At 44.7% G+C, this 144,179-nt stretch overlaps 1 protein-coding gene across 1 annotated transcript; it reads left to right on the forward strand.

Moving 5' to 3' along the window:
* Window positions 1-20,713: 20,713 nt before the first annotated feature.
* On the forward strand, window positions 20,714-103,854 carry TNR (tenascin R). Its single transcript, XM_060142173.1, has 21 exons — window positions 20,714-21,212; window positions 23,080-23,556; window positions 31,319-31,582; window positions 34,883-34,998; window positions 37,221-37,371; window positions 42,583-42,852; window positions 48,273-48,458; window positions 60,525-60,614; window positions 61,694-61,957; window positions 62,569-62,838; window positions 64,027-64,146; window positions 65,053-65,199; window positions 67,747-67,866; window positions 70,474-70,617; window positions 71,288-71,418; window positions 72,308-72,440; window positions 91,547-91,698; window positions 93,129-93,225; window positions 97,850-98,011; window positions 102,624-102,787; window positions 103,735-103,854. Exons 1-21 carry the CDS (start codon window positions 20,714-20,716, stop codon window positions 103,852-103,854), a joined length of 4,077 nt encoding a protein of 1,358 aa, XP_059998156.1.
* The last annotated feature ends 40,325 nt before the right edge of the window (window positions 103,855-144,179 follow it).

A 144,179-nucleotide genomic window follows, 5' to 3' on the forward strand; every position in this document is an offset into this window, starting at 1 on the left:
TCCACCTACATAAAATGAGAATAGTGTGGGATGGCATAAAAAGCTTGACATCTGGACTAGAGATTTTCATTTGAGCCCCAATTCAACCAATACCTAGAACTTTATTCCTTCTTATAAGCTCAACATATAATATTGTGTCTGGTAGGTGCTCAAAAGAAATGTACGTTGACTCAAATGAATGTTTGATATTGAACAATTTTCTTAACCTTCCTGAGCCTTTGTTTGCTCATGTATAAAATGGAGAAGATAATAGGGATTTCAACTTCCAGGGTTGCTGTGAAAATTCAATCAGATGATGTATTTGTGAGTGTTAATTTTAAAGGCTGATGTAAACGTCAGCTGCAAGCGCTGTCATCATCAACAATAATAAACTTAGTTGGATCCGAAGCACAGCCGTCCCAGTTTACATCAGCTCTCTCAGCCAGGTCTCCACCTGAGTCACACCCTGAGTAGGGGACGCTGGGTAGTGGCAGGCTTGCAGGGAGAAGAAAGCCCCTGGTACAGAAAGAGTTAAAAGAAAGGCCACTAGGGACAAAGCAGGGACAATCCCTATGCAAATCACCTTCTGGCTCTGAGTAAAAGAGCCCCCCGAAAAACACTTAGATGCTGAGACATTGGTTTACACTTGATACACAGTAACTGTTCAATAATGGTTTGTTGAATTCAGCTAACTTTACACCTTAAGGTTTACTTAGGAGATAGAATGGTGTCCCCCTGAACATCCTCCTTGAACGTCTCCCCAAACTACACAAAAGATAGGATTTCTAATAATAAATCCAGATACCAAGCCAAATCCATTCCGTTGCAATGTACTTCTTGGTGCTGGAGCAGAGGTGCCTGGAAAATGCAGCTTCCAAAAAATATATATATGTTGCCAGGACCTCACACACCTGTAAACACCAGGATAAACACTTGATTCTTCTTCCTGAAGTATCCTCTAACCTTGGCCAGAAGGGGAGCAGCCCCGTGTGACTATAGAGCACTTGCTGAAATGTGGCTAGTCCAAATTGAGATGTGCTATGAGCATCAAGTACATACTGGATTTCAGAAACAGTATTAAAAAAAGGAAAATAGCTTGTTAACAACGTTTAATACTGATTACATGTTGAAACCGTAATCTTTTAGCTATGGAAAACATATTACTAAAATCAATTTCACCTGCTTATCTTTGCCTTTTTAGTGTGGCTAACTAGAAACTTTTAAATTACATACGTGACTCGCATTAGTGACTTGCCTTATACTTTTATTGGACAGTACTGCTCTAAAGCAATGATTTCTAAATTGTGGGTTGTGTATTAGTGGAGCAGGAAACCAGTTTAGTGGGTTACAACCCATTCTTCCTTAATGAAGGAGAATAGAATATATATTCTGTAATAGATAGGATTGAAACAGTCAAAATAGTAAGTATTGTTTTGTGAAATTTGGTTTCAATTTTATATGTATATAGAATTTATGCATGATGTATTGAGTTACAAGGTAAGAAATATTTTTCACTGCCAATGGAGTAAAAAAAGTGTTTCAACACCCCTTTTGTAAGTTATATAGGATGAGACAGTACTTCCTTAGATCAGAATGTTCTGGCATAAAAACAAAGGCTATACGACTGGTATCGACTAGGGAGATTGAGCAATGAGTCGGGTCGATGCTGCAATTTTTAAGTTCTGCTTATGGAAACCTCGCAGCCTCTCCTGATGCAGTAAAGCGGGAAAGAAGGGCACCTGCACTGCCCATTAATCCACCTCTGTGAGTCATATAAGTACAGAGGCCTGAGGAGAAAGCAGCTAAGCACTGCCCTGAGACTCCCTGAGGGCTCCTGGGGCCCTGGCACATCAAGGCAGGGGGCAAACAGCATCCAAGTACCCCGAGGAGCAGGAAGTAATGCCCACTCGAAGGCAAATTAGACCTTGTGTTACTAGTTTATCCATCGAGGTCTGCTCTTTCCTTCAGCCTATCCCAGCATGACCTGAGAAGGTTCCTCTCCAGAATAGTCAGGGAATCCAAAACTCAAAGACCTCTTCCCTCCAGGGAGTTAAATCAGAAAAATGCAACCCACCCTGCACTTCCCAGAGACTGAGCCTCAGTGATCTCAGCAGGCTCCCAAGGCAGCACTCCCTGGAAGTCAAAGGCCAGCTCCAGGTTGATTTAAGACCCCACAGCAGCAAGGTGATGAGCTGTGCTTTGAACAACCTCACTGGTGGCAGAGGTTGAGGTCCACCCCGGGGCTGGTCCTGACCTCACCCCAGTGATGCAAGTTCATAAGCTGCAGCTCCCTGCATTGTAACAGCTGCTCAAGCCCAACTCTGCCCCAGGAGTCTCAGCCCTGGGAAGAAGGGTCAGAGGCCTCCTATGTTCCCAGGCCCCAGTCCATGGGGGTGCTGACAAAAGGCTTGTCTTTGCAAATTCAGTGGCCGTAGGCAATATGTAAGGAGAAAGGATGCAAACACATCCCATTGCTGCCGGCTGCCCTTTATCCTGCCCAGTGGTTGTCACCAAAGGCCGTTTTCATAGCTAATGAGGACACTACTTCAGGAACTGACATCACAGGTTTCAAAAAGTTCCTGAAGCTCTTTCTGAGCACAATTCCATCTTGGCCAGCAGCTTCTGTCTTGCACGCAAACTTGGCCGCTGGCCCTTCCTAACTCGCTCTGATGGAACCTAGCGGTGCAGGGTGGTGCGCGGGAACTGAGGGACTTCACCCACACCCATCGCGTCTGCTCTGTGCTCCGGGCACGCCCACCCTGCTGAAACTTCTCTCCTCCAGAGCTTCAGGTCCACCTGCCTGAGGGCCCTGCTGTTCAGATCGGTCAGAAACCACAGAGTCAGGAGTCCCCCTGCTCTCCCTCAGGACTCCCTAATAGACCTCGTTCTTTATTCCGATCTGGACCGAAACGGAATGTCCCCCACAAGAGCCGCGCATTCAGACACGATTCTGCACGCGTCTTAATGAGGAGGACTGTGCAGAGGAAACTAGCCACCCTGTCAACACTTGCCCAGGCTCCCAACGAACAGAGAAATGTGCTTGTTGCCAGGGGAGGAGGGAAAAATACAAAAGCTGCTCCCTGAGTGAGATCCGCCTAGCCGCCCCCCTACTCCCTGGCCAGGCCTGGCCCCTGCCTTACCTGTGCACCCCTGCAGCCTGGCAGCTGATACGGACCCGAGTTGGCCTGAGACCTACCTTCTGAGCCTGCCTGAACTGTCACTGGGTGGTGCTTACCCAAGCAATTTATTTGTTTAAAGTGTCAATTCAAATAGTATTCCATCCCAATTATGTGAATAAACACAGGAAAAAAAATTGGGGAAAAATATACCAAAACACTAGTGGCTTTCACTGGGTCACGTTATTAAAAAGTCAACCTGTATGTTCTGATTAGTTTATAATGAATATGTGTTTTACTTCCAATCAGAAAAAAAAAAAATTTTTTTTTTTTTAAGGAGGTTTGGCACAGGTCTCGCTGCTAGTTGGAGAACCCAGGACTGCCGATCACTTTCTTTTCTCTCTCTCCCTTTTTTTCTTTAGAGAAACACTTTATTTATTTATTTATTTTTGGCTGCATTGGGTCTTCGTTGCTGTGCGCGGGCTTTCTCTAGTTGCGGCGAGCGGGGGCTGCTCTTCGCTGTGGTGCACAGGCTTCTCACTGCAGTGGCTTCTCTTGTTGTGAAGCACGGGCTCTAGGCGCCACGGGCTTCAGTAGTTGTGGCATGTGGCCTCAGTAGTTGTGGCTCGTGGGCTCTAGGGCACAGGCTCAGTAGTTGTGGCGCACGGGCTTAGCTGCTCCGCAGCATGTGGGATCCTCCAGGACCCAGGGCTCGAACCCGTGTCCCCTGCATTTGCAGGCAGATTCTTAACCACTGTGCCACCAGGAAATTAATTTTTTTTTAAATAGAGAATTGTTGGTTTGCTTTAGGCCACTGGTGTGGGTATTGTAACTCCCAAGGCTTATGGCATTGGCCGGCACACACCCAGCTTGACACCCTGTGACACGTGGGATTTGCATCCTGGTTCTGTTGATGTGTCTCCTCTTCTTTAGTTTCTGACTCTGGTGGCTTTGGTCCAGCTCTGTGACTTTCAGTTGACCCTGGCTATGCCCTGGATACACCACATTGTCCACCCTAGTGTCTTGTCCAGCTCAGTACAGCCCCACCTTGGCCTCAGACCCCAAAGTTGGCCTCCCAGGCCCCATGTCTGGTTGCTGTAATCAGGTGAATAGCTTTTGATCCCTGGTTTCTTAGAGTCCAGTTTCAGGGTGCAAACTCAGCCTAGGAACAGCCATAGAATAATTCAGAAATCCTTGTGATTCTTAGAGGATTGAGTTCTCTCTTTACATTCGAATCAACCCAACTCTGGAAAGCAGACAATTCCCTGGGGGTTGTTGATCATCTACGTGCAGTGATGGTCCTTCTCTATACTTGTGGGTCAAGAAGACACACCACAAATGCCACCATGGGATTTGTCACTCTTCACCACCTGAGCATCCTCAGTTCCACTCAATCCAACAATGACCAACTTAGCAACAAGTGAGGACTCCTCATCCTGCTCGTGCCCCTTCTAAATGCTGGGGCTGAGGGAAGACTGAGAAGGAAATACAGTTCCGTGGCTGGATGTCAAATAACGGAACTCTGATCCACGCAGAAATGGAGACCATGTGCTTCTTTATCTGTCATACATTAGCGATGCTGAGACCTTCCCACTGATTATGTGCCACTTCATAGATGATACAATATTCCGCCCCCCTGGACATAATTCTTTTTCTTTTTTAATTGAAGTATAGTTGACTTACAGTGTTGTGTTAATTTCTGCTGTGCAGCAAAGTACATATATATACATTATTTTTCATATTCTTTTCCATGATTGTTTACCACAGGATATTGAATATAGTTCCCTGTGCTATACAGTAGGATCTCGTTGTTTATTCGTCCTATATATAATAGTTTGCATCTGCTAACCCCAAACTCCCAATCCATCCCTCCGCCACCCTTCCTCCCCCTTGGCAACCACAAGTCTGTTCTCTATGCAGGACACAATTCTTAAACCTCCTCCTGACAATGAGGGTCTAAAAGGTTGAGAGCAGTACCTAGGAGAAGATTCATTTGGAGAGAGCAGTATTTTCACATAGACTTGATTCTCACTATAAATAATTCCCACTTTGCAGGTAGTCAGGGCAGTCTCCTGACTTGCTCAAGCTCAGAAAGCTTGAATAAATAAAATTGAATACATGAAATAAATGAAAATGGCAGGAGACCCAGAGAGATGCTGTCTTCAAGGCAGGGCCCTGCCCCCTAGGCAATGACCCCTCTCTAAAACCTCCCTGAGGTGGCCCTCTGGAGAGGACCGTCTGTGACCTGGCTCACAGCCCAAAACCTTCATCAATCCGAGGGCAAAGGAGGCCACAAAGCACTCCTTCACTTCTGAGAAGAATCAAGTAAATCCATGAGAAACTGACAGGGACTGAGTAATCAGAGAAACCAGCCTTTCAGTGAAGATGGATGGGTAGCAGGTAAAGACAATTAGGGGGTGTGAACGGTCTGACAGGTACCAAGGTCAATAATAAGAAACAACGTGACAGGCAGCAGTAATCAAAATAAGTGTGCGGGGAAGACTGCAATCCTGAAGCTATCAGCAAGGAAGCCTGGAAGGGGGTGGGCAGGACATTTATCGCCCTAACAATAAACCGTGCTGATGGCCAGCAGCACAGTGTGTCCTCGGTCCCATTGGGGTCACCTCACACACTCCCAGCAGCAGTTCTCCTGGCTAACACTGCAGAGAGGAACGTTTCAGAAACTTTGGCAGCAGGAAAAACCAGTTTGTGGGGATATGCAGACACCTGAGTAGGTAAGGTTGGCTGGAAATATATCACAGGTTTGTGTATGTATGTATTTGGAGAGAGAGAGAATCTACTAGACTCCAGGATCTGTGCTATATGCTGGGACCAAAGACAAGTAGATTATACACCTGCCCGCTAGGGACTCTCTGTTGGTGGGGGGGTGGGGGTGGGGAACAACTTTGCAGGTAACTATTGTGATAAGTGTAGTAACAAGTTCTGTTGGAGCTCAGAGAGGGAGATTATTGTCACAAATTCCTTCTCATATGGAGGCTTCCAGACACACTGGATGCATCCCTTGACAAAAAAAATTGAATCTTGGTGCCCTTGCTCAAATGCTTTGTGATTTTAGACAAGTCACTTAAACTCTCTGTGACTCAGTTTACTCATCTGTAAAATGGGGACAAGTATGGTTGCTGTGGGGATTGAGTTAATATGTAATGCCCTTGGATGAGTGCCTGGAGTATGCCTGGGATATGCAGGTATCAGTCAGAAAAAGCCACTCCTTTCCTTCACAGAACAATCCTGCACACACATTGCAATGCGGTCAATTGCACAAATCCTGGGTCATGCAGTTATGCGTGAAGGGGAAGGTGGCAGGGATTTTACCTTCCTAATCAAAAGCAGCCGGTTTGGACAAACCCAGCCACCAGTCCCACATGCTCAGTCTTCAAAGAAAAGCCCAGCGATCTTGCTATTTTGGAGAAAGGCAATACATACTCATTGTTGATTTACAAAAAGACAACACTCAGAATGGGAGAAAATATTTGCAAATGAGTCAATGGACAAAGGATTAATCTCCATATATATAAACAGATCATACAGCTGAATATTAAAAAAAACGAACAACCCAATCAAAAATGGGCAGAAGACCTAAATAGACATTTCCCCAAAGAAGACATGCAGACGGCCAAGAGGCACATGAAAAGCTGCTCAACATCACTAATTATTAGAGAAATGCAAATCAAAACTCCAATGAGGTACCACCTCACACCAGTCAGAATGGGCATCATCAGAAAATCTACAATCAACAAATGCTGGAGAGGCTGTGGAGAAAAGGGAACCCTCTTGCACTGTTGGTGGGAATGTAAATTGATACAGCCACTGTGGAGAACAGTATGGAGGTTCCCTAAAAAACTAAAAATACAATTACCATAGGATCCAGCAATCCCACTACTGGGCATATACCCTGAGAAAACCATAATTCAAAAAGAGTCATGTAACACAATGTTCATTACAGCTCTATTTACAATAGCCAGGACATGGAAGCAACCTAAATGCCTATCAACAGACGAATGGATAAAGAAGATGTAGTACATATATACAATGGAATATTGCTCAGCCATAAAAAGGAACGAAACTGGGTCATTTGTAGAGAAGTGGATGGACCTAGAGGCTGTCATACAGAGTGAAGTAAGTCAGAAAGAGAAAAACAAATATCGTATGTTAACGGCATCTATGTGGAATCTAGAAAAATGGTACAGATGAACCAGTTTGCAAGGCAGAAATAGAGACACAGATGTAGAGAACAACCGTATGGACACCAAGGGGGGAAAGTGGGGCGGGGGGTGGTGGCGGGATGAATTGGGAGATTGCGATTGACATATATACACTAATATGTATAAAATAGATAACTAATAAGAACCTGCTGTATAAAAAATAAAATAATAAAAGAAACTTTTAAAGTTAAAAAAAAATGTGGATTCGTCTTGTTGATCAAAAGTTTGTTTCATTCTAGACATTAGGCTCTAGACTAATGAAGGTATAATATTCCAGAACAGTAGGAAGGCACGTCACTGCCTACTTCAAAATTATCTTCAAATACAGGATAAAGCATGGAAAATTCTCAGAGCTGGCTTGGGAAACAGGTTACCTGTGTTGGGCTTCTCATTCAGTGAATCAGGCTGGTGTCTTGCTCAGCAGGGGGAACTCTTTCATAATGATTTCCCTGCAGGAATCCTGTTTGATAATGCAAACTAGGATCAAAGGGATAGGTTTTCCCATTACGAACTCCAGAGAAAGGATTCACTCTTGAGTTGTTACTGGGGAATCTGAGAGCCCCTTGGAGTATAGTCCTCCAACCCTCAAGAAGGAGAGTTGTTGAGTAAATCCAGAGAGAAACAGAAAGGTTCCCTGTGCCCTGACCACCTTGGGCTCCTCCCTCTCTCTCCTCTGACCCTCCGCTGCCAGACCCCATCCCACACCCAGCCCTGCGGCCAAGAGTCAATGGCTGCACCCCCAAACCCCTACCCCAGCCAAGTGCTCGTTAAAGCCCCTATACATGGCCAAAGAGTTGAAAAAGTATAAGGCTGGAACTATTTTTTAACTCAGAGAAACACATTCTTGCTGAGGAATAAATAAACCCATACCTTTATCATTATGATTTTTTAATGTCACTGTACTTTTCCAGTTTCCCCATCAGAAAAACAAACTCAAGAAGATGTGAGTCAAATTCCTTTTAACACTGTAAAGTTCTCAGAGACAAATTTCTCAAGTTTTCCTCAGAAAATCTGATTTCTTTAATACCAGCTTTATGGCATGTTACTCATAGGAATAAGCCTCAGTGTACTCATCTGTAATGTGGGGTAGTATACCCACCTTGCATACTTTACAAAATTCATAGAACAATCAATCGAGATTACGTTTATGAAAACGTCTTGAAAACTATAATGAGCTCTGCAGATGCCAGGTGTTCTGTTACTCTGACTCATTTTAGTGCTTTTCAACAGGGGAAAGGTAGAAAGATCAATGTGAGAAAAAAAACGTTGAAACCTTTTACAGGCAATGAATCTTATTCTCTGCTACAGCATGAAACCACACTGAACCATGTCCACTGTTAGGTTAGTTGAAGGCTGTTGTTAAAATGAAAATGTGACTGTTATTTATGGTTGAAGGCCTACCTCTTTCCAAATAGGTTTTCAGAAGGTGTTAATTTATTGCCAACACTGTATCTTGTATTACTTTGGCATTTGACTACTGAGGGAATGAGGCACAGAGGACCGGTACGTTTTAGGCAGAGTTGGGGCCAGGAGGAAATGTCTGGGGTAAACAGCCCTTCCCAGGAAGGCAGGCCCCTGTGGAGACCTGCAGGAATGAGCACTAGACAGCCACGGGTCAGTCAGTGAGGACACTGCATCCAGACCATCTGGGGTTAGGAGCAGCTGAGCTGTTGCCATCCTTAAGCCCCAAAGGAGGTGAAGGGAGTTGGCAGAGAGGTTACCAGAACCTGGAAAGAGAGTCAGTCCTATGAAAAGGTCACCTTGAGAGAAACTACGCCCTTCAGCTGAGGGACAAAACCAGCGGGTGACCTTCCAGGAAGGAAGTCAGGACCCCACTCCCCTCTGGCTGGAGCTGCAGCTCCCCTACTGGGGATCTCCTTTAGCTGAATGGGAAGCTCTCTAGGAAAAGAGGTCAGGTCCAAGAAGAAAAGGATGGAGAGAGGGTCTGGAGGGGCAAAGGGAGAACTCCAACTGTGTTCACAGGCAGTGCGCACAGAGGCTGGGGAGGGAGGAGAGTTGCTCTGGGGAAGGAGAACTCCCATCAAAGAGAAGAGGGCGCCAGGCACAAGTTATTTCAGGCATAAACCCCAGCCCACCGGGGACATTCCGCATCCTCTTTTGGGCTGTTCTGTACCCTAAATGGATCATACGTGGACTCGGGAACCCTCAAAACCGTGCTTTGCTCACCAAAGCCTGGCTACGTTCAGAGCCAACTCAGTGCTGTCTGCGTTCTCAATTTGTCAGAAAGGCAGCTGCTTGGAGCTAAATGGTCAATTCTTATCTTTATTCAGATTGAAAACATTTAAAAAGCCCCAAATTGTACAACACATATCCTGGATTTAGCAGTTAATAAAACAACATTTGAATTCTGCCGGAGCCCCCTTTTAACAGCAATGAACAAAGATGACGCAGTATAACTTAATGGAGAGCAAAATGCATTTTGTCAAGACAGAGAGTGAGAGAAAAGGAATTTAAGAAATTACGTACCCTGAAAAACCACTCTCTAAAGTAATAAGCAAGGCTAATCCAGGCCTTACTGACTGAATAACTACAAAATAAGATAAACGACAAGCAAAAAAAAAAAAATCTTTTGAGTTTTTCAGATTAGAATTCATCTCTGGGGCCAACTGCAACTGCAGATATTAAAGGATTTCTTTAATCATGTCACGCCCTGCTTAAAAAACACTGAGGCTCCACCAGCCCACAGAATACAGAGGAAATTTCTAAAGATGCCAATCAAGGCTGTCTGACGTCTTCTTAGTCCCCTCAATCCTGAACACACACAAACACCCCTGGAACTGTGCCCTTCTTCCTCACTCACTTTACTGCCCTTTCCCCTGTCTCCTCCTTTCAAAATCTTTCTAATTCTTCAAGACCCAGCTCAAAGGCTACATCGATGGAAAACATCGAGATTTCTCTAGAGAGTCTTACAGTTGAAATGATTCCTTCTGCTGGGCTCCCAGAAGAATTTCTCCATACCTGGGATATGCTACTTATCATGGTTTGCTATTTATTCTTGTTATGTAAATACCTTCCTCCTAGTTATACAGGGAGTTACCTGAGATTTCTCTAGCCCACCCCGACATCTCGAATGGAACCTAGCCCAGTTCCTGGCATGCAATCAGTGTGCATCTGCATTTAATTAAACAGGCTGTGCTCCATATACCAGTACCGTTGGCGCTTCCTCAAATTTCAAAACGCTATTTCATGCACTAGAAAATAGAATTCATCTGTGTGTAGTCTTTGGGTCAGAGTGGTGCTCTTTCATACTCGAAAACACATTGATAATTTGCACAATAAAGTAAATAACTCCTCTAGACCTCTAGAGCTAAACGTTCGTAAGTTGCCACCTCCAACATACATGTTACCTGGAGAAGTTAATGGATATCAGATATTAAAGCAATTATTCAGTTCCTGATAGAAGGACCAAATCCAATGTAGTTATGTCATATAATTGGAAACAGCATGAATCTGATATTTGAACCTGTCATTAGGTACTTTTAGAGCAGATGAATTATCTGGTCTTCTGGATGTGGGTGAATATAATTTCTACAGGTAACTACTCCCAAGATTTGTTTGTTTCTAAAGGGTTTCAATGTCCAAGTAATCAAGCGAACACTTCCTACATTTATAGTTATAATTAATTAGAAGTTCTGAGCCCATGTTTATAAATCGGCCTGGCCCCGAGTTGGCCTCCTGGACATGAAGCCCTGGAAGCACTACTGAGACATGACCAGCTCCCTTACCTCAGGCACACACAGGGCATGTAGGGATTATTTTCATACATTTTCGTAACATAGTTTTAATTGATTTTAAACCTTCGTGAAGACTGAAGGTAGTCCCTTCAGAGGCAGAACTTCCTTGCATTTGGCCTTGATGCTGCAATCAACTCTGCTTATGCTGTGCCCTTCACCCCCCCTCCTCACCCACTCCCCACAACTCGTATCCACCTTTCCAACACCACCCCTCCGTGTGGACTGGGACACCACCCCTTCAGGAAGCCTCTTCTGGTCACCTGTCCCACACTGTGAGGGGCATCTATTAAACTTAAAGTAAGTGACTAATAATACAAAAGGACAGCCTTGCCTTGTCGTTCAGTTTCACGTGTATGAGTCTAGTCTTCTCAGCTAGATTATAAGCCCCATGAGGGCAGAGACCACTTTTTATATTCTAAACCAATTTCTCCATCTGTTCTAATGAGTATCTTGGGCAAGGAAGAAAAAAAAAAGCATCGATTTGGGCTGCAGTCTGAGTGGTCATCTTTCTTAGAAGAAACTTTGCTTTGCAGTTTTATTAAATGTAAAGAAAAGAAAGATGAAAAGCAGGATGATGACTGTTCAAGAAGAGTGACTGAACAGCAAACGGTGACATGCTGTTCTCCCAGCTTGAGAAACACAGATGGAAAATAGACATTAATGATAGCAAAAGGTCAGGCTCTTAGAAGAATTTCTGATCCAAAATGGTGGAGATTAATTAGGAATTCATTTTTTATATCCTACCTACTTCCAAAGGACAAAGGTGGCTGACGGAGGGAGATTGTGGCATCTACGACTGAACTGAGAGTCTGGAAATATGACTCAGGATTTAGTTTGGCTCTAACTCACTGTGTGTAACCGGGCAAATCACTCCCATACTTTGAGCCTTGTCTATAAAACTGGAATAATCCCATTGCCCATTATGAGGATTAAATAGGGCTCTGTATATATGACTCCCTCTCTCTCTCTCTCTCTCTCTCTCTCTCTCTCTCTCTCTCTCTCTCTCTCTCTCTATATATATATATATATATATATATACACACACACACACATAGATATATAACTATATATATATGTGGTTATATATATATTTGTATATATACACGTATGTATATAGTCAAATGCTCTACAGATGTTAAGAATTCTCTGGGATCTATAGACGTTGGATAAATTCTCACCTAAACGGGATCTCTATTTACCAAAAATCACGGGGAAACCTGGAGGTAGACGGTCAACCTTAGCTGCCGCAAAAGGAAGCAGAGGCCCCCAGCAGGAACACTTGCCCAGCCTCTCCCCTTAGACTGTAAAGCAGGAATGCAAACCTGGACGGCCTCCCCCTCACTTCCCATCGGAAGACTTTATTACTCCTTTGGTGTTATTCCCTTGATGGACCTTGAGGACCCCACTTTTCAGATGAAGAAGGAACTGCTCTGCAAGGCCAGGTCAGTTGGAATTCTCAAAGACAGCACAAGACAGAGCCAGAGGACGAGACCAGAAGCCAGATTCCTCCACCCAGCCAATGCGGTTTCTCTATCCCGCAGGGACACACACACACAAATATACTGGGCTGACCCACTTGTGCCAAAAAATGAGTGTGGCTCCATCACATTCTGAACCAAAGACCCTTCCGGCAGATCCCACCTGGAGGCACGTCAAGGGACGTGGTCCTGGAGCGGGGGTGAGGCGGCCAGTCCTGGGGGGAGGCGACTCCCCAGCCTGGCCTTGCATCTCCTCCTGCGCGTCTTTCTTGACAGCTCTGGGCCAGCCACCGAGTCCTGTCTGCAGGGAGTTTTCTGCCCTCGGGTTCTTTTCAGAAACCTGACATGCCCAATAAAGGCCTGGGGCTGATGGAGACAAGCGGCCGGGAGTCCTCCCAGCAGCCCTGACGCTGCCTCCTGACGCTGACACAATGGGGCCGGCAGTAATCACATTACACCCTCTTCTTTCATAATTACCCTCTTTCTCCAAGTGACAGAGCATCCCAACGGCAGGCGGGGAACTATTTTTAAACTAATTCTAACTAAAAAAAAAAAAACAGTGTCATTTTTTTTCACAGATATGGTTCTGGTTTATAAAATCACCCCCAGGGACAGCGTGGGGTGTGAGGTTGGCAGAAGCTAGAAAATCTAAACAAAGCACTGGCTGCTCACCTCTCCTTGCCCGCCCCCCGCCCCCCGACAACCTAGACACTCATTTCTTTTCTTTCTTTTTCTTTTTTTTTCTGAAGCTCCTCTACCTGTGTTTGTCTCTTTCACGCCCTCTCTGGCTCTAAGAGAAAATAAAAAGGAGAAAACACAAAGGCAGAGCTTCAACGTGATGTGGCTCTTTCTGTCCCTCGTCGTCCCCTCCCCCTCCTCCCTCCCGCCCCACATCCCACCCTCCTGAGACCACTTCTCCCCTCCTCCCAGCCTGCCTAAAGGTGATGGCTCCCAGAATATTTTTCTGTAACAGTAGCAAAGCCCTTCAACGTGAAGAAACGAAGCCAGGAGAAGGCATGCGGAGGGGGGCAAGGGAAAGAAAAGCCACTGAAGGACAACTTTAGCTGGGGCAAGACTTGGCCGGGCCCGGGTGACCCGCACTCTCCCCGCAGGCCACCCGGGGGGACGAGCGCAGACCCCAGCAGCACGGTACCACCTGGGCCTGGAGGCCCGTCCAGCTGTTCACTCGCCTCTTACACATGACCCGGAGACCCCTGTGGTGCCCGCCATGATAATTATATTGATAAGGAGGCTGGAGTGGAGGAAATGAATCAATGGCACTGCACGGATTTCCTGAGTATCGATCTATCGAATTGCTGCAACTTGCTTGCACTTTCATTTGGAGGGTCATTAGCTACCTGTCGTGCTTACAACTGTCAGTGTACCATTGAACCCTGAATGTATTATCTGTCCCTCAGGTTTATGTTTTCTCCCTCTACCTGTAGAACTCTGTCTGTTGCTCTCGCCAGCCTGGCGCTCTGCCATATTTTTCTTCTCCATCTTCTCAGGTTTCTCCTCCTCTTCCCCTCTCTCACCACCACTTCATCCTCTGACTGGCCTGTTTGGCTTCTATCCTGGAGTCTTACGGCTCTAGTCGGATGACTCATCTGAGAAACAGGAAGAGAGTGAGGGAGGAGAGGGGCTCTGCTGGTCCCCTCCAGCCTCCAACGTTGCTTTTAGTGACAGAGATCTCGCATCTAGCTCAGAGGTGCAGCCACCATTTCACACCAAAGCCAGAGCAAGCAGGACCCCTCTAAAGGCGACAAACACATCCACGTCGCATTCTTGGATATGCCACAGGATTAGAACAGGCCTTCCTCATAGGAAGCTGCAAAAACCTGCCCAGCAGCATCGCTGAAGAGTGCCACGGAAAGGGGCCCGCCTGCAGAACAGTCGGTATTCCTTGTGATCCAGAGGAACAGGTGGTGGAAGTAGAGAATGAAGCCTGAAAGGGAAGCTTTCAGGGACACAAGAAAGAAAAGCCACTTTGAAATAATTATTAAGTGACGTGAGCTTAGCAAAACTAAGAGCACATTTATTAAGTAGGCATGAAATAACCATGAGTTTCATTCCCCTTCCCCCTCCAGCAGGCTTCAGATGAAATGAGAAAAATGAAGCCTCCATGCCATTCACCCCACCCCCTCTCACTGCCTGCCTTCAGAACGCATCCTCAGCCATATGCAAACGGGGAGAAGCAGAGAGGTCAGCGGTGTGGTTAACAACGGCTTGTGACTGAGCCTGCTGGGGACAAGCCAAAGGGAGCTCAGAGAAGTGAATGAAGCCGGCAGGGGCCAGGGCAAGCCCTGGTTTTCTGTAGCTGCTGGCTGGAGGGGAGCCGTCCTAGGAAAGGACAAGCGTAAAAAATGTCTACTGATCCCTCTAGGATCAAGGTTTACTTGCTTAGCGTTGTTCTTGATTCTCTGGGACACAGTGGAGGCTGGGCACTTTTAAATAAAAAGCCAGCAGACGAGCCTTCCCTCCAGGGTAAGAGACTAAAGCAATATCTGGGGTAGTAGCCGGGATTGGTGGAGAAAACATTAAGCGAAAAGTCATCGCTGTCAGGAGGTCCTAAATCTGATCCAGGGGGAGGAGGGTGTTGATTTGTAAGAGCTCTAAGTCTTTTCTTGAGAGTGCTATGTGGCTGCTAATTAAAGCTGGCTGAAAACAGCAGTTAAGAGGACAGACTATGGTCAGCAAGATCTGGGTTCAGTCCTGGCTCCTGCGCTCATTAGCTGTGCAGTCTTGGTCACATTCCTTGGCCTTTCCTGAAGCTCATTTTCCTTGTCTCCAATAATGGAACTTGAAAGAGGACCTACCATCATGGTGAAATCACCACAGAGCCCTGCTGGTTGTTTACAGCAGGTCTGATTGATGGATGCCCCCTTCTGATTGGTTGTTGCCTGAGCCATACCAGTTGCTAAATATCTTGGCTCCTAAATAGCACCCCTCCTAGCTTATAGGGTTGTTGTCAGGAATGAATGAAGTACTATAAGGAAAATGCTTAGCTTGGTACCTGGTCAATACTCAGTTTGCTATTGTTATGTATTGTGGATTGAATTGTGTCCCACAAAGAAGATTATGTTGAAGTTCTAACCCCCAGTACCTCAGAATGTGACCTTATTTGGAAATCGGGTCATCGTAGATGTAATTAGTTAAGACGAGGTCATATTGGCATGATGGGCCCCTAATCCAAGATGACTGATGTCCTTGAAGGAAGATGGCCCCGTGAAGACACAGAGACACAGGCAGAGCGCAATATGAGGATGGAGGCAGAGACTGGAGTGAGGCATCTACTAGCCAAGGAATGCCAAGCATTGCCCACCATCACCAGAAACTAGGAGAGAGGCATGAAACAGATTTTCCTTCAGAGCCTCAGAAGGGATTAACCCTGATGACATATTGGTTTTGGCCTTCTATTCCAGTCTCCAGAACTGTGAGAGAATAGAGCTCTATAGTTTTAAGCTACCCAGTTTGTGGTAACTTGTTATGGCAGCCCTAGGAAACTAATACAATATTATAGTGGGTAGACTCCTCAAAGGACACGTAAGACCCTGAATTCATAAAGTAACAGGAAAGAGAAAACCTTAATGTTCATTTTAGTCCACTCTCTGATGTGATGCTTGAAAGCCCATCTTCAACATTCTCACTAAGTAGTCTTGTGGCTTGTGCTTGAACACCTCCAGTGACCAGGAACTCACTACCTACCATGACAACCCAATAGCTCTGACTATTATAAAAGCTATTCTTTACATGGAGCCAAAATCTGTTTCCCTGTAGATTCCCCCATTTGGGGGAAATTCCCTCCCTTGGACCTTTTGCTGTATAAAAGTCCAAACCCATAGCATTTAACAGCCCTTCAAATACTTGAATTCCTTGAATAAGCCATATTCGTGCACATGTCAGAGTTTTAGCAAATGCAATTCCTTTTGTCTATAATGAACTTCTGTCTTCTCTACTTAAAGAGTCATCTATTAAAACCCAGTTCAGTATTATCTTCTGATACACTAGGTTATGCTGTAGGAAAAATCTGTGCTTCAAAACCAAAAGTTTATTTCTCTCTCATGCACTACACACCTACTGTACGCGGCCAGGGCACCCTTTATCATGGTCACTCAGGGACCCAGACTGAGAAAGCAGCCACCATCCTGAACATTGCCAGTCACCATGGATGGGAAAAAGAAAGCTCTGGGGGGTCTCCTGTCAGCAATGAATGCCCCCTCCCAGAAGTGACCCACATCACTTCCTCTCACAACCATCGGCCAGTACTAGTGACATGGCCTCACCTAACCAACAGGGGGCCGGAAAACACAGCCCTGGAGAATGTAGTCCTACCACATGTCTGGAAAGCCAGGCCAGAAATACTTGGCAAACAGGACTGACGATTACCCCACACCCTCTGCGTAGCTTCCCCTGCTGCCCCAGACAAAGTTGCTGTGTCACCTCCAGCCCTCTAGGGACATTTTGTGTGTTTTTTGGTCATGATAATGATCACATTGCATTGTAATTATATTTACTTGTGTTTCCATCTCTTTCATGAGGCTGAGAGTTTCTCAATGACAAGAACTAGATCATCATAAACATTTAATATGTGGATGCATTTGAGGGCAATGACTGTATAGCCACAATAAGAGCCCAAGTCCTTACAGTGGTTCACAGGCCTTCTCTGACCCGGCCCCCACTCCTTCTCTGATCTCATCTCCCCACATCTGCTCCCTCATTCACTCGCCTCCAGTCTCACTGTCACTCAAACTCACCAGGCCGGCTCCTGCCTCAGAGCCCTCACCCTTGTCGTTCCCTGTGCCTGGAATGCACTTCCTCAGCCGTCTGCTAAGCCCACCCCTCACTTCCTTCAGGTCTCTGCTCAGTGGTCACCTCATTAGACAAGCTTTCCCTGGCTGGGCTCTACAAAATATCCATGTGACTTCCCTGTCCTGGTACCTCCTCTGCTCTCTTCTTTTCTTTTCCTCCACAGCAGTTACCACTTGCTGACACAACACACACAAGTGAATGTTACATCATCATATATTAAATACCATATAATATGCATTATATCATACATTATATATGACATACAGAATTATTGTGGGTATTTATGTATTGTATGTCCTCCCCCTCCCACCCTCTCCCCCCCCCACACACACTTAAATATAACTTCTGTGAATAAAGGAACCAGCATATAGTAGGTACTCAATAAATATCTGTCAAAGGAATGAATGATAAAGGAACGATAGCTCTGGGGTTGTCACTTCTCTGGACAAAAATGCTAAGTTCCTCCCTCTCCTACAACAAGATTTTGAGAACCTTCAGCATCCTCTCCACCCAGAAGTAATCAATGACAAGTGCAGTACACAGCAAAACAGTCCCCTGCACATCCTAGTCTATAATTGCAATTAATAAAGCCTGAGTCTGTAAATCAACTATACTTCAATCAATCAATCAATCAGTCAATAAATCCTGAGTCTAAAAAAGGTTTTGGAGGTTACAAAAATCACACTGTTGACTAATTCATAGTCAGTTTGGTTACTGACTAAAATCTTGTGTTTTTCACACATAAAACTATACTTTTCTCTCCACATATAATTTTATAGTTGTTGCTTTGGACTGGTGTGCAACTAACATTTTTCCCTTTTAATTTTCCTGTCACTTGTCTTCCTTTTCATTTATAATGTCATTTATTCTTTCACTTATTTATTGAGTGTCTGTTCTGTGCAGAAAGTTCTGTTAAGTGCTATGGGTGCTACATGATAATTTTATGATTCCCCAAAAACAACCAACTATTCAGCAATATCAACATGGATCAGACAAACCAACTTTAGTTTAGCAAGTGAGATGGCTAAGGCTCCCTAGCCTTCAATGTAAATGTAAGTGTAAATGATTTATATCAGAGCCATTCCTGGGAAACTTTCAATGACATAAGGGCAGAGTGCCACTCCAAGGATGAAACGCCTAGAGCAGCTGAAAATGGGAAGGCAGGTAATACCTCAGATAGAGGGGCTTGAAAAGAGCTTACAGTCATGAGAGAAATTTGGTTCAGACATGTCACTCCATGTGTCCCCAAGGTTGATTTACCTCATCTGACGTAACCAGTGGATCACCACCTCTCCCATCACTCCAAGAACCTCACCCTTCTTTGAACAAGGGTATGCTAAGGTTGGGCTTTCTGGCTGTCAAATGATGGAAGAGATTTCTCACATGTGCCAGTGATTTCAGGGTAGTCCTGGGATAGGGGAAGAACCAGGCAGTCTGGCTCCAGAGTCCAGAATCTTAATAGCTCTATTCTGTTCTGCTTCTTCTTCATATTGGAAACAAAGATTTTAGTCCAATATATAATATAAAGACTGAGTCATAAGACATGGTTTCCAAAATAGTCACTAATACAGATGACTCCTAATAAAATCATCCCTCAGAAATTGTCCAATTGAATTGAAATTGAAGAAAATAGTGAATAACTTGAGGATAATGGAAAGAGATTAAATGAGTTGGAGAATGACTGAACCTTGTGCTCACAGGGCATTTACTCATTAATTCATCTGCTTAACCATCTTCCATGTATCTACTCACTTATTCATTCAACAGCCACAGTACAGAACACTTTTGTTGTCCTAGACACACATCAAATACTGTGAATAAGATGTGGTCTGACCTAAATTGACTTAGCAGTTCGGGGCCAGTGGGGGGAGGCAGGGGACGAAGCTGGTGGGGGGGCAGGAGCAGACAAAGGAAACCCACAGTCTAGTGTGGCAAATGCTGTCAGAGGGGCTTTATAAGGAGTGAGAGATAAATTTAACCTGTGCTGGGGATGCTCCTTTGCCTCCTGAGGGAACAGGAAGAAAAAGATGAGAGGAGAATGCTTCGTGGAGGAAGGAACACTGGATCCGGCCCTAGCAAAATTTTCTAATCTCAATATTCTTGGGTAGATCCTATAACTAACACAATTTCCATCAGAGACAACAGAACATTGAACATGCTTATCAAGACAAGCACTGGAGCATAGCAGTTAAGAACACAGGTTTTGGAGTCAGACCTGCATTCAAATTTTAAGCTTTCTAGGCAGAATTCACTCCATTACAAGATGGGGATAATCATAACATCCCATCATAGGTTTGTTCTAAGGGTCAAGTAAGATCCCCCGTGAGGTGCACGGCACAGTCTGTACACAGGACACATTCAGTTGATGTTAGCTGTTGCTTATCGCCTTCTTCCCAAATTCACATTTACTCTCACTCTGTTCCTTTGTCCTTAATCTTCTTAGCTCTAACATTACCTTTAGAACGAAAATTTTGTAAGCCTCTTTTCTCTTTTACAGAAGAAATATAATTTCTGTAAAACTGATTTACATTACAGGAAATTTATCGTTCTCCATGGGTCTTGGTGACTAGGTAACCAGTAGAGGAGCTAATACATTATTTTAGCAATTTAAACAGGACCTCGGAAGAAAGGCACCCTGTGATCACAAAGCACTGGGACTATACTAATGAGAACATTAAAAGAAAGTTCGGCTCACACAGTCCCAGATAATCACAAATGTACCTAAGGGTTATTAACAACCACAGTTACCTGGAACTATATTATCTGCCTGGTTGGTTATTCTAAAGTCAACTTGTATTTGAACAGATGAGCTTAGAGGAGTTAATAAGTTATTTTGAAGTGGCTGGCGGGACCCCTTCATTATAAATATCTGGCGAAATATGAGGGTATGCCTAAGGCTCCATGGTACCCTTCATCTTAATTCTCACTCAGAAGTGAAAGGATGCTCTGAGTTCTCCTTGGAGGACGAGGCTAGCCACAGTGCCCCTGCCCCGAGTCCTCACATGTCCTCTTTGTTGGAACCACTTGCCCACTGTGGAGGCCAGACTCATGTGTTCTAGATAAGCCTTTTGGGAAATCAAAATGCCCTTCTGCAGAAGCAGAGTCCATTTTCAGGGGTTCATTCCTCTAGGGAACAAAAAGCTTTGGGCTTTCATGACCCTGGTAGTCACTTCCCAACCTTCCCCTTGAAATCCTCACTGCTATCCTTTAGCTTTGTAGGACTGTGCATAGCGTGGTGCCCAAGCGCAGGTCTCAGAGGCCATCTCGTTCGTTCCTTGGTTTCTCTTGCAAATTTCCACAACACCATGCTTTCTGCTGCAGGCCGGTCTTGAACCCAGCGCTCTGCTGAGAGGATGGGGGCAGACGGGGAAACAGTGGTCTTGAAGAACATGCTCATTGGCGTCAACCTGATCCTTCTGGGCTCCATGCTCAAGCCCTCGGAGTGTCAGCTGGAGGTCACCACGGAAAGGGTCCAGAGACAGGCGGTGGAGGAGGAAGGAGGCGCTGACGGCTACAATACATCCGGCAAAGAGCAGCCGGTGGTCTTCAACCACGTGTACAACATTAACGTGCCCCTGGACAGCCTCTGCTCCTCGGGGCTGGAGGCCTCGGCCGAGCAGGAGGTGAGTGCCGAAGACGAGGTGCTGACAGAGTACACGGGCCAGACCTCGGACCACGCGAGCCAGGTCACCTTCACCCACAGGATCAACCTCCCCAAAAAGGCCTGCCCATGCGCCAGCTCTGCCCAGGTGCTGCAGGAGCTGCTGAGCCGCATCGAGATGCTGGAGAGGGAGGTGTCAGTGCTTCGGGACCAGTGCACCAGCAGCTGCTGCCAGGAAAGTGCGGCCACAGGTAGAGTCTGGGAGTTTGCAGCTGGTCTCAGGAGGGAGGGAGGGCGCTGAGCAGAGAGGGAGAGTGAATGAGCGTGAGCCACCGCTCCCGTCAAACCTGGCTCCTCTTCACACAGAGGGAGAGAAGTGCCCTAGTCTGTAGCTCTCTGTTCAGACGTCTCTAAGATCTAAATGTGGTCCTTCCCGGGGGATTTGGCGTAGGGATTCTCTACAGCGCATAGTCAGTTTGAAATACATTAACCTGATTTTGGGGGGATGAGTCAGGTAACGATACATCGGTTCAGCACAGCAACTTCTGTGGTGAGCAGGGAATTTGACGTCTGTCTTCATTCATCTTTGGTTTTCACAGGCTGTTGAATTGATATCTATCCATGTTAACCTGAGGGACTAGAGAATTCAGGCGCTCTGTTCACTCCATCTCAGTCTTTCTCCCATCTGAGTAAATGATAGTCATTATAGTCTCAGAGGACCTGGCCCCATCTTCTCCAGCAAGATGGAAGTTTCAGCCCCTGCCCCCTCCACGAACGCATGTGGATGTACACGCACGTGCATGCACACACCCACTCACAGAGCTTATTACAACCCCCTCCCCTCCAAAGGCTGAGTATCCAGGACTTATACCTCTTAGTCTCACCCACCCCCTGACTAGTAACACTTACCAATGACTATCTTGACCTCTCTGGGAGAAGTCAGAGCCAGACTTCCTGACTTCAAATCCTAGCTCTGCTACTTACTAGCTTGTGACTTAAGCAAGTTGCATAACCCATGACTTCCTTTCTCCATTGACAAATGGTGACAGACTAGAACATCAGGAGTTATTACATATAAAAGCCTCCATTCAGATGAAAGCCTGGCTTCTAGTAGGGACCTCACATGCAATAGCTGTTATCAGCTGATCCCCAATGAGCAGAAAGTGTGTCCCTTTTTGTGCCCAGCTCCTCTCACCCAAAAGGTACCTTCAACCCATGAAATTTATTCTTTAACAAGAGGACTGTGTCTTCCTTACTATCTCGGGTTCAAGCTTTTACCTTTTATAGTGGTTTAAATTAACCACTATAGTTATAGCATGGTAAGGGCTGGGGCAGGAGATATGCATAGAATCCTAGAAAGATCACAGCAAACAGTCACCAAATGAGACAAGTTCTGGGAAGCCTTTGAAGTGACCCTAGTGCTAAGTTGTGATGAATGAGCAGAGTTAGTTAGACGGCAGGAAGGAGAGGCGGGGGGGTGTCCTGCATCACAGGCCTGGTACTCAGCATACAAGCCCTCAGATCCCCTTCCGTCCCCATAGCCAGCACCTGGGCGTCTTGGTCAGGGGCTGTCCTTGGGCTGTAAGAACCTCTTTGGCCTGCCCCAGGGAGACAATGGACATTTATACCCTCCAAGGGCAGCCTTTCGTCCCAGTTGAGGTGTGGCTTACACTGTGTCCAGAAGACCCTGCAGGACTGAACCCATGTGACACCCCCAGGACCTTGCCTGATAATGTGTCTGGCTTGGGCTCCAACCTCCTGAGTCTCCCCTTCTCCCTGACAGGTTTTTCCTGGGAGCACTTCCCAGTAAGTCACTCTCATCTGAATTCTCACCTAAAGTCTGATTCTAGGGAACCCGAGCCAAGACACACTGAAGGTGAGCCCCTGAAGGACGAGGGACCTGATCTCACTCATCGTCGCCCCCAGGGCTGTGCCAGACACAACCCCTATCAGATGAAAACATTCATGAAGTCGATGATGTACCAAACTAGCTTGAGCTTAATTCTCAGCAACACAAACCTGATCAGAGAGTGAGGAGAGGTCTCTGCCCACCCCGCCCATACCCCATTTACAGGAGGTTCCACGGCTGCCCTTTGACTTTCTCCTTGGCCCTTCCAGGACAACTGGATTACATCCCTCACTGCAGTGGCCACGGCAACTTTAGCCTCGAGTCCTGCGGCTGCATCTGCGATCAAGGCTGGTTTGGCAAGAACTGCTCGGAGCCCTACTGCCCCCTAGGCTGCTCCAGTCGGGGCGTGTGTGTGGATGGCCAGTGCATCTGTGACAGCGAGTACAGCGGCGACGACTGCTCAGAGCTCCGGTGCCCGACAGACTGCAGCTCCCGGGGGCTGTGCGTGGACGGGGAGTGTGTCTGTGAAGAGGCCTACACTGGCGAGGGCTGCAGCGAGCTGAGGTGCCCTGGGGACTGTTCAGGGAAGGGGAGATGTACCAACGGTACCTGCCTGTGCCAGGAGGGCTACGCCGGTGAGGACTGCGGCCAGCAGTGGTGTCTGAACGCCTGCAGTGGGCGAGGACACTGCCAGGAGGGGATCTGCTTCTGTGAAGAGGGCTACCAGGGCCCTGACTGCTCGGCAGGTAGGGAGGGGAGCTCGGCGGGGCCTTTGTCAAGGGTGGTCCAGCAAACTGGCTGGAGGTGGGAAGAGAGATGGGAGGGAAGGTGAATTTTAGGCCGAAGAATTCCCAACTGGGTCATGTACACTTGCTTTCCAAGACAGCTGATTTCTTGAGTCAATCACAATTGACGAGGCAGATTTAAAGGGGGGAAGGGTGGAAACCAGAAAAGGTCAAGTTCAGGCTGAAAGCTGAATCTTACCCCAAGACTGGAACAAAGTCAATGGTAATGATGCTGACAGCATTTCACTGTCCTTGAGATGGAAGAAAGCGGAGAGTCAGACCATGGCAACACCTTAGGCAAGGGACCACCCTAACTCAGCCCTTCCCAGAGCTCCACCTACTCCAGAATATGCCCCTTGCCTGTTGCCATAGTCTGGGGACACGTCCTTTCACAGTGCTAGGGCATGCGATGGCGGTTAGTCTGTGATAGTCAGACTAGCAGGGCACTCTGGCTATTTTAGAGCTTGCATGTTGCAAAGTGTTATTAATTTTTGAAATCATCTAGTGTCCACATGGATAAAAGTATTCATAGGCAAGGAATTACTTGTCACTAGGAATAAACTACTAAAGGCATCGAGCAACAACGCACGTTCTAACTATTAGTACAGCATATTAAAAGGTCACGAGTCGCTTTGTTCCAGATGACATAGCAAATTGGAACCAACCCCATATGTGTCTGCACCATGGAAACCAATCCAAAGGTGATGTCCCAAAAGGAGGACCTAAATCTATCAGTGGGAAAATACCAATATCTCACTGGAGATCATTTTCTTTTGCCTAAAATCAGATTATTGTCACTATCTCACCGTTATTGCTCATCTTCTGACTAAATCAGTGACTCTCACTGATAAATTTGTGTTTTAAACAGTACAGATTGAGTGATTGATCTTGATCTTTTCCATTTGTAGTTCAATCTGTAACAGTGGGCTCAGAGTGCCCATTGGGAAAATTGAAAATAAAAAATAACAACAAACGAACATTGTTAAGCTTTCTGATGGGTTGATTCTAGGAATTTTCTGATCAACCTTCTGACCTTGGTTTAAGGGGGAAATCCTGGGAGGCCAGCTTCACAAGCCTTTTATTCTTGAGCATTATCAATGATTCCCACGTAGGTGCCAGGCCAGTCAGACAAGTCTCCTGCACCTGCAACTTCAACCTAAAATTTTTTAAAAGATCGATGGCAACAACTAAAAGATAAACAACAACCCACTGCTTAGGAAAAAAAATATTTTCACGTTCTTCTATTTTTTTCCACAGTCAATGATTTCATTTAGCCTCCTAATTTTGTTTACTGAATATCTTACTGAAAATATAAATAGCTGTTATACCAGTTGTTCAGACGGAAACGTCAAGCAGAAGTTAAGCTTCGTATTTCTGAATCCAAAGTCCTAGGTAATTGCTGGAAAGAGGAGGCTGAAGCATGATCCTATTCCCACCCACAGGACGAGGATCCATGAGGCCCCATCAGAGGATGCTAAGGGTCCATTTGGGCCCTTTTCTATGTACGGCTATTCTGTAGTTCACATCCTTCTTAATAAAATTGATCTCTGTTGGGTTGTACATACTTCTCATGTTCTTGACCCCCCTTTTCCACAGGGATGGGTTCATTTGCAAACAGAATCTTAATCTGATCCAGGGTCCAAACTGAACTGGAGATAAGCCCTTCTGGTCACGCAGGGAAGGCTCAGGAGCTGCTAGCATAACTACAACTGGGTTGAGCCCAAACCATGAGCACATGTTACCTCCAACACGTTACCTCTGTGCTGTCTGAGGAAGACTTCTGGACGCCCAGATAAATTACTTTACAGGTTCCCAAAGCATGTGAGGAGGGACAGTTGCATAATCTCCATCTGTTTCTATAGCAACCATGGAGCCACCACTGATTCAGCAGGTGCTGCTCTCAAGGCTTTCTTGTCTTTTAAACCAAATGCCATGGGTCTTTTCCAGAGAAGTAACTAGGTCATTATCTAAAGTGCTACTTCACTTGCTCTTTGTGAGAAGGCTCTAGGAGAGGGGCTGCTTATCCACTGCTTGACTTTTCTGGCCAGATGCACCCACTCCAGCATTACTGCTCCCCTTGCCAACAGCAGTGAGGAGAGGAAAGAAGAGAACGGGTAAGGTGAAAACATGGAGAGCCACAAAATGCACTTCTCCACAGGTCATTCTTTTCTCTCTGGCAAGGGCATGGAAAGTGGCTGCCCATTGTGTGGACTTCATTCTGAGGCTCCTTAGGCCGCTAGAGCTTAAATGCAATTGAATAGAGTCGACAAGGCCACTCTATTTGACTCCCAGCCTTGATCGTTCTCATAGTGGGCCGTGGGACCAGATCTCAACCTTTCTGCCTCTGTTCTCTGGCCCGGTAAAGACAATAGAACAAAAAAATTCATGAATATGAGCACTTAAAACAGGCTTTGAAAGAAGCTACTCTGGGCTTCTCATTTTACAAATTGAAAAAAGCAGCAGCCCTGAGAGACAGGAAGATTTTTCCATAGCCAGACAGCTAATTAATGGCAGGGCAAAAATAAGAACGCTGGTCTCCTACCAACTTCTAGCACTCTTTAATCCTCCCTGGGATGCTAAGTAGAGTGGAATCAGAAAATAAAAATTTTGAAAGCAACATACACAAAGAAATAGTCTTTTGACATGAAAGCTGAGCTCTGTCAAATGATAAAAAATATTAGGTGTTGGAGACGGGGCAAGAAAGCACGTCCAACCATTTGTCCACGCCTGCCCCCAGGGAAGGAGGTTTGGCCACAACTCCCTGCAAAGCAACAGGATGAAAGAACAACCAGAGCAGGGGCTTGAAACAATCCAGAAAGCCGTTCCCTGGACTTCAGTCAGACCTGCAGAGATTCATCACCCTCAGCCTCTGCGTCTGCTAGCACTGCGGCCAGCCCAACCTTTGGCACCTGAAATCACTCGCTCCTCCGAGCGAGACACTTCATGGAACTAATTCCAACTGCTCTCACCACATATGTGCAAAATTGATGCGAGATCTAAAAAGTAAACAGCATGGCATCTTTGCAGATAAGCAACTCCAATTCCTCAAGCCGCAGTTTACTCCTTTTTAACTGCCTGCTCTTCCCCAAGTTCCCAACTTGGAGCCCCAAAGAAAGTAATACTAAGAATAATTCGCAGCCCCCCCGCCACACACTAAATTCCTTGAATCAAGGCATACGGCTCTTTTACAGTTTGCTTTCTAGCAATACCATTTCATTTTATAAGAATTACTGACACCCAATGTACACAGCTGCTGCTAAGTTATAGGGTGAAAGGTGATGGTCTCCTCCTTGGAGCCACCGCTCTCAAGAATGCTTCTCCCACAATCGACACCATTGCTTCTTTCTCATCATTACCACCACCAGGCTCAGGTCTCAAGATAAAAAACTTGCCAAGTGAAGTTGTCAAGATGAAAAAATCCTTCTGCACCTGTTTTTTACTTTAAAATCCCCAAATGCTCTGCTTGGATCATTCTCCTTCGTCGTGATTAGCTTTATTTTCTGGAGAAAGGCACTAAAAATGAATACACTGACTTGTCCCAAATGCCCTAAGAATTGCTGGTGACTTGAAATTTGGAATGGCTGTTTCTGTCACCATGACAGGAGGAGTCCCACACAGGAAACTTGGAATCAGCATGTTGAAAAACAAAAGGCAGGCCCTAGAGAAGCCTTTCTTTTTTTTTTTCTTGTTGTTGTGCTTTTATTTATTTATTTTTTAACATCTTTATTGGAGTATAATTGCTTTACATTGTTGTGTTAGTTGATGCTGTATAACAAAGTGAATCAGCCATACGTATACATATATCCCCATGTCCCCTCCCTCTTGCGTCTCCCTCCCACCCCCCCATCCCACCCCTCTAGGTGGTCACAAAGCACCGACCGGATCTCCCTGTGCTATGAGGCTGCTTCCCACTAGCTATCTATTTTACATTTGGTAGTGTATATATGTCCATGCCACTCTCTCACTTCGTCCCAGCTTACCCTTCCCCCTCCCCGTGTCCTCAAGTCCATTCTCTGTGTCTGCATCTTTACTCCTGTTCGGCCCCTAGGTTCTTCAGAACCATTTTTTTTTTTTAGATTCCATATATATGTGTTAGCAAACGGTATTTGTTTTTCTCTTTCTGACTTACTTCACTCTGTATGATAGACTCTAGGTCCATCCACCTCACTACAAATAACTCAATTTTGTTTGTTTTTATGGCTGAGTAATATTCCATTGTATATATGCCACATCTTCTTTATCCATTCATCTGTTGATGGACACTTAGGTTGCTTCCATGTCCTGGCTATTGTAAATAGTGCTGCAATGAACATTATGGTACATGACTTTTTGAATTATGGTTTTCTCAGGGTATATGCCCAGTAGTGGGATTGCTGGGTCATATGACAGTTCTATTTTTAGTTTTTTAAGGAACCTCCATACTGTTCTCCATAGTGGCTCTATCAATTTACATTCCCACCAGCAATGCAAGAGTGTTCCCTTTTCTCCACACCCTCTCCAGCATTTATTGTTTATAAATTTTTTGGATGAATGGCCATTCTGACTGGCATGAGGTGATACCTCATTGTAGTTTTGATTTGCATTTCTCTGATGATTAGTGATGTTAAGCATTCTTTCATGTGTTTGTTGGCAGTCTGTATATCTTCTTTGGAAAAATGTCTATTTAGGTCTTCTGCCCATTTTTGGATTGGGTTGTTTGTTTTTTGATATTGAGCTGCATGAGCTGCTTGTATATTTTGGAGATTAATCCTTTGTCCATTGACTCATTTGCAAATATTTTCTCCCATTCTGAGGGTTGTCTTTTCATCTTGTTTATGGTTTCCTTTGCTGTGCAAAAGCTTTTATGTTTCATTAGGTCCCATTTGTTTACTTTTGTTTTTATTTCCATTTCTCTAAGAGGTGGGTCAAAAAGGATCTTGCTGTGATGTATGTCATAGAGTGTTCTGCCTATGTTTTCCTCTAAGAGTTTTATAGTGTCTGCCCTTACATTTAGGTCTTTAATCCATTTTGAGTTTATTTTTGTGTATGGTGTTAGGGAGTGTTCTAATTTCATTCTTTTACATGTAGCTGTCCAGTTTTCCCAGCATCACTTATTGAAGAGGCTGTCTTTTCTCCATTGTATATTTTTGCTTCCTTTATCAGAGATAAGGTGACCGTATGTGCGTGGGTTTATCTCTGGGCTTTCTATCCTGTTCCATTGATCTATATTTCTGTTTTTGTGCCAGTACCATACTGTCTTGATTACTGTAGGTTTGTAGTATAGTCTGAAGTCAGGGAGCCTGATTCCTCCAGCTCCGTTTTTCTTTCTCAAGATTGCTTTGGCTATTTGGGGTCTTTTGTGTTTCCATACAAATTGTGAAATTTTAGAGAATCCTTCTTAAAAGAAGTTTCTTACCTCTAGGATAAGCACCAGTCTGGAATTGGTATCCTAAACGATAGTCTGAATTATTCACTGATGTAGTTTATTTTTGAGGGCTGTGTATAAATGAAGGAAAGCATCTGGTACAATCAGTGACCCATCCTACAAATTGTAGGGGAAAGAACACATTAAGTATAGATCTTGGTTTGATAATCAGCTCAGCTATGACCCAACTCCCTTACTTTTGGCAAGTCCTTTAGCCTGGGTCTCAGTTTCTCCATTTGTTAAGTTGGGATAATTATATCTACCCAATCTACCTCATAGAGCTGCAATTAAAGGATTTTTTTTAAAGTCTAGTTAGATGGTTTATCTAAACATGTTTTATAGACTGAAATGCTATGCAAATATAAAGTGGTATCGTACACTGGCTTAGAGATTCTAGAAGCATTGTGCCTGGGTTCAAATCCTAGCTTCTGTGTTTGCTGACTCTGTGACTCAGTTTTCTTCTCTATAAAACAGGGGTAAAAATAATACCGATTCCATAGTGTTGGTGAGAGGGTGAAATAAGAAAATCTATGTCAGAATGTATAGCATTGTCCTTGGTGCATAATAAATGCTCTATATAACCATGCAAAATACTGATAGTTGTATATACCAACTCTTCTTTCCCTGGTCCAGGAGTCATCTGGTATGCATTATACAGGCTACCCCAAAGATCTTAGTGCAATTCAAAGCTTTCATCATGCCAGAGTTAGAAATGATATATGCTTATAAACAATCATTTGAAGTTTGATTATTTAAATTTCATTTACATTCATCTAGTTTTATAAATTCTAAAACAAAAATTAAAAATTTTTTTGTTTTGGTCAACATTTGCCATCTTTAATCAGAGGAAGCTCTGCTATCTAGATTGTTTTATACCATTCACAATTTGGGGCAAAAGCAATCAAAGCATATGCCCAACATTGTAAATATATGTTCCTAATTTCCATCTTATGAGTCCTCATTTACACCTCTGTCAAGAATTTGAGGCTGAGCACCACAGGGAGTGCAGGCACCTTCTTTTCACATGGCCCTGTGACTAGCAGCTGCCTCAGTCCTCTGCTCTTGTAAAGGTGAAAGAGTGAGAATTCTCAGAGGAGAAATTCAATACCAATGACAACTTTTAAACTAACCAAAACCTCCACTGCATATAAATTTATAAGTTAATTATGACTATTTAAATACTGGCCTGATCTTCGAGTTAATCTATGGGCAGGTCCAATTACAGGTATACTGGCATTAATCCTAATTGATCTTAAAGTTTCAGTCATTTAATACCCCCACTACTGGTGAATCTTCACTTCCCAAGGGAACCATACATGAAAGGCTATTTCAATGAGGTTTAGTTTTTGGTGATTCTCTGAATAGCATTTGAAAAGTAGAACAAGAGAGAAAAGCAAAGCCCTCAAGTATGCTCCTTTCTCATCATCCCCAAAATCAAGGCTAATAAAATTTGTTTAACACGAGTTACATTTCTTTCAAAACTTAAACAGTCTCCTTTTAACAGGGAAAATAAAGTGTTATCGAATGTCTTCATCAGTCCATGGTATCTAGGATTTACTGTTTTGGCTTCTTGTATTTTGCAATATAACCAGGAATAAGCCTTTATTTCCACTTGCCAAATCAAATACTGGCTCCCAGGGTAATCTGGTAACAATAATTTATTAAACTACCAAAAATATTAGCCGATGTATGCTGTTAAATATCTAACAACTAGATCTCTGAGGGAAAAAATAAAAAGCCCCACTTTGTAGCATTTGCCAACTTCCATGGTGTAAATACTCCCTCTGTGGCCAATTTCAAACTACCAACATGAAGTCACTAAATGTAGAGTTGGAAACAGCTGTGCATTAGCACACTGTTACATAGTATTTCTACCAGAGAGATACAACACATGTAAATTGACTCAAGGGCATAGATAATAGTAAAATGTAGTGAAGTAATTTGCCAGTGATGAGTTTGGAGTATTCATAATTTTGTTTTTAAGATAATTTACTTAATTTTAAGTTAATACTGAGTACAATTTAATCTTTAATAATGACTATTTAAAACTGTCTTGCAAAATTCGACAATCAACTTTCCTGAGCCAGTAGAAGCCGGCTCCAGCACACCACTAACTCACGGCCCTATAGGGATGGGAGTACTGAGCACAGAAAAGATAAGAACCTGCCTGCAAAGGGAATTACCAATCACTCAAAGGCAATGAGCTGAGCAGAATATACAGACAGGGCATGTGGGGTGAGATGTGAGGAAGGAAGTTGGGTCCAGGATGGGGAAGGCAGTCCTCTGAGCTCATGCTATCTGTGTATTGCCTCCTGGTAGTTGCCCCTCCAGAGGACTTGCGAGTGGCTGGTATCAGCGACAGGTCCATTGAGCTGGAATGGGACGGGCCGATGGCAGTGACGGAATATGTGATCTCTTACCAGCCGATGGCCCTGGGGGGCCTCCAGCTCCAGCAGCGGGTGCCTGGAGATTGGAGTGGTGTCACCATCTCGGAGCTGGAGCCAGGTCTCACCTACAACATCAGCGTCTACGCTGTCATTAGCAACATCCTCAGCCTTCCCATCACGGCCAAGGTGGCCACCCGTACGTACCATTTCCCCATCCTGTTTCATTCTTCTTTTCTCCTACAGGAGACCATGGGCATTCATGATAGTAGTGTCTTTTCTTAATTCTTCAGGGATGCCTGCAATAATCATTGCTCTTGAGGGGAAGGGCTTCCAACGTGACCCACTTAGGAAAGGGTACCTCATTAAAAAGGCACTTCCAAAAATGAGTTTCCAAATCTAGGCAACCCCTATCAATTATAGAACCAAAAGGACAAAAAGTACTTTAATTATTGAGCTCTGACTTGTTATAAGCTAGTCTGATTAGAAGTCAGGGAAAGTATGAGACTTATATAGACTTCAAATCTAGTTAGAGACTAGAAACCAGGAGATATGAGATAGGATGTATAATAAGCAAGTGTAAATGGTATGTTACAGATGGTAAGTGTATAACAGAGTGGAAAAAAAAATCTTATTTAAAACCACAACTGAAAACTCCCACCTCTCCTCATAGCATATTTCTTCGTGATCGTTTATTTAGTAAAATATCCTGATAGTCCATTTTGATTATAAACGTTGAGGCTCTAAAGCATCGTCTAGAAAGACAACGGGGTAAAAGAGAGACAGACAGACACAGACACACACTAAACTCTTCTCCATGAGAAATGGAAGTGTTCTATTTATAATAGAGAAACTGCTATAGGTATGTATCTATATTTTGTATGTTTATTTAAGCACAGAAAATTTTTTGAAAATTGCATGCCAACTATTAACATTGACTACATCGAAGAGCAGAATAAGAAAGAGATGGGAAGGGGCTGCTATTAATTTTCTTTTTACACCTCCGAATTCTTCAATTATCTTTCCAACACCACTTGTCCGGCTCTCAAATGCCAGCTGGGTGTCCAACAATCCAGTTCAATTCAGTTCAGTATCTATCCACCTGGAGTTAGCATCAGATCCCACAAGCTAAGTCCTCAGTCTCACAGGGCCTCCACGTCAGTTGCCTTCACAAGTCCCAGGTTGTCACCAGGACTTCTGACTGACCAGCTATAAATTTAAGGAGTTCCCACAACCCCTGCTTACTTTTGGTAATTCCTTAGAACTCACAGAGCTTTACTCTCTATTACCAGTTTCTTATAAAGGATACAACTCAGGAACAACCAAATGGAAGACATGCATAGGGTGAAGTATGGGGTGTGGAGTTTTCCATGTTCTTTCTGGACAAGCACCCTTCTCAGTACCTCCATGTGTTCACCCACCCAGGAGCCCTCTGAACCCCGTCGTTTAGGGTTTTTTTAATGGAGGTTTCATTACACAGGCATGATTGACGAAACCACTAGCCATTGGTGATTAACTCAAGTCAGCCCCTTTCCCCTCCCTGGAGGTTGGGAGGTGGGGCTGAAAGCTCCAACCCTCTCTCTAAATCATGCCTGGGTTTTTCTGCAGACCAGCCATCTAGGAGGTCCCAACTACCAGTTATCTCATAATCATACAAAAGATACTCTTATCACTCTGGGAATTCCTAGGGTTTTGGGAGCTGTGTGCCAGGACAAAGACCAAATACTTATTTTTTATTACATAATGCAGAGAATTTAGCAGTAGCAGGAAATGGGAACAAGATGTGACCATGAAACATAAGCCCCTGGGTTGGTAAATGGGACTTATCACCAAATATGGGATGAGAGATCTGAGCCCATTTTATGTAGCTCTTAAATGACAAGATGGTATCTGGGTAACAAATGTCATGAAAGTTCAGAATAAGAAGAGGTTGAAGTAGGAAGAGTTGGCTTTGAAGTCTTCATGGAGGCCCAGGGACTTGAGTTGTGCTTTGAAGGATGTAAGCACAGGGGCAAGCAGAGGGAAAAGGATTTAAGAAGTCATTTTGTCCCCTTGCTTTTCAGGTGACAAAGATCCTGTTATAATATTGGACTCCCCCTATGAATGCTGCCTTTTTTTAAATATGCCTGTAATTATCACTGTTTATATTTGACCTTTTTCTTCAACTCCTCTCGTGCCTGAGAACTAATTTAAAATATTTGCAATGATTGTGTAGAGAGGCAGGTCACCATCTGCCGCTTTTCCCACTTTGCTCCAGGATGGGTCAGCTCAGCAAGAGCCTGGCCCGACTCCCAGGCGTCTCTTCTCTGATCCACGTGCACATGCCGTGACGAGGTTTCCATCTCCCATGGCCTTTATTACACCAATTCAGGGCATCCCCTCAGGCAAGCTCCCAGGTGACAAGGACAGAATCATGTAAGCTCCCCTGACACGCCTTCAAGTGGGTTCAGAATCAGCCCTGCCTTTCACCAAGAAGCGTGAGGAAGCTTCCAAACAGGAAGGATGAGAATCTGTCAATTTTCCAATGGGAATATCCCAGGAGAGACACAGCTGAAATGGGAGCAGGCTCGCTGGAGAACTGAGAAAAGTCGTGCTGTCGTATTTCAGGGCTGGTAATTGGAACTCCATTAGGACAAGCATACTTCCACCTGTGCGTGTGCGTGTGCGTGTGCGTGTGCGTGTGTGTGTGTGTGTGTGTGTGTGTTGTTGGGGAGGGGGCCGGGGGGGAGGGTGTAGGGAATGGAAAAAGAGGGAGATAAGCAGAGGAACTAAAAATGAGACACATGAGGCAAAGGTGAGTGAAGGAGAGAAGGGAGAGAGAATGAAGGAACAGCTGGAGAAAGAAGAAGCTAGTGGAGTGAGAGTGAAAACCCCAGTATCTACTACTGTCCCTTGATTATGCCCTTGCTTTGCTTGTATACATGAAATGGAAATTTCAGACCATCCTAGACGATTTGAGCTAAACGAGATATTCTTAGGGCACATCACGTGATCGAGAAAAGCATTCCAGACTATATTCTGAAGTTGGCTTCCTCCACGTCTTTCATTACTCTCTCTGTGCCACGGTTTCCTGGGTGTGAAATGGAAACAGTGATGTTAGCCTTTATATTGTCTCTCGGGAACCCTTAAAGCCTCTGAAGACAGTGTTCAGTTTCTCTGAAAAAGGCATTATGTTAAATGCCAAGATTCACCACCTTAGTAAGGAAAGGAAAGTGTGTTTTTTTATTTTAATAGTAACCTATTATGTAACAGAAAGCATAAAAAAGTATTTATTAGGTTATGTTTGTTAACTTTATTCATATCTTCGCCCACACTGAGTGCCAAGACCACAGTGACATGGGCTGATCCCTTACCTGGAACCCACCACCTCTGTAATGAGATTGGGATAGCCTGCCCATCACACGCCACCACACCCATGGCGTGGAGGGAGCCCCAGGTAATGCTCTCTGCCCCTGCCAGGGAGAGCCATGACATGGTCACCCACATTGCTGTGTTCCAGATCTCTCCACTCCTCAAGGGCTACGATTCAAGACAATCACAGAGACCACCGTGGAGGTGCAGTGGGAGCCCTTCTCATTCTCCTTCGATGGGTGGGAGATCAGCTTCATTCCAAAGGTAACCCCCACCTGTCAGACTGCCGAACAGCCTTATTTGGGGTATTCATACCCTCAACTTGGAATCGGGGCAGCAAAAAAGGCACTCCCCCCAATCTCTCTCTCCATGCCATCAGGACACAAAGGGGCATTTTGTGGGTATATGGGCTACAGAACATTTCTTTCATAAAGGCTTGGTAAGGACTGAGTAATGGCCCTGAGCCTGGCACCTGAGCCTTGGGTGACAAGAGAATGCGGAAGCAGCCACCAGCCCCAGCTCTCTGCTCAGAAAGCTCTAGGGTTTAGCAAGCTGTCATTTTAGCAAGTCCGAAAACTGAGACCTTCAAAAAGTTGGGGTGTCTCTTTAGGACATAAGAAAAGCCAAACTGAATCGGTCTTATGATCAACCCACAGCTTCCTTCTGTGCCGACAGATGCCCCAAAAGTCAGCTTGCATGGCTTCAGTCTCTAAAGGTCAGAGATGTAACACAGAAACACCTTTCATAACCTATTCATTGAGAAAATTTTTCCTTAAGCAAATTATATTATTAGTCTTTGAGTTAAAAATTATCCCAAGATTCCTTTCCATTCATCAAAGCAGTATTTTATTTTATTAACCCTAAAACTACTTTTCTAAGGTGCCAGGGGCGCCTGACTAGTTCTAGTTTTCCAGGATTTATTAACGCCACTGATGGTTTCCCTAACTATACCACTCATAAGGGTATAATGTTTAATCACAGTCCTTTCCTCTGTCTTCATCTTTCAATATCAAAGAGGAGTTTTTCAGTCATTCATCAGACTTAATGACAGATGACACATTTTTGGCCGATGAGACTATGATTTCACCATTGTTTTACTTCAAAATTCTTAGAGGCATGGACTGTTGGGACTGATGACCCTTCATGTTATATCTAGTTTGTTTAGTTTATAAAGACTAAGATTCAGTGAACTTAAATGATTTCAGACAGCTAGTTGGTGGCAGGCTTAAAAGAAGAATTGGGTCTCCACTTCTATTCCAGGGCTCTGTCCACTTCTCTTATGTGGATATAGTCATGCCATGGCAAGCTACATACATCGAAGCAGACATTCTCTACACATACGTTCTTGTATGTCTTATCTGCATTAAAATGGCCAGTAAAGTATGGTGGGCAATTGGATTTATAACAGGGCAGAGAGAATCATGTCACTCTGCCACTCAGGCAGGAAAAAAACCAATGCCAGGTTTGCCTGTTTTATATCCGATATGTAAAACTCTAAGAGTGGGGCTAGCCAGGGCATGCCAAGGTCAAATATACAGCCACAGAGAATAGCTGTATCATCTGTAGGTTGAGGCCAGTGGGAGGTCACGCTGATTTATAGAAGTGTGGCTATAAATTACATAATGGGGCACTCCAGGTGACATGAACAGAGACCAAAGAATAGTGGAGAAGTGCAGTGCCACAAAAAAGAGCCCTCTTGTCGCCTCCATTTCCCGAGGCACACAGAGAAAATGTATAATAATAGGCAAACAGACAGACAGATAGGTGGGTAGAAAGATACAAAATCCTGGACCCAGCATCATCAAGTTGATCTTTTTCATTTCCTCTTCCACCAACTTGTCTCTTTCTTCTCTCCTTTGTATTATTCTTTGTTCTAGCCCTTTTCTCTTCCTTGTGCTTCACAGCTGGTTGTGTCACGGATTCCTAACTCATCTGGGTAATAAGACAATGACAGACTTGCAGCCAGTGTAACACCATGACAAACTCCAGATACAGCAAAATAATAGCTCCGGCTCATTAAAAAACTGGGAATGTCTTAGTTTGAAACATGTTGTCATGTACATAAAGATGTTTACACACATACATACACAACTAGACTCCTCTAAATAGCCAAGGGCATGCTCACCATGATAAATGCCAAAAACCCTCATAGATGGTAAGCATCAGACATTTCATTTTTGGCAAGAGCCAATCTACATCACCTCATGACTAATTTTTATTGGCAATCTCAGTAGACTCAGGAGAGGCCAAAGAAATGTTCTTGAAAATTGGTTCTCCGTTTGCCAAATCCTCATAGAGTGGTGGCATTCTTCTTGATCCTGCTGGGAGTCATTCCTGGCCCCAGACCCTCAGCTGTCAGCCTGGAGGGCAGAGAAGTGGTCCCCATCTTTAATTCACAGTCAGTGTCCCACACATTTCCCTCCCATTGATTTCCTCTTTTGCTTTCTCTGCTTCTCCCTTCCCCCCTTCCCACCCCTGCCCTGCAGAACAATGAAGGAGGGGTGATTGCCCAGCTCCCCAGTGATGTTACATCCTTCAACCAGACGGGATTAAAGCCTGGGGAGGAATATACTGTCAATGTGGTGGCTCTGAAAGAGCAAGCCCGGAGCCCCCCTACCTCGGCCAGCGTCTCCACTGGTGAGTGTCCCCAACCTTTCACTTTATGGCTAACCATCAGGTCACTCAGGAAAAACTGCAGACGCACCCAGGAAGTAGAGAGACAAAGGGGTGCTAGGATTTCTCCCACAGCTGAGATTAATTTGGGTACCTGGAGACAGAGCTACTCGACCAGATGCTTGGCTGAACGTCTTCCTTATCCTTGCAAGCACAAAAATCTGCAAGAGTATTCTACGGGGAAATTCTTTGTTAGGATCTCCAGTGTATGTCTTCTGATCTTACTCACTAAGAGGCCTTGTTTGTCAGCCCCTAGTATCTTGAGCTTTGGAGCCAGCAAGAGCTAATTCACTCTTATTTATTGTGAGATTTGCAGAAAGTCATTTGACCTTCCCAAACCTTGATTCATTTGACAATGATGAACTTCATAGAAATGACATGAGGATTAAATCAGATAAAGCACACAAAGTGATTAGCACTGTGTCAAATGACAGTGAGTGCTCGATAGCTGGTGTGTATACATACACTCAGAGAACGCTTTTAGAAGTGAGAGCGGGAAACGTCGTTCAAAACCAGTAAATTGTGGGTTGGGTCACTGTTCAAGGTGATGACTTAAGTTGATTATTATTTCACCCCCACAGTGCCTCTCATGCAAGACCATTATATTTCTAGGTTTGATTAATTAACTGTATCGCATTTTGCTTTATTGTTTCCTTAGCTGACAAAGGATGCTGTAAATTAACGATTATGATGCATGTGTGTGTGCCCTCACGAAGAATTTCTCAGAAGTTATAAATAGCTTCTGGTATCATTTTTGGCCCTCATTTTATTGATGGGAGAGTTGAAACTCGAAGGTTAAGCAATGGTCCCTGTTAGTAACAGAGACTGAGGTAGGCGAATATTGGTACAGCTTTATTTTTCATAAACAGAAACTGACACCTAAGAAAACCAGTCATGAGTGCAGGACAAAGGCCAAGTTGGCCAGAAAAGGGAATCACAACACTATATAATGAGCCCATGTTTATGGATTAGTGATTTATACTTTGTTAATTGGATCCAAACAAAACAGCATCAGGTGCTGAGGCTTAAGTTCAGACTAGGAAACACTGGTTTAAAACTACTGTGGCATTAGATTATGCTCCACTAGAGCACCAGTTTTCCAGGGCCACGCCTCAAGGCAAGGAGGAAGTGGAGATGCAGGTCTCTAATTACTCCCACTCCCATGCCCCTCACACCCTCCAACCCAGGCAGCTCCACTTTTGTCTGTTTTATATTTTGTACAATCATTTAAGATTTTGTTCTTTTAAAAAAGAATATTAGCCCTCTCCTCCCCCAAAGGCTTTAAAACCACTATATTAATCCAAATACATTTTAGAAGAAACGCTATAGCCCTAAAGTCTAAAAGTACTCTGGACACCAGTGTCCAGGAATCTCTCCAGACACCAGTGGCCCGAGTTTTTCTCCAGTTCTGCTTCCCAAGGTTATGCTGGACCCTGAAGGGTTGATTTGGTAACACGTGTAGATTCTCCTCTTCTGATGCGGAATGTTTCAGGGTCCCCAAATCACTTCTGTGATTTGATATTAACAAAGTACTAGTAGGAAAAAAAAAAAAAGCTAGAAGGAGATGGTTCATGAGAGGGCAGAGAAGAACATTACAGAGGGAGGATGCTTTTCTTCCAAAGTACTGACAGCACTTAGAGAAGACAGTCCAACTCTGCTTTAGTCTTCTACTTAAAACCACATTTTGACAACATTTGCAGTATTTTTTGGTTTGGAATTTCCTTAAGATTAAAATTAAAAGTTCCAGATCTAGTCATCTGTGGTAAAGCCAGGCAGAATTTTTTCAATTAAGAAAAAACCTCCTAGTTCATATTTTGGGATTGTGTACAGAATTACGAAGAAATGGAAAGACAAATATTTATTCCAGTTTACTTTTTGAGTAGGATGTGTGTTTGTTTAAAAATTAGGGCCTAACTTGAAAGTAAGCTGATACCTCCTTGACTGGAATGGGACATGGTTACCCAATGGCCAACTGAGGGGCCGAATCCAAGGACGGCTGCAGAAAAGATGGTTGGCTCCCAGCCCTGTCTGCTGTTTTTAAGAAACGATTGTTTAATTATTTCCCTACGCTAATGTCTGACCCACAGCAACCCCCTGCTGCTAAGCTCTGAGTCCTCATCAGGCACGCAGGCTGGCTTCTTCCAGGCAGGCCATTTTGGGAATTCAAATTACAAGACCTCCTGCAGCCAGAGTCCTCGGTGCTACACAGTCACATTTTAATATGAGCAATCATTATGATTAGGATTTGGGGACTTAAAAGAGCTGATGGACAAAAGCCTTACATGGTCATTTGAGTTTTGGTGACATCTTTTTTTTTTTTTCTCAAGAAGCTCCAATTCATTGAAATGCTTCACTTTCTTTCTTAGGCATATAGAGAGTCATCTATTTACTTCATTTACTCAACACCCATTTACTGAGTGTCTACTATGTTTCAAGCACTATGCTTATTCAGCAGTTAGGAGATAATTTCCTCCATCTCATTATTAAATTAAATGGAATTAAAAAGGCCCAAGTTACCTAAAACCACTAAATACAGCGTGCAGAAAAGAAAACATCTGGATATATTCTGTTAAATCTCATTATTACTCCAAATATGAAAAACAGAACTTCACTTTCACTCCAAACCCAAAATGGTCTGGTGATTTTCATTTTGGCTGGTGCCAGACCAAAACTCCTAAGATGCTTAACAGAGAACAGGACTGGGCTACACCCAGAAGGAGGGTGGGGTACCCAGCGAAAGGCCCAACTCGGAAAGAGAGAGAGGCTCCAAGCCAGGCTGAGACAGTCCTGAGGGAGACACTCCATTCTGGAGACAGACGAGGAGGTGGTCCAGTGCAGACTGGTTAAAAAAACCAGAAAACAGTCTTCGTCGAGACTCTCTGGTAACAAGGGAAAAACACTTTCTTAAACTAGCTGTAGCAAAAAAGATAATTTACTGGAAGGACACAGAGTGTCTTATGAAACCCCAGGGCCAGAAATGCATCTGAGTCTCACAAAAGACTTGAACCAAAAACTGGACAGTCAAGAACCGAGTTATTCTCTATACCTTTCTAGAAGCGCCACAAGGTCACTCACTTCTGCTTCTCTCTGTGTATTTGCTCCTAAAATTCTGCACCCAGTTCCAGTATGTGTGTGACTGGGGGAGGGGTTCCCCACACCAAGCAATTCTCTGCAACACCAGCTGGGTGTCCTACCATTCAACTCAATTCCAACACATCTACCCGGAGAGAGCATCGGATTCCACAGGTTGGAGGGCTCAGTCCCACAAGACTACCCTCCACTTCAGATGCCAATCACGAGTCCAGGTTGTCACCCGTGCTTCTGACTGACCAGCTACAGATTGGAGGTTCCTACAACCCCTCCTTGGGTTTGATTAATTTGCTAGAGAAGCTCATAGAACTCATGAGGAAACTCATTTTCTCACTGAATTACTGGTTTATCACAAAGGATATTAAAGGATACAAATCAACAGCCAGATGAAGAGATACATAGGTGAGGTCCTGAACAAAGGAGCTTCTGCTCCTGTGGAATTTGGGGCCCACGGCAGTGGCACATGGAAGCATTCTGGTTCCCCAACCTGGAAGCTCTCCAAACCCAGTCCTTTTGGGTTTTTATGGAGGCTTCATTACATAGGCATGATTGATGGACTGACCAGATGTCAGGGGTGAGACTGAAAGTTCCAACCCTCTAATCACCTGGTTGGGTCCCTTGGCAACCAGCTTTCTCCCTTGCTTTATTAACATAACAAAAGACAACTTGATCACTCTCATCACTTAGAAAATTCCCAGGGTTTTAGGAGCTCTGCGCTAAGAAGGGAAAACCAAATATGTATTTATTAAAAAATCACCTTTTCCCCTTTCTCCTCTTCTCTCGCTCTCGCTCTCGCTCTCGCTCTGTCTCTCTGTCTCTCTGTCTCTCTGTCCCCAGATCAGATGTTTTCTATTTATTTGTGAATATGGTAGAGAATGGCCAGACCAGCCCTGGCTCTACATGGTCCAAAACCAGCTAACCAGAAAGCCAGAGTCTGTGGTTCCAGTTCCAAATCCTTGAAGAATATTAATATTCTTGTTAATCAGCCCCAGCTAGAGGGGTGTAGTCCATAATAAATGCAAACATGGAAGCCAGGCCAGCTCTTTTTAGAAGGTAATGAGTAATTCAAAGGAGGGCACGTCAGCCATCCAGACACACCATGAGGAGTTGAGAACACCATTTTCTATTCTACTCACTAAGCCATTTCTATTTCCCTTCTACATTCTCTCACCTTGCCCCACCGCCACCATCATCTAATTCAATATGAACAGGACCCCAAGTGGGTGCTGGAACCAGGGTGGTAGGACCCCTAGGAAACCAACCAGCTTTTCCTAGGTAACACCGTCCCACAATGGTGTTCCCTTCAGGTGCTCAGTGCCAGAGGCCAGGACTCACGAGGGACACATGCTGAATAACCTGGAGGGACTGTGTGTGACTGCAGTGCCCTCCTGGCTCAGGAATACGCAAGAACCGGTGGGGAGAAAATAGCCCACAAGACGCTGTTCCAAAACAGAGATCCTTGTTTTTACAGAAGAGCAAGTTTCCCCAGAAGGCATATTTCATATCCACAAATACAAATGTCTGTTGGGTTTTTGACTGTCTTAGCAGCTGGTTGACTGAGTTGTCGGTACAGCTGAGCAGGGACATCTTCTGGAGACTCGTGATGCCCTCATTGGCAACCAAGTTGGAAGTCTCAGATGTTTAGACAGGGCTGCTAATTTCATAGGTCTTTCCTTGGGGCTCACGGAATGTGAGAGCTGGGCAGCTGGGCACACACGAGAAACACAGTTCTCTGTCGTCTGTCCCATAACCTCCTGACAGAACAGTGCTGGCCCTCTCAAGCCAGTAAGTGCCCTTCCCCTGCCTAAACTGGGAAGTGCCAATCCTAAAAACCACAGCCCCGTGACAGCAAGATTCAGGGGACCTCAGATCCAGTGTCTGTTCCCCCACTGAAAAACCATGTGTCCTCAGGAAAGAGATTTTATCTCACTGTGTCTCAATTTCCCCATCTGTAAAATGGGATGATAATACCTATTCTCTCTCTGACCGACCAGGCTAACGTAAGGAGGAAAGGAAAGGAAAGAGCTTCAGTCAGAGGCTCACTTCTCAAACTTTTTTTTTTTCTATTGGATCTTTCTCATTTAGTCATTGATGGGCCCACGCACATCCTGGTTCGAGATGTCTCCGACACTGTAGCCTTCGTGGAGTGGACCCCACCTCGAGCCAAAGTCGATTTCATTCTCTTGAAGTACGGCTTGGTGGGCGGGGAAGGCGGGAAGACCACCTTCCGACTGCAGCCTCCCCTGAGCCAGTACTCGGTACAGGCCCTGCGGCCCGGCTCCCAATACGAGGTGTGGGTCAGCGCAGTCCGTGGAACCAACGAGAGCGAGTCCACCACCACCCAGTTCATAACAGGTGAGGCTGTAGGTGGGGTGGGGCAGGGGCGGGGAGCAGAGCCTGAGGAGGGGAGAGGGTGCTGAGCCAGCTGGTATCCTCATGGCAAGAGGGGCATCCAGGGAGAGAGATGACGTGTGCTTGGGCATCCACGTATCACAGACACTGCAAGAAGGAAGCGAGAGGTTTCAGGGCATCCTGGTGAGGTCACATCTCAGGGCAGAGGAGCGCACAGCGCCAGTGGATGGGAGAGCTGGGTTCCTGTCCTACCTCTGCTACCAGCCAGATCTGTGACTTGACAGAAGTCTCTTCCCCTCAGGTTTCAGGTTTCTCCTTTATAAAATGAAAAGTTTGTCCTGAAGTCACTTGACATCCCCGTCGCTAGCCCAAAGGGAAATTTTGTGAGGGTTCAGTACCCCTTCCTGGAGTCACTTTATTGCAATTTGCCGGAAATGGCTGTAATGACTGCATAAATCCACAGTGACTACACCAGCACAATGGCGCCCCTTGGAGTTGTGCAAAGCCGGGCCTGCGTGCCTGGAAGCAGGCCTTCCACCTGAGAGTCTGTGACTCATCCTGCCGTTTGCAGGCACCGGCAAGAAGGCTAATGTAGACCCGGCTCCAATAGTCGGGAAAGGCCAGACCTCACGACCTGCTCCCTGGCTCTCTAGGAGCCCATCAGGCCAACCAGCTAGTGGACAGGTAGGTCAGGCACCATCCAAAGACAGGCTCCCTGGCACTCTCACTGGGTGATCGGGGGCTGTGATCCGACAGTGAGTCTCTGTCTAACCCAGATACCCAGTCTCGGCCTCTCTGCCCTGTTGGGGGGCAGCAGGGGGGTGGTCACACATCAAGGAATGTCTCCGACAACTCCCCAGTTGTTGCAGAGATCAAAGGAAACTGCCGGCTTCTGTAAGATCTAAGAACCAGCATCTCCTGATGGGGTAAAGTAGGAGAATCACTAATTCAGGCATCCTACATTGAGTGGTGGCCTAAGCGTCTGTTACGGGATGGGGTAAGCCAGCCAAGGGGCTGCAGGGAGGTTCAATAAACAGCACCATTACCCTCCACCTGTGTTTAAAATCAGCTGATAAATAAGGCAAAGAGTAAGACAGATGGAGGCCAAAATATCCCCTAGATTGGAGCATGTAGCTTAGTGTTGGATGGGCTCGCCAACGGATGAACCCTGTGGACCTGGGCAAGACCCCCATCTGGCGGAAGCTGTGGGGCTATGCAGGTTAGGGCTTACAGCACAGAGGAACAAGCAGAGGCCGATCCCCATGCGCAGACGGCTCCCATGAGAGAGGGTAGCAGGAGGGCCGTGCCCAGGCCTGCTACAAAATTCACCGTGGAAGCAAGTCCGTCTTCCCCAGCAGAAGAAAGAGGGAGGCCGGGAATCTCATAATGGGTTTCCCTCCACCCCAAAGGAAACATTCCCTGTTACAAGGGAGGAAGCATGGACACTGACGAACCAGAGAAGGCAGCTTGATTCTGAAAGAGGCCCTCTCAGGTTTGCTCTCCAGCCCCTGTGTTAGACTCCACCCCAGCCACGGGTCGCTGGTCAGATGTTTTACTGAACACACGTTGGGATCCCCAGTGACTGTGCATATCTTTAAAATAAAGGGACTACATTCTGCCCATTTCTCTTGCCGTCTTTTCCCACACTGAACCAAAACTGCTCAGGGCCTCACACACAAGCTCCCTTCTTGGTGAATTCAAGGTCAGCCCTGCCCACCCCCCAGCCTTCGCACCCCCAGGACACGGTCTGCTCCGGTGCTGGGACCTCCTGAGGGCCATGAGTCCTGCATTCTTTTTTAATTTCAACACAGTTTTTGTGTGAAAAGTGGTTTCTTTGTGCTTTACTCAGATAAGGAGTTTGAAGAGGCAGAAAATGAGACGAGAGCTCTCCAGCAGCAGGACGGAAAGCATAATTCTTGATGTTTATGTCAACGAGATGGAAGCAGGACTGGCTGGTGGCCCAGGAAAATTCCAATCAAGACAATTACATTCTGCCTCCTAGAAGCTCCCCCGGAGTTGCCGTTCGTTGCGTGATTCTCTGTTTGCGGTTGCCTGGAGGATGGGCAGCTGCTAGGTGGCTACCTTCCGCAGGCAGCAGCAGCCCGTACCTCCAAGCTGCCCCCCTCTGCCCGAAGCGGATGAGGGGGCAACAGGGGTGGGGTGCGTTGCCGCAGACAGCTTTGCAGCCCAGCTCTCAAGGCCTGGGGTTGGCAGGTGCTGGTTGAATGAGGAGAAGGTGCCTGGACCCTCACGGCAGGGCCCTCAGTCATTTCAGAGCTCTGCTTAAACTCAAATTAGCCAAAGTGCTTTTCCAGGTGATGGCTTCAACACTAGGAGCGCACTAATTGCACAGGCAATTAAAACGGGGATTTGCTTCCTGCGTGGTGAGCAGACCTGTCTGGGTCTTAGAGCCGCTCGGAAAAGGGAAAGCACCGATGGAAGCCCACTAAGGCCAATGGTTAGAGAGAAGGCCGCCCAGGGAAACCCGGAGGCCAGTCTCCCGAACCTCCCTGCACTCCGTAGCTCTGGTTGCAGTTACCCTCATGGGAGCATTCCCGGGACTCTTTTGGTGGATCCTTTGGCAAACCGCAGGAGAGAAGCACGGAACAGATTCTCCCTCACAGCCCTTGGAAGGGAGCCAACACGTTGATCTCAGACTTCCAGTTTGTGAGACGATACATTCCTATCCTTGAAGCCACCCAGTGTGTGGCCCTTGGTGGTGGCAGCCCCAGGAAACGCAACAAAGGCCCAAGTCACAACAGCTGGAGCTCCCACCTGCTGGGCAGGGACTGTACTCCGGGATTCTCCAGGAAATGCCTCCACAAGTTCAACCTGGATGGCCCTTGTCAGCCAGCCAAGACCAGCTGCCCTCAGTCAAAGCTGTTCTTGTCCCTGTACCACCTGGCCCCAAGCATCCTCAAAGTCCCCAGCTGGAATATTTAACAAGACTTTTCCAAAGGCTTTGAGGGAGCAGACAAGACAGAGAACTGACAGTACCCATTCAGCCACTTCACATGTGCTTAATGAACACCTAGTAGGTGCCAAGCACTGTCCTAGGCAGTGAGGATGTGGAATAACCAAGACAGATAAGATCCCAGTTCACAGGAGTTACATTCCAGGGGGGGAAACTAAATAAGGAAGAAGGAAAGAAACATATGGGATCATTTCAATCACGAGGATTATGCTAAAAAAATGAAATGGATGATACAGAGGGAGTAGTCAGAAAGGCCTCTCTGAGGAGCTAAAGTTTTAACCAAGACCTAAGTGACCTCAGTCATGCGAGGGTCTGGGGAAGAGCGTTCCAGGCAAACGTACCAACCAGTGCAAAAGCCCTGGGGTGAGAATAAGCTTTGCTGTGATTCAGGAGCAGGAGAAAGGCAGTGCAGCTGGAGCACGGTGAGAAGGGTAGAACGCTCCAAGGTGCCACCTGAGAAGCAGGCAGGGCCAGGTCACGTAGAGCCCTGCCACAATGAGGAGCTCGTAATAGGAAGCCGCGGAAAGCTTTCAGCAGAACTGCTTGATTTAATTTATGTTTTAGAGGTGAGAGTCTACAGCCGCAGCCTCTCCACAGGGCCCCCACTGGACACCTGGCTTTACCTTGCCCCCAGCTTGCTGGTGTGTTGCAGAGACCAGCCCAGCTCCCACTTGCCAGGGTGCCCTTCAGCTGCGCCTCCTAGAGGTCAGGCTTCAAGACCTAGGGGGAGCAAACCATTTCCCTCCACCCCAGTCCTAAGGCACCTGCCTTCTCCAGCCCTCATTCTCAGGATTGATCTCCTTGGGGATCATTGACATTGGAAATGTCCAGTCCCTTCAGAGGAAACAGTGCCGCCTATCCACAGGGCACAGGTCCTAAGGCCAAACAAGCAAAAAACAAATCCATAGTCTAACAAACATTTCCCAGGTCTGAGGTCTTTAGTTGTGAAGAGCAATAGGTAAATACAAGACTCAACCTGAACCTTACGTGAATCTCTTTTTGCCCCAGTTCCATTCAGGCCACACACCCCCCCAAGCCCCACCCAGTCCTTTGCCAGCCTCTCCTCCCACGTGAGATTCAGGGATCTGCAGCCCAGAGCATTCCTCCTACATACCCCTCTCCTCAAGCTCCTCTTTCCATCCAACTGCTCGAGAAATCCCACACACAGCACGTGGATAATGCACAGTTTCCAGCATGCTAAACCCACACTGAGTAAGGAAACGTTTCTCAGAAAAATAAGCTGCAGAGGCATAAATCTGCTAAAAGATTCACCCAATTTACATCACTAAACAGAACACTTCTCACTCTGCAGCAGCTGCACTCAGATTGAATCACAACAGTCCCATCTTCTGAAAGAACAATCGGTGGAGACTTGCCTGGCATTTGCAAATTAAAACAGTCCACTTGAGGTTTTCCCAGAACAAATGGCTGGTCCACTCCAAAGTTAAATTCAATTCTCAAAGTCAAGACCTATTTGGAACTTTTTAAGTGGCAGGTTGTCAAGACAGCACCTTCTTATCCTGTAAGTTGTTTATGTTGTTTCTGCCCAAATAAGCCTGAAGAGATGATCAGTCCTGGAAAAGAGAACCAGCCCCCCACAACTGCGGAAAAGACCCCAATGCCAATGGTCTTTTCATTGTTGTGGAATTCTTGGAACCCCAAGGAGCAAGCATTGGGGGCGCCAGATTGTTGGAACTCAGGGAGAGCTTTGGAGGCACCAGGAAGCCAGCCCAGGACTTGGGCACCTAATTTTGTACCAGGCACCATGCTACTCACTTCTACATGCATTGTCTAATTTGTACAACTCCCTGAAAAGGCAGTATTATTAGCCCATTTTACAGATGTGGCCATCAAGACCCAGTGAGATGAAGACTTGCCCACGGTCCCATTACAGTAAGAGTTGGAGGTAGGGCTCAAACTGAGACCTGACTCTAAAGCTGACTGATTTCCAATACATCACATCCCCTCTCTATATGCAAAACTTTCAGCAGTGTCTATGCAAGGAAATCCAGGGGAAGGCATCTTATACTTCAAAATCTTGCAGTCAATCCTCTGCTTTTTGCTCAGTGATCAAATTTGAAATTATTTCATCTTAATCGCTTGGATGCCATCTCTGATTTCCACTTTCCAGGGTTTCTCTTGCTTAGTCTCAACCTTATGATACTAACTGGTTCATTCTTCAATTTCTAGAACACCACTAGAACTCCTGAATGGGAATGGGGGACGTGTGAAGTGTGTTGATATCTAACTCCTGAGTAAAACTCTCCAACCTGCCCACGTAATCTGTCATGGCCAACCTGGCAGACCAAAAGCTGAGGGGCAGCCCCTGGGTTCACTCAAACATGAGGCAGAGGGTCACCGACTCTCACCCCAAAGCCTGTTCAAGTTCAAGATGCATGACAAATGCACATTATCCTGTGTGATGTTGGTGATGTCTGGATTTTTTTAGAGATTGACGCCCCCAAGAACCTGCGGCTTGGTTCCCGCACAGCAACCAGCCTTGACCTTGAGTGGGACAACAGTGAAGCAGAGGTTCAGGAGTACAAGATTGTGTACAGCACCTTGGCAGGCGAGCAGTACCATGAGCTGTTGGTCCCCAAGAGCATCGGTCCAACCACCAGAGCCACGCTCACAGGTAAGTAAGGTCCTGGGGGCATGGCAGTTCCTGAGTCCATACCCTCCCAGCTCTCTCCCCGGCCATCCAACCCCACATCCAACCATCGCCAAATCCCATTGACTTAATCCCTCAAGTACCTATTACATATGTCTGCTGTTCTCCATTGCACTGCCATCACCTGGTCTAAGCTACTACCCTATCTTGTCTTCGCCACTGCGATAACCTCCCCACTTTCTCTCCCCTCTGCTCTCCTCTCCTCTTCACTCCATCAGTTATCTTTTCAAAATACATTTCCAGGGCTTCCCTGGTGGCGCAGTGGTTGAGAGTCCGCCTGCTGATGCAGGGGACACAGGTTCGTGCCCCAGTCCGGGAAGATCCCACATGCCGCGGAGCGGCTGGGCCCGTGAGCCATGGCCGCTGAGCCTGCGCATCCGGAGCCTGTGCTCCGCAATGGGAGAAGCCGCGACAGTGAGAGGCCCGCGTACCACAAAAAAAAAAAAAAAAAAAAAATTACATTTCTGATTATGCCATCCCATTTTGCAGCCATTTCAGGGACTCCGACTGCTCTTGGGATAAACTCCAAACCCTTGCACGGCCTTGGTTTCCTTACCATCTTCTCCAGTCTCCTCTCCCTCCCGCGTTCCCTGGTGCCCCCTGTGCTCCAGGCGCACGTCTACTTTTTTCAGTTCCTCAAACACCTTCTCCCTCCTGCCACAGTGCTTGGCACGTGCTGTTCCCTCTACCTGCCAGCCTCTCCCACCACCCTCTTTACCTCGTGACGTCTGCTTCCCTTCCAGCTCTCAGTTCACCTGTCACTTCTCTGGAACCCTCCCTGGTCCCCAGGCGAGGTCAGGTCATCCTGTCTGGCAGCCTCATCTTACTGGTTACCACTCACAGCACTCCTCAAGTTATCATTGTACGCTTGTGGGTGTGATTATTGGATCGTCAGTCTCCATCTTAGACTAAACTCTGTGAAAGGGGGACCATATTTGGTTTCACTCATCATGACTCCCCAGCGTTCAGCACAGCATCTAGCACTTACAGGTCCTGGATAAGTGATGAACGAATGAATAAACGCATGCATGAATGATGAGAGAAACTGCACATGTTCACTATGACTGGGGCATAGGCTACAAGAGGCCAGTGATAAGGTAAGAGCCTGGTTATGCCTTATGTACCCTATAAAGAGTGTGAGTGGAGGGTTGTTGAAAGGTCTGAAATAAGATGATGCAATGACCAGATCTGGGCAGCTACAGTGTGGAGAACAGACAGGAGGAGGACAAGGCCAAAGGCAGGGAGAGGTCAGGAGGCTGCACGGAGTCAAAGAGAGAGATAATGGTGGTATGAACTAAGACGATGACCCAGGTCACCATGACGCCTGGCTGGGGAGCATTCCAGGTCCCCATGAGGATGTGGCGTCCAACCAGTGCTCCTCCTGGGGCCTTAGACACACCCGCCAGGAAAACCTACCTGCTGGACTTTGCTGAAAGGTAGATGGCTGGAAATGTGGGGCACAGTTTTCAGATGGAGACTGTGCAAAGCAGCCATGGACCAGGGGCCACCAGTATGCTCGCAGAGACTTTGTTTATCCTGTGTCTTGGCTTCTTGCAAAAGCATTAGTAGACAAGAGATCCACACAGAAGAGTGCGTACAGTAAACAAGGGCAGTATAATCAAATCTGTTTTCCTCCTGAACTGAAATCCCAGACCACGTTGCCAAATGAGGCCAGTTAAAGTAAATATAATAAATGTTTTTTCCAAACAGACGCACTCCTCAAACACAGCAAGGAGATGGAAAGATATGCTGACCAAGCAGGTTAATGGGGGTGAATTAAACATAGCAGGAACAGACCATCTGGCACAGAGCCTTTACAGAGAGCTGGAGACATTCACAAAAATTAAGCTAAACAAAAAACCCTGCAGTGATACAGGAGGGAACTGGTTCTAGGCGCAGCCCATCCCTGCCCAGAGCTGCAGGCTGCTTTGGCAATTAGCAATTTTACAAAGATGATGGCTAGTTGTTTGGATGGAGGACACACTTTAAAATCATGAGATATAGAGAAGAACTCAGTCACATCCTACTAATAATCATCCTATTATTTCCCATTACCGGGGGCGGGGGGGTGGGGAAGAAGATTCTACATCCATTTGATCATCTCTGTTATTCCAGCCACCTTCACATAGTTTTAGCTTATTTAATCTTTACAACAACAACTCATGAGGGACAGGTGAACTAAAATATTGCCTGCCGTATCAGTAAACAAAGGATGTCACAGCCATCAGCCATCACATCATAGGCGCCCCAGTCAGCATCTCCATTTTACGGATGAGGAAATTGAGACTCAGGGATTTTGGAAACTTGCCCGAGTTCACAAAGCTAGCAAGGGGTCTGTGACTCAAAGGCAGTTCTGAATTCTAGTCAAAAGTCCCCATCCCTTTTCATGGCTGCTCCTACTAAAGAAGTAACATGAAAGGAACAGTCAAATCTTGCAGACTTACAAGGAATGGAAAGGTTATTAGTGAGGAGTGAGCTCAGATAGGTTGATTTTTTTTATATTTGAATTGGGCTTATGAAATAAAATTATAAATATATATTACACATAATTATCCCAGGGAGCTCACTGCTGGGAAGATTTATAAAGGCAAATAGCCTTATGTGATTTAAAAAGGGATTATAGGAATGTAAGGAAATCAAGTATATCTGTACTTGCTGAGATGCAGATTACAAGGATTGCTGGCACTCTCGCTGTGGTAGCTGGGGAAAAAGAAGGAAGGACCTGGAAGGAAGGAAGGCAAAAAGAGCGAGAAGTTTGACCCCAGCTCTAAATAGTTGTGTTTTCTCCCTCATTCTCCAACTTGGATGCTAAAGAGGAGAGTTTTTTCAGCTTCCGAGACTTGTTTTTGTTTTGGGGGGTTTTGTTTGTTTGTTTGTTTGTTTTTAGTTCCAAACAAGTAATTTGCTTGTATATATAAAACAAGACCCTGGACTCAGTGGGAAGGGCATTCCAGGCTCATCTGAAGCAATTCCTCCCTGGCCAGAAAGAGTATGAAGGACTAGAAACTTCAGCTGTCCCCACCCTCCTTATCCCCAGTCAAAAATAACTGCAACCTTAGCAAGAAGGTACCATTCTCTCTTGTCTCAGTTTTATTTGAATGCTCGGTCCTGTGGGACATGTTAAGAGCTGGGACTCTAGACTCTGTATCTAGGCCCAGTTACTCACTGTGGGATTTGGAGCCATTGACTCGACCTTTCTAAGCCTCTGTTTCATCATTGGTAAAAGGGGAATAATGCCACTTACCTCATAGTGTTTGATGGGGCTTTAATGAGATCATGTACCGAAGGAGTTTAAGACCATTCTTCTAACACAGCAAAGTACTCAATACGTGGATGATGGTGATGGTGATGATGATGGTGGGGGGAAGGAGGGGTGGGAGAGGAGGAGAAATAAGGAGGCAGAGGAGAAGGTCTGTGAGCTAACGGATGCTTTGGGACGATCCCCTGTAATAAGTGTGGCACAGAGTGGAGACCCTGCTTCTCAAAGTGGGGTCCAGTGGCAAGGGCATCACCCCAGGAGATGTCAGAGCCCTCTCCCCCTAGATCTGTGGAATCAGAGCCTGCATTTTACAAGCCCCTCGGGGGATTTGTGTGCACATTAATGGTCAAGAAGCACTCACTTAGAGCATGGTTTCTGAAGTCACCCACTCAGGCTTGAGACCAACTTCACTGATGTGCATCTTTGGGCAAATTTCTTCAATTTCTGTGCTTCCGCTTCCTGGTCTGAAGGACATCATGTCTACCTCATAGGTTGTTGGGAGGATTCAATGAACTCATATATATTTATATATCTGAGCACTGGTACATAGAAAACCTTCAATAGCCATTTGACCTTTTATTGTTTTTAATTCCTACAAAACTCAGCCTGGATCTCTGGCAACCTGGCCTCTCCCAGGCAGAACTTCACAGACCCTTTATTCTCACAGCCAGCTGACTCCAAGTCCTTCAAGTCCTATGGAATCTGTCCTGGATACTCCTCGCAGAAGCCCTTGTCTCTGCAGCCGCCACCTACCCCTTCGCTGTGGAATGCAAGCCCTTCCTGACTCTGGGGCTCAGAGTCACACGGCGGGCTCACCGCACCCCACTGCATCCTCCATCATGTACCTCCCCCTTTGCAACACAGAGACCAGGCTGGGGCACAGAATGCCAAACATTTCTTTTCCATTATTCTCTCTAGGCAATGCCCAGCAAATTCCCTCTGGAGTGTGAATTTGTTTCTCAACAACAGACTCGGTGTCTGCAATGATTTTTTTCTCTGCTCTGGTGGCTTCTGCGTCCTTAATGATAAAGTCTTTTTTTAGGCTCAGCCTCTCAGCCTGGACCACGTCTGCTTGGCCTGTGAACCATATCTGGAGTCCCAAAGGGGTCCCCGAGTGTTATGTACCTTACAGGCTCACCAAGGTCCCTCTAGGTTAGAACCAGAAGCATGTACCAGGAATTGGCACCATCACTGTTTTCTGAGTAGCAGTGAAAAACCATAAACCATACAGAAAACTCCTAGTGGAGGGACAGAGGGAGGAAGGGAGGGAGGAGGAAAGGAAGGAAGTTTTCATTCTTTGACTGGAATTTGATTCAAAAAACAAACAAAAAACCAAAACCCTGCCTGTGACCAATGCAAATTATAAACACTGCCCTGGTCTCTGTCTGAGGGGACTCCACTAACCTGTCATCAGAAAAGCCTGTGGCTTCGGTGTTTTGCGAACAGGGGAAAGGGGTTTGTCTTCAGTCATCTACGGTCTCTTGCCTGGTCCTCCCTCAGGAACAGAAGCCCACACTTGAGGACCCCTGTGGTCAGGAGAAGGGCAAAAGGAACTGGCCCGTATGGCCACGTGAGCACTGGGCTCTAACCCTGCTCCAGGGCCCGGTCATCACGTCCCTCACCCACTCGATGGGGCGCCCCCTACACACCTCTTGATGATGCTTCCCAACCAGCTGCCTCTCTGCACAGCGACTACCCGGATCTCCAGTCAACGAGGTGCTAATCAGAAAACTCATCACCAGGGCTTAGGAAGCCCAGAGGCTTGAAGATTCCTACAGACTTCATGGTGCAACAATGGATCGCAAGAAAACAAAGACCTGCAGCCAGCCACACACGACACCCCCCCACACACACTCACTCACACACACACACTTGCACAAGGCTGATGTGTGCAAGCATGCCCCAGTCAGGCCCTGTGAATTGCTGCCTTCCAGGCCTCTGGTTGCTGGGGTCAGGAAACCAAGGCCTCTACCAAATCCCTCATCGTCTCCTTGGGGCTCAAATGGAGATCTCGTGGTGAGAAGGTGGGCTCCGCAAGGTGCTTGTCCACAGGAAGATTTTCCATGAAGAAATCCGAGACCCCCAGAGGAGGCCAGCTAGCAAATCAGCGCTGACCAGAGGCACTTGACGTTCACTTCACCCTGTCTGCACTCCCTGACATGCCAGGGCACAAGCTCCGGACCGAGTGCCAGACCTTCAATGCCCTGCAGGCTTCTCTAAGGAGGAGGAGTCAGGCAATGGGCCCGGGGCCTGGGCCAGATGGTGCTCATCCTGCTTTGGGCGAAGTCACAGTGACCCCAAGTGGTCACTTTGGTAAGGCACCCTCTGAGCACAGCGCCACCTTCCAGGGGCTGCAGAGACCTAAGCAGAAGAGAGGAGATAAGGGGCAGTGGCTTCCACACCGTCCTCCTCCTCACAGCTGGCATGTAACGGCATCTGTCCCCTTATTTGCATTAAAGGGCTTGCATTAGTGCAAGGGAACCAAGAGTAAAGCCAGGTGGGAATTTTTCCGTTTCTGCTTTGACTTCTTCAGCAGCGAATGCTTGTTTACAGCAAACACCCGGACATGGGATGTTCCTGTAGGACAGGGGGTGAAGACCCATGTTCCTCATTAATCCCGCTGGCAACAAGAAAGTTCCATCTGAAAACAGTCCTTGGTGTTATGATTTTCTTTTTAAATATAAGTTTGTAGGACCAGTCCCTTCCTCAAAGTCAGCATAGAGTCTTCTCTTGATGCTCGAACATCATCCCCACCCAAAAAGTGGGGAGATGTCCTCCAAAGCCTGACTCATTCGGGGAACCCTGGAGAAGCACCTGCCATTCCCCGAGAATATCAGAATGCGGAGCCTGGGAGCTTACATCTCAGTACATTGAAAGGTAGATTGTTGCCTATCTGGTATGATTTTAGGGGTTCCCAGAAGATTCTCTGTCTCCAAATATCTCCCCATCTATGAAACGTCCGGTACCCAAATTCCCTACTGGAAATTTCCCTATGAGGGGCCCTACATTAGGTCCCTGGTTTTCATGAGTTCTTTTACCAGATATACCTTTGCATATGTTATTCCCTCAGCCTGCCCTTTCCCCAACCAAATGTCCCCTGATCCTTCAAAATCCAGCTCAGATATTCTCTCATAGAAGTCTTCCCAACACCACCATTGCCCCCGCCATGCTGCTTCTACGCATCATTTTTTTTTTCACTATACGACATACTGAATTAAAATATTAAAAAAATCAAATCCCTTGACCCAAAGACCTAAGAGTCTCCTGAGGAGACCAGCAAGAAAGCTAACAATAACAACATAATAGCATGATTGTGATAAAAACTAAGAGACTGACTGCAAGCTCCTTGGGGACAGGGTCATCAGTTTGCCCCTCCCTTTGAAGGCAGATGTCCTTCAAATGCACTGGAGCAGCGATCCCCAACCTTTTTGGCACCAGGGACCAGTTTTGTGGAAGGCAATGTTTCCAAGGACGATGGGTGGGGGGGATGGTGCAGGCGGTAATGCGAGCGATGGCGAGCGATCGGGAGCCTCAGATGACGCCTCGCTGGCTCGCCCGCCGCTCACCTCCTGCTGTGCGGCCCGGTTCCTAACAGGCCGCAGACCAGTAGGGGTCTGCAGCCCAGGGGTTGGGGACCCCTGCACTAGAGAAAACCAAATCCCCAACCCCAGTTTGGTAGACTTGAACTTCACAGATATTCTGGAGATGAGTCCAGGAATTCAGAGACGGAAAGGGTCCATCTTTCTGCATCTGAACCTAATCAAGCCTGCAGACCCCAGGTGTACTGTTTATGTTTCTGCTGGCAAGACACAGCAATCTCAGTTTCCTGGGCCTCCTTCTCCCACTGTTTTCCTGCTAGCAGCAGGAAGCATGAAGAATAGGTTTCCTAACAGAGGGAAGTGAGTCATCCTGTCTTTATCACCCACCCACAGTCCTTGCAGTGCAGGTGAGAATCTGCTAGTTCCTCTTGCTCTCTAGCTCTAATTAATCTCTTCCTGCTCACTATGTCCCATCCTACCGATCAGAAAATTCCACACCTCCGTCGTCCCTCAACCTTTCCTAATCTTGGCTAGCTTTCAAGGTTCAAGTCCCTTCTCTAGAAAGCCTTCTCTGGCTACTCCAGCCCATGCTGATCTCATCCCCACTCTGAAATGGTTTTCTTAGTTAGCAGCCCATGGTGTAGTGCAAAATCACCTTCAAATTCCAATGTGCTTACTCCACTCCCCTCTCCTAGCCTGTAAGACTCTTAGGGACAGGGACCATGCTATGATGTGTCAGAAAGAACAATGAACCTGGGTTCTAAACCCAGTTTTATTGTATATTATCTTTGTGACCTTGGTAAAGAAATGGACTTCTCTGATCCTCTGTTTACCCATGAGTAAGGCCCTCCTGGCAGAGCTGCAGGGGAAAACGAGGTAACAGGTATGAATCGCTAAGAAACTAAAGTTAATAATAGACCTCCTGGCCACCAGACACTTAAAATTCTCTTTTGATTTTTATCCCTCCTTTCTTCCCTCTCTTTTTTCTTCATTATTCTTCTAGATTACTGCATGCAGCTCATTGCTTGGCATATTATGGGTACTCAGTAAGTAATTAATTTCCTTCTTCAGTACAGATTTCTTTTTATCTCATTAAGGACGAGGGTGATTCCATTCAGCTCACCCTGGTATCCGCAGTATACAACCCTGTGCCTGGCACAAAGGACACTCTCAGTAATGTCTGTTGAGTGAATGAACTGTGTGCTTTGGGAATTCAAAGAAGAATGGATATGCAGTGAAAGAGTTGAGAAAAGCATCACCCTCTAAGCTGAACAAAGGAAGTTCTATAAGGGATGCAGAGCGGTGGTTTCCTATGAGATGAATTTTCTGAGCTATTGTTAAAAAAGGGAACAGAGCCATTCATAGGCTACTACTTGCAGGAGCTGGATGGAAAGATAAAGTGAGCATTGGTAGAGAGCAAGGGGTCTTTAAAAAGTGAGAAATCCCTAGGAGTCCTCCAAGTGCTGATATATAAGTGTACTGGGTATGCCTCAGATACGCATTTTCTTTTCCAGCAGAGGTGTATTTTACCTGCTGGCAAAGAGCAACAATTCACGTGTAGCACAGGAAGAAAGCTGCTGAAAATCAAAGGAAGCGGCAGGCAGGAACATATAGGCAAGTCTCACTTCCGCATCACCTAGTCAGAAAGCCTGGGAAGAGAGTACTTTAAATTCTGCTCTGCACTTTTCTGGGAGAAGATGATTCCGTTGTAAATTATTGAACATTTCATTTAAGCTTCATAAATAAGAAACTCGGATGAAAACGTTACATGGTAGATCCGTTTGGCAACATGTAATTTCTGTCTTCCTCCCTCGATCTGTCACCCTTCATCTACGTCGGAGAATTTCTACTTTATCATAGGCAATTGAAGGTCTCAATCAGTTGTCTGAGAAAAGCAGTTTATGTCCCAAAGGTAATCTAATTTCTCCAACCAAGGATGTACCTGGGACTCGCTGAACATACTGACAGATAAAAATGTGTGCTTTGAATGGATCCGGGGTGTTGCAAACGCCCAACTCGTTCTAGTGATAGGTACTCGGCCCAGCCAGGGGCCAGCTCCTCACTGACACCGGGACTCCCTAAATCACTGGTCTCATCAGAGCCAACAGGCTAAGCTTCAGCAAACTGACAAGAGGTGTGCCGAGGACCAACCTGTACCTTCCTGGGGCTCACCAAAAAACAACTCCAAATCCTGGAATAGTTCTCTGAGCAAGGTAATAATACTATGAGCTTCGATCCCAGTGGGCCAGGCACCATTCTTCACACACATTGGTTCACTTAATCCTCATGATGACCCTCTGAGATAGATACTATTATTCTTCCCATTCTACAGAAACTGAAGCTCAAAGATGTGAAGTAATCAGTTACACGTGTAGAAAGCGGCAGAGCCTGAATATTAATGTAAGTACGGCAGACCTCAAAGTCAAAGTTGACCTCCACCAGTATTGACGCTTTAGAGAAAGAAAGAACTAAAGGTTAGGAAATGAATGGAGCTGGTTTGAGAAGGGAAAAAGAGGGCTGATTCTAACACATTCTGTCCAGAGAGCCTGGTCAGTAAGGCCTGGAAGGTTCTGCCGTACTGGAGCACGAGGGATTCACCGCACAGGCTGTAACTGAAAGCCACAATGAGGAGGGAGTGCAGAACCCTCTGGTTTCCAGGCAGCATTCACCGTCCTTAATCCAAGTGGCTGTTAAGGAAAGGTTGCTCAATGCATTTCCTGTCAAAATCATTCCTATTACCTCAGGGCTCCTGGGGAAGTCACAGCTGCTCCGGGGAGGGGATGAAATGAAGGGAAGGATAAGGCATTCAGTCCTAAAAGCCCTGAACCCTGAGGCCAGAAGCCTGGGGATCATCTCCAGCTGGTCACAGGCTTACTCTTTGCCATAGTTTCTTTTTATAAAGAAATAACTACTGATTTGAATAGTGCCCCCCCCACCTCCAACCCCCTCCCCCCAAAAATATCCACTTCCACCTGAAACCTGTGAATGTGACCTTATTCGGAAAGAGGATCTTTACAGATGAAATCAAGTTAAGATGAGGGTGGGCCCTAAATACAATGTGACCAGTGTCTTCAAAAGATTAGAAGACACAGACACACAGGGAGAAGGCCATGTGTTATGGACTAAGTGTTTGTGTCCCTCCCCGCAAATTCATATATTGTAATCCTCATTCCCAATGTGAAATGGGGGCCTATGGGAGGTGACTAGGTCATGAGGGTAGAGCCCTCATAAATGGGACTAGTGACCTTATAAAAGAGACCTCAGAGAGTTTTCTTGCTCTTTCGCTGTATGAGAACACAGTGAGAAGACGGTCTATGAATCAGGAAGCTGGGGCTCAACAGACATCAAATCTGCTGGTGCCTTGATCTTGAACTTCTCAGCCTCCAGAACTGTGGGAAACAAATATGTATTGTTTAAGTTGCCTGGCCTATAGCAGCCCAAACAGACTAAGACACCACGTACCAACAGAGGAGAGGCAGAGCCTGGAGTGACGCAGCTGTAAGTCAAGAAATACCAAGGATTGCCAGCAACTACCAGCAGCTAGGAAGAGGCGAGGAAAGATTCCCCCCATAGAGTATTTGGAAGGAGCACGGGCTTACCAACACCTCGATTTTGGCCCTCTAGACACCAGAACTGCAAGAGAATACATTTCTGTTGTTTTTAAGCCACCCACCTTGTCGTCCTTTGTCATGGCAGCCACAGGAAATTAATGCAGACGGTGAAAGGGATCCCCAACCCACTTTCCTCACAAGGTTGTGAGGAAAACAACAGTCAAAATACAGTCAGGTATTTTGAAAAGAACAAATGTTATATAAATGCAGAACAGCATGATCATCGGCCTTGGTTCTGTCGAGCCCACAAAGGGCCCCAAAGAGAGCCTCCCAGGGGGACTCAGGCAGACAATGAGGGGCCCTACAGGTGATAATCTGATCTTGTTGCATATTCCTGCAGCTCCAGTCCTAATAAATGAGGGTGAGTTTGATGCGGGTTTGGTACTGAATAAAGGCCCCCAATGATGCCCACATTCTACTCCCTGGAACGTGTGACTATGTCATCCTACATGGCAAAAAGGAAAGTACAGATGTAATTAGGTTAAGGATCTTAAGATGGGGAGAACAGCCTGTCCTATCCAGGTAAGGCCAATGTAATCACCAGGGTCCTTATAAGACGGAGGAGAAGATGGGACCACAGAAGCAGAGCTCAGAGAGAAAAACAGATTTGAAAATGTTACACCGCTGGCTTTGAAGATGGGTTATGGGGACACAAGCCAAGGGATGCAGGCAACCTCTAGAAGCTACAAAAGGCGAAGAAACAAATTCCTTCCTAGAGCCTCCAGAAGGAACACAGCCCTGCTGAACCATTTCAGACTTCATACCTCCTGAACTATAAAATAATAGATGTGTGTTGTTTTGAGCCACTTGGTTGTGGTAATTTGTTGCAACAGAAATAGGAAATTAATATACCAGTCAAACGAGTTAATCTGAAAATGAATGTGGGAGAGGGTAGGGAGACATCCCAAATAATTCTAGGTCCTTTATACTGAACCCTAAAGAATTTCCCCCTGTAGTTGGGCAGTTTTTTTTCATTTTCTCCAGCTTCCTCAGGTCCCCCAGAAGTCATCCTAACATTGAATCCACAGCTTTGAGTGTCCTTGGTAGGGAGCCCACAGCAACAGGGCTTCTGCATGCCCCTACATTAAAGGCCTGACAGCCCTGTGCTCAGCGAGACAGTCCATCCACAGTTGCTCCCCTCACACATGGCCTCAGTCCCTGTCTATAAAAGGTACAGCTTGGTCTTCATCCACAATGTTCAAGAAATGCTTTAAAGGCTTATGTCCACACAGTCCTTCTCGATTACGCACTCCCCCGATTCACAATGTAAGCAAGAAATCCCTTCACCAGTTAGTTGTAGCCAACCTGAGACTCTACCTCAGGGAGACCTTCCACAGCAGAGCACTGTTCTGAAGGTCACTGACAAGGGCAGCCTCACTGCCCTCCAGAGGAGACCAGCAGCAAGAAGGAAGCTCTGCACTGATCAGTTTGTCCTGTTGACTTGGTATGGATTTCCTAAGTGGTGAAATTGGGATTTCCTAATAGGTAAAAATAGGAGTGGATTCGGGAAGGATTAAACACAAGATCTGAACAAGAACCTAAGGTCATTTGCTTCCCTCCATCCAGCCTTCCCCATCCCTGACACACACGGAATAATGTCTGTTTCTGCATCTACCAACAGATCTGGTGCCTGGCACTGAGTATGGAATTGGAATATCCGCCATCATGAACTCACAGCAAAGCGTACCAGCCACCATGAATGCCAGGACTGGTGAGTAGGAAGATTGCTGTGGAAGGAGACCGGGACAGTCTGGAAGCTTAGCCCAGCAAGGACTGGTCAGAAGGCAATGCCTCCTAGTGAACAGGTCCCTGGGTGATGATTATCCGTCAAAGAACACCATCTACCGGCAGCTTTTTGATTCCCTGTGCCTACTCTCTGACATCTGACGTGCAGGATGGACTCCCACCCTCTCCCCACAGATCTGCACGTGGTCCCCCACAGTCTGAAGGGCTGCCCACAGCTGTGGAGAACGGAGGTGGAAAACCCCAAACAAGTGGGAGTTGTAGCAAGTCATATTCCCTTCTAGATCACCCCACAGCAGGCAGAATGTGGGACTCCTCACCGTGTAGGACAGAAGCCCTCAGAAAAGCCGCAGGCTGAAGGTCTAGGCATGGAAACAACCCATTCAATCTAAGGGCAATGGAGAAGTCCACTGAGACCCTTGCTATTCTGGATCCAGCAGTTTTGCTTCCAAATCCCGGGCAAATTCCAAAGTCACTTTAGTAACTTAAGTACAAGCAGCCTGGGCTGGGCTGGGGATTTTGAACCAATCCCTGTCCCAAGGCTGTCCAGCATAGACCACCTCTCTAGAGAACCACATGGACGTGGGTCCCCAGGAGTCCTCAGACCTTGTTGCCTGCACAACCATGGCCAGGTCAGTCAAAATGGCACCAGGAACAGAGGTAGCTACGGTTGCCAGGAATGGCATATCCCTACTTGATGGTGGTACCTGTTTTGCCCTGGTTGGTTTATTGAGAAAGGCTGGGAGAAAATGATTACGGAGAGCTTAAAAGTCAGCAGCCAGCTCTGTCCCAGAGGTGGGTGTATTCCAGTGGTGTTTGAGTTACTAATGCCCTTCTGCAGATTGTTCATCTATATGCCAAGCCCCCGGCCATCTTTCAAAGGAAAGGTGCTTAACAAAGTGTGAGATAAGTGTCAGCAGTGACAAGCCAATTTTCATGGTCAGCAGACCCGCTGATAGCTTAGAAATCCACAGGGGGGCCAATTCCAATAAATACTGGCCCTCGTGTGGCACTTATGTAAAATAGGCCACTTATGTTGATCCACAGAACTGGACAGTCCTCGAGACCTCATGGTGACAGCCTCCTCAGAAACCTCCATCTCCCTCATCTGGACCAAGGCCAGCGGCCCCATTGACCACTACCGAATCACATTCACCCCATCCTCTGGGATCGCCTCCGAAGTCACTGTGCCCAAGGACAGGACCTCGTACACACTGACAGATCTAGAGCCCGGGGCAGAGTACATCATTTCAATCACAGCTGAGAGGGGTCGGCAGCAGAGCTTGGAGTCCACGGTGGATGCCTTCACAGGTACCAGGACAGCAGAAATCTCGGCTGGGTTCAGGGATCAATGGATCTTAGTGTGAGAAGGTCATCTAGGCAACCCACTCTTCCAATGCCCCATATCCTTTAGAGAAAGGAAGAATGTAGGTAGAGAAAGAAGAGATAGAGGAGAAACTAATAAATACCTCAAGAGGGAATGGTTGGAGGTGAAGGGGGTGATGAACAAGGCTACCTGCAGGCCTGAAATTTTGTATCTGGTTTCCTATAGGCTGCACACAGTGGTTGATTCTGTTCATAATTCCCTGCCTGCACAAAACCAGTGGGCATTCTGAGGATCCATGGGATCATGTTAAATTCCTTCCAGGACAGAGGTTTTAAATCCTAGATCAGTATCATGAATAGCTCAGAGGTAATGCTGGTTTTATACTGCTGAGGGCATTCATTTTTCAGTGTATGGCTTGGAGGAAGGAGAGTAGACAGGACAGGAGAGTGAGAATGTGGAAGCTCTGGGTCAACAGGTAAAGGTGTAGTCCTTGTCTGCAAGGAAAGGAGATCTCTTCAGTCAGATGCCTCTTCTATCCCAGTGGCCCCACCACCTCATGTGGATTTCAGAACCATCCATGTCCTCTGCTTTGCAGGCTTCCGCCCCATCTCCCATTTGCACTTTTCTCACGTGACCTCCTCCAGTGTGAACATCACCTGGAGTGACCCATCCCCTCCAGCAGACAGACTCATTCTGAACTACAGCCCCCGGGATGAAGAGGAAGAGACGATGGAGGTCTCTCTGGATGCCACCAAGAGGCACGCTGTCCTGATGGGCCTGCAGCCAGCCACCGAGTACATTGTGAACTTGGTGGCAGTCCACGGCACAGTGACCTCTGAGCCCATCATGGGCTCCATCACCACAGGTGAGGCTGGAGGACTTGACAGCAGGTGGTGAGGGGGGTTCCCACAGTAGCCTTCAACAAGTCAATGAAATTTACAAGGAGAAACACCCAAGGAGTAAAGGACCATCTCATTTATCAAGAGAGCGTCTATGAGTTGTTCTGAAACAGCCACCTCTTCCAGGGCCGCACAAAATGTATAAGATGGGAAACTTCCATTTAGAAGGTAGGATGGACTCAATGTCTTGAGGAGGCCAGGCCTTTAATGCATTGGTCCAGATGTCTTCCCACTACCAACTTAGGAGAAAGCCCTGGAGAGAGCTAGTCTCCAAGAGGAAACCCTTCTACAGTGAGGAGACATCTGTTCCTATTCTGGAGTGCCACCTCTTGACGGCCCAGTAAGTTCACTGATGTGAATGATGCTTCCTCAGGATCATATGCGACTAGCATGCAACCATACAGGGACCTGGTACTCGGAGAATGGGGTGATCTGCATGTTGTTTGGAAAACACAGGTACTCTCAGCTGAATTGGATCATTTGTATCTCATCCTTCTCATCTATAATCACAAATATGAGTGTGCATGTGGGTGAGGACATGTGTGTTTGGGTGGTTTCCTACATACTTACAAGAATTCATAAACTGAACAAGTGGATTAAACACTCAGCTGGTTTTGATCCTGCAATCTTCCAGTAGTCAAAAAAACAAAGTATATAGTATAAATAAAATACAGTTTAGGGAAGTGGATTTGTTCTGGACTTGTGCTCTGAAATCCCTCTACAGTCAAGAGCAATTTTTCCAAATTGAACAAAAGGCGGCTGCTTAACAGAGATAGAGAGAGAGTTGGGTTTGTCCAAGAGAAGCTGCCCCAGAGAGAATGACCATTACTCCCAGTTCAAAATAAAACATACAAACTTAAAGGAAATTTCCCAGTTGGCCTACATATAGGTAACAGTTGCTGCATAGGCACAGACCTTGACAATTTGACTTCATGTTGTTAAAATATTCTCCAGGAGCATGACACTGGCCACTCCTATGAGGTTTCAAGAGAGACTTCAGCCTGATCATGGTTTTAAGGTTGCCCTAGTATAAAGTAAGGTCTTGTCTGCCTCTGGGACACCATTAGCTCTTGGTCCACATAAAACCAAAAATAGGAATTTGTTTTTCACACTGTGCTTCCTGTCTTTTTCCCATAACCACCCGGGCGTTGTAGGAATTGATCCCCCCAAAGACATCACAATCAGCAATGTGACCAAGGACTCAGTTATGGTCTCCTGGAGCCCTCCTGTTGCGTCTTTTGATTACTACCGAGTATCATATCGGCCAACACAAGGTAATAAAGTTTCCTGGTTTCTCAAAGATGAATGGGATTTGGAGCTGGATGACGACTGTTATGGGAGAACTAGCGTATCCCAGGGGATATCACCCTCCTGCCTGCAATTTCCTTCCTCTCTGCAGCATGCTGCATCCGAATGGGTTGATGAGGGGCAGCCAAGGAATCCAGAACTCACCAACTCCTCCCACAAAAGGCTTGATTACATTCACTCAAAAAGCAGGCCCTTCACCAGTAGAGTGAACCATGGTAATCGGTCGTCATTATCCAGACAGTGTAGCGAGAAACAAAGAACTCTAGAAGAGTCTACCAAGAGCCAGGGTCACATGCACTTTTCTGAGAGAATGGAAGTCCAAGGCTAAACACCCCAGGGGATGCCTAAAGACACCACAGAGCCAGATGGAGCCTTGGAGGGAACCACAGTGATGGTGGTCCTATTATGGCCACTCCAGCCAAGTTAGGAGTCAGAAGAAGTTGGCCCAGACCTCACCTACATCCTAACAGTTCTTGCTGGTGCATGTGGAATTGTTAATGAAGTAGAGGGTACAATCACTTCCAGTGAGGGGGTGGGATAATTTTCCAGACTACCCTTTCTCTGGGCTGCATGGACCACTCTTTTCTGCCATTCCTTCTATACTGCTTTAAGACTAGTTTGTTAGAAAACCACCTAATAAATAGGTTTTTTTCCCTTTGCTCCTGGGATCCTATATAATGAGGGGGTGGGATCAGCATGCAAGGTCTCTTCAAGTTCCAACATTCCCAGCTTCCCCATCCCCCAACTGGGTGCTGAGCCTTGCACCCATACTGGCTTCATGAAAGAAAGAGTGCCACCAGGAGCTCCTGTATTATGAGCTGCGTATATACGGGATCCACTGAACTTGACCTGTGGCTTCTGTTCTTCCTTAGTGGGACGACTGGACAGCTCGGTGGTGCCCAACACAGTGACAGAATTCACCATCAGCAAGCTGTACCCAGCTACCGAATATGAAATCAGCCTCAACAGCGTGCGGGGCAGGGAGGAGAGTGAGCGGATCTGCACTCTTGTGCACACAGGTGGGCATGTCTCCCTATGGTGGGCCAAGTCGGGACCCTGGCTGAGGACCTGCGACCAACAAAAGAGGGAAAGAGTGAAGTTGTCCCAGCTAATGCAGAGGACACTGATCCTGGGATCCCAGGCTCCTCTCCTGGGTGCTCCTCTGACTCACATTGTTATGTAAAACAATTTGCAATGTTCTCCCCTTTGACCTCCTCTGTAACACCAGCAGTTTAGAGAGACACCTTCTAAGAGTCTTACTTTTTCATGGAACTTCCAGTATGAAAAGGAACCTTCCAAAGACTCATGACAGAATGAATTCCAGAACGGACATCTGATTCATCCCGTCTAATTGTTAAAAAGACTCAGACAAGGAAACTTTACCTTAGAGAAAAAAACAGAAGGGGGCTGTTATTCCAGTAATGACCCTTGGGGTCATGAAACTCCTCATCCTATGTGACCAGAAACCACCAAGTAGCTGCACTTGTTCTTGCTTTATGCTCCAGGGAGGAGGAAGGAGGCGCTTTTCTGTAGAAAAATGATGGGCCAGAGGACAGGGCTCTGGCAGCAGCTCCCCTGCTCTCCTTCTCTGACCCCTCAGCCAGCCCATCATGCAAAACTAGGAAAGATTTGCTGTAGAAGACACAAGAGGGAACAGCCAAAGTTTCCTGTTGCAACCCCAGACCTAACTCTCCATGAGGCTATCGTTCCTGTAGCACACAGGAAAACATCCAGCTTGCCTCATGAGGAGAACACCTGGATTTCCTGAGGCTGCTTACTTCCCTCAGAGAATCGTATTTTCTGAACGAGGGCAACTTGGAATTCCTCACTGCTTCTGTAGATACACTCACTAGCCCAGAAAGAACATCCCTATGGCCATGGCCAAAGAAACATTCCTTCAGAAACTCAAAAAATTATTCATTTAAAGATACCACAGGATGTTCTAATCTTCCTTAATCTCCTTCCATGCCTATGACTACAGATAATGCAGCCATGTTTTTGATTTAATCTTACCCTTTCTATCAAGTTATCTATGACCATTAAAGTATCAACTGATATTGACCTGAAGTGATCTCCAATGAGTAAAAAGAAGCCCCTCCCCACTCCCCATACTTTCCTCAAAGTCTTAGAAATCATGTTAAAGAAATTAGGATTTTTCTCAGTGAGGACAATAAAATGGACTTCAAGAGCCTCCTACCCCGGAAGTAAAGGATAACAACAATTCAGGTCTAAAACTCATTCCTTGGGTTCTTGGTCATAAGCAAGTCTCTCTAACGCAGGTATTCAGTAGTGCACCAACCCAAACTGTCCTCCTTCAAGTTTTAGGCAGAGCTATTTTGGCAACTCCCAATAACCAGATTACTCACAGAAATGTTTTATTTTGTTGTTTTAATATGATGTCTATGATTTTATAACTTTTGGCAATGAGTACTCCTCGGAGTCTCACGGTCAATCTCAGAGAGGTCAAGCTAATTGTAGTCTCATAAGACTTTTCTTCTTTGTTTCTTTTCAATAAGGTTGCATTCGAAGACCTTGTTCAAGGCACAGATTGTGGATACAATTCAGATGTTAAAATTGTAAACACACTTTATGGTTGTTTCTTTGAAATAAAAGACATAGACAAGCGATAAGAACCTTCAGTCACAAAACAGGACCAGATCAACAGCATATCTTGGTCCCCAAAAGTAAATTCCAAGACACGTAGGGTGAGCTGATGCCTAAACTACTGTAATAACCTGCATTTCTAAGATAAATCCCAACTTTATGGAAGGGAGGCACAGTAAGGAAACAAATGCATGGAGCATAGGCAAGTGAGAATAAGAACATGGTGCTATGATGAGCAACCTCTGTTCCTCAACAGGCACTCCTGGCTTTAAGCCTGGACGAAGTCCCTTGACTTTCTATGCCACAAAAAGGATCCCCAGGACTCAGTACAGAGTCAGCCTCGTAAGTAGCAAAGCAAGAATTCAGTAATCAGATCTGACTTTAAAGGCAACCTGAGTCCCATTCTTCATTCCACAAGTATTTACTGAGTAACTTCTAAGTTCCAGGTGCTGGGGTTACTCCCTGACTTCATGGAACTCCCACCATACTTCCTGACGTTCATCAACAGAGACTGTTCCACAAGGCATGCCCCTTGTATTTATCAAAGAACAAAGAGCCTGGGAAGCATATTAGCGCATTAACTAGAAATATAATAGTTTCTATAGCATGTTCTTAGTTTCTCCATTTAGGTTTAAATATCTAAAACACAACATCCATACCTTGGACACCCCCGTAACACCTGACAGCCCTCTGCACATAAGAAGTTAATGAATGAATTAAAAAGGAAGATCTGAGGGCAATTAGGGGAGCATGGGGTGCTTGAGAGGAAGGAGGAATAGGAGAAGGGGAAGGGGCTGGTGGAATCAGAAGGGGAGAAAGGAAAGAGGTCCTCACTCACTTCATTATTTTGTATAGTGCAGCAGCAGACATGCATCCTGGGTGAAACTATAGGAGACGGTTCTCTGCTCTTCCATCCTGCAGTTCCTCTTACCTTTACCTGATATTTTCCTGTACTGTTTCAGCCATGGACAATCCTGTGGATCTGACTGCTACCAACATCACTCCAACAGAAGCTCTGCTGCAGTGGAAGGCACCAGTGAGTGAAGTGGAGAACTACGTCATTGTTCTCACACACTTTGCAGGTGGGTGTCTGCGGTTCTAGGCATCAGGGGGGAACGGCGGGGACTGGGGCTGAAGGCTAGTGTGAAAGTAAAAAAAAAAAAAACATTTTATCCATCTGAGAGAAAACTGGAAATTTTCCTGCTTTAATTTCACCGTAAAGCCCTCAAGATAGCCCCCAAACTCTGTGAACTGTATCAACTATGAGAATTGAGAAAGCCGAAACTAAAAGGTATAAGAAGGGTATGTAACCAAGAGGAAAACAAAAACAGAAACAGCACTTGGAAGACAAAACTCAGAACTTGCCCCAAAATGCTGCAGGCGAGAAAGCTGACTTTTCTAGATATTTAAAGAGCGAACAAAACACTAAAGGACCATCCGTGGTAACAGGTGACAAAGGCTTCAGAACTACTAAGCTCTTCTGTTGCTTTGATCTTCTCTACTCATATCCATCCCAAAAGGTTGAGCCAACATGAAATCTTGAGTTGCAACGTCTTCTTCACCTTACTTGTTCACATTAACACTATTTGAAGTTGAACAGAGAAGCACAAAGCAAAATAATGTTGAGTAATTCAAGTTCCCAAGCCAAGGAAAATTATTTCCCTGCCTAAATTATACATGTGCTCACAGAATATTGTGGGTTATAGGCAGGAATCCAGAGAACAAAGCTACCAGAAGAGAGAAGGCAGGCAGATGTCTTAATTTTCAAAAATGACAGATTAAGTCAATTCTGTCAGCTGAAAAGTAAACTGATTTTCAAAGCTTGGGGAAGTAAAAACCAAAACAGACTATTAAATAAGCTGAAAGGGAATCAGTGATTACTACATACCAGCACAGGTTCACTAAGTATGAGTTTCAACAAAACCACTTTATGTCCTTTTTTTTAATTGGCAAGTCTGAGAGCACATTAGTATCTCAGCAAGGCATTAAAAAGACCCACTTACCACTTAGATGGAAAAATACATGGTGGACCACATTTGGAGTTACATAGCTGATTGAATGATTGACCCTCCTCAGAGAATGAATATCATTACTATGGATACATCCTAACCTCCCTGTGCACATGCAAAAGCCGCTTCAATCCCTACCACTCCTCCTTGCACATTATGACCCTGCATTTCTTAATTCTCACCTGCCTTCTCAAACCACCGTGCACATGCTCTTGCCTCTACCAGGAAATGCTCTCCCTACTTATCTGCCTAGTAAACCCATCCTTTAAGCCTTAGTTTCAACACTATCTCCATTATTCCCCTAAGGCAGTCATATTCACCTGCTCACAGATACGAAGCACAGAGCTCCATCATAGCCATTAATTTCCATTCATTCAACAACTACTTTTGCTGCCCTCCCATGTGCCATGCACTCTCTAAGGCTATAATGATTCAGAGACCAAATATGAGTTCTTGTCTTTGCAGAACTCACTGCTGGTGATGATGCAGACAAGTAAAGAGTTACAACCCAACATGGGCAGTGTCATGATTTGGGCAAGCACAAAACACCAGTGTGCCACCTCTGATGGGCCACTGTGATTTGGGGTGAAGGTGTTGAGGGGAAGAAAGAAGGCAGATCTTAGATAAAGTTAAAGACAAAGAGAATAGGAGAAGAAGGGGCGTTCCAAGAAAAACAGTACCCTGTATGGAGGGAGAGAGTGGGGAGTTTGAGGAAGTGTTGTAGTTGATGCGGCCGGGGAGCTGACGGTTGGCAGCATATGCAAAGGAAGATATTAACGAAATAGAGCCATTATGTGAGCTCTTCCAAAAGACAAAACTGTGATCAATAGAAGCCAAATTCACATATATTTTAATAAACTGAAACAGTGGCCCAAAACTCAGTCAACAAGGCAAAATACAGTAGAAATGAATGCAAAGCTCTTCCCATGGGTGCAAAAAATCAACTAAAACCAACTACACAAGGTAAGGCTGAGGAGTGGATTATAAACAAGATCTCTGATGAATAATCATCTCAGCATGTGATAACAATATCCCATGACTGTCTCAAAACCTATAACAGTATCCTAGGACTGTCTCAAAACCTATGGATTAATATACATAATTGGCACAAATAGAAGCAGAGACTGACCCTGTTTCTTTCATTGTCAGTACAATGAAAACTGACAATGTACTGACGTTACAATGTATTGTAATGAAACAATCTCAATGATTGTTTTCAATTCTCTTCTGAGTTTTGTATTTCAGCAGGGACACTGATAGACTGCTACTCGTTTAGAGAAAGGTAGCCAGGATTGTGACAGTTTTAGAATCATCACATACATATAATGGGGACTGGGGGCTGAATTTTCTCAGTCTAGAAGAGAGAAGACTTGACTAGGAAGGGTGGGGGGCAGGAAGAGGTCAGGTAGACAAAGGATTTGGTTTATCCTTGTAACTCCAGAGACCCGAGTAGAAGTTATACAAAAGACAATTTGGCCTCCAAATAATTTCTCAATTAAGATGCAAAACAAGAAGAGAGGGGAGCTTTGTATGGAATAAAATGCTAAGCTCAATAACCTCGAAAAGATTTTTTCCAAAATTCTCTAATATTGCATCTTTATGAAATGCCTTTGGATTTGATAGGTGTTTCCTAAGTTGAAGAACCTTATTCATTCCTTATCCATAACCGTCTGATTTCAGTTGCTGGAGAGACGATCCTGGTTGATGGAGACCGTGAGGAATTCCAGCTTGTTGACCTGCTTCCTAGGACCCACTATACCGTCACTATGTATGCCGCCAGTGGGCCTCTCACCAGTGGCACGATCAGCACCAACTTCTCTACCCGTGAGTACATGGTCAGCTACATATCTAGTATCCTGAGAGGCTTTTATTGATCCTGAAAATGATCAGTTTCCATGTGCTCAACTAGATTATAGTCTATAGGTTTTGGACAATGCAGCTGTGAGCTATCCGTATTTTAGTTAACTGCTGCCCAAATGCCAGTGAAAGTGAGTTGCAGCTCTTTTCCTGGGTCTGGCTGACAGCAGTACAACCAGGCCAACAGAGGCCAGTACTGAGAATGCATCTGGCCCGGAAAAATCTGATAGATATTAAAGAGCTTAATATTGGGGAGGGAGTTGCTGGGTATGGTCATGGCCAGGAGAACAGTAGACAAAGGTATAGATGTGGGAATGTTATATGTTCAAGAGTGAACTCACAGACATGCAGGTTTAACAAGGTCATGGTTTCAGACCTAGAGGGTCAGATCGGAAGATATCACATCTAGGCCCGGAGGGTCAGGTGAGGGAAGGGGGAATAGCTGGAGGAATGATCACGACATGACGATTACCTTCTGACCCAGGAGTGCCCTTTAGGCTCCTGTCCAAGCTAGAACTGGGGTTAGCATGTGAGCAGCCCAGAGACCACACAGGTAGACAGACTGATCTACGTGCCTGGAATCAAAGAGAAAGGAGATAGACGGGCAGGCACTACTGGCATTTTCTCCTCTCTTCAGTCCTGGACGCTCCTGCCAATCTGACAGCAAGTGAAGTCACCAGACAAAGTGCCCTGATCTCCTGGCAGCCTCCCAGAGCAGAGACTGAGAATTACATCTTGACCTACAAATCCACCGATGGAAGCCGCAAGGTGAGATTTTTCTGGAGAGGGGAAAGACCGTTGCTGTCCAGCAATCCGCAAGGGAACAAGCTAGGTTTGCCACTACGGATACCCAGCGTGCTGTTGAGGAAAGAGCCCTCATCTGCAAGCCAGCGATCTGGGTGCTAGTCTTGCCTCCACTACTACTCTCCACACAAGTTGAGGCAAAGCACTCAACCTCTCTGAGCCTCCGTTTCTTCTCTAGGTAATGGGGGCATCTACCCTGCAACTTCACTTAGTTGTGGTGATGCGACCAATATGACGACGCACCAGCTTCCAAGGCAATATAAGGACACAGTATTGGAACGGTTTTTCACTGACAGGGCCAAGCAACCATGAGCTGGATACCAAACTGGACAGTCTCCTATGCCTCTAGATAAGCATGATAAAGGCTACATCTATATAGCCCGCAGTAGAGATGACAAATTTCGGTTTTAGGTGACCAGTTGAAACAGTTCACCTAGAGCACTGGTTGTCAAATTTTTGTTAACAGTGGAATCCTTTTTAAAAGTGAAATCATATTCAGAAGCCAAATACAGAGAATAGAGCTAGACTGTTGGATGTGGAAGAGGGAAGCCTAGGTTCCTGCATCTCAGGGCTCCAGGAGGCCCTGTGCAATCCGAAAACCACTGGGTTCAATAATGCCGGGCCTAAGTTTCTCCCAATGTGCATCCGTGAGATAGGAGCTGGCCTCAGTCTCACATAGGAGCTGTTTTCCCTGCTTATTGGAACGGTTTCCTTCTTGCATAATGTGGGATGGAGAGGATAAAAATGGCCACTGCAATACCGACCTTGGGGTCTGAACTTCCCTTCTCCACTGCCCTCCATGGTGACCCCTCTGCTCACCCCTTTCCACCTCCCTCCTCCGCTTATCCCACAGGAGCTGATTGTGGATGCGGAGGACACGTGGATCCGACTAGAGGGCCTGTCTGAGAGCACAGACTACACGGTGCTCCTGCAGGCAGCCCAGGACACCGAGCGGAGCAGCATCACCTCCACCGCCTTCACCACAGGTGAGAGATTTCCTGCTGCCCTGATGCCTTCTCCTCCCCTGGGTGGCGTCTGGCTCCTCGGCTGCCTCTGCTGAGACTTGGCCAGGGAGGAGCCCATCAGAGAAACTCAACTGCCTCTTCCGGCAAAGGAAAATAATTATTCCCTCCACTCCTGCCTTCCAAGGCCCTGCCAGGAGCCTCTCACTACCAAGGCAACCACAGGAGCCAGCAGTGCAAAGTCCTGGTCCACCTGCCCCAACTAAATGCACCAAGTAAGAGAGCAGGCTCCTGTTTAGATTTTCTGCAAGGGTCTTTCCAGCACAGTTTGTCCTTCCCTCCTTCCTTCTTCTGCTGCCTGTAATCAGATTCACCTAGGAAAAGTCACAGGAGTAAAGCCCCAATATTAAAACTGTGGTTCTTCTCCACACACAAAGCACTTTTGCACTTCTATGGTCTCAACTCATCCTTATAACAACTGGTGAGAAGGGCCTTATTATCCCCATTTCATCTCAGATGATGAAACTCAGGTGCATGGAGATCAAATAACTTACATGGTAGTAAGTGGCTGGGTCAGAACTTGAACCAAGGTCTTCTCCTTCTAAATCCAGCATTCTTCCTGCCTTCCCTCATTCAAGGATCAGCAGAAGATACTGGAAATGCCCTTAAGGGATAAGGTTGTCCTAATGTGTATAACAGGAAATTAACTAACACCTGACCTTTGAGAGCTACCTGACAGGCACTGCTGTTCTAACTGCATTACGTGTACTATTTAATTCTCATGATAGCCTGTGAGGTATGTTCTAGTATCCTTATTTACAGATGAGGAAATTGGGCCACAGAGAGGTGAGGTAACTCACCTAAGATCCCATAGCTCTCAAGTAGGAGACCTGGGATTGACCCCCAGTTGTTCTGCCTCTGGGGTCTGTGCTGTTAGCAACCCTTTCTAACACTTCCCACGGTACCTCTCTACAGTCTGTAATGTGGGACTGCCCAGTCCAGACCTTGAATTCTCTCCGCCTCCCATGTTCGGAGGGGGTTGGCTCTACACAGTGTGGGGCAAGTGTAGGCATGTTCCTTACCCCTAGACACACTTCTGCCTGCCGTCTTAGAGCACCAGGGTGATTGGATTCCTGTCCACACCCCAGAGCCCATCCTCCCATCACCAGAGAGAAGTGACAGAAATTCCCCCATCCCTACCCAGGTGCCTCCCCGCCTAGACTTGTTCTGAATAACAAAGCAGGACACTGGATCAAATACATTAAAACATCGCTAGTGATTCTTTAGGGTAGTGAGATTATGAGTGAGTCCCCTTTTTCTTTCTGTTTTATACTTTTCAATATCTTGCAAAGTGTCGACAATGAGCACATTAATCAGAAAAATAATTTTTAATTAAAAAATAAAAATAAACCTTGCTCACACAACTAAGAAATGAATCCAAGATGGGTCCTTGACAGGTGGAATTTGGAGGACACTTGATCTCTTTTATGGGCTGACGTCGGTTACGCTCACACTCCATGACCTTTCTAGGGGTATCTTATCTCAGAACCAAGGCATCACCCTCTTCTTGGTCAAGCTCTTCCCTGCACATTCACAGGTTAATTAAAGGGTCCTCTAGGCTTTCCTTTCCTAAGCCAACACTCTAAGACCCATGGATTGGAGCTTTTTCACTGAATTAAAATTTTCCTTCCCCTAAAACAAATACAGATGACAGAAACATAAACAGAGCCCCTGATCTGCATATTTATTAGGTCTAAACTAATCATTTCATTCCAAAAATGCATGGGTTTCAAGGCTTGCTCAGTGTAGTATGAGCTTTCAATTCCCATCCTGGTAATGCCACAGCTAGTGGTTGTGAGCAGGACGGCAATATGCCTGAGGTTTCTGCAGTATCTTGCAGTTGTGCCTTGCTCCAGGTCTGCCTGGGCTGTAAAATATGCCAGCTTCTGTGCCCACCGCTGGCCTCTCTTAGAGGAAGCTGCCTCCAGCGGGTGTGCAATAGTTAGAATCCCAAATCCAGCTGGGGGCCCAGCAAGATCCAATAAACAGAGGGTTGACAATTCGTGGAAATTTGGGGAAGAGCCCAGGGGAGTGGCTTTGTTCGGAGGACAGCACAGGGGGACCATCAGGATGTATTTAGGTATTTCTTCGTTTGTTTGTATGAGACTTCAACTGACACTGGGCGACTGCAGCATGACCAATACCCCTCGGAAAGGAGAACACTGAAAAGCCCACTTGCCCGTACCCTCAATGTAAGTTACTGCCTGAGTTGCTCCAAGCAGTTTGGGGAATCAGTTGCCCCAAGCAGTTTGGGGAAGGACTTGCTACTACAACTACAGTGGTACATGGCAAAGATGGGTCCACGTTTAGAAGTTTTCACAGAGTTTTACTGCAAAGCTCAACTTTAAATCTCAATCACTGATGCATACCAAACCCTGCTGGCTTTGTCTTGGAAATTTATCAGAACCCCCTGAACTGACCAGTTACAGAATGAAAAGTTCACGGACAGAAGTAATGCATGTGACATCACCTTGCACAAAGCCTGGCACACAGCAGACATAATAAATGGTGGTTGAGTGGAATAGTTAAATCCCAGCTGCAGAGCACAGAAGAGGGGTTTCTGGTTAAAGAAAGCTCTAGGAGGAGAGGATTCTCAGTATCCTTCAAAGGGAAGACACAGGCAAAAAGCTACTGCCTGCAGAGTACGATGCCCAGCGTCCCTCTGATTGCAGGCTCTTTCTGCCACCCCACATGCAAATTTCCCTGAATAAATTACACAAAGCCTACAGAGTCATTTGCGTGTCAATATTAATGAGTCCTCATTGCCTGTGCCACGCCCTCCCCCTTTTCTACCCCCATCCTCCAATTGCCCCACCAAAAAAGCAAATTTTATTAAAGAAGAAGAGAGTACAAGGGTACCAGCTTCTTAAGTATGGGGGTGGAGATGTCCTCAAGAAGAGGATTGGGGTTTACTTGATAGGTGGCATGAGCTAGACTCCTTTACAAGGAGTTTGGGTAAAGAGAGGCCTCCGGCACCTGGGCGCCCAGGTGCTTCTCATCCCAGAACTCCCCTGTCTGCCCGTATATCTCCTGAGATGCCCTGAGAGTGGGCTTCCTCTGGGAAGAGAGGTTGGGGCAGCAGCGCCTCAGGTCTGATTCTGCTCTTCTCTGAACACCCCCAACACTCAGCACATCCCAAACCATCCTCTTCCTGCCCCTCCATCAGGACCAGCGCTTATTCCCTTCACACCTCTGAAGCCACATAGTGTATGTACCCTGCAAGCTCCATCTGCAGGATCCTGTCACTTGCTTAAAAGAGAGAGAGAGAGAGAGAGAGGAAAAGAGAAAGAAACAAAAACAAAGAGCAGAGTATCTGCCCTTACTCGAAAGATTGGAGGCCTGCTGGCCTGAACCCCATGAATCACTCCTGCTGGGCAAGAGGGCTGAGGAACACCAGAGCATCCTATGTTATGGCAAACCAGGGCTGATGGATTTAGAGGCTAATTTCATTCTAATAACTGGCATCCTTTCTGACTTCACTGACAGTACCTGAGCTTTCCACTCATCAGCATCCTATTCTTAGGACAGGCTGATCTCAGCTGATCTTTCTAAGCATTTTTATGTTGTGTCTTAGGGAACAAAAGAGCTTAAAGCTGGACCCCAAAGTGGCCTCCATCCATTGACAAGCCCTCATCTTGTCCTGGGTGGGCCAAGTAAAGAGACTCATTTCAAGTAGATGCCTACTTAAGGGTCTAGAAAAAAGTTGAGATGTTACAAAAAATAAAATAAAAATAAAAGAGAGAGAGACAAAAGGGAAGAACTGGCTCCCACAAAACCTCAAAAAACTCCTTTGATCAAGATGTCTCCCCTTGTTGCATTCCTGCCATATAACATAAGCCCATTTCATTTTTTCCATCATGTTAATAGCTTCCTGTCCTCTTGTCTCTGCTGTTTGCACAAGACTCTGGGGGGAATTAAATACAAGTAGTATGGAAGAGAAAAAAAAATATGGACGCATTATTTATAATTTACTGTCGCCTGAAATTTCATTCAAGGTCTACTTGTCTTTTAGAAACATGAATATAAATGAGGAAACAAATATTCCCCACAGAGCAACAGGGACTTTGTGAAATGATCTTCTGAGAAGCCAATTTCGTTGTCTATTTTAATACTATAAGAAGCAAACAAGGCGCTCACTAAAGCTTGTCCTCCGAGACAGTGAACACAATAAAACTGGTTGTCTTGACCTTGAGGTCAAGCGAAGACAATCATTTTCGGAAGCCCCCAGAGATGGGTAATGAGAAGTTTTCTTTATTGCCTGTGCTTCCGTCCCTGCTCTTCCAAAGTCAGGCTGAGCTGCTCTCTGGGGCTTTTAAGGAAAACTCCGGGAGTGTACTCTAACACAAGCTTCAGTTTTTGAGGTTGTGAAAATTAAGGAAAATGGGCAAACCCTAGGTTCTGGAACAATAGGTGGTGGACCATACAAGTCCACATAGTTATCAGTGGGCAAGGAAAGCCTGATGACCACTGTTCATTGCAATCTACTCCTATATATGCCACACTTCCCCGCACCAGAGTAGGGAACTGAAGGGGCTTCTCTCCGCTCCACTACTTAGAAACAGCTCTGAGTACAGCTGAGTAAACAGCTCTGAGTAAACTTCACTGAGACAAGCAAACCCCTAAAAGGAGAGGCCCACCTTCTCCTTTGTCCATCAGGGTACCTGTGCTAGATAAGTATTAGCTATTATTATTTGAACTTTTGAAGTCTTTCTTAAAAAAATCTTTCCCTTGCCTGTAGGACACAAACATATTTTTCTATATATCCTTCTATTAACTTACTGGATTTATTTGTATATCTAGTCTATTTTGTACACAGTATTAAGTAGGGAAACAGTGAGCCAATTTCCCCAGCATCTTCTACTGAATAGTCCATCTATTCTCCACTGATTTGTGGTGCTGTATTGTATATTAAATTCCCATATATACATGGCTCTGTCTCTGAACTCCTATTCTATTCCATGCTCTATTTATCTGTTCTTTTGTCAACACTACATTGTGCTTTTTTTAGCCTCCCCCAACGTTTAATGTTTTTGACATCATATTCTACACCTTTTTGTTTCGTGTATCCTTTAACTACTTATTGTGAATATAGGTGTTTTTACTACTGCTGTCTTTTAAACTTCCTATAGCTTTATAAGTGGTTGATCTACTACCTTTACTGTATGTTTGCCTTTACCAGTGAGATTTTTCCTTTCGTAATTTTCATGTTTCTAATAATGGTCTTTTCCTTTCCACTTAAAGAAGTCTCTTAACATGTCCTGTAATGCCAGTTTAGTTGTGCTGAACTCTTTTAGCTTTTGTTTGTCCATAAAACTCTTTATCTCTCCTTCAAATCAGTAAGATAGGCCTGCTGGGTAGACTATGGTTGTAGGTTCTTTCCTTTTATCACTTTGAATATATCATGCTACACCCTCTGGCCTGAAAAGCTTCTACTGAAAAGTCAGCTGAAAGTCTCATGGGAGTCCCCTTGTATGAAACTAGTTGCTTTTCGCTTGCTGCTTTTAAAATTCTTTCTCTTTAATTTTTGCCATTTGAATTATAAAGTGTCCTGATGTGGACCTTTGGGCTCATCTTGTTTGGGATCCTGTCCTTCCTGAACTTGGATGTCTCTTTCCTTTCCCAGGTTAGGAAAGTTTTCAGCTATTATTTCTTCAAATAAATTCTTTGCCCTCTTTTCTCCCTCTTCTCCTTCTGGGACCCCAATAACGTGAATGTTAGTACACTTAATGTCATTCCAGAGGTCTCTTAAACTATCTTCATTTTCTTAAGTTATTTTTCTTTTTTCTGTTCAGCTTGGGCAATTTCCACTGCTCTGTCTTCCAGTTCTCTGATCTGTTCCTCTGTATCATCTAATCCACTGTTGATTTCTTTTAGTTTTTGTGTTTTTTTTAATTCAGTTATTGTATTCTTTGGTTCTCTTTGGGTCTTCTTTGTATTTTCTAACTCTTTGTCAAACTCCTCACTATATTCATTCATTCTTCTCCTGAGTTCAACCATCTTTATGATTGTTACCTTGAAGTCTCCTGGGTAGACTGGTATCTCCACTTTGTTTAGTTCTTTTGAGGTTTTGTCTTGTTCTTTCATTGGAACATATTCCTATGTCTTCTCATTTTGCCTCATTCTCTATTTTTATTTCTACATATTAAGTAGGTCAGTTATGTTTCCCCGTCTCGGATTGGTAGCCTTATGTAGAAGACGTCCTATGGGGCCCAGCAGCACACTGCTCTCTGGTCACCAGAGCTATATACTCTAGAAGTTCCCCCTACATGGGCTGTGTGGGCCCTTCTGTTGTGGCAGGGCTGACTATTGTGGGTATGCTCGTAGGTGGGACTGGCCTCTGGCCTGGTTGGCTGCCTGGCCCTGACCCATGTGGCGGTTGCTGGCCCATGGTAGACAGGGCCAGGTTCTGGTGAGGCTAGCTGTGTAGTCCAGGGGATCCAAGGCTAGTGCCAGACCACTGGTGGGCAGGTAAGCCCCTGGTGCTAATAGGCTAGAAGGAGGATCCCAAAGTGGCACATGCCAGCACCAGTGTCCTTGTTGTAGGACAAGCTCCCCAAAATGCCTGCCACCAACATCTATGTCCCCAGGGGGCATCCCAGTTGCCTCCTGCCTCTTTGGGAGGCTCTCCAAGAAAAGCAAGTGGGTCTGATCCAGGCTTCGTTCAAATTCCTGCCTCTGCACTGGGACTCACTTGCCACTATCTCCCCCCATCGCAGACCCTGGCCTCAACTAGGGTGGTCAGGAAAGGCCTCTCTTTGAGCTGAGACATTTCAGCCAGGAGTTGCAAGATGAGAGTGAATCACACAAGAAAAGCATTCCAAGCCTAGAGAAGAGTAATTACTACAACTCGAGGGAGGAATAACTTTGCCATGTTCAACAGATTAAAAGAAAGTCAGGAAACTGGTTCAAGATGGAGGAGTAGAAGGACGTGCTCTCAGTCCCTCTTGCGAGAGCAGTGAAATCACAACTAACTGCTGAACAATCATCTACAGGAAGACACTGGAACTCACCACAAAAGATACCCCACATCCAAAGACAAAGGAGAAGCCACAATGAGATGGTAGGAGGGGTGCAACACAATAAAATCAAATCCCATAACTGCTGGGTGGGTGACTCACAAACTGGAGGACAATTTTACCACAGAAGTCCACCCACTGAAGTGAAGGTTCTGAGCCCCACGTCAGGCTTCCCAATCTTGGGTTCTGGCAATGGGAGGAGGAATTCCCAGAGAACCAGACTTTGAAGGCTAGCGGGATTTGCTTGCATGACTTAGACTGGACCAGGGGAAACAAAGACTCCACTCCTGGAGGGCACACTCAAAGTACTGTGCACATCAGGACCAAGGGGGAAGGAACAGTGACCCCATAGGAGACTGAACCATATCTACCAGCTAGTGTTGGAGGGTCTCCTGCAGAAGCAGGGGGTGGCTGTGGCTCACCACAGGGACAAGGACACAGGCAGCAGAAGCTCTGGGAAGAACTCCTTGGCATGAGCCCTCCTGGAGTCCGCCATTAGTCCCACCAAAGAGCCTGTAGCTTCCAGTCCTGGGTCGCCTCAGGCCAAACAACCAACAGGGAGGGAACTCAGCCTCACCCATCAGCAGACAAGCAGATTAAAGTTTTACTGAGCTCTGTCTACCAGAGCAACACCCAGCTCTACCCACCACCAGTCCCTCCCATCAGGAAGCTTGCACAAGCCTCTTAGATAACCTCATCTACCAGAGGGCAGACAGCAGAAGCAAGAACTACAATCCTGCAGCCTGTGGAATGAAAACCACATTCACAGAAATATAGACAAGATGGAAAGGCAGAGGACGATGTACTAGATGAAGGAGCAAGATAAAACCCCAGAAAAAGAGAACTAAATGAAGTGGAGGTAGGCAGGCTTCCAGAAAATGAATTCAGAATAATGATAGTGAAGATGATCCAGGACATCGGAAAAAGAATGGAGGCAAAGATCGAGAAGATGCAAGAAATGTTTAACAAAGACCTAGAAGAATTAAAGAAGAAACACCTAGAAGAATTAAACAACAAACAAACAGAGATGAACAATACAATAAATTAAATGAAAAATACACTAGAAGGAATCAATAGCAGAATAACTGAGGCAGAAGAACAGATAAATGACCTAGAAGACAGACTGATGGAATTCACTGCAGCAGAACAAAATAAAGAAAACAGAATGAAAAGAAGTGAAGACAGCATAAGAGACCTCTGGGACAACATTAAACGCACCAACATTCGCATTACAGGGGTCCCAGAAGGAGAAGAGAGAGGGAAAGGACCCAAGAAAATATTTGAAGAGATTATAGTTGAAAACTTCCCTAACATGGGAAAGGAAATAGCCACCCAAGTCCAGGAAGCACAGAGTCCCATACAGGATAAACCCAAGGAGAAACACACCGAGACACATAGTAATCAAATTGAACAAAATTAAAGACAAAGAAAAATTATTAAAAGCAACAAGGGAAAAACGACAAATAACATACAAAAGAACTCCCATAATGTTGACAGCTGATTTCTCAGCAGAAACTCTCCAAGACAGAAGGGAGTGGCACAATATATTTAAAGTGATGAAAGGGAAGAAGCTACAATCAAAATTACTCTACCCAGCAAGGATCTCATTCAGATTTGATGGAGAAATCAAAAGCTTTACAGACAAGCAAAAGCTAAGACAATTCAGCACCACCAAACCAGCTCTATGACAAATGCTAAAGGAACTTCTCTAAGTGGGAAACACAAGAGAAGAAAAGGACCTACAAAAACAAACCCAAAACAATTAAGAAAATGGTAATAGGAACATACATATTGATAATTACCTTAAACGTGAATGCATTAAATGCTCCAACCAAATGACACAATAGACCAGATAGATTTAATTGATATTTATAGGACATTCCATCCAAAAACAGCAGATTACACTTTTGTCTCAAGTGCACATGGAACATTCTCCAGGATAGATCACATATTGGATCACAAATCAAGCCTTGGTAAAATTAAGAAATTTGAAATCATATCAAGGATCTTTTCCAACCACAACGCTATGAGATTAGAAGTAAATTACAGGGAAAAATACGTAAAAAACACAAACATATGGAGGCTAAACAATACGTTACTAAATAACCAAGAGACCACTGAAGAAATCAAAGAGGAAATCAAAACATACCTAGAGACTAAGCCCGTGCACCACAACTACTGAGCCTGCGCTCTACAGCCTGTAAGCCACAACTACTGAGCCCGTGCGCCTAGAGCCCATGCTCTGCCAGAAGAGAAGCCACAGCAATGAGAAGCTTGCGCACAGCAACAAAGACCCAATGCAGCCAAATGACAATGAAAACACAATGATCCAAAACCTATGGGATGCAGCAAAAGCAGTTCAAAGGGGAAGGTTATAGCAATACAATCCTACCTCAAGAAACACCTCAAATAAACCATCTAACCTTACACCTAAGAAACTAGGGAAAGAAGAACAAACAAAACCCAAAGTTAGTAGAAGGAAAGAAATCATAAAGATCAGAGCAGAAATAAATGAAATAGAAACAAAGAAAACAATAGTAAAGATCAATAAAACTAAAAGCTGGTTCTTTGAGAAGATAATCAAAATTGATAAACCTTTAGCCAGACTCATCAAGAAAAAGGAGAGGACTCAAATCAATAAAATTAGAAATGAAAACGGAGAAGGTACAACGGACACCACAGAAATACAAAACATCATAAGAGACTACTACAAGCAACTCTATGCCAATAAAATGGACACCTGGAAGAAATGGACAAATTCTTAGAAAGGTATAACCTTCCAAGACTGAACCAGGAAAAAATAGAAAATATGAACAGACCAATCACAAGTAATGAAATTGAAAATGTGATTAAAAATCTTCTAACATGGGCTTCCCTGGTGACCCAGTGGTTAAGAATCTGCCTGCCAATGCAGGGGACACGGGTTCAAACCCTGGTCTGGGAAGATCCCACATGCCGCGGAGCAACTAAGCCCGTGCACCACAACCACTGAGCCTGCGCTCTAGAGCCTGTGAGCCACAACTACTGAGCCTGTGCACCTACAGCCCATGCTCCGCCACAAGAGAAGCCATGGCAATGAGAAGCCTGCGCACAGCAACAAAGACCTAACGCAGCCAAAAACAAATAAAAATGAATAAATTAAAAAAAATCTTCCAACAAAGAAAAGTCCAGGACCAGATGGCTTCACAGGTGAATTCTATCAAACATTTAGAGAAGAGCTAACACCCATCCTTCTCAAACTCTTCCAAAAAAGTGCAGAGGAAGGAACACTCCTAAACTCATTCTACGAGGCCACCATCACCCTGATACCAAAACCAGACAGAGATACTACAAAAAAAGAAAATTACAAACCAATAACACTGATGAATATAGATTCAAAAATCCTCAACAAAATACTAGCAAACCAAATCCAACAACACATTAAAAGGATCATATACCATGATCAAGTGGGATTTATCTCAGGGATGCAAGCCTTCTTCAATATACACAAATCAATCAATGTGATACACCATATTAAAAAACTGAAGAAAAAAAGCCACGTGATCATCTCCATAGATGCAGAAAAAACTTTTGACAAAATTCAACACTCATTTACGATAAAAACTCTCCAGAAAGTGGGCATAGAGGGAAGCTACCTCAACATAATAAAGGCCATATATGACAAACCCACAGCAAACATCATTCTCAAAGGTGAAAAACTGAAAGCATTTCCTCTAAGATCAGGAACAAGACAAGGATATCCACTCTAGCCACTATTATTCAACATAGTTCTGGAAGTCCTAGCCATGGCAATCAGAGAAGAAAAAGAAATAAAAGGAATACAAATTGGAAAAGAAGAAATCAAACTATCACTGTTTGCAGATATATAGATAACCCTAAAGATGCCACCAGAAAACTACTAGAGCTAATCAATGAATTTGGTAAAGTTGCAGGATACAAAATTAATGCACAGAAATCTCTTGCGTTCCTATACACTAACAATGAAAGATCAGAAAGAGAAACTAAGGAAACAATCCCACTCACCATTGTAACCAAAAGAATAAAACACCCAGGAATGAACCTACCTAAGGAGGTAAGAGACCTGTACTCAGAAGACTATGACACTGATGAAAGAAATCAAAGATGACACTAACAGATGGAGAGATATACCTTGTTCTTGGATTGGAAGAATCAATATTGTGAAAATGACTATATTACCCAAAGCAATCTACAGATTCAATGCAATCCCTATCAAATTACCAATGGCAATTTTTACAGAACTAGAACAAAAAATCTTAAAATTTGTATGGAGACACAAAAGACCCCGAATAGCCAAAGCAATCTTCAGGGAAAAAAACAGAGCTGGAGGAATCAGACTCCCTGGCTTCAAACTATACTACAAAGCTACAGTAATCAAGACAATATGGTACTGGCACAAAAACAGAAATACAGATCAATTATACAGGATAGAAAGCCCAGAGATAAACCCACACACCTATGGTCAACTAATCTATGACAAAGGAGGCAAGAATATACAATGGAGAAAAGACAGTCTCTTCAATAAGTGGTGCTGGGACAACTGGACAGCTACAGGTAAAAGGATGAAATTAGAACACTCCCTAACACGATACACAAAAATAAACTCAAAATGGATTAGGGCTTCCCTGGTGGTGCAGTGGTTGAGAGTCCACCTGCTGATGCAGGGGACATGGGTTCGTGCCCTGGTCCAGGAAGATCCCACATGCCGCGGAGTGGCTGGGCCCATGAGCCATGGCTGCTGAGCCTGCACATCCGGAGCCTGTGCTCTGCAACGGGAGAGGCCACAACAGTGAGAGGCCCGCATACCACAAAAAAAAAAAAAAAAAAAAGGATTAAAGGCCTAAATGTAAGCCCAGACATGATAAAACTCTTAGAGGAAAACATAGGAAGAACACTCTTTGACATAAATCACAGCAATATCTTTTTTGACCCACCTCCTAGAGTAATGGAAATAAAAACAAAAATAAACAAATGGAACTTAATGAAACAAAAGCTTTTGCACAGCAAAGGAAACTATAAAGAAGATGAAAAGACAACTCTCAGAATGGTAGAAAATATTTGCAAACAAATCAAGAGACAAAGGATTAATCTCCAATATATACAAGCAGCTCATGCAGCTCAATATTAGAAAAACAAACAACCCAATCAAAAAATGGGCAGAAGACCTAAATAGACATTTCTCCAAGGAAGACATACAGATGGCCAAGAGGCACAAGAAAAGCTGCTCAACATCACTAATTATTAGAGAAATGCAGATCAAAACTACAATGAGGTATCACCTCACACCAGTTAGAATGGGCATCATCAGAAAATCTACAAACAACAAATGCTGGAGAGGGTGTGGAGAAAAGGGAACCCTCCTGCACTGTTGGTGGGAATATAAATTGATACAGTCACTATGGAGAACAGTATGGAGGTTCCTTAAAAAACTAAAAATACAATTACCATGTGACCCAGCAATCCCACTACTGGGCATATACCCAGAGAAAACCATAATTCCAAAAGACACATGCATCCCAAGGTTCATTGCAGCACTATGTACAATAGCCAGGTCATGGAAGCAACCTAAATGCCCATCGACAGACGAATGGATAAAGAAGATGTGGTACATATACACAATGGAATATTACTCAGCCATAAAAAGGAACGAAATTGGGTCATTTGTAGTGGATGACCTAGAGACTGTCATACAGAGTGAAGTAAGTCAGAAAGAGAGAAACAAATATCATATATTAACACATATATGTGGAATCTAGAAAAATGGTACAGATGAACCAGTTTGCAAGGCAGAAATAGAGACACAGTTGTAGAGAACAAACGAACGGACACCATGGGGGGAAAGCAGGGCAGGGGGTGGTGGCAGTGGTGGTGGGATGAACTGGGAGATTGGGATTGACATATATACACTAATATGTATAAAATAGATAACTAATAAGAACCTGCTGTATAAAAAAATAATAAAATAAAATTTTAAAAAATATTGGCAACATTACCAAAAAATAAATAAATAAAATAATTTTAAAAATAAAAGAAAAAAATAAAAGTGAGAAAGTGGGAGGAGTGCAAGGCAGAGTCAGAGCATGCAGGAAGTTACAGGATGTGTTCAGGACTTTAGTTTTTATTCTAATTGCAGGAAGCCATTGCAATCGGAGCTGTTGCACTGGAGAAGCTATTGGAGGGTTTTCAGCAAGTGAGAAAAAGGATGAGATAGTATCACATGTACATTATTGAAAGATTACTCTGGTTAAAATATGGAGAAAAGATGCAAGTGGAGTCAGAATAGCAAGAAGAGACCAAGTAGGAGGCTTTACCATAACCCAACCCTCTCCTTGCCATAGTAAATCAAGAGACACAGAGAGGGGCCAGGCTGGAAGCTACCAGTCTGTGATCAATTAATCTGCCATGGAATTGGGTCTCCTGATATAAGTAAATCCAAGCAATAGTCAGGTAAATTCGAAGGAAAGATTTGGAAGCCTGTTGCATTTGTCCTTTGTGGGTAGAAGGCAGGTGGCCTGCCTTGCTTAAGACCTTCCTCAGCAACTGTGCTTAAGATAGAGACACTCAAGCTGCCTACTGCTCAGTTAATTCTATGTGTTCATTGACTCCTTAAAGACTCTTGTGACCTCTCTACCTTGATTCCCACTGCTACCTCCCGAATGGGGTCTTACCTCCACTCTCACCCTCATCTAATTTGTTCTCTACACTACAGTGAGAATGATCTTTCTGAAAACTTGAGCTTAAAGTCCATCAGGACTCTTCATCCTGTTTCCTTCAGGAGAAGGTCCACCTCCTTAAATGGCATGATCCAGTCCCTCTTATCTCCCCAAAACTCTCCCTTATCCATCCAACCCAGCTCTTGCTCTTGTTGAGGAACTAAACCTGCAGTTTCCTATATAGGCCATGTTTTGCACAGACCTAGAACACCTCTCTTCCACCAATTTGTGGTTAACTTCTACATCAGTTCCTAAATTAAGAAGCACTTTCTGATTAGCATTTGCTAATCTCTGCCCCATACCAGGCTCCACCACTCACCCTACTCTCACCAGCCCGAGAATTCATTGCATGCCCACTCCCATGTTTTGATACCTCCCTATGTTTATCTCTTTTCCAGAGTACTTAGAACTTGGGGTTATATTGTTCTATTTCTTCCACCAGAGTGTCAGCAACCTGAAAGATGGAACTGTGTCTTTTTCTTCCTTGTATTCCAATCTGTTAGCCCAGTATTTAGACCCCCAACAGACACTTCCTATATGTTTGTTGAATAAATACACAAAAGAATGAACAGGTAAATGAACTGGAAGATGCTGTGAAGGAGGCTAAGGTGTTAGGTTTGACAGCCCATGTGGACTAAACAGATAACTTTTCCCTGTCCACAGCCTCAGACTCACTCTCAAAACCCTGCTACCCACAAACCCACTTCTGTGAAAAAAATGTAAGTGTGGGTGGCCAGAGGTGTGGAGCAGCACCCTTTTCTCTGCAGTTGCAGAGAGACTTGCTAAGGTTGTTTTCAGAGAGAAACACTGGTATCATGGTTTCGGTCCTGATGCTAAGGCCATTAAGAGTGGGCAGTGGGCAGATACTTCCCAAAGCCATTAACTCTGACCACTTTAAAGACCACATTCAAGAACACAAAGCAAGTAAGGGACAGAAAGAGTCTCTCCCTTCACTCCCAGCTGGCTGGGGGCTCTCCATTTGCACTGTGTGTCATATAGCTCACTTCCCTCTACTCAGCATTCAGCCTCCGGATGCCCAACCCAAACCAATTTCTGAGCAATTCTTCCAGTGAGTGCCCCGGGCCTGTTGAGCTCCCAATTACATCTAGAGATGCTTAACCATGAGACATTTCAGTGTACCGATCACTTGGCATTGCTTTCCTGTTAACATGGTAATCATCACAGCCTGCATTAAAAAAACAACAACAACAAAAAAAAGCAGGGGGGCAGGGGAAAAGAAGCCTCTTTGTCAGGCCAGACCCTAGTAATTGTATCAAAGGAGAAGGGAAGAAAAGCCTCCCAGTTTTTCTCTTCATCCTAAAATTTCTGCCTTGGGAAAAATTACTGGGATGATCTATGTTAGGATTAAAGGTGAGTTTTTGATGATATTAGATGGGATAACATCCAGAGAGCTAGGGATGCCTGAAAACTGCCCTATCTCTTAAAAATGTATGAAGCCACAGTATACACGCAATGAATAAAGCAGACTGGGAATCAGTGTATTCTTTATTATTAGCTAAGCCTGAGTCCAATAACCCCAGAGGAGAACCTAATGTTAAAAACTGGAACACAAGGCTTAAACTCAAGGATAGAGTCTCGTATCCCCTCTCACTCAATTTACATCTTGGGACCAGCCCACTCAAGACATGCTTACTGAGAAAGAGAGAGGGAAGGAAAGGGAGAGAGAAGGAAAAGGAGAAAGGGAAAGAAAATAAGGAAAGAGGGGAAGGAGGGGGAGAGACAGGCAGACAGACACTCGGTCTATTTATCCACCCTGCCATATGGATCTCAGCAGGGAAAACAGACCATCACACCCCTTGGGGCACAGTCTATAGCTAACCAGCTCCACCTCTGCACTCTCTGAGGAGAGGGAAACATACTGGAGAAAGAGTGGAGTTCAAGTCCAGCTGGTCTTCAGGCTCATCTGAAGAGCTCTGGTGAAACACTGATTCCTGACACTTACCCCCCAGCATTCTGATTCAGTAGATCTGCTGCAGAACCCAGGAACCTGAATTTTAATAGTCCCTGGCTTGGGAACAATTAGTAAGCCTACTTCCTCTCCTCAGGTGAAAAGGAATAATGATCATGGATTGGTGGTATGAGGTAAAACTTCTACAGTGTTAAGGGTCGGAGGCGGGTGGAGAAGCGTGGTTTCACGATAAATGTCGTCTCCAAGTTCCCAAGATGTGACTATTGCCGCTGCGGATATTCTGCATAAGAAAAATGCTTTTGATCATCTTTCCATTAATGCCACAGACTAAATTATGATAAGTGGAATCTCTAAACCACCAGGTGGCCTTGCCATTTGCCAAAGGTAAGGCAAGCACACCCAGCAGCTATGCATCAGTCCCCACACATCTGGTGAGTGCCTCCCCCGACCAGTCCAACGTGAAGGCCCAGAAGGAAGAAAACATGACCCCTTCTCTCCCAAGGTGCACTCTGAGACCTTCATCCTATCAGAACTTTTTTTTTTTTTTTTGCGGTACACGGGCCTCTCACTGTTGTGGCCTCTCCCGTTGCGGAGCACAGGCTCCGGACGCGCAGGCTCAGCGGCCATGGCTCACGGGCCCAGCCGCTCCGCGGCATGTGGGATCTTCCCGGACCAGGGCATGAACCCGTGTCCCCTGCATCGGCAGGCGGACTCTCAACCACTGCGCCACCAGGGAAGCCCCCATCAGAACTTTTGACACTCCTTAGGTCACACTTTTTTCTTAAGTTGATTTTATTCCCGTTTTCTGACTTTATAAAAATGGATCCCTTTTTAAAAAAAATTTTTTTTTATTGAGGTACAGTTGCTTTACAATGTTGTTAGTTTCTGCTGTACAGTGAAGTGAATCAGCTATGTGTGTACATATATCCCCTCCCTCTTGGACCTCCCACCCTCCCCCATCCCACCCATCTCGGTCACCACGGAGCACAGAGCTGAGCTCCCTGCGCTATACAGCAGGTTCCCACTGGCTACCTATTTTACACATGGCATATGACCACCCTTCAGATATTTAAAAACTTCTCTCCTCCAGAGCAAACCATCTCATTTTCCTATATTTGTTTTTGGTAGTTCTACCTTTAAAGCAACTAATATGTTTGAGCCTTTAGAAAGTATCTGTAATAGAAAAATTAAATAATTGATCTTATTAATGTGAAGAAGCCTGTATAAGATTATTTATTTGTCTGTTCTAAAGTTTCATTTGGTTTTGTATGTGTATTTGGATGAGGTTGTCGTTTTGAGGTTTGGGAGAAGATGTTCTGTGGAGGACATGTTGGATATTGGGAAGAAATTTGGGGTTCTGGCCCCTTTACGGCGCTGAGTTGATTCAGGAGAAAGGGCTATTAGCGCATAAGGTAGGAGTGAGCTGAAGACCAAGCATGTTTTGTATTGATCTAAAATGAGACACTCAGGCAGTGAGAAAAGAGGGGAGAAAGGAAGACAGACAGGATGGTTGCCCCAAAGATCCGCTAGAGAATGGCCTGGAAGCCAGGAAATTATCACTGTGCTCCCAAAGCAACAGGGAGAGAGAAGGCACTCACCCACACCTACCCCTGAAACGTAATTGGACCCTCTAGGAACAGGTGGGATCAGGAACTCTACCGAGATCTAGGACAGGCTGGAGATGAAAGTTGAGAGCTTTTCTGCAGCTATGAAGGAAATAGGTTTTGAGAGGGTTAAGATATTTAATGTGAACATAGAACTTTTTGAGGTAACTTTAACCTCTGGGGCTTTATATGCTTATAAGATAAATATAGATTTTAGTTAATCATTTGCCATCTGGACAGATATAGATCCAGTAAACTGAATCATATGTTATATCCCCTGTTTTAGTAAAGTTCAAGGAGCACTTGACTCGGGGTCTGAAAACTTGAGTTCAAGTGAATGGAGGAAGTCATGCGATCTTTCTGAGTATAGCTTCCTTCCCTGTAAAATAAGACTTCAATCTATAACAATCTGCCTTCCTCTCATGTTTCTTGCAAGAATTAAATGGAAATAAAAGCACACTTGGTAAAATACTAGTTCTATAGGAATATATTGTTATTCCCTGGTGTATGCCTGAAGCAGGCGGTGCCTTGTTCTAAACTACCTGAAATGCGAGCGACCCTTGACCATGGTGTGCAAGCAAGCTGGACCGTCCTTGTGCAAGAGGAGTTAACACATCTCTGAGGGGCCTTGCATAAAGTCTACCGAACCCCTACAACCTCCCCCTAACACAGGATGCTTCCGTGAGGTTGCTATGTTACCTCCCTTGTGTGGCATGATGCTGCCACTTGCTCTGGCCCACCGGCTGACTCTCCAAGGGCCCCCCCGCCCCCAGCTCTGTCACACCTGCAGTGCACTAGTTCTGCCACTAGGGGGCACTGTAGGTCCCATGAAGTCCCTACCCCACCTCTCTTCCTAGCTCTGCTACCCTTCAAGGATGCAGAACCACATCAACTGCACCACACTTTCCATTGACCCAGAGATCATATCTTTACAGAGCACCAAACCACTTTTCCTCCTGTGCCAAGCTCTGCCTTTAACTTGCTCCATCAGCTCCTGCAGTCCAGCAGAGCTCCTCCCATGGGACCTCTGCTTTCTGGCTTGCCTGTTAAGCATTAAAATCTGCCCTGAAGCTAAACTCTTCAAGACACATGATTTAAGCTTTTCTTTCAGCTAATTAGATATTGTTCTACAAATAGGGCTGTTCTCTCTGAAAGATGAGCAGCAATTTATTTCCTCTGCCCTCTCCTTAAACTTAAACTGAACTGTAAAACATGGCCATTTGATTGTTTAGTGCAATCAGGAGATTATTTTGCAGGAGGAATAGATATCCATCTTCTTGATAACGCTAAGCTAAGCTTGTTTGGGCACTCCAGCGGACAGCTGTGCTTAATCCCCCTTGTTCTTTTGAAAGGTGGACTCTGCGGTGTTTTAATGTGCTCCATGCTTCTGTAATCATCGCCTAAGTAACCAATTACTAGGTACATTAACATACCTTCACCCTTGGTGGACGAATATTTTTATTATCCCCATCTTTCTGATAAAAAGATGATGCCAGGAAGTCAGGCTATTTGCCTAAGCTAAACAAGTAGGTGAATGGGGGAGCCACACAGTGAACACAGCTCTTTGGTCCTCAGATCCTGTAAAGCTGTATACTGTCTGATAAACCCAACATCAGTTGAAAAGAGGGAATGCAAGATGATGCAGGATTCATACACAGATTCAGTGAGGATTTCTTACAGTTCTTGATGAAGTACCGTGAGGCCTTCTAAACTGTTCTCTGATCCAAGGGGCTCTTATGCATAGTGGGAGGAAGGACCCTTTCCGGAAATTGCCTCTTTTCTTGTGCAGGGGGCCGGGTCTTCCCTCATCCTCAAGACTGTGCCCAGCATTTGATGAACGGAGACACTCTGAGCGGGGTTTACACCATCTTCCTCAATGGAGAGCTAAGCCGGAAGTTACAGGTGTACTGCGATATGACGACCGACGGGGGTGGCTGGATTGTGAGTACCTGCAGCTGTTCTCCCTGCCCACCAGCATCGTCGATGCTTCAGTCCACCTGGCTCAGCACCCATCCATCTACACTTCACCATCCTCTGGCCATCCTTTCACCCACTCCCCTCATGCCCAACCTGGGGCTTTGCATTGTCCTCAGGGCCTTGCTCAGCAGCCCACAGGTTTGGTGAGGCAGAGGAAGGAATAAGAATATCGAGGCTGCAGTGGCCCAGCCCAGTGAGGGAGCCCCAGGAAAACTGCTCCTTCTGTGGGGATAGCTCATGCAGGAGGGAAAGGGAGTAGTGGCTCAGAGAGGCCCAGGGGTCTTGCCTGATGACGACTGTGGAAATAATAAAGAAAGAGAGGAGATGAGTCCCCTGCAGGAGGAGGTGAGTCTCTATGGGGAGATGATTAGGATCTTTCTACTGGAGAATTGCACATGGCGGAGCAGATGAGGGGAAGAACCCGGATAACCCCCTCTAGTTACCAAGGCCACCCCCGTCCCCATCCTTCCCTGGCCTCTCTGGTTCTTCCCCAGAGCTGTCCTAGCCTTCAGGGAGGAGAAGTGGTGGGGAAAAGAGAGACACCATTTCCTGTCACCACCCTCCTCCCATGTGTGATAGGGCAGTACAGAAAGAAGAGGAAGGGCAGCCTGGCGAATGGCCTCACACATCAGTACAGGCCACTACACAGAGGGGCGAGTTCCGGCAGCCCGGCCAGAAAGCGGAGCAGCATTAGCTCAGTCAGGGCAGATGGAAACCCAGCCCCCCCACCCACCCTCCTCCTGCGGATCCCTCCTCCAGCACCAACACACAGTGCTGGATTTTTCACAGTGCAAAATGGATAGCTGTTGAATGAAGTTAAATGGTGGCTGTGCTCGTAACAGCCACTCTTGGGAAGCGTTTTCTTTTATGTTTCTGACATATTTGTGCCTTCTTCTTAAAGCCTAATTGGAAATTGAAGTCGAGGCTGATGTATTGGAGGGTAAATGAAATTAGCACTTAAACAGTTCGGGAGGTGAATGATATGCAATTGCTTTGCCTGAAATAGGATGATGACAGCTCCTAGCTGATCTGAAGTTGGTCCCATTCTTCTGGTGAGAAATGCTTTCTACTGCATTCTGTGGTGCAAAAAGATTAATTTGAGAGCCAAGCCTATATCCCTTGACTAGTTGGGGGCTTCGTATCCTTTCTACGTCGCAGGGGTGCAAATAAGTGTCAACATTACACCCTGGCCTATTCATCAGGCGCCACTGCGCTTCAGAGAAGGGCTCTGAGCATCTCCTACGACTGCTGCGCAAATACTGAGCTCTGTACTGCAGTGGTGCTTAATCTGAGAATCTTTGTCACTGCAGATATAAAACCCAGTTATAGCAGTTTTACTCGTTAGAGTTTATTTTCCTTAGCATTTTCTTCATTTCCCCTCTTTCTCTTCACAGGTATTCCAGAGGCGGCAGAATGGTCAAACTGATTTTTTCCGGAAATGGGCTGAGTACCGCGTTGGCTTCGGGAACCTGGAGGATGAGTTTTGGCTGGGTAACGCCTCCTTTTTGTTTCCCTTGGAATGCAGCTCCAGTTCTTTGTCCATCTTTCTCCTCTCTGTGTCCATCTGGGATTATCAGAAACCCTGTGTCCGTTGAGAAGCTGACAGCTCGTGAATTGCTTTCAGTACTTCTTGCTCTGTTAGGCTCCACTATTGATCTGTTTCTATCTTGTTGTGGTGTTTTCCTCTTTGCTCTGTCTCTTCCCATCCTCATTAATAGTCTCTTATGCTGATGGGTCTTGACATGAGGCAACTTTTACAAAGGGAGAGAGCTGCCTGGTGAGGGGAGGGGGCAGAGGGAGCAACAGGACGGCTGGTCATCTCTCAGGAGCCAGACACCAGCCAGCCCGCCCGCAGGTCGGAAGAGAAATGAGACAGTCACTCGGCTCTAGTTCCTTGGAAGAATGTTATTACTGACTTGGGACGGGAAGGGAAAAAACGAAAATGACATTAGAGGTGACTGGCAATTTCCTAGAGGTCTGACACAAGCAGGAAGCGTAGCTTGAGAACTGAACTAGTGTGAGAAGGTAAACACACACCTGACCCAGGCAGATGGCAGTGAAGCCAATCCTAGAAAGCAGTAAATTTATTTTTCCCTGCGTCTCTCTCTTGGTTGGATTTTCACAGTGATTATAAAGGGAGGCAGGGGAAAGGTGGATAACTGTATTCTGTATTCGTGGCCTCCTCTCTCTCTCCCCTGTCACTATCCCGCTTAGCCTCAACATCTTTCTCCTGGACGCTCATATAACAACCCCTCACTGGCCTTCCTGCCTCCTGGACCACCCATTGTCCACATGGCCAGGAGAATCATCTCCCTCATACCCAAATCTGAGCAACGGCCATAACCCCATTTGTGGAGCTTTTAAACCACTCCCCATCACCAGCACGTGAAGACTAAACACCTTGGCTGTGGTACAAGGCCCTCGTCTTGGGCCTACGCCCCACCTCCAAGAGCCCTGCTGCTCTTCCCTGCACCCCGCAACCGACACCAGACCCCAAGCACTTTTTTTATGGAAGTATAGTTGATTTACAATGTTTCAGGTGTAGAGCAAAGTGACTCAGTGTTTTATATATATATATATATATATATATATATATATATATATATATATATATACACACACACACATACACACACATACACACACTTTTTAAGATTCTTTTCCATTATAGGTTATTACAAGATATTAAATATAGTTCCCTGTGCTATAAGTAAGCCCTGTTGTTTATCTATTTATATATAGTAGTGTGTATCTGTTAATCCCAAATTCCCAATTTATCCCTCCCCACCCCAAACTCCAAACCCTTACAATCACTAATGTTTCCTCTGCAAGGAACGCTCTGCCATCCAACTCTCCCCCTCCCCCGTACACCTTGCTGTGCTCTGTGCATATTCAAAGGCCCAGCTAACCTCTTCTTCCTCCATAGGACCTATCCTACCCATTTTTCTCACCCTTTGCCTGTGGGAGAATTAGCTACTTTCTCTTCTGTGGTCCAAATCAGTGTCCATTTTCCTTTCTGTCTCTTGACTATACTATGTAAACTTCTTTCAGGGCTGGGACCAAACCATATTCATTTTTAACATCATTACCTATCACAGTGGCCGGGGATAGTAGGTACCTAAAGTGTAGATAACAATCAATCAATCAATCAATCAATTAATAAGAATTTATTGAGTGCCTATTAGATGCCCAGATCTGTATTTGCTGTTGCACATAATAAAAAATATAAGGTAAAAATCACATAAAAACATTGAAAGAGAAGTCAGGTAAATAGGAAAATATCCTTACCTTCTAAGAGTTTACAAAGAGCTTGGGAGATAAGTATACAGCACAGGAATCAATGCGCCCATAGCAGACAGTGCTCATGTTTCCCAAACCTCAGCTACAGTACACCACGTTCACAATTTTTACCGTATCTGGGAAATATCTGAACCATCACGCACTTGAATTTTCTATATCTCGCTTGTTTTTTTAAAGAAATCTACGGTTTTGTGAAAGAAACTTTACAGCAGTGCCAAAAATGGAAAGCTAGTCATCATGTGCCATAAATAAAAGGGAGTCTCAAAAATAAATGCAATGAAAAGAAAACAGTATATATATTATTAAATGCCAGCTGTTGCTGTGTTGGTGGTACTAAAAATGGAGATTAGAAAGTGCTGGGTGTAAACCACAAAGTACAAGATCCAAACGGAGAGTTACCGTTAGGATCAGGGTTCAGGTTTCCCCTTAATCTATTAAGAAAAAGAGAGAATTTGGAAATATCTTTCTCCCTACCTGTCCAAAGTTATTTAGTCCTTATTCCCCAAATACTTCTCATATCATCAGAGATGCCCTCCCACATTGGGAAACACTGTACTAATCTATGAGCTACTGACAAGAAGGCTGCAGATACTCAGAGAAGGAAGAGTCAGCTTCCTGGAGAAGGCATTGAGGGATGAGTAAGAAGAATGCAGGAGGGAAGCACACAAGAAAAGAGGGAAGGCAGGGATCCTTTTGACATGTGCAAACGGGACAATGGAAAAACCATCCAACCAGAGCGAAGATGCAGCTCAGGGAAAGAAGAAAATGAGGGAAGGTGCGTTGAACAGAGGCGTGTTGTGGTACCTAAAGTGGGGAAGAGAAGGTTTGACTCAATGCCATAGGTAATAGGGAGCCGGGGAGGGCTCTTAAATAGACGCCTGGTCTGGTGATGTGTAGTTCGGTGACAATACTCAGGTTAGGGGTAACACTCTGACCCATGGTTTACGTTGTAAGTTGGGTTCCCTAGAAGCAAAGCCTGAGACAGGGGTTCTTGTTCAAGTGATTTATCAGGGGAGTGCTCTCAGAAGGGGAATGAGGGAAATAGCATAGAGCAGGGGGAAAAAATGCAACAGTGTGATCTTGGTGGGAGATTAGCTTCAGTCTGATCCTCAGGGAAGCTCTGGAGCATAAACTGCTCCTCAGATTGGCCCCCAATGGGGCAAGGGGGCTGGGATTTGGTACCTCCTCATCAGGTATTGATGGAGGTCTGCCCCAAGGCATGGGGGAGGGAGCAGGTAACTTCCAGAGTAGAGCAACCCCTGTTCGGTCAAGGGCAATGATCCAAGAAGGAGGCAGCTGTGAGTTGTTGGCGGCTGGGGGCTATGTCCACTGTCCAATTAAAGGGCATCTGGACTGTCTGTGATCTAACCAAACTCTCCAGATGTGTGCTGCCTCCTATTTCCACTTGCCTTTGAAGGACCATTCTTCCCCCTCTGACAATTCTCTCTTCCCTCTACTTCTTCATTGAGTTTTCCCCTATACATCTTATACTAGAAAACATGCTGTAACATCTCCCTTCTTCAAAATAAAAACAGTAAAAAATTAAAAAATAAAGGGCATCCGGGCAGGGCACCGCCAGGATCCACCATATCCGCGCAAGCACAAGCCTAGGGTAAGAGCAACCCGGCACGCAGCAAATAGCACACAGCTTTCAACATATAACTAACATAAAGCTTGAACTCTCAAACAGGATAGGGAAACAGAGAGATCGAGGTGACCCTCAGCCAGTCATTTCACTTCTCTGGACTTCAGCCTCCCTTTCCACAACACAGAGACTAGCCTAAGTAATCTCGAGATTCCCTTCCATCTCTGCAGATTTTTTTATTCTAAGTCATGGTGTACTCTGATAGATATCAAATGACACAGTAAAGCAAGAGGACCCCAGTTCAGTAAGCAGGTAGAAATCAGGAGGACTCAGAGATCACCAGCAATGCAAGGGGAGCGGGTCAAAGTATGGGCAGGTAGTCAGAATCAGAAAGTCCCAGAGCACAGCCATCCAGGGCAGAGAGACAAGAAAATACATATGAGAAAATATCACCAAGGAAGAGCTGGGCTCTGCCTCACTCTGGACTCATGGGGTCTGCACCTTACAAGAATCTATTAGACCAAGGCCTGGGAAGCTTAGAGGCCAGGGAGAGAGTGGGTGAGGGAGGGTAACTGCCCAGAAAGATGAGTGAAGACGTAGCAGTGCAAGATATAGCAAGTAGATTAGAGAGAAAGGAACTGGAGTTAGGAGACAGGTGACAATATTCTCTGACCCAGTTATGGGAGCCTCAGGAGGGCTGGAGGCTGAGAGAACAAAGAGCAGTGTAATTAAAGGTGGATGGAACCCCCTCCCAGGCTACTAGGAGATGGTAGGATATCCTGGACCCCGAGGGCCTACTGTGAATTACTCTGATCAGTGTTTCTACCTCTTGCTTCCTATCACTCACACCAAAGAATTCACACCCATGTGATGCCTCTTGTCATCTTCAACTAACACCATAGTTTGGAGTGGGAGGTGGCGGGGGACAGGGCCCGGAATCTTGAGGCTCAGGGCTTGTCCGGTACTGGGTCATGACTAGATCGATGGTAGGACCCCTGAGCTGACCTGCGGTGGGAACTCATCAGCAGAACTGGTCTGGTCTTTTTGCAGGAGGAAATTCAGTCTGGTAGGATCTGTTTGATAACAACCTGGGAAGGACTGAAGGCAAAAGCAATCCCAGTACCCCACCTCTTTCCCAGAACATCTGTTTTGAGGCCACAGTCACATTTTGCTTCCCATTTCCAAAGCCACTGAGGCCAGGCTGACTGTGTTCTCTGCTCTCCTCCACAGGGCTGGACAACATACACGGGATCACGTCCCAGGGCCGCTACGAGCTGCGCATAGACATGCGTGATGGCCAGGACGCCGCCTTCGCCTACTACGACAAGTTCTCTGTCGAGGGCAGCAGAAGCCTGTACAAACTCCGCATAGGAGGCTACAACGGCACCGCAGGTACCTTGGCCCCGAGCAGCCCCCGAGGGCAGTGGGCGTGCAGCAGGACCGGGCCCCACGTTCTAGGCCTGAGCTGCTGAATTCCCCGCTAGCCAAGGAGGAGGGCAGAGGGCTGGCGCACTGCCTCTGGTCCACGCTGCCCCTCACCACTCAGGTGACCTGAAATCAATTTCTCAGGACTTCAGTTTCCTCATCTGGAAAATCTTAATAATGATGCCTGTCCTAGTTCACAGAGCAGTCAGGAAAAAAATGTGATAAATAGAGCGAAAGTGTTTTTAAAGTTAACAAAACATAGTACAACGTGAGGGTGAAGGATTATTTTTCTTGTCTAGATTAATCAACATAGGCTCTTATCCAGTGACAGCATAATCATCTATTGTCCGGTAGAAATCTCCCCTGTAATGACATCTAGGAAAACCATCTTTGAACTAATAAAAATAAGACAGATCCCCCCCATTCTGAGCTCTACTCCCCTCCATCAGCAGTCACCATAACACCTCCATCAAGGAACACACAACAGCTCCTAAATGTTCCCCATGGGCCGCATTCCTTTTCATTCCTCCACGAGAACCCCACACGTGGTCACGTTTTCTGTACAGATTTTTATGGCAGTTCCACTAAGTAGAGCAAAACCATCTCTATAAGCTCTGTTGCATTAATAGTTTTACCAGAACATAATATCCAGTCTGCTTCTTAGCCTTTGCCAATTTATTTCCAGGGTTCTCTTATAGCACATTTCCTAAAACCTGTTTTGCCAAATATTCCACTATTTGGTACATGGAGTTATTGGTCCTTTCATTAACTCCAATTATAGGGCTAAAGGCTAGGATATAAATTCAGCAACATTTTTATAACTCTTGGAACTAAGAAGATCATCCAAGTGTTGCCTCTCCAACGACTGCATCTGCTCAGTTATTTCTCTGCTCAGCCAGGTGCTGTTACTCCAAAGAGAAGACACACTTTCCCTTGTTGTTTGTCATATGGGAGATCATTCCCAATGGCAATCAGACCTGCCCGAAGTGCCCCAACAGAAGATCCAATTTACCACACTTCGGGCATAAAATAGCCATTGAAATGGAGTGTATTAAACACAATATCAGACTAAATCATTGCAAAAATAACCTGATGCCAACCACTCCCTAAGATTAGAATCATGCCTGCGGAAAAGCAGTTCTTATTTCTCCCACAGAAAGAGAAGCAAGCCCTCCTACTTCCTTACATGGCCTCCCTGCCTCCCTCCACTTCACCTGCTCCAGGCCTATGCTCTTACCTGTCTAACTTGGGCCCAGCTGCTGCAGCCTCTGTTGCAGCTCTATCTTGCTACTGGGCCCCATGGAGGTCATAACTGTTGGACTGCGTTCTACTGTCATGTCTCAGAGGCAAGTCCCACCAACAATTTGGCCAATCATCATAAATTAATTGCAGTCTGACCTCTTATGTCATATATTCAGCTCATCTTCTTCAAAAGATGAGAAGCTAGGCTTATGTAGGCTGCCCCCTTCTCTGGGCAACTTCACACAATGGCTGTTCTTCCCAGGTTGGAAGGTCTCCAGGGAGGAAAAGCCCATTCTCTCTCTGGCATTTACTATTGCCCAAGTTCCCTGGCCTTTATCTTATATGTTGCTCGTTTTTACTGGCCCTTCTGGCAACAATCCATCCCCATGACCTCCAATTCCAAGTTCAGCCCCTTCTCCCATCTCCGTTGTTCTCAAAGGCTACAAAAATCCAAGCCTCTAAGCAGGACTCTAATTGGATTAGAACTGAAAATTCCAAGTCAAGTTATCAATAAAAGGTTGTTGAGCAACCCCTAAAAGTTCATTGTGTGAATTGTGAGGACTCAGAAGAAGCATAAGACATGACCTCTGCAAGAACTGAACATCCATTTACAAAAACAGACCATTAAGAAGCAACTCACCACAAAATGAATGGTACTCACTCCCAGTTTACCGGGCATTCAGAGAAGGGGGTTCTGGCTGGTTGAAAAAGGCTTCATGAAGGCAGTGGCATTTGACTGGGATCCTGATGGTAAAGGAAACATTCCAGGGAAGGACAATCCTGGGAGAAAAATCACAAAAGGAGCAGTTACCATGGAGGGAGGGAAAGTGCAAAGGGCCTGGCTGTCCAGGACAGGGTGTGAGTTCAGAAAGAATAAAAAGAAAGTGGGTGGAGCCAGGCCCTGAAGAGCCTTAAAACGGAGGGGGCAGAGGAGTTCTGTCTTAACATGGTGGGCAGTGGGGAGCCACGGTGGGTCCTGAGTGACACAATGGATGTGGGGTTTTAGGAAGATCAAGGTGACAGCCATAAATAGGATAAAGTAAATCTGAGTGAAGAACAGAGACCAGCTGGAGCTGCTGCATTAATCCTGGTAGGAGATCATAGGAGACTTGACTGATGTTAGAAATTAAGAGAAAAGTACGAATCTGAACAGCAGTTTGAGAGAGAAAAACCAAGACTTAGATAATGTACTGAATATATGAGGTGGATATACGAAGCAGAAATGGGAGGGGGAGCCAGATTTGGGAAGGGGACATAGACCAAAATCAGGATCGTATCTGAGAAAGCAGAAAGCAAGATCAGAGTGGAAGTGGGAGAGAACTGTTCCAAGGGAGTCATGAGGTCAGCTTCTAGACTACAGGGAGAAAAGCAGGAGATGAGAAGGTAGGAACATGGGTAGAGACAACACAGGGAATTGATGGTAAAGAAAGGGTCTTTAGAGAGTAGGATTAATTCAAGATTTTTTTAAGACAAAGGATATGAGTATGAGTTAGGGTGAGAGGAGATGAAAACCCTAATATATATATATAAAGAAAGGAAGAAATAAGACATCTTTTCTGCCTTCTCCAGGACCTGGAAGACATGGGAAAGAATGAGTTGCAGGTAGTGGGATTAGCTCTGGGTGGACACAAAGCCTGGTTTTTAAGAGACTAGGAGGTGGAAATGAAAAAGATGGGATAGAAATAATGACATATGGACTTAGGGACCCAACTGGCCTGAAGGAATCAGGCTTCCCCATAAAACAAAGATCATCTTCCTAAGAGTTGAGTTGTGGCCGGAAGCACTTGGAGGCATTGAGTGGCCACTGTGAGTGTGGACTCGGAAGCCACAGGATCAGAACTATGACCTATCCTGGCTTAAAGTGACCTCAGAAGCATCTGAGACAACACTCATTCAGTAGTGTGAGCCCCTTCACAGCACTTCTAACGACAAATCCTGCCAAAAGTTTGGCCAGTAGGTATAAATTAATTACGGTTTGATACCTCACCTCAAATACTCAATTCATATGAGTCCCCTGCATAACATCCCAACAAAAGAACACCCAGCCTCTAAGAATAGAGAGCTCTCCATATCTCCAAATAGTATATACCACTTATAAACAGCTCTAATATTTAGCTAATTTCTCCTCATATATTTAGCCCAAATATGCCACCTTGCAGTCTCTACCTACTGATCCTCATACTTTCCCAAAGAGTTTTTGTTTTTTTGGGGGGGATTGTTTGTTTGTTTACTCAATAGTCCATCAAATAATGGACACTGTCTCCCCCTTCAAGCCTGCTCTTCCCCAAGATACAGCCCTGGTTTCCCCAACCACTTCTCCTCTGACATGATTAGGATTTTCTTATCATCCTGTTTCCTATGGACAGGAACTCTAGTTAGATAATGTCCCTCTTCACATGTGGCCCCAAGTTCTGAACAGGGGGATATTGGGTGTGAGCTGACTGGGCCTGATGAGCCATGGAGAAAGCCAGGCTGTACGGTGGTGACCCGGACTGGCCCAGGTCACCATGGCTCATCACTGTCTCCTCTGAGACAAAAGGAGCCATGAATGTCTGTGTGCCAGTGCTGGCCTGAAAGAAACAGACGGGGATGGTGAGGTGGAGCTGAGTGGACAGAGTTCTGAGCAGAAGGCCAGGGCAATGAGGCAGAGTAAGTCCCCTACAGACTAATGAGTTCCTTTCCGAGAGCGCATTCATAACTCCCATTTGTTCGTTAAGTCCAACAAAGTTAGCCTAAGTACCCAACTAACACAATCGGCTATATAGTACTGTACTATCACAGGTTTATAATACTTTTCACACAAATAATACATAAAAAGCAAACACACACAAAAATAAACATTTTTAACTTTATAGTACAGTACCTTGAAAAGTACAGTAGTACAGTACAACAGCTGGCATACAGGGGCTGGCATCGAGTGAACAGGCAAGAAATAAAGATACTGTACTACCGTACTCTATACAGTACAAAGTACACAAAAGCACAACTACTTGGAGAGGATGCACGCACGTGACAATGTGCGCCAGACATGTGAACTAACTTACGTGACTGGACGTGCAAACACAGGTTTGCATCTTTGAAAGTTTGCAACTTGAAGGTTTGTATGTAGGGGACTTACTGTAACGAGCTAGGGAGAGCAGCACAGAAGTAGTGGACCCAAGGGGTAGGTGGAGTAAGAGCTCAGTGCAGCCAGGCTGAGGAGCCAGATAGGAACAGAGAGGTGAGTGGAAGGTCTCTTAAGCGGACGCCAGGTTTGTTGGGCATGGGTCAAATGTCCAGAACATCCTGACAAAAGAACAACAGGTTGGACGGCCTCATGAATGTGTCTTTTTTCCAGGGGACTCCCTCAGCTATCATCAGGGCCGCCCTTTCTCCACAGAGGACAGAGACAATGATGTTGCAGTTACCAACTGTGCCATGTCATACAAGGGGGCTTGGTGGTATAAGAACTGCCACCGGACCAACCTCAATGGGAAATACGGGGAGTCCAGGCACAGCCAGGTGGGTGAAGCTCTGCCGCTGCATGAATGACCCAGAGCCGTGCAGCCCACGTCCCTTGGCTTTATGTTCTAAGTACACAGGTGGGTCTTATATTTCCCTTTTAAAAAGATACACTCAGAGTGTTGAGAAAGGACTCCCATAAAGAGGAAAGTAATGCAGACACTGGGATAAGAGCAGGACAGAGTCGAAGCCAGGGGAAGAAAAGGGAGGCACCTGGACTCAGGAGCTGGAACTCACCCAGAGAAGTCTTTGACAGCCAGTCAAGTCCCATTTCATTTCCTCATCTAGCATATCGCATGAAAAGCTTATCAAGTTCAGGGACAGCTTCAGAGGCTCAGCTTCATCCAAAGAAGTGTCCTAGGAAGGGAGAGATCAGAAACAGCAGTGTAAACGGGACTGTCTTTCCCCATTAGAGACCACAAGTCCATAGGCTGGGTTGGGTGACAGGGTGACCAACTGGGCCAACTGGGACCTCTCCAATTTTAGCACTGAAAGGCTAGCGGCCAGGGCACCCCTTAGTCCTGGGCAAACCAAGACGGTTGGTCACCTGATAGGTGGAAACCACCTGACTCTCCCATCAGGAGTGAGCGGTCAAACACAGTTATGCTCTTCGAAATGCTTCTATACTGTTGGGAATTTGAAATTCAATACTAGTTACTGGTGCGTGCAAATCCTGAAACCAAAACCAGAAAGCCAGCAATAAGGAATGACCTGCAACACATTCCCATTATAGACCTAGGCCACTGGCAATGTCTAAAGAGAAAAGCTAGAAAAAAATCTCTGCTCTTTTGCCCTTTTTGGGAACTCAGCCTCAAGCTTCATGTTAATGGAAAATGACTAAATGTACATCTTGGATTCTCCACTCTCATCATCCTCTATCTTTTCAAGCTGGCAGTTCCGTTGAGGGGGTAGGGGTGATCTGACACGCTTATCTTTCTCCTTCCCAGGGGATCAACTGGTACCATTGGAAAGGCCATGAGTTCTCCATCCCCTTCGTGGAAATGAAGATGCGCCCCTACAGCCACCGTCTCGTGGCGGGGAGGAAACGGCGGTCCTTGCAGTTCTAAGCAGTGGGCGGCTGCGAGCCAACTGACCTTTTCTGTCATTTGTTTGTATTTTATAATATGAAACAAGGGGTGGGGGACATAGTAATGCTTTGCAACATATTAAGAGCGTCTGAAGGAAGCAGGATGTAGCAGGAATCAGCTGAGAAGCTGCAGCTCATGGTTTCTGCTGCGCCCGGGCCTGACCCTCTGTCTCCATGCTCCCTCCTACCCCGTCATCCTTAACCTACCCCTCTTTTCCCACCAAGGAGGAAAAGTGAGACGTTTTCTTAAAAGACCAATTCAAAGGCAAATCCTGGAGTCAGACTCTGTGACGGTGACAGGCACGTGCCTTCTTTCCTGCCCTCCTTCTGAGATGCCCTTCACTTCCAGGTATTGCGCTCTGGTCACTGCCTTGGATGGCCAGGTTCTCACCCCAGCCCAGAGAAGAGGCCTCAGCAAGAAAGCTTTGCCAACAAGTCCCCTTAAAAGGAAACAGATTAACCTCACCCCGTCCCAACAACCCAAGGCCTAACGGGCCAAAGATTCTCATCTGACACTCTTACTCTTACCAGCCAAGTGTCCTCTGTCACCTTTCAAGAGTAGTGGCCTCTTTTCCAGCCAACCCATCCTTTGCCCACTTCCATCCTAACCCTTAGACCCCCTACGGCCCCACAAGCGCAACCACTGTTTTGGATTCTAGCTCCCAAGGTGTTGCCTGCCCCTGGCCTGGGCTGCATAGCAGCTGTGTACCTAGGGGTCATAAGTCCCTGCCCCTCCCTTGGGTCACAGACAGCAACTTTCTTTGAAGATGGGAGGGGGAGATAGTTGTGGTTTGTAGCACTTTGGGGTCAGGCATGGAGGAAAGGACAGAAGAAACAGAAATCAGGGTCCCCGCCATTGAGATGACCAGTTCCATGCGGAACACGGATCTCACTTGGCTCCATTTTCTCTATTTCTGGTCCTATTTGTCATGGATTTTTTTTTCCTGAATTGCAAACGAAAGGCCTCATTCCTGTCTTCAGCCAGGCTCTCCTTGGGGGTCGGGGTGGGGGGGGCTTAATAAGAGTCAGAAGAAGTTATATGACCAGCCAGCCATTCCCCTGACTGATAATCCTTGGGAAGAGGTGGAATTTTAGGGTTTTGGTTTCAGTTTTCTCCTCTTTTTTGGTCCTGTGAGAAACAGGAATGACCTCCTTAATGAGGTGAGCCCATGAGAAGCCTTTCTCCATCTTCTTTTATTATTCTGCCTTTGAGAGGAAACATGAAAAGTGCCAACGGAAATACCATCTAGAAATCCAAAGGTGAAGAGGGGAGGAGTGCGGGCCTACCTCCCATTTTATGAGATGTGCTCTCTTCACTGGCATGATTTGATTTTTAAACCCAAGAGAGCTGGGGGCTCTAAAAGCCATGACCCTTCAACTTCTCCAATCCAATGTCAGCTGCAAGCATCCCTGCAGCATCTGCCAATCCAAGCCCAGTCTCCCCAGCTGCCTTTTCCCTTTCCTCTCCTTTTCCTTAAAGCCCCAATTCTGTTTTTTGTAATGCCCACATTTAGTCAAACTGGGGCATCCTGGGCCTTTCCCCACCGATCACGGGATGAGCCTGAGAGTCGGAAATTTTCTAATGGAAACATCCACAATCTAACCAAGCTCTGTTAACCAGGAAAGGAGAGTCCCTCAGACTGACAACCACACTTCTGAGGTGATGAGGATGGAGTCAGCTGCCGCTTGCATTCTCCCTTTAGCAGACCCTCAAGGCCTTGTGCACTGCCATGGTGTGGATGTGACTGCCGGACCAGTGTTGGACACAGAGGTTCCATTTCTCAGTGCACCATGGGCTTCAAAAAACTAGGGGAAGGAAGAAGAAACAGAAACAATCCTTTCAAGAAACCTGTTGATTAAATAAGATTTAGATAGGGAGTGGGACACCAATGAACAGTAGGAAGCATGTTGAAGGAGGAACCTGGCGTCTCAGGAATAGGCCCAGCTCTGCCACTTTGTTGGCATTATGACATCAGGACAGTTGTTTCACCTCTTAGGGCCTCAGTTTCCTCACCTGTTGAAAGAAAGTTTAGACTAGAATGGTTTCCCTTTCAGTTTTGACAGTCAGTAAGGCTAGTCTTTGACCTGAAAATGGAAATTGGCATTGGTCAGAGAGCACAATTAAGTAATGAAAATTCACCAGAAGCCCTGCTTTATGAAAGACAGAAAGAGACAGACAGACAGACAGAGAGAAGGAAGGAAGGGAGGGAGGGAGGGAGGGAGAGAGAGAGAGAGAGAAAGAGAGAGAGAGAAAGAGAAAGAAAGAAAGAAAGAAAGAAAGAAAGAAAGAAAGAAAGAAAGAAAGAAAGAAAGAAAGGAAGGAAGGAAGGAAGGAAGGAAGGAAGGAAGAAAGGAAGGAAGGAAGGAAGAAGAAGGAAGGAAGGAAGAAAGAAAGAAGGAAAGAAAGAAAGAAAGAAAGAAAGAAAGAAAGAAAAAGAAAGAATCAGAAGTCATCAGTCAAATATACACACGAGTGTGCGGCACGCGCGCACACACACACACACACACACACACACACAAGAAAACATCGCAGAAAAGATTGTGCCAAATAAGTGGCTGAACTCATTTTGTCCATAAAAGCAGAACCCAGGGACCTAGTGCCAGTACAGCCCACCTCATCAAGGGAACTGAAATGGAAAAAGATCATGAGTCTCCATGCTGTCAATTCAGGTGAAAGCCAAGAAACATCAGTGGAAACCAAAATCTGTCTTTTATTGGAACCATTCTACCCTATGGAACATTTTTTTAAATAATAGCAGCAGCATTGCCTAGATTCATGTTAAAGAATTTTAAGGCTAGAAAGGAACTTCAAAGATTAGCTCGCCCAACTTTCTAGAAAAGGATTTATAGATTCCTTTTATGAAGTAGAGTGATTTTCTCACAAATTTTCACCATTTTTAAGAGACACTGTGCCCCATTACCTCCCCAAGGCCCCTGGTCAACTTGACTCAAAGCTTCATCAATAGACTCATGCCTTCCTGCTTATCCTGTTCCTCCAAGTACCCGTGCTCTTCCCAAGGGTGGATCCAGTAAGCGACACTCACAAACCACTCACCCTCACACACCAAAGTTTCCCTCAAGGGACTCAGAGGGAATAGAAGTGGACTCTGGTCAGAGGCAGTTAAACTGCAGACACATCAGGATGTGTATTTAGAAAAAAAAAAAAAACCCTACCACCAATGACTGCAATACACTCATTGCCTAGACCTAAGATCCAGACAGTTGCTTCTTTTTGCATTTCCCCATCAGATAATTTCCAACACAGTAAACTCACATTCTCCAGGCTTCTATCTGGAAGGTGAAGGGGCGGGGGTAGTGGGGAGATGACAGATCTGTGGAAAATTCCTGCTGGCCTTTAGACAGATTTAACTGGAGGAGGGAGACTTGCTAAGTGTGACCACTGGGGCATTTACAATCCCCAGTCACCTCCTGACAGTGGGGTTGAGGATACCCAGTGCCTCCAGGGCTTCAGGAGAACTCATACCAAACCAGGACCCAGGAAAACTGGCCAACTGATTTGTAAAAGAAACAACAACAAAATGGCAGCAAGAAAATGCAAAGCAAACTTCCAGAAAGAGTTAAATCCGCCCTATCCTTCACCTACCAGCTCCCACTCCACTCCTCATGGAGCAGCAAGATACCCAACACCTGTGCCCTCCCACCTGGGAAGGAACCAGCTCTCTGCACAGTGAAGCTGTTATTTCAAAGACAAACCTGAAGAACCAAGGTTGCCAATGAGCTCAATGCCAAACCAAACAATCCTTAATCGCATTTATACCTTCAAAATCCAGTCCCAGAACTGAGCTGTAGATTAAGGGACAAAAGGTCATTGTGGAATATTTTCAAAGAGCCCTTTAAAAAGTATCAGTTGAGAGAGGGTTTATGAGTTCTTCTTTGTCCTCTCCTCTGGAAGATAAATGGAACCTGTGAGAACAGTGGGTGCACCAAGCCCAGGGGGTTGAAATAGACTAGCTGGTCGCCTGGATTTGCAAATACCCCTTGGGCATGAAAACATTTTTCTTTTTCTTCTTTAACCTCCACCCAGAATTTCAGGAAAGGTGGAGCCACTTAACTCAAGATATGTGATTTTCTATGCTTGCTTTCTTATCACCAGACTCCTACTCAATCTAATCCCTTACTTCCCTTTCTTTCCCTCCGAAGGGGGCCCTATACTTGCATCTCACTGTCCATTCTTAAAACTTTGATGAGGAACCTCAGAAAGATTCACACTTCAGTTTCAATAATCCCAAGAGGGTGGGGTAATCTGTTTTCACTTGCCTCAAACTTGCCATGGCTGCAGGAAGGGCCCTGGGACCTCAGAGGGCTGGAGTGAATCTGTGAAGTTTAGGAGTCTGCCCCTTGCACAAAGCTCCACATACCGAGAGCTGCTGACTCAGTTCTGCATAGCCTCCCCGGGTGGTCTGTTTGCCTCCCAGCAACAATAACAGAGAGGTTCTTTGCTCTGCGGAAAGGTGAGTCACGTGGCCCAGCCACAGAGGGGCTGGCTTCTGCACTGTACCTATAGCCTCTCTCTGGCTCCACTTTAGGGTCCCTTGGCCAAGACCCTTAAGATCTTTGACTCAACGCTTCCCTAAACCTTTGTTTCTTCCATAACCCAACCCCGCACAGATGGGATAAGGTTTCCCTCAGCAATACTGGAACATTCTGGCACTACCAGGCCAAAGAAGTACTCATAGGCCAAATGGAAACCTCTAAAAACAAGCAAGGGAAAAACTCTAGGATAAAGAATGTGTTGGTGTAGATTCAGGTCCAATTTGAAAGAATGGGTCTGGTTCATCCTAATTGTATCCACACTGGATTTACTGAAGTCCATTCTGGGCTCTTCAAGCTTTGAGAAACAGTTGGGAAGAAAAAAATTAAATGTAAAATAGAAAATAACATAAAAAAGAAGCTGATGGGTCATTGGAGACAAAAACCAAGCTTTCTACAGATGGTCCCACAGTAAAAAAAAAAAAAAAAAAAAAAAAAAAAAAAAACAGAGACCAGGCGTGAGGAGCCCTGGTAAAGGGACCAGCATTAGTTCCTTGAGTTCTAGCCCCCGACCTCCCCACGGAGCTCCTGTCAGTTCACCTACTTCACCAAACGAAGGCACCAGAGGCCTTCACGGCACAGAAATGAGAAGCGGAAGGACCTTCTTTGCTCGCTCAAGCAATCTGCCCGGACCTCGCTCTTTCTTCACAGCAGCCACAAGCCCGATTTGCCATCTCCAGCATTTCTGATTCCTTTTTCAAGGTCACCCCTTGCCTGAAGCATGACTTGACTGCACCTGCAGCACTTCATTGTCCAAATGTCCTTGGCAAACCTTGCAGTGTTTGGACAGTGTTGCATTTTCTCCACACCGGAAATCCTCCCTCCTTCCCCAAGCTTAATAAGGCTGTTGCGGGGCATCCAAATAACACAGCTCTTGTTCCTCAGAAAACCCCTGTCTGCTGTTAACTTCATAAAACAGCTCCTCATTGTTGACTGTGAAGCTGGGCTGATGCTAAACTTCCAGTTCAGTTAAGCCTTCTGGTCTCACGGGCTCAGCTCTCCCAGGTACTGGCACTGGCTCATTGGCATCAGGGGATCATGGGAGGCAGTGCAAACATCCCAGGAGGCCTGGAACACTGAAGCCCCGAGAGAGGGTGTGGGCCCAGGTGCATGGCCAGGAGGCAAATGCATGGATGAGAACTATTGTTTCCTTCCCATCGCTGGTTTGGCAGCCCCCAGGAAGACCCTGCATTCTTTATTAACATCTTGTCCTTGACACTAATAAGCTCAACACAGCCTCCAAAAGGCAAATATGGGAACCTTCAGAGCTGGAAGGGACTCTGAAAATCATCTAACCCATCCCCCTCATTTCATTCTCCAGGAAACTGAGGCCCAGAAAGGTTAGGCAACTTGCCCAAGTTCACCCAGCTAATTAGTAACAGAGCTGAGATCAGATCTGGCATATCTTTTTCATTTTTTCTCTCCCCAAATGAAGACTAAGAGAAATGGTATTTATTGCATAGCTACTATTTTCCAGATACTGTACTAGGAGCTTGACATCTATTACTTTGTTAAATCTTCACCACACTGTTAAATCTTCACCACACCCTGGCTCAAGTTTAATCATTTTACAGATGAGAGAATAGAAGAACAGGAAGGTTAAGTAACACGCCCAAAGTCACACAGCTGCTAAGCAGCGCCATAATTGGAAGCTCTCTGTCTAACTAAAGTCCATGCTTTTGCTGCTTCATGAGGCTGCAGCCCTTTAAATTTATTTAGCCAAGTGGCCACCATCTTGGATTTACTAATATTCTCACAAAGGGGCTTCGAACACCACTTCCTCTCTCCTCTCTGTCTTTTAAGAAAAGGGAGTTCTTGCATAGTTTTTGCCACATACTCCAGGGGACATTCAACCTCACCATCAGAAGTAAGAAACATCCTGGCAACTTTTTCCTTTTCCTTTTTTTTTTTAATTTGGGAGGTGAAGGAGAGGGTCACAGTGGGTTGGGAAGGGAAGATAAAGACCAGAACACAAACACTATTTCCCCCACCCCACTCTTGGAGAATATGCAGCCTCTGTCTCATCCAACATTAGAAGAGTGAGAAATTCCAGAATCATTCTTCTCAAACTGAGGCAGAAGACGTGGCCAGGATTGAGGAGGGGGATGCCCCCAGAATAAGCATGGCACGTGTTCCTGGAGTGTCAGTTTTACTCTTGAATTTGGGAGGAAAAGGATTATATTATTCATGTATTCAAAGCAATGCAGATGGCATCAAATGCAGAAATGCCAAGAATTTTTAGGCTAAAACCTGTAAGTTATAGACTGACTTGGGCTCCCTCCTTCTAGACTCTCAGGGGTACGAGGACCTTCATGGTTCTTCGCAGGGTCATATCAGTGGAAACTTTTGAGGAATGAGGCTAGAAGAAGGCAGGAGACAAATGACTTTTGTTCATTCCCTGGTTTCTTTACCCTTCTCCCTTCCTGCTCCCACCTCCCAGTGGGCAGGGGGCCTCAGAGGGCAGTGGCTATAATCTCAGCTCTCTTTGCTACTTTGGGGAACTTAGAAGGCAACTGGTACTTGGTAAGTTGTATTTTTCACTGCCTGGCCCAAATTCCAGAAACGAGCCCCTGTCTCTTATTTGAACAACATTTATATGTAAAGGAATACGTGTCCTGGGAGAGATCTCTGCATTTTATGGTCCTCTCCCATGTAGGGGCTGCTTGGGCAGCAGTGACCTCTGTGTTAGATGCAGCAGACACCACAGTTTCCAAAAACATGTCAGTCAAGAAAGTGCTCCCCTGCCAACTCTCTGTCCCCACCCATGACCTCCCTGATGCCTAGACTTGCACCACGGCCCCACAGACCAAGGTTCACAAGCTACTGCTAACACATAGACTCCCCCTTCCTATCATTCCACACACCCATCCCATCATTCCAACCTCAAAGACACTCCAGGCCCACAGGAATTCCCAGGTACCCTAAGCAAGTCACCGTGATTTTGAGGGAGCTGTTACCTGGGGCTCGGCAGGTGGAACCCGCCCTGGTGGTCTCTAGACTGTTGTTCTGAGAAATCATAAACACCAAATCCTCCAGTCCCTCCGAATGTGAGTTTGTCGTTTTAACTTTTAACAAGCCTTTTCAGGTAAAAATAACAAAGACCAGTTTACTCACTTTGTAGCTACAATGTGCCTGGAAAAGCATTTACTTAAAAGAAAGACTGGAAGGAAGAAAAAAAACAAGAGGAGATGGAGTACACACTCCTCAGGCAATGCACACTTAAATGAACTAAAATAACGTTAAAAACAGACAGAGGAAGGGAGAGGACTAACCCATTTCCCCCATCTTTCCATGGCACTGTAGCTCAAAGACTGGAATCTCCACTTGTTAACCATTGTTAACTAGTATTTTAGTCCTCTGTATAGTTCCTTTTTTAAACACATTTTCTATACGTTAATAAAAGATCCTGAAGGAATGATGTGCTTCTGCTGAGTCCTGTGGGGAATCTCGGAGGTGCACCTTTCTTCCCGACAGGCCAGCCTTCTCCTCTGCTCCGGCCCCTCCCCCGCCCCTCAGTGTTCACCCATCACTTCCACCCAAGTATCTTCTTTGCATCACCCTCTTGGGTAGTGAAGGGGTACCTGGACCCAATCCCATCGTGTATGTGGAAGCTTCCCCACACCAACAAATGATTCTCAAACACTGTCGACCTGGAATAGAATCAGGTGAAGGGCTCAGTCCCGGGAGACCGACCTCCACTTCAGACACCAGTCTCAAGACCAGCTTGTGACCTGTGCCTCTGGTTGGCAGCTACAAATTGGAGGTTCCAAGACCCCCTCATTGGGTTTGATTAATTTGTCAGAGCGGCTTACAGAACTCAGAGAAACATTTTCCTGACTAGATCACTGGTTTATTATAATAGGATGTAACTCAGAAACAGCCAGATAGAAGAGAGGCATAGGACAAGTCATGGGGAAAGGGGCACGGAGTCTTCATGCCCTCCCCAGGCACACCGCTCTCCCCAAATCTCCACCTGTTCACCAACCTGGAAGCTCTCCAAACCCTGTCCTTTTAGCTTTTTATTACATAGGTATGATTGATTAAATCATTGGCCATTGGTGACTGTTCCAACCTCCAGCCTCTCTCTCTCCCCTCCCTGGAGGTCAGGGGGTGGGACTGAAATTTCCAACCCTCTAATCGTGTGGTTGGTTCTCTTGGCAACCAGCCCCCATCCTTAGGTGCTTCCAAAGGTCACCTCATTCACATAACGGAAGACACCTTTATCACTTCTCAACTTTTAGGAAATCCCAAGGGTTTTGGGAGCTGTGCGCCAGGAACGGCGGATGAAGACAACTATGTATTTATTATAAATCGCAATAACACAGGTAGGCTGATCTCATTCCCAATGTCTTGCTACTCCATCTGTGTTTCTTGCCTCCCCTGTTCCTATTCTCTCATTATAGCCTCGTTATCTCTACCTCCTCCCCACCTCCTCCTCCTCTATCCTTTCTTCGTCTCTCTCTCTCTCTTTCTTCCTTCCCTATCTCCCACTCACCTTGAATTCTCCATCTCACCCTTTGCATTTATCATCAGGAAATGTCACTGCTGGGTGGCAGCCTCTGCTGGATGCCCCAGCATCACCCGGACTGGTCCTGTCTATGATTCTGAGCCCTTGATCAGCCACAAAGACTGACTCATTATCCAGCTCCCTCAAGCCTGCAGTGCCCAGTGGTAGCCAGATCGCCAAGGCTCTAGTGCCACCTATGGGCACCAGTGGAGAACATCTAACAGGCCCAACTCGCTGGGCCTGCTTCCCATTGGCTCAGTCAGTCTCCAGCTCCTCGTGACCACCTGCCTCTCAGACTTGGTTACCTGGGATAACACCGTCTCTTTCTCTCCCTTGAAACTAGTCCCAGTGCACACTGTCAGATCAACTCTAACCTCCAGGTAACACTAGGTGAGACCCAGCAAGGTAATAGCCCCAAGAGGGGGGTCATGAGGGGAACGTCCATGCAGTTCAGTGCTACAGGCATGCAGAGCCAGGAAGTACAGAGATGACTGTGACAGAGCACGGTAGGCGCCATAAACCCAGACAGGCTCTTCCCCAGCTGGCTGGGGCAGGGACGTAGGGGGACTACCTGAGGAGGTCAACCTGGCTGGGTCTCACGACAGTAGGCATTAGCCGAGGGAAAGATGAGTAGGGAACAGCATGAATGAGAGTCAGAGGGCATGAAACAGCAGGGCCAGGAGTGGTGAGTATTCATGTTGGCCTGGCTCCCTGGGGCCCTGAACGGGAGTTTGATGACAGAGCTGCTCACAGGGACAGACTGAGCATTGTGAAATCCCAAGGCCAGCAGGGAGAGACTTTTCTCCACATCCCCATTTTAAAAGGGAGACATAGAGCATACTTTTAAAAAGGGACAGATTCCCAGCCTTGGAAATATTTTTTTTTTTAAGTTTATTCCTCTTAGGAATAAACCTTTTCTAAGCACCAGCAGGCCTCTCCTCAACCCTGTGGCTGTGTGAGAAACACGGACAAAAATCCCAGCTTCCAATCACGTGACAATCTCCCACAGAAGGCATCCTACTCGAAAGGGGGCAGAACACTTTTCTCAGCCTTTCCCTGTGCCTCTTTTCCTAAAAAGCAGATTTCCGTAATATCAGACAAGAGGGGCCCTTTTTTTAAAAAAAAAAAAAAATCACATTTCCTGGTCCTATTTTAAATAAGCCACCCCGAAACCCATATGTCAGGATTACGTTACCTGAGGAGTGACCTTTGTAATATTCAGATAAAACCCATCCCCTGAATCTCGTCCTGCGTGTATCTGGGAAAAGGCAACTAAAGGGATGTCATGGAACTCAAAGGCATTTCAGGAATTAGTATTTATTCCTGAGGCGCCTGAATGCTAACGTTATGTTCTAACTTAAATGAGTATAATTCACCCATTGCTTAAGACCTGTGGGCGCATTTACAACCATCTGAATACAGATTTAATCATTGCTGTGTTGTGGGAACGAAGAACTGCCACGGGTAAAATTAAAAGTGGATTATTAAGCAAGAGAAATGTTAACAGCATTAACAATCAGTGCGATTACCAAGAACCCGACCTAAACACAGTAGCGTCTCCTCTCCCTTCTCTTCACTCCCAGCAGTGACTTCTTTGCCAGTTATCAGTAAGACATCATCGCAGAGGAAGAGCCCATGGGGCCTGTATCTCTCCTCTCATGTGATATGTACAATAGTCTCCATTGCCCAGGCTTTCAAGGAACAGGCATTGGACTCGTAAATCTACACATAACTTCATCTCTTATTCCTCTTCCCTCATCTCACCATCTGCGCTCAATGGGCACCTGCTATGGACCAGACCCAACGCTGGCCCTGCATGTGCAGAGATGAAAGGGCCGCCTCTCCCTTGAAGAGATTTCGCCTCTTTTTGCCTCCTTCTGCTTCTGTCCACTGGTACAAACTCCCTACTCCCCAATCAATGTTCCACACATATGTGAGTGAAGACCCTCGATTCAAAGGTTTTACAATAAAACAGAGTAAGTTTTCCAAATTGATGTTTATGTGTTCATGAGGAATTGGAAAGAGATATACAGTAATAGAATTCAGTCAATTAGGACGAGGGTTGTCATTTCAAAACTGACAAGTTTTTTTTTAACTCAGACACATTTCAAACACTAAGAAATGTGGCAATTAAGGAAAGTTCTTGAATCCGAAAAGCTAACAGAACCTTCTCAAAGGACTGATTGCTATAGAATCTTCCTTGGGAGGGGGAAGGGGGAAGAAGGCATCAGAAAATGTTCTGGTACTTTCGGATGTGGATGCCCTTTAATGCCTTAAGTAAGAATTGCTATGCTCAGAGATGACTACTAGGCACTCATTCATAGCTTGTGTAAAAGCTTTGGGTCTGCTCTTCATGACAAACAATGTGCCCTTTAGAGGTTTCTGGGAAATGAGTATAAATTACAAGAAATGTAGTGGCAATTATGAAAATTCAATATGCTAGCTGTACAGGAAATTTAAAGATACAAGGAAAACAGAAAGGACTCTGAGGGAATGTGTAAATTATGTCTGTGTGTAGGCAATACCTGGCGTGATCTGTGACCCACACTCCTTTTTATGACTCTTTCCCCCACATCAATAAAACCCACAGAGTAATAACAAAAACTTGTATTTACAACCAAAGCTACACTGAAACAATGAGCAGCAATGACAACCTGGATTGCTATTAAAGGCAACTCAGCTGACTTACTGACTTAGATGAGCAAGGGATCACTGAGGAGGTCAAGGTGGAACCACCTGCCCTCCCGCAGCCCCATCATGTACCATTTAGAGACTCTGAGAGACATTTATATAAATCTACCTTTGACCCCTTTTTTCCCCTCAAAGAAATGACCTGAATTTTAACTCAGTTTGAAATGCCCACGCTTGCTATAGGGCAGGGTTTCAATACAGCAGTGCAAATGACATTTTGGTCAGATAATTCTTTGTTGCATTGTAGAATATTTAGCAGTATCCGTGGTCTCTGCTCACCAAACTCCAGTAGGACCACCACCCCCTCCAAAAATATCTCCAGACATTGCCAAATGCCCCCTCAGGAGCAAAACATCACCTTCAGTTGACAGCCACTGTCTAGGGAGATTTATCACAAAAGAAGATGACTTCAATCCCAGCTTCACTGAAGCAACATTTTCAGAAGCTTCAGCCAGTCCATCTCAGTCCAAAAGACAAAAGAGTCACCCAAATTGAACATTGCTGTAGATTTTCTATTGAATTTCTTTTTATATAATTTATAAATGTTTGAAAAGCATATATCTGTTTTAGTTTCATTTTGTTGTAATTACTCTGGGTATTTTTGTGGTATAAGGTTAGATTCCAAGGCAGCAAGTAGAATTTATAAGGTGGTGCTTGCTGAAAATGATAGTATGACTTACAGATGGTTCAATCTGTCATGGCTCTCCAGGACTCAATTAAGTTTCAAATCTAGGGTCACTAGGAAATTAGACCTATGGCTCTGTTGCTCCACATGAAGGACAGTAATAAATGGTATTGATTGTCTAAGATCCCCAGATACTTCTCAATCTCATATGTCCTGAAGGTTTCTTAAGAACAAAGAAATCAAGGGAGAGTTGGGCAGCAAAGACAGGAGGAGGGAAGGCTTTGTCCCAAAATTCTACTTAGGTCCAGGATTCTGGTCAAATAAGCAAGGAAGGACAGTATCATTGCCTATGTTCCCCCAGAAGAATGTGTATATCAAAGTCATTTGCCTAAGAGGGTGCTCTGTGATGTTAGGGAAAGCAAAAGGCTGAGACCCCCAGCAAGGGAGAACTTTAATTGTGTCTCAAGAATAGAAATGGAGCAAAAGGGAAAAATAGATAGCTGTCCATGAAAGAAATCTACTGCAGCACGTGGCAGAGAAGTACACCTACCATTAAACCCTTTCCCCAGCTCACCCTCCCAAAGAAGCTCTTCCAGAACAGGAAGGTGATGCAAGGAGGGATGTCATTTTTACTTCCAGATTTTTCAGAGGAGTCACTGTGTTGATTTTTCTTTCCTAGTGTCCCAGCCATGCCTGTAGAGCCACTTGGCCTAGTTTTGTGCTTAGAAAATGCAGCCACCATGGTAGATCTCTTTAATGTTATGTTACTTGTAAAGGTCATCTGGGCTCAGGAGAGTATCAACATGCAAGTGTGACTAACAGCTCTCTTGGTCAAATGGGACAGGTCTGGTTCAGTCTCTCAAGAGATTCTGATGAGGTTCCTTTCCTACAGGGATGGGCACAGCCACAGAGCTCACAAGGGAGGAAAATGTGGGGTTCACATCTTGGTACCAAAGGAGATGTGCTGCTCTGCATCATGGTCTTTTCCACCACAGAGTTTTCTTCCAGATCAAGAGCCACTGAAGCAGCTCAAAAAGTGCTTCTCCCACTAGGTTCTGGCTTTATCAGATTGCCAGACCATTTGTTTCTCTTCCAAGTCCAAGCCACTCTGAAGGGTCAGCCCTCCAGTTTGGTGAAGTAGAAAGCGTATTTTCTTTCCATAGGCTTGGAGGGGACTGGGAAGGGATTGGGAAAGTACCAGTGAAAAGAGTATCCCCCTCATCTGTGAGCTCCTTGAGGGAAGAGCCTGGGTTTTCCATTTCTATTCCCAAAATTTAGCCCAGCCCTCTGTATGGACTCAACATAGAATTGATGTAAACGGAATCGAATCAATCCTATCTTATGTCTATAAAAGAGACTCAAAAAAAAAAAAAGAGACTCAATTAACAGCTTTAATTATGTTAAAATTCAGGATAGATCCCTAAAATAGCATACTTTGAGACTATTTGAGGAACAGAGGAAAGAATGCTGGATATTAGGTCAGAGGCCTATGTGATCGAACTATTTCTGCCACTTACTGGTAACATGCCCTAGGGTAAGTCCCTTTGCCTCTCTGAAGCTTAGTGTCCTTATCTCTAAAATGGGAATAAGAATAGCTGTCCTTCCTACTTCAACAGACCACTGTGAGAGGCAAACTTTAAAATGTGCAGAAAATACTTTCAAGTAGGTATCCTCACTACTGGAAATGCGATAACTTGGTGAAGGTATAACAATGTTGAAAATCATGCTTAAACCTCAAATATCTTCCCAGCAGCGTTATGGTCTGAACTTCCACTAACCTAGTTCCCTAAAGCAACTTATTGCCTTAAAATAATGCCCTGGGAAAAATAAGAGCATCAGCTTGCTATCATGGGTGAGCCGATGGCCACCTGAGAACAGGAGGGGGCAAAAAGATGAAAAGCCAGAGAACAAGGAACAGAGGACACAAGAGTGGAACAAAGCAGCCACAGCTGAGGTCAGCCCCACCGCTGACTCTTCGGGTGGAGAGGGGTGAAGAGGACCAGGCTATGTTGAAAGCCAACCCAGTATGTTCCAGAGCTACTGCCTAAGGACAGTCTGGTTCCATCTCATTCCCCCACCAGACGCTACCCTGGGACATAGAATCAGGACCAGGGAGACCCTAGCAGGCACTCAGCAGTCACCAGAGATGCTTAATAGCACTCTTTTGGATGTGTGGGTCAGGGCTGCTCACTGAGACCCTGTATTTATCAAAACTCCTCCCAGAAGACCATACCTGGTTGTGGTTGAAACCTGCTGGGCTCAAGCATCAGCCCCCCAAAGGGCATGCTTCACTAGCACAGATGATGACTTCTAGGGAGGGGGCTCCCATCTGGCTTTTGAGGAGCTGTGGACTTCAGTTTCACTGAGTGAGGAGTCTGGGGCTAGAGCTGAAATACTCAAGGGACGGAGAGGCTGAGCACTGCCGTCAGCCCCACTACGTTCCCCCAACATGGGGGTCAGACCCTTAGCCCCGCTCCTACATAAACATGAAACACATGTTTGAAGAATATTCACTTGAAAAGGCCATTATTCTGGATGCCCACGTCTGAACCCAGCCTTGCCCTCAACTTTGCTAAGAAACCTCACATAGGACTTCCCTGGCGGTCCAGTGGTTAAGACTCTGTGCTCCCAATGCAGGGGGCACAGGTTCAATCCCTGGTCGGGGAAGTTCCACATGCCGCACGGCGCAGCACAAAAAAAAAGAAGAAAGAAACCCCACATAGGAAAGAGTATGTGTTTCTGCTCCTCAGAATGGACCCCAAACTTCCCACTGACAGAAGCTTGGTCTCTCAGAGAAGGCCCTTGCCTGACCCCTGTCCCAACCCACCCTGGGAGCTGGGCACTCATCTCTCCACCACTTCCCCCTCCAGTTATGCAATGGGGACCACAGCTTGTCACAACCCAGCTCTGATTCTGCCTGGTGCTATAGGGCAGCAGTCCCCAACCTTTTTGGCACCAGGGACTGGTTTCACGGAAGACAATTTTTCCACAGACGATGGGGAGCCGCAGATGAAGCTTCGCTCGCTTGCCTGCGGCTCACCTCCTGCCGTGCAGCCCAGTTCCTAACAGGCCGAGGACCAGTACCGGTCCGTGTCCCCGGGGGTTGGGGACCCCTGCTATGGGGGCAAAGGGCTCAGAGCCACCTTCAGAGCCACTCATCTGTCCCAGGTCCTGACTTAAAAAAAGAAGAGGAACAGAAATTACCACGTTCACGCTGAGTCCTCAGTTTCCGCTTACACCCAGGGGCACAGACAAATCTGTAGTTCATCAAGCCAGTTGTTTTCACTCTGGTGGTGTCATATGGACTGTGACAGATATGCTGAGGCACTGGAGCCTCTCTGCTGCCGTTTCCCCCCGCCAAGGCACGGTATTGCATGCTGATAGCAAGAGCACATCTCCCCAGGCAGAGAGCCCGCTGCCCATGAGACCCCGCAGGGCAGAGAGGAAGACCGTGTCCTTCAATGCAGTTTCTCATCTGAGCCCTCCCAAGCATGCCTCACCTAGAGCATTCATTCACTCGTTCTTTCACTTGTTTGTGTATTCATTCATTCACTCATTCAACAAACAGTCATTGAACACTCCCTGTCTGCCCTCACTGTGCAAGGAACTGGTGGAAAGCCAGGGCCGCTGGAGCTCAGATGGATGGTTAGTGGGTAACAAAGATGCAGCTGTGAAGGAGGGCAGGCCCTCACCAGACAGAGCCTTGCAAGACACACAGGAATTATGATCTATTTTATGAGTAGTGGGAAGCCACGGGGGCGGGGGGGAGCTCTAAACAGGAGAGTGAGATGATCATACATGCATTTAAAAGAGTTGGCTGTGGGCTTCCCAGCTCTCACTTTCCTCCCACCCAGTTCCCAGAGCTCAGGGGCCAGGCAGGGATGGAGCAGAGACGCTCCAGCTGGGCCAGGCTGCCCCTTCTCTCTCAGAGCCCTGGCATCCCTGCCTCAGGCTGCTTGAAGCAACCATCTCCTTTGAGAACACTTGAAAAAGCCCCTTGCCGGTCAGAAGCTTTTCCTGTCAACAGCTTTTCTTTCCTGGCATGGAACTCATTGCAGTCTCCTTCACAATCCCTTGAGGTCGGAGGCTGTGCTGAACAGCAAAGAAAAACACTACCTGACGCAACGAAGGCTCTCAATAGATATCTGTTGAATAAATAAATGAATGGGGGACTTCCCTGGTGGTACAGTGGTTAAGAATCCACCTGCCAATGCAGGGGACACGGGTTCGAGCCCTGGTCCGTGAAGATCCCACATGCTGCGAAGCAACTAAGCCCGTGCATCACAACTACTGAGCCTGTGCTCTAGAGCCTGTGAGCCACAACTACTGACCCTGCATTCTAGAGACCGTGTACCACAACTACTGAAGCCCGCGCACTTAGAGGCCGTGCTCAGCAACAAGAGAAGCCACCGCAATGAGAAGCCTGCACACTGCAACGAAGAGTAGCCCCCGCTTGCCGTAACTAGAGAAAGCCCACGTGCAGCAACAAAGACCCAACGCGGCCAAAAACAAATAAATAAATAAATTTATTTATTTTAAAAAATAAAATAAATGAATGGTTCAGGCTATAAGTGCTCTAGTTCTTCAGAAAAAGAGAGCCTTCATTATGTGCTGGGTATAGGTGACCACCAAAATACAACCTAACTGGTCCCCGAATGATGGTCAAGTCTATTCTATATGCCACTCCTGCAAAACAGCTTTCAGCTTTCTTCTGAAGTTGGTTGTTTTGCCAATCATTTATCTTCCTTTTCTATTTTACTGTGCCAATTCCTAAGTCTTATAAGGTAGAAAAGTGTCTTGACCAAGTTGTTGTTTGACTCAGAAGCCTGTTTCTCTACTTAATAAATCAGCTCAAGACCAAAAAACAATAATAAAAAAATAAAAGAGTTGGCTGTGGCTGTCGTATAAATGACTAGGGGATGCACAAGATTTGGGGGGGGGAAGTCAGGAGCGGTTCAGATGAGAAATTAGGATAGCTTGGGCTCATGTGGCTTTAGCAGAGTTGGGGAGATAGACATATTCAAGAGATGTTTAGGGCGTAAATTGACAGAACTCAAACGGGTGGATGAGGGACACTGAGGTCACAAAGATGGCCTAAAAGATTCTGGATGGCATGACTGGATGGGCAGTGGCCACGCAGGAAGGGAGAAGGCACTAGGTGAGAGTCAAAGGCAGGAACTCCATTTTGCATGTCAGACAGAGGTGCTCTGAGATATCCAAGCAAGAGGGCAGCAGCATGTATAGGCCTACAGTTCAAGGAGAGGCCTGATTTAGAGATATTTGGGGATCACATATTCAGGGCCAGCTTCATGGACATGTGACCTGTGCAGTCACACAAGGCCCTACACTTAGAAGAGCCCCACTCTTGGTCTAATGCTCTGCTGTCATCATCTTGAAATTTTGAACAAGGGGATCCACATTATTATTTTGCATAAAGTCCAGCAAATTGTAAAGCTGGTCCTGAACATGTATCCTGATATCAAGAAGGATACTGAGAGTAATTGAAGCTGCAGACATGGATTCATTTGTTCATTGCACAAATATGTACTGAGAACTCAGTGTGTTCCAGGTATTGTTCTGTGCACTGGGGATACAGCAGAGAACAAAAGAGACAAAAAATATCTGCCCTCCTGGACCTTAGAGCATGGTAGATGGAGAAAATCAGCAAACAAGATAAATTAGTCTAATACATAGTATGTGAAATGGTAATAAGCCTCTGAAGATAAAGAAATAAATAAGGGGGATGTATTAGTCTTCTCACACTGCCATAGCAAAATATCACAGGCTGGGTGGCTTAAATAACAGAAATTTATTTTCCATAAAAAATAAATATATAAGGCTGGGGAAAGCCTCAATGAGAAAATGACATTTGAATAACATCCCATGAAAAAGGTGAGGAAGCAAGCCATGAGGATATCTGGAAATAAAGTGTTCCAAGCGGAAAGAGTGGCAAGTACAAAGACCCTGAGGTCTTTGCTCACGCTCTAGATGCACCAGTGAGGCTGATGGAGGGTAGCAGGAAATGAGATCAGCTCAGCAGTGGGAGGCCATTTAGAGAACAGCCCTGGCCGAGAGAAATAGCATGAGAGCCACATCTACAGTTTTCAACTTTCTAGTGGCCTAGAAAGGTAAAATAGATTTAACAATGTATTACTTAAACCAATATATCCAAAATACTATTTTTCAACATGTAAGCTAAAAGAATTTATATCAAAGATGTTCGATTCCTTTTTCTACTCTTATCTCCAAACTCTGGTATATATATATATATATATATATATATATATATATTTTTTTTTTTTTTTTGCGATACACAGCCCTCTCACTGTTGTGGCCTCTCCCATTGCAGAGCACAGGCTCCGGACGCGCAGGCTCAGCGGCCGTGGCTCACGGGCCCAGCCGCTCCGCAGCATGTGGGACCTTCCCGGACCGGGGCACGAACCCGTGTCCCCTGCATCGGCAGGCGGACTCTCAACCACTGGGTCACCAGGGAAGCCCTCTGGTATATATTTTACACTTATAGCACATCTCAGTTTGGATGCTAAATTTCCATCAGGCATATGTAACCTGTGTTATGGGCTGAATTATATTCCCCCCAAATTCATATGCTGAAGCCCTAACCACCAGTACTTGTGAGGGCGGGGCGAGGGAGCAGGCTGTCCTGTGCACTGTAGCATTTTGGGATATTTAGCACCAGCCCTGGCCTCTACCCACTAGATACCAGCTGCACATATACACGCATGCACACACCCCAGTTTTGACAACCAAAACTGTCCCCTGGGGGCAAAATCATCCCCTGCCCCTTGAAAATCACTGCTCTAAGGACAGAGCACAGTGGTTCAGGCCTAGGCCAAGCGGCACAACCCTATCCCGGCCCACAGTTAGTGGTTCATGGTGAACACAGTCCCAGTTCAGTTCCAGAAAATTGGGACAAACATTTTTTGGCAGCTTCCCGGAATAAAACTCTCACTCCCTCTGAATTATGGGGTATATGGATGAAATTCTTGGGACCAGTGCATCCTTTTTCTCTCCATGAAAAAAGTCAGGCTCAGAATGAACCTAACACCACATGAGGCTAAACAGACACTGAAAGAAACTGGATTCTGATTACACAGTTAAGTTTCAGAATCCAGTCTGACCTGGATTTGTGAATACATCCTCTTTTTTTTCAGTTCCAGTTGGGTTTTCTGTTGATACTAAAAGAATTTTAACCTATAAAATATGGTAAGTAGGTTCATGACATTTAGGCCCCAGCAAATTTTTTTTTTATTTATTTATTTTTGGCTGTGTTGGGCCTTTGTTGCTGTGCACGGGCTTTCTCTAGCTGCGGTGACTGGGGGCCACCCTTCATTGAGGTGCGCAGGCCTCTCATTGCAGTGGCTTCTCTTGTTGCGGAGCACGGGCTCTAGGTGTGCGGGCTTCAGCAGTTGTGACACACGGGTTCAGTAGTTGTGGCGCACAGGCTTAGTTGCTCTGCGGCATGTGGGATCTTCCCAGAGCAGGGCTTGAACCGTGTACCCTGCATTGGCAGGTGGATTCTTAACCACTGTGCCACCAGGGAAGCCCCCCAGCAAATTTTTGACTCAGTCTAAAAAACACCTACCATCACTTCTAGTTTTGAAAAAAAATTTAGAAAAGTTGAAATTGCCTCTTTCCATCTTTGACCTCAACTACGTCCATCCCCAAAGTAATGTCAGTGGTATACTCAAATGGATAATGTCAAAAGAGTTCCATCAGATAGCCTCCATCAAAATGTCCTGGATTCCCAGCTCATCCAAATGGTCCTGAGAGACCCCCATATAGCAGAAAAGAAAGACAACTGGACACTTAAATTCTAGATGTTTATATTATTGCCTTGCTGTCAACATTGGGGAAATCACCCATCCAGGGCAACTGTTGTCAAAACTGTAGTCCACAGATCCTCAAGTGTCCGTGAGTCCTTTTCAGGGGACCCTAAAAATCCAAACTCTTTTTATAAGAAAACTAAGATAATATTTACCTTTTTCATTGCACTGACATTTGCACTGATGGTAGTAAAACTGCAGGCGCCTTAGCACAAATCAAGGCAATGGCAACAAACTATACTCATAGCTGTATTTTTTCCTCACAGTAAAAAAAAGAAAAGTCACTTTCACTTAAGAATGTCCTTGACGGGGACTTCCCTGGTGGCACAGTGGTTAAGAATCTGCCTGCCAGTGCAGGGGACACGGGTTCGAGCCCTGGTCTGGGAAGATCCCACGTGCTGCGGAGCAGCTAAGGCCATGCACCACAACTACTGAGCCTGTGCTCTAGAGCCCACAAGCCACAACTGCTGAGCCTGCGTGCCACAACTACTGAAACCTGAGCGCCTAGAGCCCGTGCTCTGCAATGAGAGGCCACCGCAATGAGAAGCTTGCTCACCACAACTAGAGAAAGCCTGCACACAGCGATGAAAACCCAACGCAGCCAAAAATAATAAATAAATAAATTTTTTAAAAATGTCCTTGACGAAAAAATAAAAATTATTCATTTTATTGCACCTTGATCCTCAGTGCGTGTCTTTTTAATTCTGTGTGACTAAATGGGCAGAATTCATAAAGCACTTCTGCAGCACACCCAAGTACAATAACTGTCTCAAAGAAAAGAACTTGTGCAATTATTTGAGTCACCAGCTGAACTAGTTTTTTTTTTCACAGAATGCCATTTTTACTTGAAAGAACATCTGACAGACCAACTACAGAATTTCAGACTTTGGCAGAACTTTACTTAAAAATGAGCCAAGGGAGCCTGTCATTTTGAGGAAAACAACTGACACTATTAGTAGCTAGTGATAAAAATTGAGCTCTCAAGAGAAAATCAGAATTTTGAAAAACTTGTATCAACCATGCTGAGCTTGACAGCTTCCCAATACTTAAGAACATTGCAGATGAGATCAGCGGTGATGTTTAAAAATGTGATTGTTTGATTTTGTATAATAAAATATGTCAAATTTGAAATATCTCCATAACTCATTGAATGGTTTTTCTATTATATTTATGTTTTCTCTTATGTTATTTTCCTATTGATCTTAGAAGTTATTTTTATGTATTCTAGATAGTAAGCATTTGTCATTTACCTGCATTTCAAACATCTTCTTGCACTCCATTGCTTGTTTTTCCACTCATTTATGGTGCCTTTGATAAAGAGAGTTTCTGATTTCAATGTAATCGGATTTATCAATCTTTCCCTTAATAGTTAATGGTTGCTGGTCTTGTTTTCTGAGACATGAATATTTTCTCCTGTGTTATCTGTGGTTTTCTTTTACATTTAGGTTTTTAATCTACCTGGAATTTTTTATTAGGTAGAATTATATGAAACTGCCTATGTTTGACTGTTTTTCACCTACAAAATAATAGTTCTCTACGGCTCAACACAATATATGATATGAGGCAGGGATATATTTTCGTTTTTTTCCATATGAATAAAAATTTTCCCAGTACTATGTATTTAAAAGTCTATCCTTGCCCACTGATCTGCAATGCCACCTTTCTAATATAGGACTTTTTGTCTAACCCAGACCCAATACCACATCATCTCAATTATTATGGCTTTAAAATAACTTTGATATCTGTAGGGCAAGACCTCTCACCTTGTTCCTTTTCTTCAATAGACTTTGGTTATTCTTGACTTTTTGCACTTTCAAATAAACTTTAGGATCAGTTTGTCAACTTCCACCAAAAAATCGATATTTTTCTTGGAATTACATTGACTCTGCACATTAATTTGGAAGAATGGGCCTCTTCACAGGTTGAGTTCTATAGCTAGTGGACACAGAATATCTCTCAACTTATTATATCTTCTTTAATATCTCTCAGTAAAGGATTATAATTTTCTTCTTAAGAGATTTTACACATCTTTCATTGGATTTACTGCCAGGTACTTTTTGGCTCTGAGATTTGATTTCACTGTACTTACAAACTAATGTTGGCCTATTATTGTTTCATGAATGCTGATAGAAGACAGGAGACTCCTGTAGAAATGAAAACTCCTATTACTCCCAACAAGAAGCATGTGAATTGGTTTTCCTTAATCCAAGTCCCATGAAGGAGCCCAGATGGAGTCTATCCATGTAGTGGGTTTGCCTTATGGTTAAGGATCACTGAGTTTGAGAAACCCATTATTTTATTGTAAGCAATAAGCAAGTTTGCTCTTTGTCCCAAAGGAAGACATTATTTCATCCCTCAAGAACTCTCGATGCAAAAACAACCTTAAGATCAGGCTCATGTAAGAGTTGTTAGGACAAAGCATTCTTGACATATCCAACAAAACATGCAGGAGTATGAAAGACTCCTGGGGGAGCATCTCCCAACAGTATTTCCCATAACCTTGTAAAAATTTCATTTTTCGTCTGTGGCTGATATAGAGAAATATAATTGAATTTTGCACATTAATTTACTATCTAACAATCTTACTAAACTCATTAATTCTAATAACTTATCCTTGGATTCTAAAGGATTTTTACAAATAAAATCATAGTATGTTTGAATAATGAAATGTTTTCTTTTAATTCAAACTTTGTATCTTTTATTCTTTTCTTTTTTCCTGCTGTATTTCACTGGCTAAAATGTTTCACTGGCTAAACTAGAGTGATGTTGAGAGAAGTGATGATGGTACTCTTATCTCATTCTTTATGTCAAAGACAAAGCTTTTAATGTTTTACCATTACGAGTGATGCTCTCTCTAGTCCTCTTCCCCTATTTCTGCCAATATCCTTTATGAAATTAAATATTTCCTTTCTATTTCCAGGCTGCTGAGCATTTATGATAAATGGATAACAATTTTCTGCATCTATTAAAATTATTGCATGATTTCCCTCCATCCATCTAGTAATGTTATAACAAATTTAATTTTCTAATGTTAAAACCTTGCTTTATTGAGATAAACTCAACTTTGTCTTTATATATTATCATTTTTATACACTGTTAAATTTGATTTAGCCTTTCTTTTTGCTTATGTTGGCATTTGAAGTATAAACTCTCCAAGTACTGCTTTAGCTTCACCTCACACATTTTGATTGGCAGTACTTTTTATTATCATTCAGTTTAAAATATTCTCTAATTTCTATAAACATTTCTTTGAACCAATTATTTAGCAGCGTATTTTCCGATTCTAAACATACTTTTAAAATTACCATTTTATCATTGATTCCTTCTTAATTGGATTGAACTGAGAAGACCCAATCTACATTATTCAGTCCTTTTAAATTTGTGAGGGTTTGCTTTATGGCTCAGCATACAGCCAATTTTTTGGTAAATATTCTGTATATTTTGAAAAAATGCATATCCCAGTCAAGTCAATTATACATGTCCGTTAAATCAAATTTTTTTCATCATGTTGTTCAAATATTCTATATTCCCACTGATATTTTTATCTGCTTGTTCAATCAATTACTGAGAAAGGGGAATTAAAATGACCCACTATGATTGTGGATTTGTCTATTTCTCCTTATGGTTAGTATTACTTGCCTGAATATTTACAAGTTTTGTTATTAAGGTACACATAATTTTAAATTATACCTTTTTGGTAAATTAAACATTTTTGTGTGAAGTAATCATCCATAACACTAGTAAGGATTTGGGCTTAAAGTCTACATTTTCTTATATTAATATAACGTAGTTGCTTTTGTATTTCACCCAATCAGACCACCTTTTTTCTCTTAACTGTAGCACTTATTCCTTTTTACATTATTAATAGACTTTATTTTTTTTAAGTTTTAGATTTACAGAAAAATTGCAAAGATCCTGCAGAGAGTTTTCACATATCCCACACCCAGTTGCCCCTATTGTTAACACTGGTACATTTTACATTCATGTGGTACACTTGTTATAATTGAAGAACCAATATTGATAGATTATTATTAACTGAAGTCAGATTTCCTTAGTTTTCACCTAACACCTTTTTTCTGTTCCAGGATACCACATTACATTTCGTTACAATTTTTTCTCAGCTTCTCTTCGCTGTGATCGCTTCTCAGGCTTGTCCTAGTTTTGATGACCTTGACAGTGTGGATAAGTACTGATCTAGTGTCTTGTAGCATGTCTCTCAATTGGGATTTGTATGATGTTTTTCTCATGATTATCCTGGGGTAGCTTGTTTTGGAGAGGAATAGCACAGAGGTGAAGTGCCTTTTTTTACCACATCAGATCAAAGGTACATACCATCAACATGACTTATTACTGTTGATATTTACCTTGATCACTTGACTGAGACAATTTAATCAGATTTCTCCAGTATAAAGTTACTCTCCCCCCCCCACCCCCACCTATACTGTATTCTTTGGAAGGAAGTCACTATGTGCCATCCATGCTTAAGGAGTAGAGACTCATGTGTCACCTCCTTGAGTGTAGAGTAGCTACATAAATTATTTAAAATGTTCCTGTATAGGAGAAATCTCTCTTCTATCCCATTTATTTATTTATTCTATCCTTTATTTATGTCAATACAGACTCATAGATATTTGTTTATAGTTTGGGTTATAAACCAATATTACTTTATTTCTTGCTCAAAGTGCTCCAGCTTTGGCCACTGGGAGCTCTTTCAGTTGACTCCTGTGCCCTTTTGATCTATGTACATCAGTATGAGGTGTTTGTTTGCTTGTCCGTTTTTTGAGCATTTCCTTACTTTCTGACACTGTAAGATGCTCCCAGCTCGTCTTGTAGATTTCCTTCCCCAGTCCTAGAATCAACCATTTCTCCAAGGAGTCTGCTTCCTTTTACCGGATTAATGGTATTACAAACCAAATCTGGGCACTAGGTATGCTCATTACTACTAGGGTGTCATTTCTTTTAAGCCCTTTCAGCTGATAAAACAAAGAAATATACTGTATATGTGTGTATTTTAACCAGTGTTAATGGTATGTCACCATTTGTATTTATATTAGGTTAGAAATTAATTCTTACTAATGTCTTCAACTCTAATCCATTACCAAGTGAATGATTCTAGCCTCCTCCCCATGCTTATTGGTAAACTCCTATTCCACCAGTGAGAAACCAGGATCCTACCATCTGCTATCATGTACTTAATCCTTCAATTCCAGCATGCACGTATAGCAGTATCAGAATTTCTTTTTTTTTTAATTAATTAATTTATTTTTGGCTGAGTTGGGTCTTCGTCGCTGCGCACAGGCTTTCTCTAGTTGCAGCGAGCCAGGGCTACTCTTCCTTGCAATGTGCAGGCTTCTCATTGCGGTGGCTTCTCTTGTTGCAGAGCACAGGCTCTAGGTGTGTGGGCTTCAGTAGTTGTGGCACATGGGCTCAGTAGTTGTGGCCTGTGGGCTGTAGAGCGCAGGCTCAGTAGTGTGGCACACAGGCCCAGTTGCTCCGCAACATGTGGGGTTTTCCCAGGCCAGGGATCGAACCTATGTCCCCTGCATTGGCAGGCAGACTCTCAACCACGGCACCACCAGGGAAGTCCCAGCAGTATCAGAATTTCTAAACTGTACCTCCATGGGAAGCAACTTTATCAACTAAAATACAGTGCTTATGTTCAGTTGCTTTTGCCTTTAGTCTTACAGATTCCACTCATTTCCAAAGTGACTTAGGTCAGCACATTTTCCCCCATCCTCTTCAGTGAGATCTTTTTAAATACCCTTGTGATACAGTTATATTCTATTGCCATAGTTTGGATTATTTCCTGGGATCCCCCAGACTCCTAAATGATTTTTTTTAATTTGCATGCATTGAGATTCAGTGCTTATGTTGTAAAGTTCTATGGGTTTTGATAAATGAATAAAGTTATGTATCCACCATTACAGTGTCATACAGATAGTTTCACTTGCCTAAAAAATTCCCCTGGGCTTCACCTATTCCCTCACTCTGTTCCCAATTCCCTGGCAACCACTGACCTTTTTACTGTTTCAAGAGTTTTACCTTTTTCAGAAGTCATATACTTGGAATCATACAGTATGTAGCCTTTTAAGACTGACTTCTTTTATGTAGCAATATACATTTAGAATTTTTCTAAGTCTTTTTGTGGTTTGATAGCTCATTTCTCTTTATCACCAAACAATATTCTATTGCATGGATGTACCAGTTTGTTTATCCATTCACCTACTGAGGGACATCCCAGTTGCTTCCAGTGTTGGGTAACATACATAAGTTTTCAACTCAGTTGGTGAATACATAGGAATATGATTGCTGTAATATGGTAAGACTATATTTAGATTTTTAAGAAGCTGCCCAACTATCTTCCAAATTGGCTGTACCATTTTGCGTTACCACCAGCAACGAATGAGAGTTCCTGCTCTTCTGCATCTTAGCTAGTATTTGATACTGTCAGTTTCTTTGGGTTTTGGCCATTTTCATTGGTTTGTGGTTGTATCTCATTGTTGTTTTAATTTCAAATTCACCAGTGACAAAAAATGTTGAGGATTTTTTCACATGCTTATTTGCCATCTGTTTAACTTCTTTGTTGAAGTGTCCATTCACATCATTTGTCCATTTTTAATTGACTTACTTTTCTTATTGTTGAATTGTAAGTGTTGTTTATATATTTTCACTTGTTCCTTTTACATTTAATAAAATAACTGATATATTTCTATATGTATTCCTTCACTTTATTTTGTGCTATTTGTTCCACTGTTTCTCCCTCTCTTTCTCTCTCTCTCTCGTCAAAGCCTAAATTTAAATGGTACTTTTACTCTTCATCTAGACAATACAAGGACTTTATAACACCTTAATACTATTTATCATTCTCCAGAATTACTATTTCAATTAAAGTAGTTTACTTTTATCTTATTTAAAAAAATAAAATGCCACACAAGATGTTATTGGTATTGTTGTATGAGTATTTAAATTTACCCATGTATTTACCATCCTCTCACTCTTCATTCCTTTTTTGATTGTAAGCCTTCTATCTGGGATTGCTTTCCTTTTGCTTGCAATTCATCCTTTAGAATTTCCTTTTGAGAGGTTCTCCTGGCGGCAAATTCTCTTGGTTTTTGGTTTTCTGAAAATGTTTTGATTTTGTTCTTAGTCTTGAAATATAGTTTTCCTGGGTACAGAATTCCAGGTTAGTAGTTATTTTCTTCCTCAGCACACTGAAGATTTGATTCTGGGCTTCTATTATTTCTTTTGAAAAACAGCTTTCTGTCTGACTACTGTTCTTTAAAGGTAATATACATTTTACCTTCTGGTTGCTCTTCAGTTTTCTCTTTGTTGTTCATGTCCTGATGTCTCACTGCAATGTGCCCAGATGTACATTTATTTTTATTTAATCTTTTTAGGATTTGTGAGAATTGTTGAATCTGTGTGTTTTAGTCTTTAACAGTTATCAAAAAGTCTCAATTCTTACCTCTGAGCACCTTCCCTATCCCATTCTCATCTCTCCTTCTGAATTCCAATTAAATTTTTGTTAGATCTTTACATTCCATGCTCTAAGTCTCTCAAGATCTCTGTCAAATCTTCTATTTTGTGTGTCTCTACGCTACATTCTAAGTAATTTATTTGACCTATCTTCTAGTTCACCCATTCTCTCTTCACCTCCATCTAATTTGATATTAAACTCATCCACTGAGTTTTAAAATTTTATTATTATAATTTTCATTTCAATAAATTATATTTGGTTCTTCTTCAAATCTGCATTAAATTAATTAAACAAGGAGCTCATTAAACTGAGGTGGCTCTAATGCATGCCATGGCAGCCTATGGAAACAAACCAAAATCTAAGCCTGTAAATGCCTCAAGGTTCTGAAATCAAAACACTAAGGACAACCAATCACAAACAGGTAGCTAGGCTCTAAGCTGCAGCCAATGAAATAACTTCCTTTCTTTGCTTCCACGCTTTCTCTATATATGTCTTTCTCCTGCTTCTCTTGGTGGAATGCCCCTAACCATTTCCAGTTTGGCACTGCCTGATTTGAATAGATTTTTGCTCAAATAAATTCTTAAAATTTGTAATATGCCTCAATTTAGATTTTAACATCTGCTTAGACCCTCATTAGTTTTGTATTTTCTACAGACATTTTAAACTTGTCTTTTATTTCTTTAAATGCAGCAATCGTCTTTATCTTGGATCATGAGATTGATAATTACAATATCTGAAGTCTGTGTAGATCTGTTTCTTCTGTCAACATATTTACTAATTATTCATTGTTAGCTGTTCCTTTTCCTTTCCTTTGGGAGAATTCTTTGAGGTCTTGGATAGAAGTGGATTCCTTCAGAGAGGATTTGTGCTTGCTTTTACCCGATGATTGGGGCATTGCCATTCTGGGAATACTTTAAAATCTGACTTGAAGTCTTCTGGACCACCTGGGTCACATGAATTTGACTTACATGTCCACACAAAAGTCAGCTTAAATTTTTAATCATCAGGGGGCTTCCCTGGTGGCGCAGTGGTTGAGAGTCCACCTGCCGATGCAGGGGACACGGGTTCGTGCCCCGGTCCGGGAAGATCCCACATGCCACGGAGCAGCTGGGCCCGCGAGCCATGGCCGCTGAGCCTGCGCGTCCGGAGCTCCGCAACGGGAGAGGCCACAACAGTGAGAGGCCCGCGTAACGCAAAAAAAAAAAAAAAAAATTTTAATCATCAGGAAGAGCTTTATTATTATTATTATTATTATTATTATTACCACCTGTTTTGTCTGATGCTTAGGCATCTTGCCTTGAAATTTCCTGTGTGTAGAAGGGCTGCAGTTGGGTTTCAATCTGGTTCACACTGACACTTAGTATGTGACCCACTGGGGTTCCAGGATTTGGAAACAGTTGCTGGACTTTGTTTTCTTCCCCTCCCCCCACTATCACTCACGCACACACACACATACACACACAGGCACTTGTCCTAAAAAACTATGAAAATTGAAGCTCAAGTTCATCAGGTTCAGCAACAGCCCTCAGGGTAAAAACTTTGCTTACTTCTCTTTCTTCCTGCCTTCCCTTGGAGGTTGGACTGATAAATTCTTGCTCCTATATTTTAGCAGTTCTTCAGTGCTTTTAAGATTTTTAAAATACACAGTAACCAGCATTTTTCATAGTTATTAGCAGGAAGATTGTTTCAGATACCTAGACATTATATTACCAGAAACAAAGTTATGCATTTTCTAAATGTGCAAGTTTATAGCAAGGAGATGATTCACAGTGAATGCCTACTAAATAGGAAAATGTGGAGATCTGTGCCTGGACAATTTTTCAATGGGAACTTAGAGAAATACGATGGTAATTGCCTTTATACACAATATACACCAAACTAGAGGTTTCAGGCTGGTGGGGATTAGAGGTTCAACCTCTGTCTGTGGGCCCAGCAAAACTAGCTCTTCTATAAGGAGACAGATTTCATTAATTCTACAAATATTTATAGTGCAACTAATGTACATCCTGAGGATACAGCAGTGAAAAAACCAAGTTTCTATCCTCATTGAATATAAATTCGAATGGAGATTCATGTCTGTGCCTTTGTCAGCACCGTGTTCTAACCAGCAGAGTTATACAGCACAGCTGAGATAGAGTTATCAGCGAGTGTCATATTTCCTGGGGCCAACTCAGCAGGTGTAAAAAAATAATAAAGTGAAAAGGGTTTTTTTTTTTCCTTTTCTCCTTTAACAGCCAGTGGCATACAGATGATCCATTATTTTTCTTTCCTCTAAGTTTTCTTAAATCTCTGCCCTTTCCACAGTGGGCATAATTGGGAGCAACAAGGATACTCTGAGTCATTTGCATGACAAACCCTGTTGCAGTCAGTCTGTTGCACCTGGAGTTTCTTCCTTTGAGGAAAATCATATTTTCTTTTGTCCTTTATAGTCTGTGTCAAATCACCGTGCGTGCGAGGTTTATGTCTAGGGAGTGGAAGTTGGATATGCTCTTTAGTGAGCTGGAAATGCCCAAATAAATTCAGTTTATTTCAGGATTAGAAGGTCTTGACCCTAATTTCAAGTCCTGACAACCTTCTTCTACCAGAATACACATGAGCAGAGACTAAGTACTCAAGGCAGGGGTTCCCACCTTTTCATCTGCTGGGTGATCTCAGGTTCATACTTAGAGACCCCAGAGACAAAAAGATAGAAGCTTCTTCCATGCAAAGTTTTGCCCTCAAAAGCAGGGCATAAAATTACAAGTGCCCTCTGACTACCACTGTGTAGATCGCTTGCGTGTCAGCAAAGGGCATAAGGCAGCATGTGCTCCTCAAAATCCTTGGAACGTTGCCAGGGGGGAAATGTAATTGCCTATCTCTTTCCTGAATCTTCTCAAAGTTTACTTACATGCTAAAAATTTTGAGAAGCTACGTATTGAAGGAAAGAAAACTGTATTATCAAAACATTTTCCAAATTTCTAAAATCATTTGACGGACACTTTTTCTGCCCATACGACATCTAGTGCTCTGTGCAAACACTTTGGGAAAGTGTCTCAAGGAAAACTTAGGTGTCATCATTGCTGTGTTAAAATGACAGGATTATGAGTGCCTTTTCTTTGTCTTTTCAAACCTTTTGTAACATAAATTTTGCTTGTTTGTTTTGGTGTCAAGGTTCATAGCTGCAAGCTCGGTGATTGAGGCAGAAAGGGAATAATTAAAAGATATCGAGCTGCTCATGGAGGCTCCAGGAGGATCAGAATCAGGCTTAAATGTCACCCGTCCAAGAAAAGCACACAAAATTCTCTTGTGGAACTGATTCTTTAAAGACATAATTGTTGCTTCTACTGGACACAGACCCAACTGTCTCTTCCACTGACAACCCTGACCCTAGACACTGGTCCCTGATGCTAGAATCGTTACCACCATGACTCTGGAAACCGGATCTAGCTTCTATGGGCACCATTAACCTCACCAAGATGGTGTCTGCACAGCCCCAGGTCATTTGGATTCATAGCTTCTAAGTCAAAATCCACCCTGGGTGAATCTGATTCATGAATCATTAGTCATATGCCTATGGTCTACCTGTAAGGAAAGCTGGAGTGGTAAGTATCTAGGCTTCTCAAAGATAAAGGAGGGAGAGGGAGGGTGGGCAGGCAGTCAAAATTAATGACCAACACTCTCCTCCCCAAGTATTTTCCATTCCCCCCACCTTTCTTACTTCACATTCAATTATACTTTGTTTTCCCACCTTCTCACAATACACACATTCCATCTCCTCTGTTACAAATTTTACAGCAATATGAAGAGTTTCAGAGGCTAATCCACAAAGAGCTGAGACTCTGCAGCAAGTCTAATCGCATGTTATTTTAAAAGCCAGGCTCACTCAGACCTATGGAGGAGCTGCCGCTGCTGGCAATGACTCAGGTTTGAAAGTTCCAACCAAAACCTCCCATGGTTTTTCATATGTCCACTTCACCACCCCCAATCCCAAGTAGCCCTTCAAGGATTCTCTGTACAGTTTGCACTTTTAAAGAAAATTCTATTGGTTTCCACGACACTGAAACAAAAAAGTACCCCTTTTCCTACCCTCCCCCTAACTGGGGAACACACATAGCTGGCTGGGTCAGTGTGGTGAAGTTAGGCTATACCTTCGCTAAGAAGTTCTTGGGATTCCCTGAGCATGTTCAAGGAACTTTTTAACTTCCAGGAAATATTCAGGGACCCTAAAAGAGCTGCCCAGGAATAGCCCTGGCATTCTGGGAGTCCAACAGGAAAACAAAAGGACGACTGAGATTGGTGGTAGAATGAGCCTGGGATTTGGAGAAGCAAAAGTTCCAGAGAGGTGCAGTGTGGAACCTGACACCAGGCAGCTGAACCCCTCCTAGATGAGCTGTCCACTCAAGGAAAACATGGGCTGTGGGGCAAAGAGAGACAATACCGCCGAGGTCCAATAGCTCTGCTGTCCAAAACACTTCTGAAAGAGCTGGTCAGAAGAGAAAGAGCATTTCCTAAATGACCAGTGGGAGAAGAGTTCTAGAGGCCAACAGGCCATCTGGCTGCATACACAGCATCACCGGTTGGCTGACGTCTGTGGCCAGCGGAGAATAGGGACATCAGAGCTGCTGGCAGAGCTGTGAGAAACTGTTAGCCCCACATACATCCTGGTTAGGGTAATCCCAGGAGACCAAGGGAACAATTGAAATGCATGAACAAAATATGAGGGAGGGTCCAAAAATACTTGGAGAGAGAAACTCATGGAAACAACAGGACTTCCTGCCTGTCAAGGATGGATGGGCTCTGGGTATTGAAGTTTGGGGTACTACTATAAATCTGATTTGATGTCATAGCCACATATCTGGTTGTGCCACAATAAGATATGGATCTTCCAGTTATAAGGACTGAGGCTTCTGGTTTAAATTTTAATACACCCCTTTAAGTACCCAACAGGTCAGAAGTATCATTTTGCTCATGAACCCTCATGTATAATCCCTTTACAGGGAAGGAACATCATAACAAACTCCAAACACAAGCTTCAGATGGAACCTCCTCTTCACCCTCCCTTTGCATATGTAGCCCAGCTACTCTATCTGGAAGTAGCCCTATAGGTTGAGAGTTCACAACCTACGCAGCTCTGGAAAGACTGGGGTCACACTCAGATCAGATGAGGGGCAACGTCAAGGCAGAACTGTTGACACACTTCCTAGGAGACCCCACCTCGTTTTAGTGCTCTCATGTATGGCTGATTTGGATAGAAGACCCTCCATAAGAATAAGGCTCCTTAGCGCTTTTAACCTTGTACTGGTGTTGTTTGGGCACAACAAATCATCCCTTTGCCTCTACTGTAAACTTCTTAAGAGCACAATCCTTATCCACTCGCTGTTTTTATCTCTGTAACTCCCAGGATAGTGGTAAATATTGTAAGGGAGGGAGAGGAGAGAGGGAGGGAGAGAGGAAGAAAGGAAGGGAGGGAGGGAGGGAAGGTAGTTGGAGCGGAAATGCTATACCACCAGAGATTCCAGTGACATATCGATAAACCCATTCATATTATAGGGAAGCTTTTACTTTGTCAGATGAAGAGTTCTTGGCTCATGCTGGGAAATTACTCGAAGGACAAAGTAATTCAACTCACTCTTCCTCTGGTCAGTTTCAGCACTTCATCCCATTTAAGGTTTCACATTTAAAAACCATAAAAATAACTAATCTGAAGAACACAGTAACAGGATTGGCCAGGGTCCATGAATCCCTAGAAATGTTCTCACAAAGTCATTGTAGAAACCCAATGTTGTGTGTCTAAGTGGTCTCCTGGGTGAAAACACAGCTCCCTCCTAAGGGATGTGACTTGGAGCATGAATGGAGTTTTAGCTTGGGTTAGATATGTGGGCACTAGTTTCAGTTGACTGATTCCTGGGCCCCAAGTACACTGCAGTGTGGCTTCTGAATACCACCTACTCCAGTAAAACTGCTCCAACTAAGGTTACTGACAACATCCTTATAGGTAAAATCAACAGCCCCCTTATAATCCTTATTTCACTTACTCTTTCTGCAAATTTTAGCACCTCCCATGTACTTGCTCCTTCAAATCTCTTCTTTTAGCTTCTGAGTTTTTTTAATTTCTATTCTAGTTGCTCTTTCTTAATTTCCTTGTAGTCATCTCTTGCCCTGTCCATCCCTAACCTGTTAATGTCCTCTAGTGATTATCCCTGGCCCTTTGCCAATTCAATCTACTCCTCTGGCAAGGGCTCCAAATTCCCTCTTCCCATTCTACCGCCCAGCCCTTCTCAGTTGACTTCTATAGGAGCATTAAGCCCTAGTGCATCCACTGTATATAACTAATTAACTTCTATGCATCTAGAATGGGAGTAGCTATCAACCATCCTGGGGGAGAACTGGGAAAATAGTCACTCAAATCATTTCCTGTGGGGCTTAATTCTCTCCAAGAACCTTTACTGGGTCTGGATAGCATTGGATCCCTAGAGCCAACTGCTTAAGAGACAGCTCCACTTGGCTGTTTCACAGATTCCTCGAAGCCACACTTCGATAACAAATCTATTGCCTTCTCTTCTCCGGTGTTTCCTAATTTGATGAAGACTGTCACTATATTACTACTTCCTGATTTTTCTATTTTTAGACATAAATCTATTAACTATCTACTGTGGAAGATAAGGATAAAGTGTTTTCTCACACCCACACCCTTGCTCCCAATACACTTTCTAGCCCTTCATCTTACTTGTATTTAGAATTTTTGTAGGACAAATATTCTGCGTTTATATTAACTATGTAAATACATTTCATAACTGAGCCATGTAATATACACTATAATGACTTTTCCCTTCTGCACAACTTTCTGTTTTCCCTGGAGATAATTGTTATCTTTTGTTTGTTTGTTTGTTTGCTTAGATTTCTATAAACATACCCTTAATTTTTTTTCATGTACTCATCAGTAATTCAGCTCCAAACTCTCCTCCAATTGTGTAAACATCGTTAGTGTATTAGGCTTCCTGTCAATTTTACTGCCTTAAAGAAACTGCCTAGAGATGGACTTCACTGTTGATATCTCACCGGCTCCCTGTGGAAGGCCTTATGTCAGTACGCTTAGATCATTTTTCTTGGGTTTGTCATATTTCCAGAGAAGGCTCTTTTCATCTGTTTCTTGAAGGATAAAGATGTGGCTGCCAAAATTCTGAGAGCCTGGTAAGAGCTGAAGAACGGGGCTGTCTCAATCTCAGTATGAAAACTTTCACTAACTCACTGTATTTTCAATATGATATTCACATACTCGACTCTAAATGGTGTCCATTTTATCCCGTCAGGAGAATAACTCTCTACTCTTCTGTCAGCGTAGAGGTGGGAAGTCATTTTCTTATACAGATGGGGAAATGATTTGGGGGTCCAACTCTTTCTCTCAAGTAACATGAACCACTTCTCCTGGTTTTATATTCTCCTTCGTTTCTACTTCCGGAGTGTCCATTACCTGTGCTTCCTGAGGCTTGGAGGGGTATTTTCTGGTTCAACTCAGCGTCCTATTTAGTTTTCCCCACTGCTTACTTAACATGAGGATTCCACTTTCTCCAGTATGTTAATCAATTACCACTCTTCCATCTATTGCCTAGCTTCTAAAATTTTGTTACTTTTGTATCTTTCCTGTTGTTTGTTCTTATGGTTTATATATTTATAAAAATCCCATTATCATCTCTTTAATAGAGTTTTGCCAGGGAGAAATATAATGCATGTGTTCAATTTACCTTCTTTAAATAAAAGTCCCCTAGCCTTTTAATTATACCTCTTGCTACTCTTCCAAACCCACTCTACTTGTGGTTCTTCAAATGTGCTACTTCCTCTCTCTCTCTCTCACATACACACACACACATCTTCATGTGACTCTCTCTGCCAGATTGGCTTTCTTATTCCCCCTTCCCCCACCTCTGCCGAGGAACTCCTGTTCATCCTTCACCAGGAGTTCTCACCTCCACCAGGACACTTCCCAGACCCCCTCCTATGACCCTATAGCTCCCTGGGCATCTGCCCACCACAGCACTTATCCTCCTGGATAATAACTGCTTATTTACTTTTCTGTTCTTATGCACCTGACTTTAAAGACACACTAGCAGGTCTCTCACAAGGCCTTCTTCCTCCCGGGATGCCTCTGGCAAAAGAACAGTTCTTTTAACTAAGTGGGAAATGAGAGACTATATGAGATGCTCCCCTAAGGCGGTGTTCCTGACCAAGAGCTTCAGTGCAAGTAATGAAAATTATTATTATTATTATTAACAGTCTCTCTCCTAGATTATTTGTCAAAGTCAGACCAAAAATTAACTGCCCTGGGGCTTCGCTGGTGGCGCAGTGGTTGAGTCCGCCTGCCGATGCAGGGGACACGGGTTCGTGCCCCCGTCCGGGAAGATCCCACATGCCGCGGAGCAGCTGGGCCCGTGAGCCATGGCCACTGAGCCTGCGCGTCCGGAGCCTGTGCTCCGCAACGGGAGAGGCCACAACAGTAGAGGCCCGCGTACCGAAAAAAAAAAAAATTAAATAAATAAATAATTAATTAATTAACTGCCCTCAAAATTACACATAGTGCTTTTTAGTCAAAGCACTTTAGCACCCATCAATTAATCATGGTAATACCATCATTAGCTAGCTAATTAAATTTGAACTGAACCTACAGAAGAGAAAGACCAATTTGGAAACATTACTCCAGGCAGATGCCCATAGGCCCAGCTCCTAATTTCTTGACCTTCCATAAAAAATTGTGGGCTCGGGCTTTCCTGGTGGCGCAGTGGTTGAGAGTCCGCCTGCCGATGCAGGGGACACGGGTTCGTGCCCCGGTCCGGGAAGATCCCACATGCCACGGAGCGGCTGGGCCTGTGAGCCATGGCCGCTGAGTCTGTGCGTCAGGAGCCTGTGCTCCGCAGCGGGAGAGACCACAACAGTGAGAGGCCCGCGTACCGCAAAAAAGGAAAAAAAAAAAAAAAAAAAAGTGGGCTCTGGGCTGGACCTGGGCCAAGCAACCAACCCAAGGGTTCATCCTCCTCATTATGCCGTCTGAGCCCAGTTCCTCTCCTCTCCAGAGTTTCGACAGCAAACATTTCTGAAAATGTCCTCCCAGGTGATATACCCATCAGAATCCAACATTCTAATTTTCAATCAGAAACAAAAGGTCATCTCTAACATAAATATACACAAAATGCAGAGATTCTCTGGCCCTTATTCTTGCAACAAAAGGGGGAATAAAATGGCTAGAACTATAAACCAAGCAACTCTTGAAGTGTCTGAGAACTGCTTAAAAAGTGGTCTTGTTAGTATGCCAATAAAATGGACAACCTAGGAGAAATGGACAATTTCTTAGAAAGGTACAATCTCCCAAGACTTAACCAGGAAGAAACAGAAAATATGAACAGACAAGTTACCAGAACTGAAATTGAACCAGTAATTTAAAAACTCCCAACAAACAGAAGTCCAGAACCAGACGGCTTCACAGATGCATTCTACCAAACAGTCAGAGAAGAATTAACACCTACCCTTCTGAAACTATTCCAAAAAACTGCAGAGGAAGGAACACTTCTGAACTCATTCTATGAGGTCACCATCACCCTGATACCAACACCAGACAAAGATATCACACACAAAAAGAAAATTACAGGCCTATATTACTAATGAACATAGATGTAAAAATCCTCAACAAAATATTAGCAAACAAAATCCAACAATACATTAAAACAATCATATACCATGATCAAGTGGGATTTATCCCAGGGATGCAAGAATTTTTCAATACTGCAAATCAATCAATGTGATATAACACATTAACAAAATGAATAATAAAAACCATATGATCATCTCAATAGGGGCAAAAAAAGCTTTTGATAAAATTCAACATCCATTTATGATCAAAACTTTCCAGAAAGTGGGCATAAAGGGAACACACTTCAATATATTGAAGGCCATATATGATAAACCACAGCTAATATCATACTCAATGGTGAAAAGCTGAAAGCATTTCTTCTAAGATCAGGAACAAGACACGGATGCCCACTCTCACCACTTTTATTCAACATAATTTTGAAAGTCCTAGCCACAGCAGTCAGAGAAGAAAAAGAAATAAAAGGAATACAAATTGTAAAGGAAGAAGTAAAACTGACATGATACAATACAGATGACATGATACAATACATAGAAAATCCTAAAGAGGACACCAGAAAGCTACTAGAACTCATCAATGAATTTGATAAAGTTTCAGGATACAAAATATACAGAAATCTGTTGCATTTCTATACAGTAAGAACAAAGTATCAGCAAGAGAAATTAAAGAAATAATCCCATTTACCATCGCATCAAAAAGAATAAAATACCTAGGAATAAAACTACCTAAGGAGGTAAAAGACTTGTACTCGGAAAACTGTAAGACAGTGATGAAAGAAATTGAAGATGACACAAACAGATGGAAAGATATACCATGTTCTTGAATTGGAAGAATCAATATTGTTAAAATGACAGTACTACCCAAGGCAATCTACAGATTCAATGCAATCCCTATCAAAATACCAATGACATTTTTCACAGAACTAGAAGAAAAAATTTTTAAATTTGTATGGAAATCAAAAGACCCAAAAGAATAGCCAAAATGATCTTGAGAAAGAAGAATGGAGCTGGAGGAATCATGCGCCCTGACTTCAGACTATACTACAAAGGGATGAAGTGACAGAGTGGCATGGACACATATACACTACCAAATGTATAATGGATGGCTGGTGGGGGGCAGCCACATGGCACAAGGACCGGCTTTGTGACCGGCTAGAGGGGTGGAATAGGGAGGACGGGAGGGAAACACAAGAGGGAGGAGATATGGGGATATGTGTATATGTATAGCTGATTCACTTTGTTATAAAGCAGAAACTAACATACCATTGTGGGGCAACTGTACTCCAATAAAGATGTTTTTTTAAAAAAAAAAAAAACCCAAGGTCATCAGAAAAAAAAAAAAAGAAAAATGTAAACTATGGTGAAACATAGGCAAGTCCAAAGAGACAAAGGGAAGGTCAGCTTTTACTAGGGATTAGGAGAAATTTGGGGAGGGTTGTTTGAATAAAATTTATTGGAGAAGAATGAAAAGAAAAGCTACATTAATCAAAACAGTATGCTACTGGCACCAAGACAGACTTATAGATCAATGGAACAGGATAGAAAGCCCAGAAATAAACCCACACACTTATAGTAAATTAACGTATGACAAAGGAGGCAATAATATACAATGGAGAAAAGACAGTCTCTTTAATAAGTGGTGCTGGGAAAACTGGACAGCTACATACATGTAAAAGAATGAAATTAGAACATTCTCTAACACCATATTCAAAAATAAACTCAAAATGGATTAAAAACCTAAATGTAAGACCAGATACTACAAAACTCTAGAGGAAAACATAGGTAGAACACTCTTTGACATAAGTCGCAGCAATAATTTTTTGAATCATCTCCTAAAGTAAAGGAAATAAAATAAACAAATGGGATCTATTTGAACTTAAAACCTTTTTCACAGCAAAGAAAACCATCGACAAACAAGAAGACAACCTACTGAATGGGAGAAAATATTTGCACGTGATGTGACCGATAAGGGATTAATAGCCAACATATATAAACAGCTCATACAACTTAACATCAAAAAAAAAAAAAAACCCAATCAAAAAATGGGCAGAAGAACTGAACAGACATTCTTCCAAAGAGGAAATGCAGATGACCAACAAGCACATGAAAAGATGCTCAGCATCAGGGAAATGCAAATCAAAACCACAGTGAGATATCACCTCACACCTGTCAGAGTGGCTATCATCAGAAAGAACACAAATAGCAAATGTTGGCGAGGATGTGGAGAAAAGGGAACACTTGTGCACTGTTAGTGGGAATGTAAATTGGTACAGCCACTGTGGAAAACAGTATGGAAGTTTCTCAAAAAACTGATAATTGAATTACCATATGACCCAGCAATTCCACCCCTTGGTATATATCCGAAAAAAAAAAAAAAAACCCACTAATTCAAAAAGATACACGCACCACAATGTTCATAGCAGCATTATTTACAATTGCCAAGATATGGAAGCAGCCTAAGTGTCCATCAACAGATGAATGGATAAAGAAGATGTGGTACCTATATACAATAGACTACTACTCAGCCATAAAAAGAACAAAATTTTGGCATTCACAGCAACATGGGTTGAAGTCATTTTCCAATGAATAAATGCAAAGGGGAAGAGTTCTGGTTTTGAAGGCACGTTGACTGTTCCTCTCGTTGGGTCCTCGCCACCTGTTCCTACATCAAAAAAAATACATCTACATGTGGAACAACCCCTACAGAACACCTACTGAACACTGGCAGAAGACCTCAGACTTCCCAAAAGGCAAAATCCCCATGTACCCGGGTAGGGAAAAAGAAAAAAGAAAAAACAGAGACAAAAGAATAGGAATGGAATGGGCACCTCTGGGAGGGAGCTGTGAAAGAGGAAAGTTTCCACACACTAGGGAGCCCCTTCACTGGCAGAGACGGGGCGGGGGGGTGGGCGGGGGTAAGCTTCAGAGCCACAGAGGAGAGCGCAGCAACAGGGGTACACAGGGCAAAGCAGAGAGATTCCCGCACAGAGGATCG

This window comes from Lagenorhynchus albirostris, chromosome 2, assembly GCF_949774975.1.
Source record: "Lagenorhynchus albirostris chromosome 2, mLagAlb1.1, whole genome shotgun sequence".
NCBI classification, from domain to species: domain Eukaryota; kingdom Metazoa; phylum Chordata; class Mammalia; order Artiodactyla; family Delphinidae; genus Lagenorhynchus; species Lagenorhynchus albirostris.

Coding starts and splice junctions, on each gene's coding strand:
- TNR (XM_060142173.1), top strand. CDS start 20,714: ATGGGGGCAGACGGGGAAACAGTGGTCTTGAAGAACATGCTCATTGGC. Junction 65,200..67,746: donor CTGCACTCTTGTGCACACAG/GTGGGCATGTCT, acceptor GTACTGTTTCAG/CCATGGACAATCCTGTGGAT. Junction 102,788..103,734: donor GGGAGTCCAGGCACAGCCAG/GTGGGTGAAGCT, acceptor TCTCCTTCCCAG/GGGATCAACTGGTACCATTG.